The sequence below is a fragment of the Chrysemys picta genome, chromosome 5 (assembly GCF_011386835.1).
Source record: "Chrysemys picta bellii isolate R12L10 chromosome 5, ASM1138683v2, whole genome shotgun sequence".
In the NCBI taxonomy this organism is placed as follows: domain Eukaryota; kingdom Metazoa; phylum Chordata; order Testudines; family Emydidae; genus Chrysemys; species Chrysemys picta.
This window is the reverse complement of record NC_088795.1, coordinates 95508252-95652430: the sequence shown is the minus strand read 5'-3', so window position 1 is coordinate 95652430 and position 144179 is coordinate 95508252. Positions and strand designations below refer to the sequence as shown.

Genomic DNA, 144179 nt, shown 5'->3' with positions numbered 1-144179 from the left:
AACTATTGTTTCGACTAATTTTCCCGGTACCGACATTAGACTTACCGGTCTGTAATTGCCGGGATCACGTCTAGAGCCCTTTTTAAATATTGATGTTACATTAGCTAACTTCCAGTCATTGGGTACAGAAGACGATTTAAAGGACAGGTTACAAACCTTAGTTAATAGGTCCGCAACTTCACATTTGAGTTCTTTCAGAACTCTTGGGTGAATGCCATCTGGTCCTGGTGACTTCTTAATGTTAAGTTTATCAATTAATTCCAAAACCTCCTCTAGTAACACTACAATCTGTGACAGTTCCTCAGATTTGTCACCTACAAAAGCCGGCTCGGGTTTGGGAATCTCCCTAACATCCTCAGCCGTGAAGACTGAAGCAAAGAATCCATTTAGTTTCTCCGCAATGACTTTATTGTCTTTAAGCGCTCTTTTTCTATCTCTATCATCAAGAGGCCCCACTGGTTGTTTAGCAGGATTCCTACTTCTGATGTACTTAAAAACCATTTTGTTATTACCTTTGGAGTTTTTGGCTAGCCATTCTTCAAACGCCTCTTTGGCTTTTCTTATTAAATTCTTGCACTTAATTTGGCAGTGTTTATGCTCCTTTCTATTTGCCTCACTAGGATTTGACTTCCACTTTTTAAAGGAAGTCTTTTTATCTCTCACTGCTTCTTTTACATGGTTGTTAAGCCACGGTGGTTCTTTTTTAATTTGGGGTATACATTGAAGTTGGGCCTCTATTATGGTGTCTTTAAAAAAGCACCCATGCAGCTTGCAGGGATTTCACTTTAGTTACTGTACTTTTTAACTTCTGTTTAACTAAACCCCTCATTTTTGCATAGTTCCCCCTTTTGAAATTAAATACCACATTGTTGGGCTGTTGAGATGTTCTTCCCACCACAGGGATGTTGAATGCTATTGTATTATGGTCACTATTTCCAAGCGGTCCTGTTATAGTTACCTCTTGGACCAGCTCCTGCGCTCCACTCAGGACTAAATCTAGAGTTGCCTCTCCCCTTGTGGGTTCCTGTACCAGCTGCTCCGTGAAGCAGTCATTTAAAGTATCAAGAAATTTTATCTCTGCATTTCGTCCTGAAGTGAAATGTTCCCAATCAATATGGGGATAATTGAAATCCCCCACTAAGTTCTTAATTTTGATAGCCTCTTTAATTTCCCTTAACATTTCATCATCACTATCACTGTCCTGGTCAGGTGGTCTATAATAGATCCCTAATGTTATATTCTTATTAGAGCATGAAATTTCTATCCACAGAGATTCTATGGAACATGTGGATTCACTTAAGATTTTTACTTCATTTGATTCTACATTTTCTTTCACATATAGTGCCACTCCCCCCCCCCCCCCGAACGACCTGTTCTGTCCTTCCAATATATTTTGTACCCCAGAATGATTGTGTCCCATTGATTGCTCTCAGTCCACCAGTTTTCTGTGATGCCTATTATATCAATATTCTCCTTTATCAGAAGGAACTCTAGTTCACCCATCTTATTATTTAGACTTCTAGCATTTGTTTACAAGCACTTTAAAAACTTGTCACTGTTTATTTGTCTGCCCTTTTCTAATGTGTCAGATTCTTTTTTATGTGAATGTTTATCATCTGATCTGGCCCTTACATTATCCTCTTCCATCCTCTGCTCCTGACTATAACCTGGAGATTCTCTATCATTAGACTCTCCCCTAAGAGAAGTCTCTGTCCGATCCACATGCTCCTCTGCAGCAGTCGGCTTTCCCCCATCTCCTAGTTTAAAAACTGCTCTACAACCTTTTTAATGTTTAGTGCCAGCAGTCTGGTTCCACTTTGATTTAGGTGGAGCCCATCTCTTCTGTATAAGCTCCCCCCATCCCAAAAGTTTCCCCAGTTCCTAATGAATGTAAACCCCTCCTCTCTACACCATCGTCTCATCCATGCATCGAGACTCTGAAGCTCTGCCTGCCTACCTGGCCCTGCGTGTGGAACTGGGAGCATTTCTGAGAATGCCACCATAGAGGTCCTGGATTTCAGTCTCTTCCCTAGCAGCCTAAATTTGGCCTCCAGGACATCTCTCCTACCCTTCCCTATGTCATTGGTACCTACATGTACCACGACCACCGGCTCCTCCCCAGCACTACACATAAGTCTGTCTAGATGCCTCGAGAGATCTGCAACCTTCGCATCAGGCAGGCAAGTCACCATATGGTTCTCCCGGTCATCACAAACCCAGCTATCTACGTTTCTAATGATCGAATTTCCCATTACTAACACCTGCCTTTTCCTAGCAACTGGAGTTCCCTCCCCCGGAGAGGTACCCTCAGTGCAAGAGGCAACCCCAGCACCATCTGGAAGGAGGGTCCCAACTATGGGAAGGTTTCCCTCTGCTCCCACCGACTGCTCTGCTTCCCTGGGTCTTTCATCCTCCTCAACAGTGCAGGGGCTGTCTGACCAGAGGTGGGACAATTCTACGGTGTCCCAGAAAGCCTCATCAACATACCTCTCTGCCTCTCTTAGCTCCTCCAGTTCCGCTACCCTGGCCTCCAAAGTCCGTACGTGGTCTCTGAGGGCCAGGAGCTCCTTGCACCAAATGCACACATATGCCACCCGCCCACAGGGCAGGTAATCATACATGCTGCACTCAGTGCAATAAACTGGATAGCCCCCACTCTGCATCTGGGCTTCTGCCTGCATTGTCTCCTAGTTAATGAAAGGGTTGTTTAAGCAAGAAGTTTTGAATGTAGTTTGGGTTATAGGTTTTAAGGGGAATAAAGGGAAACAGATAGAACCGGCAAGGGAGCCCTCTCCCATCCCGCTCCCCTTCCAAACTCCCTTGCAAAACTCCCTGTTAGCAGCCCCTGTTTGCTGAAGAAAATGTCTGTTTAGTTTATCAAAAAGAAAACACAGATGAATGGATCACAGTGTATAAGTACATTCATAGGGAGAAAATACCAGGTATTAAAAGGTTCTTTAAATCTAGCACAGAAAGGCATAACAAGAACAAGTTGAACCCAGGCAAGTTAGAAATTAGGCACAATTTTTTTTTAAGCAGCGCGGGCAATTAAATACTGGAACAAACTACCAATGTAAGTGGTGGATTCTCCATCTCTTGCTGTCTTCAAATCAGTAGTGTATGCCTTTCTGCATGATATGCTTTAGTCAAAATGTAAAGCCTAGTCTGACCTCCTGTACATCACAAATGATCTAATGGTTCCTCATGGCCTTAAACTCTATTAATACATCTGGAGTTCAGTGAAGTTAGCAAAGAGCTGCTGAAGAGATGATCTCCAGTCCTTGGCCTGTTGGACTACTTCTGCTTGGGTTTAATTAATTCAAAACAGTGCTGAAAAGGAATCACAGATTCTGACTTGCTGAACTTCTGATACTCAGCTAGAACTTTTTAAATGGAGGTAAATTGAAATGTTCTTCTAGCCTGGAAGCCAGAGGTCTGATAAGACAAGGTCGGTTTTGAAATTACTGACAGTTATTGGGGATTTTACTACCATAAGCGACACAACCACTACTTTTGAATGCAAAGGACTCCAAGTGGCATCATATGTACAAGGTGCACATACCCCATAGACTGAAAAAGCAGTTAGCAATTTTAAATGGGTCTCTTGAATCTGATATGTATGCTCTAAAGGAACTCACAAATACCTTTGTGAAAACTGTTGGTATGTTGGGTGACTTGGTAATGCACTTACAGTGACATCTGCACAATGCTGGATAAGCAATCGAAATTTGTGACTTCTAGATTTGCAGTATCCTTTTAGTTTCACTAACACAATTGGAGTTTACTTAGCATTATTAATGTAGTTTGCAAAAAGGCTGACGATAGGCCAAATCCTACTTGCCTCGCACACCTGAATGTTCCTACTAGCTAAAGGAAATGCTCTTGTAAGCAGGAGTTAGCCTGGCATGCTCTTCCTCATACAGAACTATTCCAGTCTGGGACATTCTTTGGGCTATATAAGGTCACGTGTGGAGATTGCTTTTGAGTTTGTGTGTTATGTCAATGGATATTTCTTTTGGGGTGAATTTATTCAGCATATCTGTAATAAGCAGGAAGAAGTTATCGATGGGGGCATTGAATAATTTAATATATATGCTGTCATGTCTAGGCAAAAGAGACCAATTAAGGTCACAGTAGCAGCTTTAAATCTGAATTTCTTTCCTTTTGTCAGTTTTTAAAATGCAACTATAACTCACTGGTGAGTGTTTCTGACAAGTCCCACTCGGTGTTGATATACTCAGGATACGAGTTGTCACAGCCTTTCTACAAAGCCTTTGCTTTGTAACTCAGAAGGTAGCAACTCCTGCTTTTAGAGCAGGAAGTCCCTTCAGTCCCTGCTGTGTCAACCAAGAGGCTAGCTGGCACACAGCCTTAATGAGACAAGGTGGGTGAGGTAATATCTTTTATTGGACCAACTTCTGTTGATGGAAGAGACAAGCTTTCGAGCTTCAGGCTCTGAAAAAGAGCTCTGTGTAGCTCGAAAGCTTGTCTCTCCCACTAATAGAAGTTGTCCTGGCAACAACACGTCTACAACAACACTGCATACACCACCTTAACATTACTTAAAGTTCCGTTTTTTTTTTTAATACAAAAATGGTTCAGTCATACAGAAAGTTAAAAAAAAAACCTCTTCAAGTTACATTATGATTTCCAGAGCTTTGTACCTGAATGAAACAACATAAATTAAATCATTATAGTTCTTAAGGTAAAATATTCAGCCCCAGCAGCCTAAATTGGAGACTTATGTCCCTATTTAGCCAGCTACATGCTAGCAGTGATGCTGAACATCAGAACTCTTATTGTGCCTATTGCCTTCAGCACTTCTGAAAATCAGGTAATTTATTTAGGTGCCTAACTCTAGGTACTCAAATATATATAGATTAAAAGCTCTAAATTACTTGTTCTCTTCACATTTTTCATAAAAACTAAAACATTAATAATGCCTATGATAATAATCAAAGTTAAAGAGCAATCAATAGTATTTTGTTTAGTGCTACTGATATTGTGCTGCAGAACAGTAAAGAACATTGACTTTTTTTTAAAAGGAACCAAAAAAAAGGCGTTATTGTTCATGCACCAGGCATGTTTCAGGGGTTTTTTTATATATAAAAATAATAAAAGACATCAGCCCACTGGATTGGCGTTGCAGTGTCTGCCAGGGGTCACTTATGACAAATATGGAATCAACATGATCTTGGCATGAAAACTAAGTTCAGAATCTTCTTGAGCAGTATTCTATCCATACTATTGTATGGTTGGAAAATATGGACGCTATGTCACTCACACTGGGCAAAACTGGAGACTTTCTATATAAAATGCCAGCATTGCATAATGGGCATAAAGTGGAATGTCTTCATTCATAATGCAGATTTTTACAGTCATTCCAGTCTACAGACCACTGGGGCCATTGTCTGCAACCGGGTGTCTTACGCTTTTCAGACAGGTCGCCAGAATGCCACAAGATGTTCCAGTAAATGCCGTTCTCTGGGTGGAGGCAGCCCAGAGGTGGACACCCTATTACATGGGTGCGTAAAGTCTGTTCTGATGTTGGATTTTGGCCTGTCAAGCCCTTGCAGCTGCACAGGAATAGACCAAATGGCGAACGATTGCTATGGTTAACCGTTTGGCTAAGCCTAGAAGAAGAAGAAGCAGCCCATTTTTTGGTGACTCAGCCCCCAGATTTTTATACCCTATATAATATGAGTGCTGATGTCTTTTTGATGGTTGCGTTTCAGTAATGAAATGTTGGAGTTAGTCCCTTTCCATTTGTCATTGTTCTGCTAACCCACTCAACTGGACACTTAATTTCCTGTGAATAATTTTTTAAAAAATATAAAGTTTCAGATTGGCCCTTTTGAATTGAATACACTGAGCACTATAGTAACAGCCTCTTACCATCTAGCACCGAAGAGGTCAATGGACAGGATGTACAATACAATACAATATCCCTTGGTTTAAAATGAAGAGGGAAAAAATTGTTAAATATTATTTCATTAAAGTATATTACAAGCAGCAAAACGACTTGAATATGATTCTTTAAGTAAGGCAGTGAAAATGGGTTTAAAGAACCGTAATTTGAATTATAATATAGCAGTCTTCTATCAGCAATAATATTACAATTATCCAAGTCAAATGATTTCTTAATATCATTATTAGCATTTCTTTGCAATACTAGGCTATAGCAAATGTGTCTCCTAATACTATAATGCTAAGGCTTCTGTTCTAAATACAGAATTCCACAGAGGACAACATAAATACTTTATTTACATTATTTAGTTGGTATTAAGGCTAATCTAAGTTAGAACCATCATATAACAAAACTACAAGTGCACTGGTCCAATAAAAACCTTTGCATAAAGTCAGTTTTGTTTGCGGGGGGGAAGACTGCAGAGACAAAGGAGTTTCACCACCCAAGTTTGGGATGTAGTATGTACATTGACACTGCTGAACCCCTCACAGCTCCTGTTCTGATGCTTTTAAAAACAATCATAAAAGCCTAGAGATGCCCTCTTGAATTGTGAGTTAGTATGTGCAAGATAAAAGAAAACCCAATGCCTAACTCATTACTACAGTAAAACCATTAATGCGATGATAGGTTAAGACTGCAACAATGTTCCTATTTTACAAAGCAACTCCCACAATCTCCTTATGAATATGTAATTGTGTAGCACATAAAATGGAAAAACTATAGAAACACTTGTATCATATCAGTCTTACAGACATTTTCATCCTAGATGGTTAACATTCCTTCCCCGGTAACATATAAAACCATAGGTGACTGATGCACAGCATTAAAAATGTAACATCCTAACACATTAATAATTCAGTAGCAATTGATCTGCAAACAATTGCAACAATCCCAATGAGTAAAATAGTTACCTACCTGTAACTGTTGTTCTTCAAGATGTGATGCTGATGTGTATTACCTTTAGGTGTGTGCACGCACAATGCATGGGAGCTGGAGAACTTTGCCTAGCAGTATCAGTAGAGGCAGGGCTTTTCGCCTATGGCCATAGGCCCTCCTCCGGCCATATGTGGGCGGCGGTGGCAGTGCTGCCACCCCCTCAGTTCCTTTGCACTGAATGTCAGAAGTACAAACTCTGATGCAGAGGGTATAGAGGATTGGGCATGGGATCTACATCTGTATTGCATCTGGAAAAACAACAGTTGCAGAAAGATAACCATTTTTTTCTCCTTTGAGTAAATGCAGCCCATGTATTCTACTTAAATGACTCACAAGCAGTACTTGTGGGAGGTAGGCTTGGAGTCTTTTTAAATAAAGGTTACAGGATTGCCTTCCCAAAGTTTTCATGTGATCAGGACACAGCGGTAACAGTATAGTGGTTTGTAAAATTCTGCAGAAAGGACCAAATAGCAGCCCTGCAAATGTTCACTGTAGGAATGTCCCTAAGAAATGCCATCAATGTGGCCTGGGCTCTCGTAGAATGAGCTTTCACCTTCTGAGTAGGTGTAGCCTGGGCTGTTTCATATGTTGTCCTGATACAGGAAAAAGCAACAGAGAGTCCTGTGGCATCTTTAAGACTAACAGATGTATTGGAGCATAAGCTTTCGTGGGTGAATACCCACTTCGTCAGACACGACTCATGAAAGCTTATGCTCCAATACATCTGTTAGTCTTAAAGGTGCCACAGGACTCTCTGTTGCTTTTTACAGATCCAGACTAACACAGCTACCCCTCTGATACATGATACAGGAAGTTGTCCACTTGGAGATCATCTATGAAGAGACCACCTGACCCTTCATTCAGTCTGCATATGAAACAAACAAACAAACAAACAAGATGAGGAGCAGAAAGGTTTGGTACTAGCCAGATAAAAAGCTAAACATCACCTGACATCCAATGTGTGAAGTTCTTCCTCTAGGGCGAGCGTAGTGTAGGGAAGAACACTGGTATTAAAATATATAGCTGGGTTTAAGTGAAACTGAGAAACCACTTTGGAAAAATCTTAGGGTGCGACCGCAGGGTTACTTTGTCTTTAGAAAATTGAATGCATGTTGGCTCCCACCATCAAAGCCTGCAACTCCCCCACCCTCCTTGCAGACAGTATTGCCATGAGGAAGGCAGTTTTCTGACACAGAAGGGAGAAATAAGTTGCCAGAGTCTCAAACAGAGGTCCCATAAAAGCCCTAAGACATTATTAAGGTGCCACAAAGGAATCGACTCTTTAACTGGGGGGGGGATAAGCAAAGCAGGTATGCTCCCTGGTACGCAGGGCCGGCTCCAGGCACCAGCTTAACAAGCAGGTGCTTGGGGCGGCCAAGGGAGAGGGGCGGCACCTGCGGCAATTCGGGGGCGGCAGGTCCCTCGCTCCCTCTAGGAGCAAAGGACCTGCCGCTGAACTGCCGCCGCCAATCGGGGCTTTCCCCACCCCCCCCCAATTGTCCTGCCGATCGCGATTGTGGCTCTTTTTTTTTTTTGCTTGGGGAGGCAGAAATGCTGGAGCCAGCCCTGCTGGTACGTTGCCGGTGTGGAGCCAGTCGGTGATGGTGCCAATGTCATTGGTACTTGACCTAATGGACACCCCATGTCTGGAACCAGAGTCAATGATACAGGCTCTCAGTGATCTTGGTGTGGTACCAGGAAGCATTTGGATGGAGCTGCTCCATTCCATGTGCTGGAGGGAGTACAGTGCCAGTCAGCACTCCTCTTAGAAGATGAGGAAGAGTTGCCTCGAACCCTGGAATGGCCCCAATTCATTTTATGGGACCTCTTTCTCACTGTACCAGAGGAGGATGAATGACCCCTCTTCCCCTTGGGGGAATCTCCAAAACACGGAGCGGATTCCCTTGCCGGATCTAAAGGCGACCACCATCCACAGGCTTCATGGCCTGCTCTAAGTAGGTGCCATTTCAGCCGCAAGCCTCTAACCACCCGAGTCCTCTTTGTGAACGACTTGCAGATGGAGCACTGCTCTTTAATGAGTCCTTCACTGAGACTCAGTAGTGACCTTGTTTGGGGAATCACTCTTGGGAATGCCCCTTCCACACAACAGACAATGCTTGAACCCTGGTGAGGGCATTACACAGGGCAGCCAATTATTCTATACAAGAACAAGTTCTCAGAAACAGAGAATGAAAGTGTGAGGTGAAAACAGCAAACAGAGCTCTGGTTGTAGCCATGAGGGGAACGGGAAGCGGGGCAGGGTAAGAAGGAACTGAGGGAGTTGGGAGCTGCTGCTCTTCCATAGCTGGGGAGGGGCTAAAATTATGGGTACTGCTAGGCAAAGTTCTCTGGCTCCAGTGCACTGGATGTGCACACACCTAAGTTGAATAAACAGCTGAATCTACTCAAAGAAGAACTCTGCATTTGGACCATAAAACCAATACTTTTCCTCTCTTCCGGTCACCTCCCTCCGTCCACATACAAATGTGTAATGACACATTATCATCTACTATTTTTCATGCCAATAAATCTTAGGTAATGATATTTTTAAATTGAAGGTTATGATTATTCAGGTTTATAGTCCTAGGGTTACACTACACAATAAATTCATGCAAGCCTTACTTTGTTAGATTTGAGAGTTTTACATGGTTCCAGTAGCTGCAGCTGAATATTAATAACCGATTCAGGTTCCTGGAAGGCCCCAAAGTTGTAAATAAGTAAATAGCAAGAGGGGGAAGTGTTCAGAGAATTTTTTAATCCTATGCCCTTTCAAACATTAGATCAACATTTCAATAGGCTAAGGTAATTTACACTGGAGTAATAAACCAAAGGGTATCATAGCTAAAAATTTAAATGGCTACTTTGCATGCAAAGTTTGCAAAGTGAGCTAGATCCCCAGTTGTTGAGTGCTGCATGGATACATACTGCGCATAGGTGGCTTTATGCTACCTTTCCTGTGGCTAGCTGTTCCCAAGAAGTCCCTGTGCTGCCCAGAATATCACTGTAGTGCACTGCACCCTGACTTTTCCCTGACATACACCCAGCTCACCCTGGAACACACCTGTGCTGTGAGGGTCCAGGGAGCAGATGTAGCCCTTTAAAAAAAAATCCTCAGCTGTTGCCTTAAGACAGCTTTAAATCCCCTCGTGCCACTTTATTGCTGCAAAGGGGACTTAAGAAAAGCCAACCACCTGCCCATTCTCTTTAAAAATATGAAAATAAGAAAGGAGATTCCATTCCTTCCAGAAATAGCTATCCCATTCTGAATCGCCCGGTAACTAATCTATAATGGATAGCTTTCTGCCACTTCAGAAGGCTTCAGAGGATGTACAGTACCAATTCAGACTTCTTAAGGATCGATCTTTCTGCTATAAACAAGGAAAAGAAAGAGCTGAGCTGCAATAAATCTTTTAGATTTGTCACTAGCTTTAAAACTATCAAAAAGTCTCAGTTTGAAATTCACAAATTGGGATAGTACCCTTGGATAATTATTGTATTGCTTGCTATAAGACAACCAGATGTCAAACTGAAAAGGGTCACAACATCAGACATATGGCATCTACAAATGCAAGACATCAACAGGGAGGAGTGGTGAACTGTAGCAACAAGGGTGCAACTCATCATTAAGTAGCAAGGTGCTGCCTAATTGAAATTTTTGAGGCATAAAATGAGTCATGCTTCATGTCTTGGAATTCTGTGAAATCTTCAAAGGAAGAATCCTCTTTTAGAATGGGCAAGAGAGCTAGCAGGCCATCTCTGGGTCAGAGAGCATTCAGTATGCAATGACCTCAACATGTAAAGGATGTCAAGAAGCAGAGTTCTCTTTTAAGCTCTCCACAGTTGCAGCTGGAAAAAAGGCAACAAGAGTTTGACTGTAACAAGGGACTTAGTTTATTTTTGCAACATCTAGAGAGCTCATCTTTTTTGAACACTATTAAGTGTTATGGCTATACCCAACCTATGCAAAGGTATTCCAATGTGCGGACAGTGCAACCAAACTCCTCCTAATTTGTCCGTAGAATGTTCTCATGGGGATACTATTTCTCAACCTACACTGTGTGTCATTGGTGCATGCTGGCAGGTAGATGGCGATTTCCACCCAAGTAGTTAATGGCTACACTTCAGTGACAAGTCATATTTTTCTGAATATAAAGGCCCCGATCCTACAAACACTTATGTTTAAATGTATTCACTTGGCTATAATTTTACTACTTACACGGAGTAAAATTACACAAGTGGACGTATGACTATTTGTAGGAACAAAGGCCCAGTTCATTTGTAGAGGGCTTTGGATTCTTACAGGTGTAAGGGACTTTAATACAGTTAATTTTATTTCTATAATAGCAATACAATTGACAGTTTTGTCATCCATTCTCCTTCTAATGTTGTTCCTAAACACACACAGTATGAAGCACAGTATTGTACTTTGAGGAATGACAAAACCTTGCCTTATACATTTGGCTGTAACATCAGGATCTTGGACACACAGGATTGACGTAGTTTAAGCAGGCTGCAATTTTATTACTTAATTCATCTGGGAATTATCTTGTAGTCCAGGTCATGATTCTTTTCTCACGCATTTCCACCTATTTGGGAGAACTGCTGCTAACCCTCATCCCAGCCCATTGCTGGAACCTCACCACTCTCCCCTCATCTAAGGGCTAAAGGGCTGGGGAAAAGGGAAAGTATCTCCTTTTTGTACCGGATGTTAGGAGTTTCAATCCCATTCCCAAGCTTCTTTAGAGGATGCCTTCCTGTAAGTCAGCTACTAACTCTCTTTTATCAGACAAGTAGATTCCCAATGTAACGAGTATCTACAATGGACATCTGCCACCAGGAGATGCCAGCAATTACCTGGGCAGACTCTGCCTCATCCTCAGCCAGGTTCCCAGATAGTTAACAATGGCTTACATGAGCCCCTCCAGTCAGCCCCTAGCTCAGGTGATGGCACCTCTCTCAACATGAAGGAGGGAGAGATCCCTTAAAGGAGCCACAACCCCTTTATTCCTGCTTGATCAAAGTCCTTCCCACCCCTTGACTTTGAGGTCATGAGTTTTGCAGAACCTCCACCAGCAGAGGACAGATTGCCAGAAATGACATGAAACTGGAGATCAGAGGCCAGTCCTCCAATTTATATGGAGAAGCAAATATTTCAGTAGTAGCTCCCCATTTGTAATAAGAAGTTTAAAACAGCTGCTATATTAGCTATTAAACTGGATGATGTAGTCTGTATATCCTCATTGTGCAGTAACTGACAATAAGTACAAACTTCTCTATCAGTAGCCAATGAAATGTAAAATGGCTAATATCCTCTCTCACATTTTTATTTTTTTAAACTTAATGTACATCGAGTGCAGTTCCCTTAGGCCCCTATTATTCATTCCTTTCTATTCTTCTGCTTTTCAAAGAGTTCTTCAATATCATGATGTCCCCTCACCCACAGCAGCTATAAGCCAGTATGATTTAAGCTTGCAGACCTTTCCCTTGATGGTGAGCAACTATGAAATCTGTTTCCATATTGCAGAGACTACTACTACAATAAACTCCTCACACTATATTTATTGGTCTCTTGCATGACCAACATGAAACTGTGTTGACTTTCTTTCTTCAAAAGGTGTGTACAAGCTTTGTGGTGGATAGTTGTCACTTCTGCAGAGGGATCATCTTCCCCATTGGTCTATAAAATACCATGGGGCAACTATGCCATGGCATTGAAATCAATGGCAGCATACCACAGATAAGGCTGGCCCCTTTAGCTACTAACTGGAAACAAGACAAAAAGTAAAAGAAGCTGTATTTAAAAAGGCACCTGCCTATTTCTCCAGGCAAAGCTGAAACTTCTGGTCAGAAACTGAAACCTTCTGAGTTATTTCAGCCTTCTTTCATTTTTCACAGAGAACATGGCCTCTGATTATCAGCTTTTTTTCTTCTTAATTTAATGTGTTCTTATCACATTGTCAGTCATGTTGGCCTAAAAATTCTAAGTTCTGAAACTACATGGTCCTAACAGTTAACCATTCACTTACCATAATCAAAATTCACTGTATTAAAATAAAAAAGTGACAGTATTTTGATTTTTTACATTCCTGCCTGAAATATTAAACCACCAGTAGCCAAGCTCAAATACTGTCCCATTAACCCACACTGTCTCACCGTCATTCCTAACAGTATTCCCTGAACATGACGGTGAAAGAATTGCTGAGGCTGGTGACATCACTAAAGGGGGGTGGAGCCTCTGTCGGGCAGGTCAATAAAGGAGACAGTTGGAGAGTGGATTTTGAGAGAGGGAGCTCAGGGAATGGTGGCAGGGTAGTCACAGGGAACTGCAAGTTGGAGGGGAAGATGGAAAGTCTGGCTAGATTTGCTTGGAGAGGGGGGATAACTAAAGGAGAGTTAGTAGAGCTCTGAGGATGGGACCTGAAGAGAATTCAACATGGTGTGCCGAGTCCCAGAGGCTTCCCACAGAGGTTGATCATGGTGAGCTTTGTAGGAGAGAGATTCCACAGAGAAAGTGAGGGCCTCTCAAAGCCATCCCAGTAGCCCAGCAGCAGGGATTAGTGCTCAGAAGTGACATGGAACACAGACAGGTCACAGCACACTAGGTGTGTATATTTGTACATAATTAAGAAGTTCAAGATTGACTGATGTGGACAGGGTAAGAAGAGTGTTTTCTGTGTATAAAACTATTTCTTTACTGCTTCCGGCTTCTTGTTAGATTGTACTTGTAATAAATAAGATTGTTTTCAGTAACCTAAAACTAAGCCTGATATGTGTAGTAAGTTATTTAGACACCTGACTACTGCATCTTAAAGTGACGGTACATTATAATTACCACAAGAGTATATCTCTGGGTTTTCCAGTTCCTGGTGAGAAAGGGTTTTAACCCTTTAAGTCTAAAAGAGACAAGGAGTGAATACTAGGTGGAGGCAACAATGGCACCAAATAGAGAGTCACCCAGCAAAAGAGTGTGCGTGTGTACATATATGTGTCAGCTGTTCATCAGGGAAGCAAATCATCTCAATGACTTATTGAGTTCCTCACATCAACTATCAGGCAACTGACATTTATAGATTGTATACTCTGGCAGGGACTGCCATTTTGTTTGTACAGCACTGTACACAATGGGATCCTGTTCATGACCAGGGCTCCTAGGCAATGCATTAAAAACAAGTAATGCAGAAGTGGAGGCTAAGGCCACCACCATAAGTGAAGCGTCACAATTATTAGAGCAAGCTAGCCACTTGGATTAAGTTGCAGCATTCTGGTCTACTCACGGTCTACTTTTCTGTATTAAGCAGAGGATGGCTCCAGCATGTTCAATTTATTGCCATTTAATTAAGTCTCCTTAAAAGGTCACAGCATGGCCCTTACATGAGCAAGTTTAGCATATTTGTGTTTATTTTTAATGGGGTTATATTTTGGAAAGTGACTCTCTTAAAATAGTATTGTAGGGATCCACATTTATTGTTTCATAATGACTTCTGAATCACATTTTCTTAATAGGAACACATTTTTCCCCTTACTGGCAACCATGTAAATTCACCCTAAAGAAATAGGTCACTGCATCACTGTGCACACGGGAAGGTCCCCAAGGAGTCATCGAGAAGATGCTGGAGTGGATAGATTGCTGGTATGGTAATTCTTGTGTTCCCATTTCCCCAGCATATGGATGAGGAAACTGAGACAGAAATAAAGTGAATTACAGACCAACCCTACACTGGAAGTTGTGGACAGTCACAGCAACAGCACTCAGCACAGACTTGTTCCATTAGCCACAAAATCATCACTCCTCCCTTGTGACTCAGTCATCTCATCCACTATGCATGTGCAACTCTCATTTCCTTTTTAGCAATGTTTACAAATACTCAGTTGAAAATAATTGTAGGCTTATTATCGATAACCTACCAATACAGTTTTTCTAAGAAAGACGTGTCATTCCATTGTCTTACAAGTACTCAAAATTTTCTGAAGTGAGGAAAAAAAAACAATGCCTAGATACTCTGATGGGTACATTACAAATGTGATAGCTCAGAAATCATGTCAAGATTATTTAATTTATTATGAAAATTAAATGTTTATTCTGTTTGATCGACTACTCACATGATATCACATTGTAGAACCAGGATATGGGTAAGGAAGACATTTTGAATAAAATTAATGCTTGCTGGTCTTTTGGAAATGCCTCTTTAGAAAACCCCAAGTCTATACAATGGTGACTTAATACATAATTAATGTATTTCAGCCTAAGATTTTGGTTAAGGTCAGAGACAATTAGAATTCCATAGAATAAAATATATTTTAAGATAAGTAATACTGTAACTCATGGCAGTAAGTTTCCATTAGGCTAAGTGAATGGAAGACTCAGCTCGTCAAAGTGCTCACTCTTTTATGCCATTAGCACTCATATACAGTATAAGACCATGCAGCATAATTGTTGCAGAGCAGTCTCTGACTATACAGCATTACATAGCAGGAACTGGTTACATTTTTTTCATTCAAAAAGGTTTTAGATAAGAAAATGGTGATTTTTTTTAAAATCAAGGCGAAAAAATTGCTGTGGAAAATGGCTGGTTTTGACAATTTTTTAAACAACCTAAAGCTTTGGATTTTTGACAGGAAAACTGGAAAAATACTGTGAAAAGCTGAATAAAATGTGTTTTGTTTTTGAATTTTTTTTATGAAAAAAACATTTTCTGACCAGCTAACATGGTTTGTATTCTCCTTATTTTTTTTAATCTATGCAAACCATTTGTTGATAGCTCAAGCCATAGTATGAAAAGTCAAATATAGTTTATGGTTCTGGATTCTTGATTGCAGAATTTCTGAACAACTTTGGCCCAGATCCACAAGAGAACTTAGATTAGGGTGACCAGATGTCCCAATTTTATAGAGACAGTCCCTATATTCTGGGCTTTTTCTTATATAGAAACCTATTACCCCAGACCCCCCATCCCGATTTTTCACACTTGCTATCAGGTCACCCTAACTTAGATGCCACTGAGATCCTCAAAACCCCATTCAGCTGCAACTTAACTCTGGAGGTGCCTAAAATCCCTCAGCACCTAAATTTACTGTAAAAGTCCCCTAGATGCCCAAGTTTCTGCCTCTGGACATGTGCACTGCTGCCTCTAGCCAGCAGCTACTGGACACCTACTTCAACCTAAGCCTCAGTGTGATCCACAAGCCAGGTGAATATTGGGCAGGGTGTGGGAGGGAAAGTCTCCCTTGCAAGGCCCACTCCAGCATCCTCCCTTACAGGCCCATAGTCTAGTGGTTAAGGTACTCACCCATTCTCACTTAGTTTCTGGTCCAATGCACATTTAAATTCTTTATAAAGTAGAACAGTTTCAAGCAGAGAGATTGAAAGAGACCCAAACTAGAGTATCTCATAGCCCATTAGTTATCTCAGAATTAGTTTATTTAGTGGTTGGGTAGGAGTTCACTAAGCTCTACTGTTGTCCTCTGAAGCACTCTCTCTCCAGCCAAAGAGCCACCTCTGCATCATTTCCCATTGCAAACTCTTCCCATTAATAAAAGATCCTCTGTGGAAGGGAACCAGTAGAAGACAAGATGCTTGCACAGACTCCTTACCCCTGAGGGCACGCTTCTTGCCAAAACGTACAAGCACTTTTCTCCTTCTCTCAACTCAGTTCCATTACCCAACCAATTCTAAGTTTTAGTACAGTTATGGTGGCTCCCAAAATAAAACTGGAAAAATTCTGGGTAAATCGCTTATGCAGATGAAGTAGCTCTGCGGTCATTCTTCCCTCTGTTCACCAACAATGAGCTCCTCACTTTCTAGAGCTTCAGCCCACTGCTTATGTTGTATAAACTCTTAAGACTGCAGCCCAGTGTATTTATAGCATTAAATGAGATTTAGGATCACACTTAGTGGAGGTGAAAGAGGTTGTGGAGGTGACAGCAATTCAAGGGGTTCAGGTTCTTCCTGTTTGCTGAGTGAACGCAATGTGCAGCATACAATATTCCTAAATGTGAACTTGGAAACTAAGCAGTTCTTTCAGTGCTTTGAAATTTGCTCTGTATGATATAGGTTGGTTATCCTTAATATTCATGAACTTATCTGTGTTTCCAACAGGATGAGAAAGAGAGAGAGCAGCAGATCCCATAAGATATAGAGTGGCCACTTGTCCCATAAGAGGAATAGACCTATCAAATGGCCCTGAAACAAATTAGTAAAGGGGGAAAGTTGACTGACTGACTCCAGAAGAACCAGTGGGGGAAATAGATGCTCAGCTGGCCACCCCTTGAAAGTGAAGGAGGGAGGTTGTTGGGCTCCACTCATCTTCTCTCTTCAGTCTTCTACTCAACTCAGGAAAAGATGCAAAGAGGGAAATACCTCTGTCTGTTGGGGACAATGGAGTGAGTAATAACCCACAGGGCCTGTTGGGAGGAGGGTGAAAGTGAAGGATGATGAAAGGCAAATCATTTTCTTCTGGCATTATATATCCCCTGGATTCATATATCAGAGATTACATAATACAGCTTCTATAGGAATTTCAACTCAGTTGACAAACTGAACCATTAATAAATGAACCTTCAAATTTAATGGTGTGTCCATCAAAGAGTAAAATGTGACATTTTATATTCTGTGCTAAAAGACACATGCATTATGCAAAAAGGGCATGAAATGACCCTCCTAAAATGCCTGAAATGTCGAGAGAGACTATCCAATTTCTCCAAGGTTGAATTAATTCTGAGTGGTCCAACAGTTCTCTAACAGCAAAGATGTACTGTAGCAGAGGTTAATCTGACTAATGTGCTTCTTTCCTAGGCATTGCTCAACCTTGGGGAGAAATGATAAAGGTCAAAGTACATGTTTTAAAATACTTTTTCCCCCACAAGAAGCCAGAATAGTTCATCTTAGTTAAGGATAATAAAAAAAATCACTCCCTCCCACATTATTATGACATGATTTCGGAATAAGTGATAAAATATTCATTACAGAAATATAACTATAAAAGCCCTATGCAACAGTATGAGATGCATCCCTCTTAGGTGAACAAAAGTCAAGAACTGTTGACTTCAGTGGGACTTTGTGAGAGTGAAAGGGTCCACCCATGTGGAACCAGTTGCAGGAGTGTAGCCATAAATTGGAAAAGCCCCCTGTGAGAAGGTGGTAGACAGTTATCTGCCCTCACCATCCTGATCTGTTATGAGTTATAGCTGGTTTAATGCTCATGAATTAATATAGTTGCAAGAGCATCTAGAATTTAGTTAACTGGTTCTCTGTTTAAAGAAAGCGTCAGTGGTCTTTTGTTTGTGCATTTGAATTAATCTCTCAGCTTTTTTAGCTTTCCCCCAAAAAACAAAAAAGTGACCTTCAATACATTCTTTTTTAAAAAAAAATTAAAATAATACTTGTCGGAATACTTGGAAAATATTTTCATGAAATCAGGAATTATGAGCCCAATCCTGTATGCATTGCATGCAAAATGCCCAGCATTGAATGAGCAAGGAGGAAAGCAAAACTGTGCCCAAACTAACTAAGAAATGCAACATGACCAAAATACACTAGAAAACAAACTAGATGTTATGGCTCGCCCTGTGAAGAGGAGTAGCCTGTTTTACCCAGAAAAGAAAAACCATTAAGAGTAATCTATTTCCCAGGGTCAATTCCTGACATTACTGATGGATTATTTTTAAACACATAAAGAGATCCCATAATCTCACAACAATAAGCACCTAGTCTTATTATCTGCATAATAAGAAGCATAAAAAAAACAAACATCAGTGCAATGCTTTGTTTCAATTCAATCCTTCAATATTCAGCACTTCAGTTTGTTAGTTAGCAACGCTTGCTTGTATAGTCCCAGAAACAATATTGATATATAGTGAACCCTTAGCCTACAGACCACTTTTCAATCCCAATATCATAGGACTATGTAAATAACACCTCTCTGTATTGGCAATGGCCATTTGATACCAGGAGGAGGATTACCCCCTCAGTCTTTGGAGAAGACAGACAGCATTTGCACTGACACCTTACTCCATGGATTCCCCCACAGGAAGGCATTACAATAGAAGACCTATCAGAGAAGGCTGAACTGGGAATAGTGCAAGGTTGAGGAACAGTTTTGTTTTTACCGTCATTGTTGATATTTCTTTTGGAGATCATAGCAGACAAAAATCTTAAAGAGGATTTGAATGATGGATCGTGGCATGCCAGATGAACATTGGAAGGGAATACAAGTCTAAGGAGTTGATATAGGATAAATGGAGAGGGAAGTATACAAATGGGACAAGAAAGCTTGTATCACTGCTGATGCAGAGAGAAGAGGTGGTGGTAGGTGACCCTCATATTTGTTCACATTATTAGTGCCATTGACTTAAATTAGACTGCTCACAACATTAAGGGCTGCAAGATCAGATCCTTCATCTAATTTCACTTCAACCGGGGGAGACAAGAGGGTGTGCAGGGAGGAAAATCACGAATGTTCATCCTTAATAGTTCTTCTATTCCAAGTATATATTTGAGGCATGCAGGAAAACTCTTCTGTTCCGCTGTATTCCAAAACTTTAATTTGATCATATATGAACCTTATCAAAATTTGAAGATGTTTTAGAACTACACATCTAATTGAATTGATTTTGGTGTTGGTGGTGGGGAGTGGCATTTATTCTGTGCTACTTTCTATTGGTCAAGAACTAAAATAATCCAATGTCTAAAAATATATTTTAACTATCCACCTTCAAGTAGTACAGAAAAACACAAACAATTTGGGAATAAACGCTTTCCTTCTTGGCTGAAAAGGCCTATTGGCATTAAAATGAGATTTTGTTCTACCGATACTCCCTTTCCTTTCCACAAGAGTTGAAATTTGACAAACCTTTTGTAAAATTATTTTGGAAGAGTAAAAAGCTAAATTACATTGAAATGCCCAGAAAAGAGATGTAGATTTACTGTTAGATTTAACACACCACCAGGATTTAGGTGTGCAAAATAATATTTTTGAGAAAACACCCTGTAAAGTTATGGTATGAAATGAACCAAGGTCAAGCAATGTGCCACTTAATATTGAGAAGGTACCCTTCATACCACTGTTAGAACCCTAGGTGGCACACAAGATTTAATACTGCTACAGTAGGAATTGGCAGATACACAGATAAAATCTGATATACATCTTAAATGAATACTTCATTCATTTAAGGACAATATATTCTACCAGAAAAAAACATAAGTATTTAAGATACTTATAAGTTTGTTCCTAGAGCAGGTAGATCTGGCAGTACCAAAGAAGAGAGAGAGAGAGAGAGAAAAGAAAACAAAAAGACCCCTACAACAGGGGATCTGATGCATAAACATATAGGTATGCTCTTTAGAAGTATCATTTCATTTTCTCAGCATGCAGTGTCATTGATGCAAAAGTACTGTACATAGTACAGTCACATGTTGACCATTTGACCGTACAGATAAGTAAACTGACACCATCACAGATTCCATCAGATATTTGATATCCCACCTACCATATTATGAGAATATAAACTTTATTGCATCATATGCATGCAAAAAATATGGAAATCTTTGCCAGTATATTTTTATGTCATATGGAATATCCTGTGTAGACTTTGTTCAGAAACAAATTAGCCTAACACAAAAGTATTTTCAGAGGATGCATGTATAACAATTTCTTCAGACTGGATTGTTCAAAAGGCATTTTAACATTAACCTCAGGAAAAAAGACAAGCATTGATTGTGCCTCATAACGTCAAGTAAATTCACTATCCTGAATTGCAAGGGAACAGGTTTCCTTCTTACAATCAATGTTTGAGTTAATTGTATGAACTCTGTATTATGAAAAGTAGCTTTAAAGTCACACAAATAGCAGTATCATTTTATAGACTATAAACTACTATTCCAAAACCTGCCAAGATACTCACCAGAATATTACTAAATAGGCTAGATGGTGAAACTACTACTACTACTCTACAGGCACACTGTACTGTACCTCACAGGGGAGCTCTCACCTATTTTTAGGACTCAGAGAAAGAATTGTATTTTTTGTGCATGGAGGTCTTACTTTGCCTCAAGCAAAGAAGTGTATAGAATGCAAAATTTCTGAGCTAAATTCAGTGTACACATATCTGAAGGCAGCTTCCATTGACTTCACATACATCTGAAGGCAGAAGTTAAGCACACTTTAAAATTAGTGAGGTAAGTCTGCTTGGTTGTATGCCCCTCACTGCAAATGCTACGGCTTATTATATTTTTGTATTACTATTTACTTGAGTTATGCAGATTTTTATATATTTTTAATAAAAGTTCCAAGTTTTAAACGTGGTTGTCTAAAGCTAGCACTTAAGTCTACATTTTCGGTAATTAATATGGGTTTAGGGGACTGATTTTAGACACTCAAGTTTGGAAATTAGGTTCACAGGCTTTCTTAAATTAATTGACTTTTCACTTCAGGTATAGATCGTATCAGATCTTCAGCTAGTGCAAACATGCGCAGCTCCCCTGAGGTTAATGGAACCAGGCCCATTCAGATCAGCTACAGGTCTGGCCTGTTATAGTATTCTTGAAGTGAGCTATATGAGGAACTGATTGAGTGAAATTCACTTCTCTGTGCTAAAACCTCAGCTTTGTATAGGTGGCAAGGATGGAATTCACTACCATATCATCTGCCGGCTGGGGGGCGGGGCGCAAGGGACTCAGCCCCTCCCTCCACATCCACTGCTTCAGAATATGGGCTAATAAAGCCTCTGCTATCCCTCTGCATCTTTTCCATAGAGGAGGCTAATGCTGATTATGCAAAAATAAAGTTTGCACTGAGACAGACATAGAAGCTAGTGTATCAAATATTAACAGGTTTATGTGTACTGTCTTCATTGTTGTGCATAACAGGGAGGATTAAAAATAGTTGCTGATTTCATGCCTGAGATAATTATACTGAGATAGGTTTCCCCCCCACCCCCCCTCAATTGCTGGTGACTAAGGGGAAGGCTGGTCATGATGAAACATCTAAATATTTTCACACATTTCTTCAAATATTGAATTTCTATGAAAGAAAGGGGAAACAAACAAAAAAACCTATAAAAATTAATAAATTCCCTTCCCCCATTTTTCTGCCAGCAGTAGTTAAATCACTGAACAGTAACATATAATTTATTGCACTACACAGTGAATGAGGAAATGGCAGATGCTAATAGTGTGGCTGTTATATGTATAACTTAAAAGAACTATAAAGAAACTATATGTATAACTTAAAGAACTATAACAAAAAAACCAAGAACGTGTTAGGAGTGCAGAATGCTCTGATTTTTTCCACAGATCAGTAACAGATGAGCAAGTTATGTCTGTCTTGTTCCTCAAATGCAACAATCCATGGAAAGTGGGTTCTTGAAAGTTGTAATCTTGCAAATGGTGTCAGTCTTCCAGATGTGAAGAGGATAGGCTCAGTCTTCACTGCTCTGGTAGATTTCTGCCTCCTTACTCTTGCTAATCTCACTGGTGTCAGTGGATCCTACAGCTGATGGCATTTGAAGCGTGCCATAAAACACCTGCAAGATGGCCCGCACAACATCACTCAGCTCTAGACTCTGGATCGTGGGTTCATTTTGGATGTTGTAAGTTGTTACAGTGCAGCTGTCATTCAGCTGTTTACAGTTGAAAATTAAGCTTTCCTCTTCTAAATTGACATCTTCTTGGGCATCAGACTTGACTTGGATATTGGCCTTGGCATTCCAAGTGTTGTCATTGGGATCCACTTTCACTGAGATGCCAGTCCAAGTCTTGTTTTTCATAGAGATCTGCATGTTCTTTGTTTAAAAAAAAAAAAAAAAAGTGCACTTAAGTTAAAACTAGCACGCTCAGGTCTGAGTTAAGAACGATGGCTCCAAATGCCAGAATATTGATTGTAGTGGCCTGGGAGAAGACCATTTACCTTAGTTGTTTAAAAGTCAGTATTTACTTACCCTTTGTAGGAGTATCAGAGATACTACAGCTCTTTTCTATTCTAAGCAAAAAGGAAAACGTATGGATTCTATCATTGTGTAGTAACTATGGGTAATGATAGTTAATAGCAACTATTCTTCAATGCAATTAATCCCATAAAAAAGGTATTAGAATAATCAATATCTTATTTTTCTTCTGTTTATTATTACCAGGCACCCAGTTCAGGATCAGGACTCCATGGTGCAAACAAATAAATGCCAGAAAAAACTGCATAGACAGTCTAATCTAAGACAAAACATGCTAAACAAACACAAACTTTGTAGACCTGTGCCTACTTCTCTGTGTTACATGATGACGTTTTCTTTCCATTCTACCCTTAGGGGTCTAAGTTTAGTGACTGGTTTTAAGTCCTGTTAGCCTATAAAATATAAATCACCTACCAATTCAGAACTATACACAATACAATAGGAAAAGGAAGTTTTAAATGTCTCAGGAAACAGTGCTTCCAATACTTCCTTAGGAGACTTATTTCACAGATTAATAGTTCTCATTATGAAGATTTTTTCCCTCTAATATTTAGCCCAGTTGCTCCCTTCTAAAATAAATTATATTAATTGTTGATACATGTAAGAAATACCAATTGAGCCCAACATATTATAAGGCTTTGGGACATAGTCCATGTTTTTGTTATGTGTATGTATAGATCTTAGCACAAAGGGGCCCTGATTCCCAAATGTGGGCTCTAGATGCGACCACAATACAAATAAGAACCAATCATGCAACTAAATTAGAAATTCCAACTACAATTAAATTACAAGCCACAGAGGAAGGTGAAACCCTCCCTAAAATCATTATCACTTGAACCTCAGGGAAAATTCCTTCTCAACCCCACATATGGCAATCAGTTAGACCCTGAGCATGTGAGCAAGACCCACCCAGCCAATCGCTGAGACAAAATGCTCAGTTACACCTCATAACCCTGGCTCACCCTGCACATCTCCTAGCCTGGCCATCTCTGTTGCTTTAGAGGAAGGAGACAAAAACATAATAAATAACAACAAAGACACCACATAATACACTGAGGGGGCAGGAATCCCTTCCTCACACCTGCAGGTGGCCAGCTGAAACAGTGATGCATGAGCTTTGAGGAACATAAACTAGAAGTGAGCCACAGGGCTACTGACCCCTCCCCCGCAATCACAAGCAACCCAATCATACAATCACATTCAGATTTTGTTCCGGTCTCTCTTAAAACTAATTAAGTTGTTTGCCCCCCACAACTTCTTTTGGGAGGTTGTTACAAAACCTCATCCCTCTGATAGTTAGAAACGGTCTTCTACTTTCCAGCCTGAATTTGTACATGGCCAGTTTATATTCATTTATTCTTGTGCCAACATTGTCCTTTCACTTACACAGCTTTTCATCCTCCCTGATATTTAGCCCCCGGTGTATTTAGAGAGAGCAACCATATAAGCCAAGGTCTTCCCATCTCCTCTTGCACGATTGGCCCTCCATTCCCCTGATCATCCTGCTCCAGTTTGAATTTGTCTTTCTTCAACATGGGTGACAAAAATTCTATTCCAAATGAGGTCTTATCAATGCCTTGTACAATGGCACTAATACTTCTCTCTCCCTCTACTGAAGTGCCCATTTGCCTTTTTCACAGTTGCATCACATTGCTGGCTCAGTCATCCTGAGATTGACCCACACACCCAGGTAGAACTATTAATGAACTATTTCCTCACAGGACCTGAGACAGCATGGAGGACACCATTTTGTAGAGCAAAATTGACTTCAGTGGAGCTATGCCAGTCAATTTACACAACTTGGGCAATCACTGGATCTATTTGTTTATTAAAAACTTAGAAAAATATAGAGGACCAGAATCTCAGCTTATTATTTAATGGAAATATTGAAATACAGAGGATCACTAGTACAAAAGGAAAGAGAATATGGACAAGTTGTGTAAATAAATTTAACTATTTAAAAGTAGGTAAACACAGGAGGTCAAACTAGATGATCACAATGGTCCCTTCTGGCTTTAAAGTCTAGGAATGAGTGAGGCTGAATGAGGCTGAAATAAAGCCATTACAAAGAACACATGACATGGGATTAGTATATATTAAGTTGACTAACAAACAAAAACCCAAGAGGCCCACAACAGTGTCATTTTAAGTATGTGAAACAGCTCGACAGGATCAGAGCCACCGCCATATTCAGAGACATGGTAATACCAAAGTGAACTGAATCACCTTCCAGCTGAGGCACCCAATTCTATGAGGTTGCCTCTTGCAAGGTCTGGGCAGCCCCCATCTTCCACTGACTACAAAGGGAGTGGGTGGGGATCAGTAGCACCTCAGTGTCAGGCCACAGACGAAGCAGCATCAGCCTATTTGCAAAAACATTTCTTCTTTCATAAATCTCACTTGGGAGAGATGTATTAACATAGGAATTAGGCCATCAGTGTGTTTAGCCAATTTGCAGTTCTACTCTTATGAAATAGCTCTGCGTAATACAGAGGATCTCCTCTTTCTTTGTGATTAGAGGTACACCTCTACCCCGATATAACATTGTCTTCAGGAGCCAAAAATATCTTACCACGTTATAGGTGAAACTGCGTTATATCAAACTTGCTTTGATCTGCCAGAGTGCGCAGCCCTGCCCCCTCCGGAGCACTGCTTTACCACATTATATCTAAATTCATGTTATATCGGGTCACGTTCTATCGGGGTAGAGGTGTAGTGGGTTACAGTCTCATTTACACTAAGGATGCTTTATACCACTTTGCAGTGTAAAAGGGCCTTAAAGGTGGAGTAATTTATATTGTCATTACATTTATTCCTATTTTAACACCCCTTTGCACTGTCAGAGTGGTATGAAGTGCCTTAGTGTAGTAGTGTAGCAGGCCTACTACTGCTCTATTGAGGTACATTAACTGTTTGAATTCTCTGCCTTCTTTACAGATTTGTTCACTGTTTATTACTTGATCTTAAATCAATACATAAAATTCTAAAATATTCTCTCTTCTTCCAGAGCTTAGTTCATAATCACTGAAGGCTAGACTCTGCCACCCTCTCTGACATTAAGTAACATCTTACTTCTCAAAAAGTCCCATTGATTTCAATAGAGCATCTCATGAAATATGGTACTGTGGAACATAAGAGTGGCCGAATCTTGCCCTATAGTAACAGCATCTTCTATGTCAAAATAAGTAACAGATTCTTTCATCCTTATTATTTTCTCTAATAAAAGAGAAGGGAACTCTGAAGCATCAGCTAAATTGTTCCTACCAACCACCTCCTTAACACACTCCAAAACAGAGATGTCTGTAATATTCATTAAGTTCTCCTAAAATGACTTTAGCCTCAAATTGCCTTGATCTCTGCATTAATAACTTCAGGAATAACCCCTTTTCCCACCCTCATAACTGGTAAGGTTTAAGCTGATTCTTACTGCAATCCTGTGCATCAATGGTAATATTTTAAACAGACAGTAGCAGAAGAGAAAATGGAGCTCTTGAGTCATAAAGTAGTAGTATTTCTAAACCAACATGGTCACCCATTCACACATTGTCTGTTCTGCCTGGCAGAATGAGTTAAACTGAGGAGTCTCACACTCTAAGTTGTGCCTGGAGTAAGAAAATGCTAATACCCACCACACTGTAGTTGGGAGCAATCTCCTTGGCCAGTTTGGCAAGTAGCTCAGCTTTGTCAAATTCGATTACTAGGTGGGTTGCTTCTGGTTTGGTGACTGGACTGGGTTTGACAAATTCAGTCACCGTTGCTGCTTTTTCAAATATGGTGACCATCTTAGTTTCACCAAATGTAACAGTTAGCCTTGTGCTGAAAAGCAGGATGCAAAACATTACAATCAAGCCAAAAACTAGGATCAGCCCAGCCAAAATGCCAAACAGCAGAGACAAGAGAGTATTTATGATGTTCATGATTGTCGAGTGTTCTGGTGTAGTGAAAATAGCTGTATGCCCTTCAAAGAACACTGTAATCAAGTGCCATATTTCAGTGATCTCTTTAAGTGGTAGCCAGATCCATCTGTGTTCACTCTAGGCCTGGTCTAGTATCAGGGAAATTCTGCTACATCACAATGGATAATATGTGAGCAGCTGCAATACACAAAAGGTCCTTCAGCAGCACTGCCACTTCCCTGAAGGGTCTTTGCATTTACAACTGCATTTTAAGGTCCTTCCTCTTTTTAACTTAAAGGAGCCATTACAGCCTTCTCACAAATTCCTCTTAAGAAGGCAAAATATTAAATAACTCCTCCATCATGATAGCTGGCTTCCTAATAACAGAGTTCTTCACTGTAGACACCTATTCAATAGCTAGTTCAGTTCGCCAAAACATTCAAGGCAAAAATAAGCTTGTGCCCTTTGTTTGCTTCTTGACAACACATTTTGAAAAAACCCCAAGTAGTTTTAAAAACTGGTTAAAGTTGCTCAGGTACTTACCTATCCCATCATATACAAAGCCATGCATTTAAAAAAAATCAAGGAAACGAAAAGATAAGGACACCATACATCTTACACTTCCCACATAATAAACAAACACAGTGAGCCAAATGTAATTCAGAGTAGCTCCGTTGCCGATTTGCTCCAACTAAGGATCTGGCCTGTTATTCTTATAAGAAAATTTCATTTCATTAACAACAACAACAACTAAGTCTTCACTTTTACTATTATTGTTGTCTTGATTTTGGTACCCAGTTTTCTAAGGGACACCCTTAAGTGGGATATATTTTAAAATATTCTTATTACAGTAATGTCTAGAGACCCCTATCAAGATCAAAGCAAGTTTCTGATCGAATGTGTTAGTACTTATTTGCTGTTTCTTGAGAATAATGTTGTATTTATAGTCTGACAGGAAAACTGTAACATTATTGCTTTATGATAAAATTATGTACATCTGTGGACTTGCCTTCAAAGCTGATTTAATACAGGTAATCAATGTGAATATCATGGAGTATTGGTAGCCGGTAGAGAGTTAAGATTAAAGTTAACTTTCCATTGTTCTTATGAAGGGAGAGTTTGAGTTTATATGGCACTTTTCATATCCAGGTACCACAATGTGCCATATATTGTATTCTTTCATTTCATTTAGAATTGTGGATTGACTTTTGCAGGTATAAGAGAGAAATACCTTTAAAGGCACCAAAGTAAATGAGACTCAAACAAAATTGGGTCCCAGGACTGTTTGAAGTTTATGTACCAAGGCAAGGGTTTTGAGAAATGCCCTTCCAAAAGAGATCTCTCAAAGTGAAAAATACCTCCGTTGTTCCAAATCCCATATCTAAAAAACAACTTGTCTTATTCACCTTAGACTTTCCAAAAACAAAACAACAACAACAACAAAAAAACACTTCATTTGTCTGGAGACTAGACATAAAAAATTCAGACAGAAAGGAAGTTTTTGAGAGGGTTGAATCAAAATCTGTTTTTAAAAGGAAGTGAGTCACAACTTTAACTCTACAATACCTACTATGGCTCTATACTACTTTGTCAGTCCTGAGGCATAGGCACATATTTGAAAACAACATTTTCCCTAAATTCCTAGGGAAAGAAAATGGCATATTCACAGAGGGAGATTTCAGTGACAGGCTAGATCACACCGCCTATATTTGCAAATAGAGGGGACTCTGGGCATGGATCTCCCACTTTTCGTATAAGAAGGAACCTGGCCACTTCCACAGCTCGATCTGCCTCTCCCCCCAACTCCAGGCCCTGCTCTGAAGTCTAGTGCAGCGTTTCTCAAATGCGTGCACTGTGGCCACATGTGGCCACCAGAGGCTTTACTTGCAGCCACAGCCACAGCCTCCTGGGTGGTATTTGAGGTATGGAAGCAGAGGCTCTTCTTCTAAATTTTGTTAGATCAAAAAACCCAATTTTCCTTTGGAAAAAAACTGTTTAAATGGAAAATTTTTAGTCATCTCTAGTAAAGAACAATAACTTCAACAACATAATTAAAAAAAAAAACCTTGTGGAGGTATTACAATTAAACAGGTCACATGCAAGGGCTGAATCTACAAGATTTGCCATGTTCTTCCAGCAAGTTACTTTTCACTTTACAAAAACTTCTCCAAAACAAATCATTTTAAAGGGAAACTATGTAGTTGAAGCTTTTAGATTTAGGAGGTTTGATGCATGGAAAGCAGTCAGGAGTGACAATTAGAATAGCTGAATAACCAATTTTTGGTTCATTGGCAATTCTGAAGCGTATTTTTAAGTTATTTCTGGTGAGATAAAAATGAAAAATAAAATAAAATCCAATTGAACAATTTTTCACAATTAATGAATTCTCAAACATTTCCGCATCACTAAATCTACATTTTTTTTTAAACCAAAAAAAGTTTCAGCTTAAAAATTTTTCACCCAACTCTAGTGGCTACTACCTAGGATTTCCTCCCTCCTACCACCCACCAGTAAATGTAATACTTCTATGGGGGGGGGGGGGGGAGGAGAGAGGAGGACTATCCTCATAAAAGTCTTTGTTAATTCAGAAATCTGATGGAAAAGGCCACATTTAATTTGTACAATATTTTTGTTCGGGGCGGGGGGAGGGGGAAGCATGAAAAAAAGAGAAAATTTCAAACTTTCAATTTAAAAAAAAATAGATTTTAAATTTTCATCCAAGTTTCAAATATGAAAAAAGTTGATCATCTCTGCTAATTTAGTTAGATCTTCCAGGATTGGAAATATATTTTGTCTGTTCTAGATTCACAGGGTGAAATCTTGATTCCACTCAAGTCAATTGCACAACTCCCTTTGTCTTTAGTAGGGCCAGGATTTCACCCAGAAATCCTGCTAAAGTCAGAGAGTTTTGCATGTTGTTGTGCACGTTTCTAGCATAACAATGGCCATGATCCAGTAATCAGATCCATACAAATGGACCCTTAGGGCTTTGCATGGATACTGTAGTCTGCACATGTGGATCTCATTACAGGATTGGACCCTAAACAACTCAACTCAAGATCAAAACTAAATTTACAAAAATAACGATGCACATTGAAGTTACTGAGGCTAATGTCTACACTACCACGGTAAGTTGACCTATGCTACACAACTCCAGCTACGTGAATAACGTAGCTGGAGTTGATGTACCTTAGGTCGAGATACCATGGGGTCTACGTCGCAGGGGGTCGATGGGAGAAAATCTCCCGTCGACTTACCTTACTCTTCTCATTGGGAGTAGAGTACAGGGGTCGACTGGAGAGCAAACTGCTGTCGATTTTGCAGGTCTTTACTAAACCTGCTAAATCGATCGCTGGTGGATCGATCTCAGAACATCAATCCTGGCTGTAGTTCATTTCCTTAGCTCATTTTACATATTTGTCTGCCACTTACCAGCATTACTTCTGTTGCTGCTGCTTTTCAGTCTATCAGGTATATTGCACCCTCTCTCATATTTTGTTGGACTTTGTCTTTTTTATATAGTTCTCAGGAGGTCATAAAGGATTATTTGTTTCTTTAGTTCACATTTAGCTCCCCCACCCCCAGTCTTTCAAGGCATCAATAAGCTGACCTGGCCAGTCAATTCTGCAGAGCTGCACAAGTTATGACATACAGTAAATGTACCTTCTCTGTATAGACTCTTTCAGCTTAGGCAGAGATCTTTTATTCTTGTCTTTCAATTGGACCTTGGCAAGCTCTGCTTGATATTCAGACCTAATGCAGATACTAAGGGACTTGTCAAATTCTAGTAATGTTGTGCTAAATTTTAAGTCCTGCAGATAAGAACCTTAACTGGCTGCCAAAGGCTATGCTGCTCTGCAGATCAGTTATTCATTTGATGGATAATTGAAAACTGAAGTTGTAGCAAGCAGTAGGTAAGGTTTTGGTTTTGTTTTTCGTTTGGAAAAATCCCTACACTATAGTTCTTACTGTAGTAAAGGCACCACTCATTTGCTGTTTAAATTTAAAGATAAAATACCACCACATAGAGTGGCAGTGAACAAGTGGATTTGGATGAAATTAACTCACAGAACCTTCACCTGGAACACAAGCCAAGCATGAATCAAACCTTTTCTGAGATTAAAAGATTAATTTTTTTAAACATTATTTTCATTTCTGCTTGTGACTGAAAAATGGAAGTTCCAGATTTCCATATGGTTCAGAGAAGTATCTGACCTTTTAGAGGTTTAGCGAAACAGATGGGAAGATTACCCATCACTAAATCAGTTGTGATTGTCATTAGTTGCACAGAGTGGGATAGTGCCAATTTTTGCATCATTCTGCACAGTATATAAAATACACAAGAGCTTTTCAGGGATTCAAGTCACTGGACCCACAATCCCAATGCCAGCTACTGGATTGATGGAACTGATTATAGAGCATCACCATGGGTTCTGTGCTAATCTTCACTGGCTATCCAGAGTTCCTTAGAAAAGGTTAAAGTTTAAGTTGTATATTTGTTAACTTTAGGTGGTCTCCTTCATTAACATACGCACTGAGATGGCAGCTCTTAGGAAAAATGTATAGATGCTCACATGTACTGAGCTGATGTGATGATGACTAACAGTTCTCAGTTATTGGTTGGCAAAAGCAACAGGTAAAAAAAAAAAAGAATGAAATTGTTCTCTTCTTCCCGGTATAGCTGGCCTTCTGCCTGTGTGAGAGGTATAATTTAATTGGGCAATCCTTCTCTTCACCCCTTATGTCATTTTGAATTCTCAGCCCAATTAATTACACCTGCTGGGAGTACAGTGTAAAGAAGCTGTAGAGTTATCTAACTACAGATAAGTTGAAGTAACTCCTACTCAGAATGTGCTACCAAAAGTGCAAGGGAAGTACACAGCATAATCTCTCACTGACAGAAAGCTTTGAGGTGACAGAGAATGGGACCTGCTACAGGTGTGAGTAGCTGACTGCTCAAGCACATGAATCACTGGTAGCCAAACGTGTTGCAGCAGGTACTAGCATAAAGCCACAAAAATGGTCTTTGCACAACACAAGCAACAGAGAAAACAAGTACAAAGTATGGGGAAGATGTGAAATGTTGCAACTGGTTATACAGTAGGACAGCACCTCATCTTGCTGCCTCTATTTCTTTTATAGAATAGCAGGTGTATTACCATTCTACCCCATAACAGCCTAATGGTTTCATTTTAAGTCAGGGTGTCTATCAGCTGGAGTTGTTTGTAGCTATTCTCACATATTCATGGGAGATGGCCATTAAAATGGCCTAGCTGATGTGTATTGTACTCTAGATACTAGACCTGAACACATTTTCCAACCCACCCCACCCCACCCATCCACTGGGATGGTACTGATGACAGAATAGTGAGCCAGGAACTTTGATGCTCCCACTTTGCCCCTTTTACAGGAATGCACATTTAGAATTGCATTGGGGGGGGGGGGAAGGGGACAACACCTAGGTCTGGCAGGACTGTATTGAATGAGGTTGGGATTTCACTCCAAGTGAAAGTGTCAAACATGCCACAAATGCAGATATCCAAGAGAGCACTATTATTCTCTCCCCCAGAGTACAGAGACAGTGGAAGTCTACTTCTGTGTCATTTTAAAAATGTTTAATTCCTTTAGCTTTGTTTGTACCATATTCTTTTACTCCTGGGGGAATTCTGCACCACTATGCAGAATTCATGTCCCCCACAGATTTCTTTGCTTCCCTGCAGAAAAATGACTGACAAGTAAGCTGCAAGAGCACTCATGCACAACACCCTAGTAGTGCAGGTACATCATTTCAGGCACCCAGAGCAGCTGTTGGAGGGATAAATCACCATGGGACTGGGGACACCCAAGCCAGAGGCTCCTACACTGAGCCGGGATCAGCTGCTAGTCCTGGCTGGGCTGGAGGCAGAAGAGGACAGGACTTCCTCTTCACCTGAAAGGAGAGGCTGGGGCTGTGTCAGACCCACCCCCAGAAACTTCCCCCAGCTGCAGGAAGCTCAGCATCCTCCCACCATTGCTCATCAGCTATGGGGGGAGGGGTCACTGTACAGGGAATTGCTCCCCCATCCACCCAACCCCTGCATCAGGAACTCCCATACCCAGTCACCTCTGCCAAAGCCTCAGCTGGTACATCCAGAACCCCCCCCCCCCAGTCCTCCATACCCGAACCCCACACCACTGAACCTCAACCCCTGCCTCCAGACTCCCACCCCTGCACCCAGACCACCCCCTATAGAGCTCCCTGCACTCAAACCCCCACCCTGATGTCCCACCCCCTGCACCACCTTGAGCCCCTACATCCAGATGTTCTGTATTGGTAATAGTTTTATTAACACAGTTAGCAAAGTTACAAACACTCCGACGGTTGTGCAGCAAGGTAGGTGCAGCAAGGTATGTAGAGATAATACAGAATGTGCTGAGCATCCATATGCTCTCCCCATCCCTTGCAGAACATCTTGAAGTGTTAGTTATCCTCTTCCTCATCTTCCCTTTCACCATCACCAGTGGTCATCATTCTGGCACCTCCTAAGGCACACAGGCTGGGACACAGCTTTTATGTGTTATACTGATACCACCATGCCTAATGCATAGTCAGTATAGGTTTCAGCCCCTTTGTTTTATTTGTAGCGCCTCACCTTACTAATGTTGGGGTGTCCTTCTCTCCTAGGTCGTTAATCCCAAAGACTGCACAGGGGGTCTGCAAAATATTACCAAACAAGCAAAAAAAAAAAAAAAAAAAAAAAACAAAAAAAACTTTCACCACGTCTGCATCCCCTAACCATTAAAACCAACAAATCTACTATTTCTATTTCCACAATGTTCTATGGTGCATGAACACCGCAATACTCACATTGTGCAAGTATCAATGTAAAAAAATCTCACTGCATTGCAACAGCAAATCAGAAGTGACATCCATTTTTTTGATGACTGAGATGTCTTTGGTGGGTGGAAGTGGAATATATTTTTGCAGTGTGTGAGCAAATTAGATTGAAAATGGATACATTTTTAAAAATGTCCTCATACTAGTACTGTAGTCATGCTGAAGCCATGGGCAATGCAAGTAATAAGAAACAAAACGAAGAACAGAGTTTGACCAAAATTATATTGATTTTGGTTTTATGGAATTTAGTGATGGATGATCGCAATGCATTGTATGCTTATAAATCCTATCAAACAAAGCAATTAAACCTGCCAAGTTGAAACAACACCTCGCAACAAGGTACCTGGAGTATAAGAGATAAATCCAGAGACTTTTTTCAATGAAAGAAGAATACAGTTGACACAAAACTCAAATAACAAACATATCAGTTCCAGAAAAGGCTCCAAAAGCATCTTTCTTAACAGCACTTCAGACTACAAAGAGCAGAAAATCCCATACAATTGGAGAAGAACTGATTCTTCCACCTGCTGTAGGTTAGGGATAATGCAGCGAAGAAACTTAAGGCCATACCACTTTCTAATGCCACAGTTAGAAGAATTGAAGAGCTTTCAAATGATGTAAAAATGCCAACTAACTGAAAGTCTACATACATGTAAACAGTTTGCAATTCAGCTTGATCCCACAAAATTCAGATGACACAAAAATTGATGGAGTGGTAAATAACAAAGGGGACAAGTCACTGAGCGAATTGGTAAGCTGGCCACAAGCAAACAATATGCATTTTAATATGGTTAAATGTAAACATACATCTAGGAACAAAGAACATAGGCCATACTTACAGCACGGGAGGATGCTATACTAAGAAGCAATGTCAAAGATTTGTGGGGTCATGGTAGATAGTTAGCTGAACATGAGCTCCCAGAATGACATTCTAACTAAAAACAACTATTCTGAACCTTGTATCCATAAACAGGGGAATCTCGACAAGTAGACAGGTTATTTACCCTTGTATCTGGCACTGGTCCAACTTCTGCTGGACTACTGTGTCCAGTTCTGGTGTCTCACAGTCCAAAGGGTTGTTGATAAAGTACAGAGAAGAGCAACGAGAACAATTGAAGGCATAGAAAGTATGCTTTATAGTGTACACTCAAGGAGCTCACTCTATTTAGCTTAAAGAGAAAGTTAAGGGGTGACTTAACTGCACTGTATAAATACCTATATGGGGAACAAATATTTAATAATGAGCTGTGCAATCTAGCAGATAAAGGTATAACATGATCCAATGGCTGGAAGCTGAAGCTAGACAAAGTCAGAGTGGAAATAAGGCATACATTTTTAACAGTGGGAGTAATTAACCAATGGAACAGTTTACTGAGGGTCATGGCGAACTCTCCAATACTGGCAATTTTTAAATCAAGATTTAATCTTTTTTCCTCAAAGATCTGCTCTAGAAATTATTTAGGGGATGTTCTATGGACTATGCTATACAGGAAGTTAGACTAGATGATCACTATGGTCCCTTCTGGCCTGGTAATCTATGAATCTGCCCCTCCTGCTGTGTGATTAAACAGATATCAGGTTTTAGGGGTACTCAGAGCATGCCTATGGGATTGGGCCCCACTAGAAAGATAGGCACACCCCCACCTACTTTGAGACTCCAGCTTTGGTTTATGCTAGGGCTCTGAGTAGCTCTTTAGAAGTAGGGTTATCAATGTTTAGACGTGTTTTTGGACGTTGCCTGGTGGAAATTTAGGCACTATTAAGACTTAAGTGCCTACAGGATTAGGAAGCAGCACAGTGGTTGTTTAGAAAATGCCAGTGGTATCCTGAATGGTAGACTTAGGCATCCAAGTACCTTTAAAGATCTGGGCCAGAGAGATAAAGTGATTTATCAAGGCCACACATGAAGTGGCAGATCAGGGAAGTGAAACCAGGTCTAGATGTCCCAGGCTAATGCCCTAACCACTGGAGAATCCTTTCCCTGTAAAATACTCTTACATACAGAATAAGATGGCTTTCAAATGCATTAACCTTTATTGTAATAAAGTGCCAGCGGCTTTTATATAAGGCAGGGTATTATAACTGAGGTTCTGAGCAAGTATACAATTGAATGTACAAGCAATAGGAATGATTGAGTGTAAATCACATACACAGAGCAAGAGAAACATTAAAAATACAGAGGTTTCAACAAATGTTTTAAATTCATACCAAATCCTATATTTTAGGTATTCCAGACTTCTATTTTTTCCTCTCTGAATTCCTGATTGATAGGCTGGTTTAATACAAACTGAATCAGAGGTGAATGTTTCAGTTTCTCATGGCCTTTATCTAGAAGCTGGCACACCTCTAGTGTGAGCTGTAAGCAAGCAGAAGTCTGGCTAACATTTCTAAATAAAACTAATTTGACATTTCATGCAAGGGACAGCATGCAACTGGCATGACTAGACCTCCCACTAAGGAGCCTCTTCCCTGTTTAATGATATATAAGCAGTGCAATATTGCTGAGAGTCCTAATGGTTTCAAGGTTTGACTGAACAGATTATGGAGACACTGTTCCCTTAATTAGCTGGAGCTGTCAAGACAATGGCGGGAGGGCCTTCATAGCAGAGTTATAATCCTACCATTTTAGGTTAATCTGTCTGTGCCCATTAACTAAGAGATAACATTATGCATCTGATTTTTAACAATGCATTCACAAATTATGCAAACAATACACACACATACATCTAACTGGCATTTCACAATTACCTAGTTTGCTGTCAAATCATAGCTGTACCTGTTCATACAAATCAGATCTGCACCACTGTCATGAAGAAAAGCGGTGTTAGTTTCTGCTTTCCAACAGACTATATATTCATGTTATCACCTGAGAGTCAGCCAATTAGGTACCAAGTGCCTTTCCTCAGTCTGTGGGGGGAGAGGATGTTTTCCTGTATAATTATGAAGAGCAGTGTAGAGTTGTAATCGGCTGATTTGATAAAGAGGACTAAATGCACAGCTTTGCCTTTGGCAAGTTGACATTTTATTTTTCCACAAAGTACATTGCTAAAGACTACAGCATGACTGAAATGTGCAAGGGCTTCTGAATAATGGGGTACCCATTCTAATGATAAAAGGTAACAGTCAAATGCATCTCTAAGGTTTAAAGACTCTTTGGGACTGGGACTAATAAATACCCTCTGACCAGGAGAGAGCTTCATTCTGGGTGCAATTCAATACAAGAAGCATGAAAAGTTCTCTCAAAGGTTGTATGAGGTTTACTTGGGGAAAATGAGATGAAACGTGAGACGAGGCCATGAGTTACTGAGCTATGTGAGTTTTAAAGAGAGACAGACCAAAAAAAAAAAAAAAAAAAGAGAGACTGCAGCTGCAGACAGCTTGTGCTAGATTCATTTGCAAGGATCCCTGCGGGGTGGGCGGGAAATGAATATGTGCCCTTTCTACTTGGGTAGATCTGAGCCACTGTCAGTAAAACTGATCTACCAGGCTCAGAATCTCTCTTTTACTATGATTTTTTATTAAAAAAAGATTAGTATATTTAATACTACTTTAACTCTAGGTCCTAACATGCCAATTTCCATCACTTGGTTTGAGGCTAAGAAATCCCTTCTTCCTGTTATGAAGGGTTCACTTTTATTGAAGTCTCTTTTTGGAAAATACATTAATGGGAAAGATCATTTCAGAGCAGAAATCTGGATCCTTAGAGCTGTTCAATGTATTCACAACAGAACCACAGCCCATAGCCAGACAAGTTTCACTTGGGTTTTGTTTTGAACACAACCTGGGTTCAAAGCTTTGGGGTTTTGTACTCCCTTTCCCCTCACAGGCCCTGGAATTAAATGGCCAGTAACAGCACATTCCTTTGCTCTTCTCTTCTGTTGCTCTGAGAAGAGTATCCAAAGTCTTGAATTTGTTAGACATGCTCTAGTGTGACAGCCTGCAACAAGTTACTGAATACTTGGTACCCCTTCCCATGTGTAAGACTTTAGAGACATTGCCCTGATGAATTAAGCTCGTTAGAGATGCATGGTCAAGTTCCAAGACTGCTGAAACAAACCACACCACAGGATGCAAGTAATCAGCACTGACCATGAGTTCAGCTGGTTTATTTTCAGGTGGGGTGGGTAAAAAAAATCTGTGTGTGTGTGTTGCGGGGGGAGGGAACCTAGGTTCTTTCTCTGGCACTACCTTGGGATGAGGGGGCACCTCTTGTCTTGGACATCCTTCTCTCAATACTATGACTCATCTAGGTTCCAGACTTGGGGTCTAGCCCTCCAGCTGTACTTCTTAGGGAGTGTCCCCCCGTTCTGGAGTGTGGGATTTAAAGAAGTCCAAAAGAAAATAGAAAAACACCTCCACAGCCCATGAAAAAGGGCCAGGCTTTTGCGGTCGCACACCGGATAAAGGCCAATAGAGTCCCAATTTTTTTTTTTAATTTTTTTTTTTGCAAAATGCAAAATAGCCTGAAATAAAATGTAAGAATATGTAGGAAAGTAGGAGTCTGAAAGTAGGAGTCTCACATCATATATCCCACAACATAATACCTGACACATACTGTGTGTATTTGATCATTTATTTTTGATACCACTATATTTCATCAGTAGCATATTCAAAAGCTTACTTAGCACTGTAAGCTTTACTAGATTTCTTAGTGCAGGTTGTTAAATCAATTGTGAATTATTGGTTCCCATTAGTATGTTTTTCACATGCTCTTTGCAAAGGTCAGAGAAAGAAATTAAGATACTGTACTTAGGTACACTTCCAGACAGATTCTACCATAGTAGAATGCAAAGTCCATCTCTAATCAGAGCATATACATATTATATGTAATATTTTTAAATTAGAAGTGCCTCAAGTTTATACACTACAGTGGCCAGGCAAAAACCATGAGCTTATCTGCCCTTATTTTTATTTCTTAAAGTCATTCAGCAAATAAAAATATAGGCACATAATTTCAGGAGCATTTCTTTGCACTTGCAATTGCATAGTTTTAGATGCTTTACAACTTGGTGTGCAAGTACTCTGACAGAGTTCTAAAGAAATACTAGTGGAGGAGCATTTTAAAAAAACTTCCTCTATAAAAAGAAAATTCTATACATTGCTGATGAAGATGCTCCAAATGTAACTGCCAATGGTCACCTTGACTAGTGATCAGTCATAGCATTCATTGAGCCATGGACTCAATTGTCCAAATCCAGTTTAATTGAAAATACAAACAGGCCCAACAAGTTCTGGGCACACAATATTTACATCCCACATCAATAAAACTGATATTAACCTCATCAGGAGTCAGTATTGACTTATTGAATGTTTCTTTAAGATTCCATAATGCTAGTCCTTACAGTACAAAAGTAAACTTACTTAAGATGGCCAAAATAATCTCTGTTGGACTTGGCCAGCTCAAAGAAATGAAAATCGGACTCTAAGAGAAAAAGCAAATTTCTTTTGGTCTATGAAAAGACAGCAGGAAAGAGTTAATCATCATTAAGATGAAAGACAGAGGCACAAAATCAAAACTTGCTGGCAGTTCAGTATAGGAATGAATAGTAGTGAACCACTAAAAGTCCAAAACATTAAAAGTCTCAAAGAATGAATTTTGTTCTAGAAAATGGTAGTCTATTTCAAAAACTTTAATCCATTATTTTCTTTACTTTGATTTTTTTGTACTTTTGCAGCCCAGGATTTAAAGTTCTCTGTTTTTATTTCCAATGATTGAGTTTTTGGAGACTATTTTGCTTGTCTGCTGTTGCTGAATTTCCTTCCCTTCAATGTTTCCAGAGTCTGATATTAATTTTAATACCAATCAGGACACTAAGAGTCTTATTTAGAAGTCTAACTGCCATTCCATCTACGCATCCAAAGAAGTGGGCTGTAGCCCATGAAAGCTTATGCTCAAATAAATGTGTTAGTCTCTAAGGTGCCACAAGTACTCCTGTTCTTTTTGCCATTCCATCAGTTATCTGTACAATAAAGCCCTTTGAAAGAGAGAGGGCAGTTAGAAAGCCAATGATAGTGCTGGTGTTCTTATTGGGTACCTCTGCTGTCACTTCACAGAATGGCCAGGCTGACACTCCCCGTGGGCACCTCATTGGTGCTGAAATGTGTACTGGCCATCAGCATCAGGGCTGTGGAGGCCACAGCAAGGAATGAGTTGTGTGGACCTACATGGCATCAGGTTAGAGAACATGTCCTTTGTAGGAAGAAAGTAAGACCCTGATAGAGGGAAGGAATGTTTGGAATTTTGGCATGAAAGACCCTTTACCATATTATTTTTCTGTTTGGGTTGTTTACTTACAGCTTTTAAGAGCAATTAGGCGAGGGCTATTTAGCCCAAATGTAAATTTGGTACATAAATACCCAAACTCTTAAATGCAAAATTTGGATCGATCTTTGGTTCAGATTTCAAAACAACCCCAATGTTTGAAGGGAAGGGTTTGATGTAGGATGCCTCAGATCTGATGCTGTGGTTCAGACACTACTTCAGTACACACACCAGCTGTGCTAATGTCATCATCAGTAATGCTGGTGAGCAAACAAGGCTTCTGCTAACTCTGTACGCCTTGGTTACAAGGGAGGGGACAATGTTAGTTTAATAATAATTTAAAAAAAGGAAGAAGACAAAATATGAAGGGGAGGGGGAAGTGTTTTCAGCATCTACTAGGATATTAGAAATAATGGAAACCAAAACTTTAAGAAATCTTGGCAGTGCCCCTTTAACTTTACCATTTAAAGCTTCAATTCACTTTACTGGCTGGAAAGCAGGTAGAGAACCTTCAAAATGGTCCTGGTTGTTTTAAGATGCTTTTTCACTTCTCTAGCCACTGATTTTATTAAGTGACCATTTTGAATGCAGGCAAATCACTTTCAGGTGGATTTAATCAGCCTGAGCACCTCAGGAACATGCTTTGGGCCCTGACTGAGTTGAAGAGGCCACTGCTCTTTCTGTGTTTGAGCCTTTATTGCCTGAATTCCCTTCATTCCTCCTGCAGCAGCTGTACTAGACCTCAAAAGTCCGTTTGCAAAGCACGTCCCTGACTAGGAGCTCCTATTTTAAGTTGTCTAGCCTACCTATATACCTTCTGATTCCTCCAGGTCACATACAGCCTAATGTAATGTGATGCATGTGTCAGGTTGTATCACTGCTTTAAACAAGTGGCACTTTTTGGAGCAGCCTAGTAAGTAGAAATGGTAAACAAGTATTCTGCTGTCAGCATGTTGCTGCAATCAGGTTGATCTACAATCTGGCCTTTCCTTTCCAACGTTTTCTAAACTGCAGCAATTCTGCTCTTCATGTTTTAATAATACTAACAAACCTTATCCATGATGGCTGTGACTTTGAAATGGTAAATAATCAGTCTCATGAAAAAAGGCATCCTGGATTCAAAAGATGACAACTTAACAGGTTCTTGCAAGGACAAGTGGAAACAATGCCATCTGAAAGAATACCAAAACAGCACATATATTTTTCCTTGCCAACGACAAATGGAAGTGGTAACTGAGTTATATTACAATATTTAACTAACAATGGGTCTGCTTTCCTTAACATTGCTATTATTGCTCCCTGTTCAGGGAGTTGTATATAGTAGTAGTATGAATCAGCAAAGTATGCTGCATCAGGAGTTGCCTCTAGAATCTGAGATTTTTACTAGTAGTATCTACACTTTATTACTGATTGAGGGAGCAGATTGAGGCCCATGAAGATTAATGATACTGTAATCAAGGGGATTGTGGGCTCAAATGAGATAGGGCTGCAGAACAGAACCTTTAGCCTGAAAGTCTTGCTTGTGAAGAAAGAGGACCTGGCTACTGTAGTACTTTTTGAATTAGACATTTGTTCTCTAAGGAGTTTTTTATTATTAAAAAGGTTTTGTAAGATTGCCTTGCAAGTGAAAAGGACCAATTGCAGTATACAAGTTCTCTCCTGACCACTATGCTCTTAATGAATTACCCCCACCACCCAAAGTTTGAATGTTCAATTCAGACATTTAAAGTTTGAAGATTTACCCAAAGCTTAATTGAAACCACATTGTTCTGCAAGCCTTATGTGAGCAGTATTACTTGGGATAGGTCCCATACTTCTCAGCTGAGGAGGAAGTATTATGGGAACAGCAGGAGGGGGGGGGCAAACCTTTGGTACTTCCACTTTTGTTCTTCAGTCAGGCACTGCAGTCAGACAAAAGTTAGAAGAAAGATTTGGAACCCCCAAATGGATAGTCATTCAGTTCAACTTCTGAGCAAAGATTTGGCTCAAATTTATTGAATCTGAACCAGGTTTTCCCAACCCCAGTATTAACTGGCTTTCACCCAAGTCAGACTATCCTAATTTACACCAGTTGAGGATCTGGCACACATCCTGCCCAATGCTTCTATGCTTGTAACTAATGCTGTAGGTATATATGTTACTGTATCATTGCTAAGGCTAAATTGGTACCTGTAGGCCCAGCCCTAAGCAGGGATAGTTGTAGCACCACAGTGCCCCAGAGATTGCTCAGTAAGGTCTTTCATAAAAGCTAGAGACACACTGGTTATTAATACCATTGTGAAATGTATGTGCAAATACCATGTAAGGGTGTAGTCCCTAAAGTCTGAATCAAGGCATACATAAGAACAGCCATACTGGGTTAGACCAAAGGTCAGTTTAGCCCAGTATCCTGTCTTCCAACAGTGGCCAATGCCAGGTGCCTCAGAGGGAATGAACAGACCAGGTAATCAATTCATCCATCCTCTATCACCCATTCCCAGCTTCTGGCAAATAGAGGCTAGGTACACCATCTTTGCCCATCCTGGCTAATAGCCATTGATGGACCTGTTATTGGGTGATAAAACAGGTTTTTGCTAGATAAAGGATGTATAGTCACCTGCTTGCTTCAGTTCACATGTAAATTTAGCATTGTAAGCCAACACAATGGAAGTCATTTATGTATGAAATCAGCACACTGCAGTATAAGCTTTGGGTGGGGGGAGGGGGTGCATGGGATGATCTTTGGGGGATACAAGGAAAAGGCAAAAAGCCTCCCCTTATTCCTGCACCTGAGGAAATAGACAGTAGGTTTACATTCATGAAAGTGGGATCCCAACCATCCTTGGTTGGAAGTGCTACAAAGGACATTTGGGTGAGATAAGACTGCTTCAGACAGATTGTTAGCCTGCTAAAGTTAACCTGCATTAATTAAACTTATAATTGTTTATATAATATATTTCTGTTTTCCTTAAACTCTTGATCTCTGGTAATAGGCTCATGATTGTTTTTGCTATACCACAGCACTGAGTTATATTTATTGTACAAGGAGCTGAACCTAAGCTGAATCAGTCCAGCTGGTGCATATACTGTTCCCCTGGGGACAACAAACCTGGTATTTCTGTGAATAGCCAGTGACAGGGACTGGATATCACAGGGAATGCTTCAAAGAGACTCAGGAACTGGGGTGCACCTATTGTTAGCCTACAAGGCAAAGTAAGGAATTGCTATCTCCTTTGGGCTAATAGGCTGATGGCATCAGAGATGACAGCAAGTCTCTCTTGCGCTGGAGGCAGGCAGTTTGCAAGGTGACTCAGCCTGGATACCTAAAGAAAGTGTCACAGGAGTGATGTCAAAAAACAGATCCCCAGGACAAAATTAAATAAATTTTCTGTGATGATGCATTCATTGTGACTTGTGCTGCTAAACAAATATGGCTGCTGCATTTTGTATCAGGGCTTTTTCCAGATGTGTGGCTTCATTCCTAAGTAGAATGGCTTGCAATAATAAAAGTCTACTTAAGTTCTCCTAAAACACCTATGCTGCATTCCTCAATGTAGCCTGTCTGGGTACTAACAGCTTCTTCAGAAAACACAGCATGGGGAAAAATAGGGTTTACCCTCTAAAACTTCAGTTATCCAGAAAAAAAAACAACAAGGAGTCTGGTGGCACCGTAAAGACTAACAGATTTATTTGGGCATAAGCTTTCGTGGGTAAAAACCTCACTTCTTCGGATGCGAAAGCTTATGCCCAAATAAATCTGTTAGTCTTTAAGGTGCCACCAAACTCCTTGTTTTTTTTTGTAGATACAGACTAACACAGCTACCCCGATACTTCAGTTATCCAGGTAATTTCATATGTGGTTCAGAAAGAGAAATGATTAGTATCATACCTCTCAGCCTGCCAACCCAACTCAGAAACAGGATATGAGAGAGAGGTTTCAGAGTGGTAGCCGTGTTAGTCTGTATCAGCAAAACAAACAAGTATTTCTGGCACCTTAGATTAACAAATTTATTTGGGCATAAGCTTTCGTGGGCAGATCCATGGAGTGGAAAATACAGTAGGAAGATATATACACACAGTACATGAAAAGATGGGAGTTGCCTTACCAAGTAGGAGGTCAGTTCTACCGAGACAATTCAATTAATGTGGGTTATCAACAGGAGGGAAAAAAAAAATCACTTTTGTAGTGGTAATCAGCATGGCCCATTTCAAACAGTTGATAAGAAAGTTTGAGTAACAGTAGGGGGAAATTAGGTTTTAGTTTTTGTAGTGACCCATCCACTCCCAGTCTTTATTCAGGTCTAATTTGATGGTGTCCAGTTTGCAAATTAATTCCAGTTCTGCAGTTTCTCCTTGAAGTCTGTTTTTGAAGTTTTCTTGTTGAAGAATTGCCACTTTTAAGTCAGTTATTGAGTGTCCAGGGAGGTTGAAGTGTTCTGACTGAGTTTTTTAATGTTATCATTCTTGACATCTGATTTGTATCCATTTATTCTTAAAGAATATTCTTAAATATTTATTCTTTAATAAATAAATGGGGCATGCATTAAAGTTGTTGTTTAGCTGTATGCTTCTATGTTTTCCTTGTATGGCCCACACTTCCCAGAACTATTTTGGGGCTAGATTGTGACTAAGAGAGGGGGTATATAGCCCTCCTACTTGCCTTATGCCCCTGCACAGGGTATCCAGAGAATGGGTCCAGGCATGATGGATAGCAGGCACTTCCTGCACCCACTCACTGTCCATCTGCTCCAGTGGGAAAAGCAGAGTCTTGGCTTTGTCCCCTCTGCTCATGGAGCCAGATTAGATATCCAGGCATGAAGAAGTAAAATGCACCCTTTTAAAGGCTGCAGTAACTTACTTCCCCATGAAGCAAGAGAGGGTCAGGAGACAAATTTTACCTCAGAGGAGCATGTCCATAACACAATGCCTCCTGGGCTACTCCTGAGGTGGTGCAGTTTATATTCTGGCACAACCCAAAGTAATCTAGCCTTTAATTTTATTTCTCTTCTTTATTTTTAATTTAGGGTGTCATTCAAACTATTCTGAAGAAAACATTTAAATCTAAAAATGCCTTGCAGCTCTTCTAGTGCACATCTACAAAATCCTTAAAATAAAAATTGGTTAAAGTGTGCATGTTTTAGTAGAGAATAAAATCATATTTTAGAAAAATGTAGTCAACTTTCTCAGGCAGTGTATCTGATTGGCATAACACCGTTTTCATTTTCAGGGTTATGATGAGACGTGGAATATTTGCATTTCTTTAAATTCAGAATCAAAAGTGGCCACATGAAAGAAACTCACACTCACATTGCTTCCGTGATAAGGACTCAATAGCCACATTACTCCTCATATAGCATAGCTGACTGTGGAACCACTGTTATGTAAGCCATTTTTTGCAACAATTGACAGAATGATCATTCCCCTGCCTCCCCCCAACTTCTTCCATCATTGAAATTATTCCAGAACTACCTTTTGTTCTTGTATATAAAGTATTGAGTCACTTTCTCAGACCAAAGTGCTTTTCAATTTAAGGATTCATAGTGAAGTTTATAGCAGTTTATTTTTAGGTCTAAATTTCAGAAATGGAAGAAACAAGTGTGAAACCAGTTTTGAGAGCAGATGAATTTCCACGGTTTCAAGAGAGACTCTTAAATATAGCTAATTTTCTTCAATATTAGAAAATTTAGTATTACAATGAGGACCTTACCTCTCTGGCATGGAGATGCAACTATGCTTTTGTTTCCCTCCTTGGTGGGTAGTTAGCCCTCTTGGCCAAACCAAGAATTTCAAATGATTCTATCAGGCAGTCTTCAACCAGCGTCTTTCCCTCTATGGGCCACACCCTCTTCACTGAAGGATGTATCAACCTTTCCACTAGTACCACCACCACTGCACGCAGGGTTATAAATCCAGTTCACAAGGCCTTCCTCTCATGCAGGAATGCATCACGGGCTTCCACCTACCCCCATCCAGTATCTGAGGACCACTACCTTCCCTCAAAGGTCTATCAAGGTTCTCCTTCTTTCAGTGTCTGACAGCACCCCTTGGTATTTCCTTAGGAAAGCTCATGCTTTTTCCTCTTCTGAGAGCTCCACCCATGAGGTCCTGAATGAAGTAGAAGCCAGGGCTGGCTCCAGGCACCAGTGAAGGAAGCAGGTGTCTGGGGCGGCCAATAGAAAGGAGCAGCACTCCATCTCTCATTGGGGTGGCATGTCCGGTCTGCGGTGGAAATTCGGCGGCGGGTCCTTCAGCAACTTGGTCTTCGGCAGCACTTTGGTAGCAGCTCAACTCCATTTCAGTCTTCGGTAGCAATTCAGCAGCGAGTCCCTTACTCCCTCTCATCCTCTTCGGCTTCACTTTGGTGGCAGCTGAATCGGGTTTTTCTTTTTTCTCTTCCCCCTGCCGCTTGGGATGGCAAAAAAGCTGGAGCTGGCCCTGGCAGAAACAATCCATTTTTCTCCCATTTCACTTCCAATATGACTTCCTATGCTCTTCCCCTCCTTGGGATAGTCCAAGCCTCCTTTACACCCTTCAGTCTCTACTTCTCCTTCCCAGGCTCTCTTGTGATGTTCCCTGCTGCCCTGGCACAATCCAGGGTCTTTTCATAGAGAAAGCAGGAACCAGTCTCTCTGGACTCTGTTGAATGGGCTATTTCCTATATTCCTGGTATTCCTTGCTGTGTCTCCAACAGTCATTACTGTGGGAATGTTAGCCAAATTATATATTTTTAGAAGACTTCGTATTCTTTGCACTTATGCTAACTGTGAACCAGGCTCCCAGTATGCTTTGTTACTCATGCCATGCAGGTGAACTGTATGTAACCATTTGTGTATGCAGAACCTTTCAGAAGTAATGCCAAATATAACCAACATGGTTTGTTTATCTTCTAGGGATAATTGGTGCAGGCACTAGAAATAATTGGGGTAGGTATCGCTGTACCCTGAAAAAACAGGAGGTACAAACTAGGTAAGAGAAGAAAGGTCTGTATTAACCATGGACTTTCCATCTGCTGTAATCAAGTGTGATACAAAAGAAGGATAGGATTAAGATCGTACTTTGAAAACTAACTGCTGCATGCTGTTTCTCAGATTGGTATAATGTATTTGCCTGTCTAGTGCTGATTTATCTTAGTTCTATTGGTGTTTATTAGTCAAAGTTACTGGACATCTGATCAACTATCTAACAGGAACCACAAGTTCCAGAATATCCCTGTGGTTGGCAGAACTGGGAAGCAGACCATGCCAGTCCTGTAGCCTGTCTTACAGGGCCACATGACCTGCCCCTTCCTGGATATACACACATTCAACCTGTGTGTTTGAGTCACCAGTACTGCTACTTGCCTGTAAATATCAGGTGAGTTTGGCTGCTTTTCTTAACTCCATTTTAAGGGCCCTGCAGATCTCTGTAAACCCCAGTGATTGTCAAACCCCAATGTTGGAGGTGTAGTCAAAAACCACTGAAGTTTTACTTAACCCAACAGCAGCGTTCAATAATCTTTCTACTTCTAGAGACAGCCTGTTGTGTTCAGGCACACATACAAAGACATTAGATAAACATGAAATACACTGGCTGGAAGGCTGACATTACCCTACCTTATTTCTTAGAATTCAGAACACACAAGACCAAACCAGAAACACATACAGCAGACTTCTCCCTAAACAGAATGTCACAACCCATCCCAACTTTCTCTAGGCTGGCTCTGATTCCCTACTTTCCTCCAGGACCTGCTAGCCTGCAAGCAATCTAAATTAAGTTTAAGTGTTAGCTTGTAATTTTAAACACAGTTTTCAATACTCTAAATAACCTAATCCAATAAGGGACCAGCAGTGCTTCCCCTCAGGGCCAAGTAGTCTAGCTTTGGCTCCTGTGAGGAGAGGGAGTCAATCAATGATCCCTCTCCTCAGAAGCAATGGACAATCCTTCAAATTAACCTCCCAAAGTTCCAAATGAGCAGGAGTCCAAAGCCCTCTATGTCTGGGCACCCAGGGGCTTGCTTTTTTTTGTTTTCGGTGGTGGGGGGAGGAAGAGAAGTGTCTATATCCCACTTCATACATTTTTCCTTAACACATCCTATTTCCCAATCCACAGTTCCTTCTCCATCAGCCAGCTTGCCCTGTTACACATATATTGGGAATGGAGCTAGCCAAAACCTTAAAATTTCCTGTGGGATAGAAATTCTAAGATTTGAAAGTCTGTCCCTATGCAGGATTAAACCAGAGTCAAAAACCTTGGAAGTTTTTATAAAACTAAACATTTCTTTTGATCTTCAAAGTGTCTCATTTCAGTAAAGTCAGAACACTTCATACCAATAAAGTAATTTAGCAGTGGTGGTGGAACTGTATAATCTCCAGCCCCAAGTACACATGTTGGATTAACTGATGAGGAATCTAACTTCTCAGTTTTACTCCATTTCGGTCTAAAATTTGTCTGTAGTTGCATTGTTCTGGGGGAGCATTAGGGGGCACAGTGTCTGCTGGCGCAACCTGGATTTGTGCTGAAGGGAAGGAGTAAATTTGCCCCAGCCCTGCCCTTTAAAGCTCCCTCACTGCTTAGCACCATGGATCCTCCTACTTCCCACACTCATCTTATCTAGTGAATTGCTCCCATGGGGAGCAACCATACAGGGGCTATTCTTGGCAGCCTCTATGTGGCTAGCACAAAAGCACAAAGGGAGAATGATGGGTTGGACCCCGCTTCTGGGATGCCACCTGATATACTGGATTTCACTGAGTCTCTCCTGCTCCACCAGCATACATACAGGTAGGGGGGGGCACACCCAGCTACAGCCACAGACTGAAGTCAGCTCTATGTGAGAGGACTTCTCCAGCACTCACATGAACATCCTTTTGGGAGATAAACCCAAAATAATACTGTTTTGCACTGTATAGAAAAATCTGCACAGCACAAGCTCATAAAAATCCACCCTCTTCCTCAATGCAAAGAGATGTACATGACTTCCTGCCATCCCCAGTTAGAAATTACATAAACTGGGTTTAATAAACAAAATAAGTTTAATCACAGAAGGTAGATTTTAAGTGGTTAAAGGGATAGCAAACAGAACAAAGCAGATTGCCTTAGTAAATAAACAAAAGCTGCAAACTGAGTTTAACACACTAGGATACAAATTAGTAAATTAGCACCCTGAATGATAAATGGGCTGGCAGATTCTTAAGGTACAAGTTGCCTTGACTCTCCCACATTCTCTTACACAGGCTGAAAATCCTTCCAGCCTGGAACCATCACTTCCCACAGTTCAGTCTTTGTTCCTCGGGTGTTTTCAGCTGTGTTGTTGTAGGGAGAGTGAGGACCCCTCATGCTGTAGTTGTCTCTTTTATATCTCTTCCCCCCCCCGCACACACACACTTGCTGGAAAGCTTTTTTGCCTTCAAACAGTTCCCATTGTGCAGAACTATCTCAGAGTTTTCTATTGCACACTGTTCCTGGGGTAATCCTTGTGTTTGTGTGCATTTCTTCAGTCAGCCACTAATACTGTTTGGCCTTATCCAATGTAGCTCATTTGAAATACATAGACATGGTCAATATTCCCAGCTTCAGATAAAACAATGATACATGCATACAAATTGGATAAACACATTCAGTAAATCATAACCTTTCCAATGATACCTTACATGAGCCATCTTGCATAAAGTAAATCTCAGTTGTCATATCCATACCATAAGGATCTTTCCATAAAGAATATGGAGTGTAATGTCAGAGAGGAAGGCTCTTTCCTCCCTGTTCATCTCTCCTTTAACACCCCCCCCCCCCCCCACACACACACACACACACAAATCATCCCTCACCAAGTAGCCATTAAAGGCCTAGCCCCAATCTGGACTTTTAAAACTGGGCAATGGCTATGACAGCTCATTGTTTGTATGTACATAAAAAATGCAAAACATTACCATTTCTCTGCTGTGCTGTAAGACAAAAATAGGTTATTTTGACCTAAAGCAGTGTATTGTTATAGTAGCTTATTCTGACAATAATCCCTTTAGTGAATGGGAGCCCTCAGAGGGAATATTTTTAGCTGGGAGCATAGGAACTCAGACACTGTAAAACAGAGAAGTTAAATTGTACCAAGCCCAGATTTTCTCTTCCCCTGAGCAGTCCAAAGCAGCACATGGCAGGGAAAACCCAGAGCAGAGATATTCATTCAAGTTTGTGCTATGATCCATTTAAGAGGTGGATTTAAAAACCTGACTGCTTTATACTAAGAGAGGAAACAAAGACAGAAGCCAAATGTCCATTAAAGTTGCTTGCAAAACTGAGGTAAAGTAATCTTCAGGTACTAGTTCATAACAGAAACTTGTATGGGGGAGCAAGGAAGAAGTAGGAAGGAAGCAAGTACAGAAGAAAAAATAAAAACAAAACAAAAAAACCACAGGTGAGAAGTTGTCAGATAATAAACTTTAGTTTAGCCATTGGTGCTGAGAGTCAGGAACCATGAGTCTGTTTAAAACACACACACACACACACACACACACAAATTTTAAACTTCCTTGAAGTGAACTGTAAGGCTGTTGGCCTGTTTTGCCAATCAAGTAAGAATTAAACACACATTCAGATCTTTCTGGATCTTCTCTCAGGAAAGTTTTATTTTACTTATTAACAAAAATCACCACAGTATCCCCCCCCCAACAAACCCAGGCTGAATGGGCCTAGAGGCCTTTCACGCTGTACCCCTCTTTCTGCTCCAGGGAGACTCATGGGAACAAGGCTCCCTCCTACAGCTTTCTTCCACCTGAGCTCTCTCCACTTTTATAGAGACCACTTGAGCCCTTCCCAGCTGTAACTGATATTCAGACCAGGCTGGCTCGCCCCAGGCTCCCTGAAACTTAAAGAAGATGACCACTCCAATACAGTACATGAAATTGGATGTTTATTTACAAAGTGAAAGGGTTTCTGTATGGCCTAAGAGATTCATTTTCAGTTCCCCTTCAAAGTGTTGGTCCATCTTGCTCTGAAAACTGCTAATATAGCGATTTATAAAATTGCTTTTTGTGGGGAGGCAGTGGAGGAAAGGGGAATGTATAGCATCCTTCTCCTTCCAAACTCCCTGAAGCTACTGGTCAGTGAGAGCAGAAGACACCTTCTGAAGGCAAGAGGCTGGGATGGGGTCAAGCAATCACAGCCTCTTGGTCTCTCAAATCTGTACTTCATGCTTTCATTATGCAGAGCAGAGAAGTGGAGATGAGCTGCCAAGAGCAAGGGGTCAGAGCCCTGTGGTCATTTTCACTGCAGCTGCCCTTTGGTTGTCCTGGTCACTGTATTAATACTATAATTTCTGTTGTGCCAAAGGAGGAGTGTCTCTCCTCAGATACCGTAGCATGCCCAGTTTGGCCTGGGTGCTCCTGGGAGCCCCAAGCCACTCTTCCTCCCACCCCCAACCCCTCAACATTCATTTTAACACCCTCCTTTTTTTCGGCCGAGTGAGCATTAGGGAAAAATGTAATATGCCTACCCTTTGCAGCAGTTACATAACACCATCAGAACTATTTTCATTTTACTTTAGGGAAGACATGCTGCAATAGGTTATAACCTCTCAGTCTGTATCTACAAGCTTTCATTTTGTACTTGTAATATTAGAATAGTTACATTTCCCTGCTACCGTTAGTGGATAACTCAAAGACTCTGTGCAAGCACCACAGTGAAATTTTAGAATTGTTGGCCTTTTTAAAAAAAAGTTCATGGAATTGAAGAGACTGGGCAGGAGAAGAGTGTCTTTAATGGAGGTAAGAGATAGATAAAAAAGGCATCAGATGTCAGGCCTTGCCAGCATAGGAAAAGAAGGAATTTTGAGGTGTCTGAGGAAAAAGCATTTGCCAGGTTAGAACATGGTATATTGGAAATACTCCCAAAAACAAGAGGAAATATGCTAGAGATGCAATTCCATGCTCATGGGGACATTTTCTAAATCAGTTGACTTATACCAGTTTTCAAGCCCATTAGAACTGTAGAATGGCTTGAAATGGTTTAAGGTGGCCCTACCTTAGATGATCTTGAAATTGGTTTGCAAAATAAAAAGGCAAAAGAGGACAACCCAGGCTGGGTCTACACCCTGGTTTTAATAGGTTTTAGAACAGCTTTAGCTGAACCAGTTTTAAAACCAGCATCTCCACTGCAAAGAGGCCCCAATCAAGTAGCCATACAACACTGCCAGTTCTCGCTAGTAACTTAAGTGCTGTTAAATATATTTTATTTCCATTCCAGCTTTGTTTATAAAAAGTCCATTTTGTTTAACTCAAACAAGGCTGCTGAATCAAATCTGTTTTTAGAATACTATCTGCCATCTTGGAAAGCACGATGATGGTCCTTTTTCCAGAGGAAGGTAAAAAATTAGAGTAACAGTGTGGTCACTGATCTTGTGCTAGGGAAGGCACTGATGACTCTGCTCCTAAGAGGCCACTGAGGAGTTTGAGGACACAGTGTACAAAATAATGACTGAGTTACAGATGCTGTCACACAGAGACCTTAATTATTTCCATTGATTAAATGTAGTAGATGGTAGAAATATTTGAAGTACTTCTACATAGTGTTTACTTCTACTGAACTTAGCCACTTCAAAACTTTCTGCAAGCATCTGATATATATTTTCCCCCACACTCGTGGTAACATCGGGCACATTGTTAATGGCTGTCTGCACATGTCCAAAAATTACTCACTATCTCAAGTGGCTTCAAGGACCATGTGGCTTCAATGTATAACTTCATTTAGTGTCATTTTAGAATGGTGCCAGGGCAACACATTCAATTGTGGCTCCTGGGAAGTGTAAAGGCTGTTTGTAATGCGATTTTTCCATTTAGCCAAGTCATCATTTAGAATTTTAAGGCACTGTGTGTCACCCAAAGGCAGCCACAAATCTGTCAAGTAACATGTGATGTTAATTTGATCGAAGAGAACTATAGAAAATTGCAATGCAGTGTTTATGTAATTCAATCCTTACATTATTCACCTATATATACACACCTATAATTAAAAGACAAAACCAACCTGCTTTGTAACTGGAGATCTAGAAAAGCAATTCATGTTTAGTAGGAAAGAGACCCCACAGACCATGCCCCACTCCTGCCCTAAAAAACCTCACCATTCTGAAGTATAGATTCCTTGCCATGTTTCTCACTAAAGATGGGCCCAAAACCAAAAAGAGAGTCAAACCACCTCCTGTCCAAACTTTGGCAGGGAGAACATCTGATCAAGATCCTAAGTTTTATTGGAATCTCTCTAGGAAAGACAGATTTGGAACACCATTCCCAATTTGTCCTAATTTTGAGGAAGATTGAGTATAAATGTTATGACTGAGATTTAACTCCATTCACATCTTTGGCTAGGTCTACACTACCCGCCAGAATCGGCAAGTAGAAATCGTCGGGATGCAACAATCGATCCCCAAATCGACGCTCTTACTCCACCAGCGGAGGTGGGAGTAAGCACAGTCAACGGGGAGCCGCGGAGGTCGATTTTGCCGCCATCCTCACAGCGGGGTAAGTCGGCTCCCATAGGTCGAATTCAGCTACGCTATTCGCGTAGCTGAATTTGCATATCTTAAATCGACCCCCCCCCCCCCCGTAGTGAAGACCTGCCCTTTGATTCTTTCAGCACTAGTCCAAACAGACCACTTAGCTGTGTTTAGATCAGTGGCAGCAACATTAACTAATATCAGCTGCACTGGTGTCTTAGAAAGACAGGATGTTATAGCGCTAAAAAAAAAAAAAAAAAAAAAAGCCAGTCTTGCACATTGTGAAGTCATTTAGACCTGTGCAAAGTGGGTGTGAAATGCTACCAAGTCTGTATTCTCCACTCATGCCGGTGGTAACATTTTACACAGGTCAACGTCCTGGCACAGGGGGCATTCCACGGTGTGCCAGAAATGGTAGGGGGAGTGGCCAGGGCACTTTGTTCCTATAATAAGTTGCCTCCCTTTGGTCCCTGTGCCACACCTAGAGTCAGTGTAAGGAAGAATCTGGGCCTATAAATTCAACAAGGGAGATGAATTTTGGTCAGCCCAACAGACTGGAGTAAAGCTTTTCCTGTATCTGTTTTTCCATACAATAAATTAAAGAATATCAACCCCATCTCTCAAGCAACACCTTCTTTACATAAATACGCATTAAATGACACAAATTGGAATATGCACACACTCACTGATAAGATCAGAACTGCAAGTATATTGGCAGTACAGTCACCATGTGACCTCTGAGTTGGTTTCCCATCATAGGCGCCGACTCCATGGGTGCTTGGGGGCTGCAGCTCCCATGGGAAAAAATGGTGGGGGCTGAACACCCACCAGCAGTCCCCCTATCAGCTCCCACCCAGCACCTCCCCCACTGATCAACTCTTCTCCCTCCTTCCCAGTGCCTCCCAGCTGCCAGCGGGCCCTGCCGATCAGCACCTCCTCCTCTGTCCCCATGCCTCCTGCCCACTGCAATCAGCTGTTCTGCTGCATGCAGGAGGCGCTAGGGGGGTGGGCTGAATGGGGCAGGTCCTTGGGGGGGGGGGGCGCGACCTGGGGCAGAGCCGGGTGTCGAGCTCTTCCTGGCACATTGGAAAGTCAGCGCCGGTGTTTCCCATTCACTGAAGCCAAAAAGTCAGTTCTTAGCTATACTAAAACAGCAGTGGAATTTAATGCAAAAAAACCTGACTACTGTATCAAGTTTCTAGTCCATTACTCTCAATGATTTTCTTTTCATTCCATAGGTCATATCATTCGCTGCTGTAAATCAGTGCATCTCCATTGGCTCCAATGGAGTTTATACTGATAGTGTCTGACCCATAAACTTTTTCAATAATCTAGGCTAGTCAATTGGGGCCCAGCTCTACACCACTGAATTAGATTTTTGCCACTGACGTCATTTAGACTGCAATTGGGACCTTGTATCCTCACAGAACTTCTTCAGCTTGGTGCATTGTTGTAATAACTGGGTCTACAAGTTTTACAAATTTACCCTAATTGTAAGCTCAACTGTGGGAAAGTGGATCAACTTTTATAAAGTGTTGCAATAATCTAGAACAGTGGCTCTCAATCAGCGGTACAGGGCCTCCTGGGGGGCCACGAGCAGGTTTTGGGGGGCCACCAAGCAGAGCCAGTGTTAGACTTCCTGGGGCCCAGGGCAGAAAGCTGAAGCCCCATCGCATTGGGCTGAAGTCCAGGGCCCTGATCCCCACCACCCGGGGCTGAAGTTGAAGCCTGAGCAATGTAGCTTTGTGGGGGCCCCTGTGGTATGGCGGCCCAGGCAATTGCCCTGCTTGCTACAACCTAACACCAGCCCTGGCTTTTATATGTAGAAAACCAGTTATTGTGGCACAGGTGGACCATGGAGTTTTTAATATCATGTGGGGGGGGGGGGAGGAGGGACTCAGAAAGGAAAAGGTCGAGAACAATAAAAATTGATGGGGAAAGGTGCAAAATGGAGACAAAAACTAAGTAAATCTAAACAAGAAGGCCTACTGATATAACTCAAGGACTGTTAAGATCATGCCAGGTAAACAAAAGAAGTCGGAGAAATCAAATTTGGTGTGTCTGAAGTTAGGCCTAATTGGTGAACAAAATAATCAAGGGGATGGGCTAGTCCACCTATCACTTCCTTTTGTGGTCCTTAAAAAATGCTGGCTGACTGGAAGATGGGAGAATAGAAAGGAGTGAGCTTCACCATCATGGCTGCCACCTCCACATCTCCTGGACCTACCTTCACACCATTGTGTGAAAGATGGCCTGACCGGATTGTGCTAGAGAGAGGGACCCAGATGACACTGCCATCTCCACCAGCTCTGACTAAATCCCAAATACCGCTAGGATACGAGACTTGTCTCCCTCCCCCCTCCCTCTTTTTGGGGTGTCCTCCTTCCCCACCGTGTTTCTTCTCTTTCCTATCCCTCTTCTTTTGCCTTCTGTTTTATAAAAGCCTGGCTCAATCAGAGAAGACGGCATATTTTGCAACACTGCTGTAAGCTTGTGACTAGAGAGCCAGCTAAAAGCAATGTCCTAAACAGCCCAATGGCGGTACAAGGTTGTCAGGTATCAGAGGGACTTGGCACATGGTCTTATTAGCCCTTGTTTTTCCAGTAGTGAGGTTGAAACATGAGTCAATACCAGAGATAGAAAATGCATTTTCTATATTTGCTGTTCTCTTCTCTTTTGTGAAAGTTTGTCTTGTTTTGTATTCTAAAAAATGGGATCAGATTTTAAAAGCAGCAGCAGCCTGAGCCCATAACTAACTTCCTCTCTTTTTCCTAAGACAGTTACCATATTTACTACCATTTAAAAGGCTGTCAAATAAAGTTTTTTTTTTCCTTCTAACAGTTCTCTCCAGCTAAAGGAAAAGGGAACAAGCGATTGTGATGGGGTAGATTCGGAGTGAATAGAAAGGTAGATGATTGCTTCACACTCTTCTTTCTCTCCTTGCTTATAGCTATGTTGCTTGAAGGAGAGAATGAGTGGGAAGAAGATAGAGAGCTGGGCTGCAATTAATCATGGACTATATGGCTCCGGGGATAAGTAATGGGCTATAGAGCCTGTAATTTCTCAGTTACAAATTCAAATCTAGCTCAGGCTGGTAGTTACTAAAAGTCATTACTATGTGACTGCTATTCTTTGGCCTGTGTGAAATGAGTTTGATGGTTGCTGTCCAGTTCCCAATGGACAGGTGATCACAAAAATAGCTATTGCAAATGGCAACTCAGCTAGCAGTTCCAGAGAACAAGGACTGAATGCACCTGTACATTTAACTACTGTCTCATAACTAGCAATGGTTCATCTAAGTCAGGGTTGAGACACATTGCCAGAGTAGCGTGAAATACCTTGTGAGACTGATGTACCTGCTGTGTGGCTAGAGGGTGTCTGTCTCCAGATATTTCACTTCAAGAATTTATGCTAAATTCCAAGTCTACACACTTGATTAAAAAAGGTAAATTAAAAAAAAAAATCTATTCTGACTCGACATTAAAAGAAAAATCTCAATTCAGTTCTGTGATTGCACCTCCATTTGTACTTAGATGACGCTCTAGGCATCTGAACTGCATTGCTTGTCTAAATTAGACTTATATGGGAAGGACTGGATGTTCCTGTGTGTTACTGCACACTGCATCCAGTGCACTAATGTTTAATAACTTCAGTCAGAGCATATTGGTCCAGGGAATGATCTTGATCTGCTCTCTCCTGCTCAAGTCTCAGCACCCTGAGTGTGCAGAAAGAAATATTGTACATAGACTCGTAGAAGATTAGGGTTGGAAGAGACCTCAGGAGGTCATCTAGTCCAACCCCCTGCTTAAAGCAGGGCCAACCCCGACAAAGCAGGACCAACCCCATTGTTCTTTGGGGCTGCTCCAAGGATTTGAATGCATTTAAATTTGTACCAGGCACCTGTTGCTGAAAACTCATTCTAAAATATATATAAGAGAGAGAGAGAGAGAGAGATGGCAGAATTTGCTTTTGAGGCCTGTACATACAGATTTTGTCTAAATTACCCCATTCATCAACTACTTCAAAAGAACCAAACTGTAGAAGCTAGTTTGGGAAGTAAAAGGCTATTTAAACAACACTATGCTCTCAGGGACGTGGTATTGTGTAGCAGCACAATTTTTACTGAAATGTACATCTAACAGAGCACATTGGCAACCCCTAGCAGAGTCCTAGCGTTACTAGATACTTCAAGTAAAACAAAAGGAATACACAGATTCTGTCCCCCAAATCAGCCCCTCTACATACTCTAGCTCCCTGCAAGCCTAGTGTAGTGGGGCACATACCAGTGGGAGCTATAGCCCAGGATGCTACAGGGGATTTGGGAATGCTCTGGATTGTGAAATAGCCCATAGGCAACCCTCAGGAGGTTAATATAATTTGTGCCAGGGCCTGAACAAGTCCCAGGAGCAGCCCAGAATCCTTTGTACAGCAGTGGCCTATAGCAACACTTGCTGCCACCCCCTCCCATTCCCATGGGCTGTGCCTCTCTCTTGGCACAGGTTTCTGTAGAGGTGGGAGTCCTGGGATACTAAATAACATGGGGGGAGAACACAGGTATGTTCTACCCTCAGGGCCTTGTGTGGCAGGGCACTTCCCTCTAATCAAGATGGGCTGTATTTCCACCCGGAGTCAATTAACATTATTCCTGCAAGTCAGTCCAAGAGGACTGCTGGAGAAGTAGATCAGGTATTCCCACCCACCTGGATTGAAAGTACTGCCTCCACATTACTTCCTTTACCAACCAGAGAAATAGGGCTAAGCATGAGATCAGCACCCCCACATTGAAGCCCAATGCACAAGTCAGATTGGCAGGATGGCCTTTCTAAGTTTTCACAACTTTTGGAACCATTCATTTTTAAGCTAAATATTTTTAGTGTTCTAGGCTTTGCCTCTGCTGGAAGGAGATTTAACATTTTGAGATACATCATCCATTTGACTAAAAAAATTCTGCATTGTTCAAATAAAAACCACACACTTTTTAAGCAATGTTACAGCTAAAACTTCTAAAATCCTCATCCTCACCCATGACTGGAGACTGTTCAGTTTGGGGAGGGAAAAAATAAAATAAATCTTATTGAAAAATATCTGATTATGCCTAGTAGGCATCTGCTGAGATGCCAATAGAGGCTAATGTTGCTCCATGCAATACTAAACCATGTTCTCTGTCTAGGGGTTGCTGTTTTCCCTGAGACACAAAAGCAGCAGCAGCCTGCTGCTTTCAGGTAATTGGTGGACCAATCTGCACGAGGGATACTGCATCAGTAAGAGAGCAAAACCCCTCCTTCCTCCTCTGCCCCATTTCTCAGACAAAAGAATATAATAGGCATGAAAACAACAAAAAAATTAAAGCTAGGGTTTCAGGGTTTTGAGTTTTGTTGGCAGCTTCTGCTGTATTCTGAAGTAATCTGGTCTTTCCATTTATTTTAAAATACTACATTTTTCAGACCTGACCAATGATTTTGCCTCCATTTTTGGGTGTCCAACTTGAGAAAGCTTAAAGGACCTGGCTTTCAGCAAGTGCTGAACACCCCACCCTCTGAAAACCAGGTCCCTTTAAGGTGTATTAGATTGGACACCAAAGAATATAGGCAGCTAAAAAACAATAAAATCAGTAATCATGCTTGAAAATTTAGGCCGAAGATTCAATCTTTTCCCCACTGTGGACAAAGCTATTCCTGTTTAAAGCAGTGTGCACTTCTGCTCTTGAAGCACAAGCTTGCAAAAAGATGTCTGTCTTCATCCACATAACAGCTGCACTAAGAGTAGGTATTCATCAATCATATCCAAAACCCCTCACTGAAATCTGAATTTCAAAGATTATCTGCAGCCATTGAAGTGCTAGCCTTCAACCAGGCAATTTATTTTACACTTTTTATAATAAAAAGAAAATTAAATGCTATGTTCTCACCGCCCCCCCCCCACAAAAAATCCCTTGACTCCCCTCACAACTGTAAGACATTATGCCCTATCTATATTTTACTGTGCAGCCCTACGTGTTGAATTAGCACATTTTATTGTTTCCTAGAGTCTTCTTATTTTAATTGCCACATAAGTAGAATAGATCTTCCTCCCAAAAGTTATTCCAGTGCACAGTAGCATAAGAAAATATGCCCCAAAAACATATCAGAATGGTAGTTCAGAGATTGATCTATATGTAAAAGTTGTAAACTCTCCCATCCATCCTAAAGAAAAATATGTCTCAATTTCTCGTTTTCCTTTAGTCACTATGGTTCAAATAGGCCTGGTTTGGCCATGATTTTATTTTGTTTACTGACTCTGAATTCTAATAGCTTAGTCACTACCTTTAATAATGTTGTCAAATATTAAAAGAGAGTGAAGTTTGGACAGGATACTTACTTGGCAAAGGTACTTTATAAAAATGGAGAATCACATAACATTCCATTTAATACTTGCAAGTGCTTTAGTTTTGGCACTGAGAGACCATGATCTTTTAGGAGAGATCAAACAAGTCAGGGCCTAATCATATTAAAAGCTTGCTGGGATACTCTAAAGCTTTGTGTAGCTGAATATAATAGAGGCTGAATGAACACCAAAGTTACTGTTGGAATTGTACCAAACAGCCCAACAGAAATGTACATATTAGTACAGTCATAGGGAGACCAGCAAAACTGAAGCAGTAGTAGGGCTCTTGGAAGGGATTTTGGTATGAGTACAGGTTTACATTTACAATAGAAGTGTGTCTATGTATAGACATACACATACAGTACATAGGACCAGAGCCTCAGCAGGTGTAATAGATATCTCTGCATTGTTAGAGAGATAACCATGTAAATTATTGTAATTAGCAGTAAGTTACATTGTCATTTGTTCCAATATTAAGTGCTCCACAAGAACTACCCACTTATTGTTCTACAGGAAAATCTGATAGACAGTAATGTCCAGCTATACATCTATAAATGTTCAATATGTACCACCATGATACATGGGGGCAGAAAAAACCCAACCTACTTCAACACCCCGAGTCAGACTGCATCACTATTTACTGAGACTCCCTTTGGTTTGCTAGCTCCTGTAACACTGAACTGAACCTCTGAGTAGCAGTTTTCAGCCTGCTTGGGCTCTGGGATGGGCACAGAATAGAGTAGAAACTCCCACAAAAGCATATAACCAATGACAGGCTAGGACTGCTCAGTCCCTCATGGGAGGGGGCAGGCTGCCACAGAGACAAAAGGAATGGGGGATTTGTTTTAGTTTCACTTTGGGGATGTTTGAGTTTGGAGCTGGGAGAGGAACCGTTCAGCTTGGGCAGTCTACTTAATTCCCACTTCCCAAATAAAGGGGGACTTTTAACTAATGTGGAATTTGACATGCTGTCTGGGAGCACCAAGCCCTACTGAGACCAGCAAGCAAAGAGGTAGAGAATAAACCTGGTTCAGCTGAGACCTCCACAGGGCTCCAGACCAGGGAGCCAGAAGACACCAAAGGGGAGCCCTTTCTTTTTGTGTAAGCTGGCCAATGTTCACAGTGCTGCAGCACTCATCACAGGATTTATCCTCAGCATCCCTTCTACCTGGAACAATGCTAGGGAGGGAGCTGGGGTCTGTGTACAGTTGCAAATGTAGGGAGGTGGGAAATGTGTTATATGGTTGATGTTTTAGTTAGTACTGATCCTTTATTTTCAGCCCCCAGTACAGTTCTCTGTTATATTGTTCTGAATGTGGCATTTCATTGGTTGGGGCTCGTATTAATGTATTGTGTTGTTCATGTACTGGGTTATATTCCTCATGAATAGAGTCACAGTATTAGTTATTTTCCCCAGGGACAGCACTCCCTGTGTCCCAGGGACAGAAAGGAGTTACCTTGAGCAGAGACAGGCACTGAAAAAGAATCCAAGACCCCAACCCATGGGAGGAGAGAAGAGAAGCCATTCCAATTTGCAAGCACCAGGAAGGAGGCCTGTGCAATGCTTTGGGGAGGGAATACTTTTTTAAAAAAATAAAGGAAACTGAATGAAAGAAAGGACATGTCAATTTGAAAATGAAAGTAAAGTGCAGCCAGGGCACCAATGAACTGCTACTTAGACTATAACTCTGGGCAGGGACCTCATATGCGTGTGTGCACATGCTAGCATAGTGCAGTCTCATTTCCTGATTGGCATCTCCCACCCCCAAATAAAATAATGACAGTACTGAGTATTGTCATTGCTAGGCTGCTACGGAGGTTTCTTTTGTTTGGTTATGTTTTAAAATAAAGTCTAAAATCAACTTTAATTGATTAGCACAACTTCAGGGATAGGGAAAACAAAGAATTCAAAGATCAGCCTTATGAAAAAATTAAGACGTAAGAATTGGAAGATCAGTAAACACCATACATTTTTCAGGGCAAGAATCCTGATTTCCAGTGGACCTGATTCTGATGCCCTTCCTCCCACTGAATAGTTTTGTTGATTCTAAAGGGACTATTTGTGGATTCAACACAAATAAGGATATCCCAATCTAGACCTTTATGTTTGCACAAAAGGTCTTAGCACACAATGGGCACTGTTGCAAAAAAAAAAAAAAAAAAACTTAAAGACTAATGTGAGGCAATAAAGCCTGATTTTCAAAATTAGACATATGCAGACAATTATGATAGACTCAAGTGCATGAATGCCCAATATGCGAGCACAGATCAGGTGGTTGCATTTTCGCAGTGCCAGTACAAGTTTCTGCACATACCTGACTTTGAAGATCAGGGCCATAACAGGACAGCCCCTATATCTCTGTTGCCATCATGTGATGGACAGAAAAACACACCTTTACCTTCTTAGGTTCAAAGAGATCATGACCTACTGTCTACAGGAGGTTTGGTCTCACAACAAGTATCCCCTAATCAGTCTTCTCAAGGCAAGGGGAAGGGTGGTGGTGGTGGCGGCAGCAGCAAGTATCATATTTCTGAACAGATATAAAGACTCATTCTACCATTTCTATGCCTGAACCAACCACAAACGTGAGTGTTGTATATTTTAGCATAAAAGGGACTAGTACTTCCACTGGTCAACATTGCAACAGTTTTTTTCCAGCCATAATCCAGAAAGCACTCACTCTGCAACCCAACAGTGCTATCCTGTCTCCTCACAACTGGAGGAATCTAAGAGTCACCTCCCAGATGTGCTGTAGAATAGCAAACCACCACACACAAGCCCTAGCCAATCAGCCTCAAGACAAAACATTCTTCCTTGACCCCATACATGGCTGTCAACAAAAATCCAGCACACTGACCAAGATCAGTCTGTGAAGCCAAGAAACATATGTAAAAAAAAAAGTAGACTTACCACTGACCCCCCACACACACACACATTTAGGGTCTCACAATCCTTCTTGAGATAATGTCCCACCTGAGGTCTGCCTCTCAGGCACATCTTCAGCAGCTCCCTCATCTCCTCTAGGCTTCCTCTCTTTATAGTACCCAGCTCTCCCCAGCTGGGCTTCATCCTTAATTAGGCCTGGCCCACCCTCCAGGTTCAAACAGGTGGGTAACTTGGCCTCTCCAGCCCACATTAACCCTTTTACTACCCTTGTAGTGTAGACACCCTATCACAACACAATACAATGATCTCCACTCCCAATTACCTCTGAGTTTTGTTTTCTATTAGAGTCTAGCCAATTAAGGGGTGAATGGGAGAGCAACTACTGCAGGGATTGTATGAGAGGGAAACCTTACTACTGCAAGCTGACTCCTCTCCCTTTTAGGAGAGAGTGAATAGATCTATGGATTGGTGGGAACTGTACCCCTAATCACATAGCAAACTTTCCCATGCCCACCAGCCATCTGCCTGGCCAGCAGATTGAAATTTCTGCCTCTCCTATAGGGCCACAGAAGAACTTGGTTCCTAAATGCTATGTTAGTTGCTCACCTAAACAACTCTGAGATCAGAGGGTTCTGGAGTGATGCTACTTTTAGAAAATCGATAGAGAGCAACCCTTCTCCTCAATGCCCCTTCATCTACTGACCAGCATACCATGAGATCTAGCCAGATAGCAGGCTGGCGAATACCCCACCTTCTCTCTCTCTCTATAGAGGTTCACAGCTGGAGTGCTTTGCAGAGAGTCAGCATGGCTCACTCTCATATAGTCCAAGTTTTGTCAATCCAGCATTACCAGACATTTGGAGATGGAACCCTAATCCTCCTCTGCAGTGGGCACTCCAAAAACGTAGGGAGTCTGTTAGTCCTTTTTCCTTAAAAATGCCATGAGACTTCCACCACAGTTCACCTGGATTTTGTTATTAAACAAATTACTGTCAATTTTGTTAATAAAACCTCTCTGTGAAAACAAGGCCTAGAGCCATTTATCCATTTTATTTTTATCTACACTTTTGCTTTGATTTGACACGTAATAGTCTCTCTGTAACTCTATTACACAGTGAACTGATTTTCTTTAGTGAGTCATAGGAAAATTGCATGGGCAATTTGCCGTGTGGTAAAGTATACACTATTTTCAAAAATACATGTAACAATTTATTTACTTAGTCCGATTCTTTGTGTAGATACAGTGTACATTTTTTATGAGACAATGAAATGTGATTCATGCAATCTTATTGGCTTAATGTAGAGGGCATTAATTCTCAAGAAAGGCCCTGTAAATACCAATTGAAACTTAATCAGCCATAAAACAAAAACATTTTCCACCTTGTTTTAATATCATAATAGCAATAACATCCCTATAACAGGATATTTCACAGGAATTCATGACCAATGAAGTTAATGCCATTAGCTCCTTCCAGCCAGTCAATAATCTCTAGAAAAAAACCCAGGTGTTGTTTAATTATGTCTTATTTTAAATCTGGTTGGTTACAATTTTTTTCTGCTGTTATATTAAAAACAAAGTCAATTAAGCTGCAGGTAGAATAACAGTGTCACACTGAGCACCTCTGAAAGATACTCTAACTAAAAGAAGCCAAGAAGATACAGTAGCCAGGATGTTAGGGTGAAGTTTTTCAAAAGTGACCTAATTCTGTCCCATTGAAGTCAGTGGTAAAGCTCCCATTGACCTCACTAAGAACAAAATTAGTCCAACACTGGATGCTTTTGAAAATCTCAACCTTATTCAAAGCCAGGACAGAGACCTTCCATAGCTTATAGTGCATGCACTCTGCCATGTTGATGCTTTACTTGTGCAGAGCTGCTGGTCTGGGGCTTCTACACCTCGGTGAATTGCTTCTTTGCCATGTTTATCAAGGTGTGTTGGAGATTTAAGCTTCTGTGGAAATGAAAGCAAAGTAATTCTGTCAAGTTCTGTTCTTGTATTTTAGTAACTTGTTTAATTTAGCTCATGGACAATGATTTTGCTTTCCATTGGCTGTATGCATAATCATTAGAAGCTGCATTTTTAGACGAATACAATAAAAACAGATAAAAAGATCATTTTGAAAGTATGACTATGCAAAGAAGAATTACAACAGTGTGCAATTTAACTTTAAACACTGATAAGGATTTTAAAAATATATAAATTAGGCTTATTTGCAGTATGTCTGAAAATATGAATTGTGATGGTGAAGGACACTGCAACAAAGTATCTTGTTTTATACAAATATTTAAAAAATAAATCTAATCTTTTTCTGTGAGCTTTTGATATGAAAGACAAGCTAAGGGTTCACATTTTTATGACCAAATTACAAAGCATCTTTCAAATATCATCTTAAAACAAACCATACATTAACATAACAAGTAAGCAACAGGTAATTACAGTGGCAAAACAACATTGTCTGAAGTAATTCTCCTTTAATATGTTGCAACATTCCATGTCATAAGACAAGGGACCAGGCCTATAAAGCATATTGAAAGAAATTGTGTGAAGCACAGTAATCAGAGTTCACATTTTTTTGCTTGGTCCTGTCACTACATAAAATAAAACATTCAAACACTGAGGGTAATGAGTGAAATACAATAATATACACAAAACCTTGCTGCAAAATAACACATTTAGCTGCATTAACTCACAACAGAGAGATGATCACTTGACTATAAAAGTATCACTTAAGGTCTTTCACAAGATACATTTCAGAAATTTCTCAAGTCTATGAAGCACAGGTTTCATGCAGTTGTCCCAGCCCTTTTCATTTATATGGCAGCTGCTCCAAAGCCCCTTGCAATCAATGAGAAAACCTCCCATTGACTTAAATATGCTTTGGATCATGTTGGTAGGGCTCAGTCATTTAAGTGCTGCCTATTGAAATCAATGGGATTTAAACACGAGTTTAAGGACTAATTTTAGGAAAACATCTCTATTCATGAGATCACTTAAGCATATGTGCAAGAGCTTTCCTGAATCCAGTCCAAGGATTGTTCTGAACAGGGATGGACTTAAGCAAGCTCTTAAGTGCTATGCTGAATTGGGGCCAGAGTGCACTACTCCAAACCTCCAAATCTGACAATGGCATACGTCAGCAAATAAGCCACTCTCCCTTTGATAGCTATGTGTATTTAAAGATGATCACATCTAATCTCTGCTTCCTGCCATTTTTCATTAAGTTCAGTTAGATGTCTTGGTATGTAGGGAGAGTTTCCATGCAGACTAGAAAGGAAACATGTAGGGCTAAATCAACACATTTATTGCATGCCAAGTTATAGTTCACTGCACACACAGTACTATGAAAACCTGAAATGTTTTCACCAGAAACAAATGAGGTACACACAAAAGTTGGTTAACAGACAGAAGCAAGTGTATTTATAAGCCAAACAGCCCTAACATTCAATAGCTTTAATACTCCATTACGTTGTTTCATACAAATTAGAGATGACAGACTTCTTGTCCATCCCCTGCCAATTCAGGATGTTCTCTCTTTGCTAATTCATTCACTGGAGCTGACTGGCAACTGACAATTAAATGAAATAGAAATAACTAACTGGATGTGCCAAGAGAGGGTTCCCTCTGCAGCAGTGAAGTACTGATTTCCTCTTGCAAAGTCGCTGAGCTCCCTAAGCGCCGTTTACTTAAACGGGAGTTGGTGGAGCTCAGCTCTTCATAGGATAGGGCCTTTAGTGGTATAGTAAGCACGGTACCCTTCATTTTCCTTTAATCTACTGCTATTGAAACCACCCTCACCACATTCCCAATGCACAGTGCACAACTGCACTGGTAGTTGGAACTGGCTCATTTCAATTTTTTTAGACATGTCCCAGAAACTGGACTGTTAAGCAACAATAAAATGATAGTATCAGAGGGGTAGCCGTGTTAGTCTGAATCTGTAAAAAGCAACAGAGGGTCCTGTGGCACCTTTTAAGACTAACAGAAGTATTGGGAGCATAAGCTTTCGTGGGTAAGAACCTCACTTCTTCAGATGCAAGTAATGGAAATCTCCAGAGGCAGGTATAAATCAGTATGGAGATAACGAGGTTAGTTCAATCAGGGAGGGTGAGGTGCTCTGCTAGCAGTTGAGGCAAATGAATGTCAATATACAAAAACCTGTAGCAGAGCACTTCAACCACCCTGGCCACACAATAGCAGATGTAAAGGTAGCCATCTTACAGCAAAAAAAACTTCAGGACCAGACTCCAAAGAGAAACTGCTGAGCTCCAGTTCATTTGCAAATTTGACACCATCAGATCAGGATTGAACAAAGACTGTGAATGGCTATCCAACTACAGAAGCAGTTTCTCCTCCCTTGGTGTTCACACCTCAACTGCTAGCAGAGCACCTCACCCTCCCTGATTGAACTAACCTCGTTATCTCCATACTGATTTATACCTGCCTCTGGAGATTTCCATTACTTGCATCTGAAGAAGTGAGGTTCTTACCCACGAAAGCTTATGCTCCCAATACTTCTGTTAGTCTTAAAAGGTGCCACAGGACCCTCTGTTGCTTAATAAAATGATAGTAGGTTAGGAAATGTCTTTAGATGCTGCATCACTTTTACCCTCATTCTAACAGATAGGAGAAGCTCTGAGCTCTGAAAAGGTCACCCAGTAAAAGAAGTCTGACAACGTCAGTGGCAGTCTTTCAAATTCTCCTGATCATTTCTACATCCTATCAGCTAAATATTGAAATAAAGTTTGCATTAAACTGTGTCCATCAATACATTTTCCCCCCAGAACCACTGATTTTTTTTTTGGTCTTGGATTCATCATTGAACTCAGAGGTCAAATGCAGTTCTCACATTTCACATGAGTAGTCCCTCTGGCCCAGACCCTCAAAAGACATTTAGGCTCCTAAATCCCATTGGTTTCCTGGGAGTTAGGCACCTAAATATTTTTGAGGATCTGGACCTCTGAATTCAGTGTGGAATGTACATCAAACCATATTGTTTCTGATACCAGTGACTATAAGGATACAGTATGTTTCTGAGACGCATCCAGAGAAGGGATGATTTCAATAGAACTCTAGAGTCTTCCCCTTTAAAATGATAAATCTTTGTCTACTTCAAGCTATCAGTTATTTTATGCTTTGTGGAGATATCCTCTGATACAGTGAAGTCTGCACTAAGGCCCATCTATAGTAGACAACTCCTTGTCCCACACATCCCTTTTAAAGTATCCTCAGGGACTCTTTTGTTTGACTTTTAGTTAAGGAATTCTTCAATTACACAGCTGACTTTTGTGGGTTAGCTTGAGACCAGTTTCATTGTCTATGAAAAGTCAGAAAGCAGAAAGGATTGTACTTTTCTGCAGTAAAGACAAAATGATTTATGATACAAAAGTGCTAATTAATTTAGCCAGCCAACAATATTCAACAAGCGGTGAGCTCAGTCTAGCAAGTCCACCACTTGTACAATATCCACTAATGTCAATGGAAATGAGTGAGGAGGGGGTGCATGACAGGGTCCTATGCTTTTTAGGGATATATCACACCATGGAGAATTACCTGAAATACATAATTATTTTTCTTTCTGAACAATACACATTTCCAATTAAACATACAATTATTACAACAGCCATTATAAATCAATTCATATTACAAGTGTACTAAAACTGCTGCTTTTTATTATTGACTCAGAAGGAGACACACAGAGATGAACAGAATCAATAGAAGCACTACCATTTTGGATTATCCTGTAAACAATATGAGTTTCTGAAGACGTGAAGGAGGCCATGCCCTTTGCTCTGAGGGCTGGAGTTGGAAAGTAATGCCTCTGAATGTAATGACTATGGCAGTGGTAGAGTTTGGGAGAACAATAGCTGGCCCCAAGTCCTACAAACTCTACTGAGCACAATGGTTTTTACAACCCTGGATAGTCCATTAGAATGAATGAGACTAGTTGGGGGAAGAAAGCAGGAGAAAGGAAGGAGAAGCACTATGTTCAGTGCCCAGATCCTGATCTGGTTTAAAGTGGAATAGTTCTGGTGAAATCAGTAGAGCTGCACCAATTTACATTAGTTAAGGATCTCTGCAGGATTTTGCCCTTTTTTCGTAACCCTAGAAACTACCAATAGCTAAGTAATGACGGGCAAAGTGCAAGCATAAACTTAACCCAAGCTCTAAGCACAAAACTTATGTGATGGTCAGGATCATACCAGTTCAGAATTACTATTGCCTTCATATAACATGTCAGTTTCATGCTGCTTTCATTAAGTGCTAATTAACTGCATTCAGGTTTACACATTCTTGTTACCAGTATTATGCAGAGGACAAATGGTTAAATGGACCAGAGAAATATTCCACACCAACCTCTTTAAAATAGGAATTTATAAAAGTTCAGGTATTTTTTATTTTTAAAAGTCACTCTGTGGTAGAAAAGGTAGATATGAGAATGATTCAATAACAGTACTGCTACACCTATTTTATTAAGGCTTTGTTAACTTTGGTGTAAGAGATGCTACAATGTTTAGCTGTTATTCCATTTAAAAACAAAATGTAAAAGTTATGAAGAGGTGCCTGATTCAGCCATTTAACCACTGGTTTCTCTGCATTTTTGTTAGAGCTGGACAACAGAAAAAATTTCAGAAAAAGTTTTTTGAAAGTTTTGCCCCTAACTTCAAAAGTTAAAAATTAGCTATATAATTGATCAATTAGATAGTATGAAAATGTATGAAAATGTCATTCTATTTCCTTTCATTTTTTCAAGAATTTCAATTTTCATGCAAATTTCAGAGATTTTGAGCAGCTCTAATTCTATATTTTTCACTGAGATACATTAAACAGTATCAGTGTTAAGTTTTCTGAGTTTGTCAAACCTCTGGAATTTATAGGTAAAGGTAACCAATCCAATAAACGAGATTAAACAAGGCAAAGGCTGTTGGAAAGAAGATTCGAGAATAGGAGTCGATTTTGGCAACACGGATGTGTATTCTTCCTTCTCTCCAAGAACCTGTGCGGCAGTCTTCAAAACAACAAAAAAAGCTGGTACAGTCTTTGCCTTCCAGGCACTCATATCCATAATCCTCATCACGCTGTTGGAGGTGATTAATGTTGTTAATTGCTATTAATGTTGATCTAGGACGGACAGCAATTGCAGTTGATTTCTAAAGAAAACAATATGTTGGTTACAGTCAGAGAGAAAAAAATAACCCTATGTTTCCCTGGGCTATGTCCAACTACAAACATTTTACAGTACAATACACAGAATTTCATGTTTGAAGAAATCAATTTTGGAAACTTTTCCTGTTATGAAACATTTTATAATTAACTGATGAGGCCAAAGGATCCTGAATATTTTCACATGGTGCAATGCACAGTAGATTGTTCTGTGAGACAGGAATACTGAATAATAGGTTAGACAGACAGAGTTAGGTGATCCAATCTATACAGCACAAAGAACATTTTGGAACACAGTTGCAGCCTGAAACTTGGATCACAAACTTGTTTACAAGCAGGATAAGAACACTACTACCATAGAAAATGGTGGATTCTCCGTCTATTAATGTCGTCAGATCAAGCCTGGATGTCTTTTCAGAAGATATGCTTTAGACAAACAAGTTATTAGGCTCAATACAGTGGTAACTGTATGAAAGTTTAATGGCCTTTGTACACCGGAGGTCAGACTAAATGATCTAATGGTCTCTTCTGGAATTAAAGTTGATGAATGGTAGACCCAGGCAGTTGGGAACCAAGAGCCAAATTCTTCCCCAGCAGAACTCCATTCAAGTCAGTGAAACTGAACCAGTGAATAATATGGCACCATGTGTTAACTGTGTTGAATGGACATGTGCCATATGGAAAGCCAACCTTGCTATAACCTGGTAAAATATGTTATGTAGATAATCTCATCAGGTAAGTGATGGAAGTCCTATCACCTGATATTAAATAATAATAAAATAAATAATAAAGTAATAATAATAATAATACATAATGGATTATACAAAGGATGTTCTGTTCTACTGTCCTGAATTTTCTTCTTCCGACTCACACTATTTCCTTTAATCTTTCCTCCTTCAACTAGTCTCCTTTTTTCATGTTATTTCTCACCTTCAGTACCCTGGTTCCTTCCCCCATGATTCCGCTATCAACTGTTTCCCCACTCTTCTTCATTCCCAAGTCTATCCTCTTTCCAACCTCAACTCCACACTCTCCATTTGTCCTTTTGTTCACTCTCCTTGTTTCTTCCAACCTCAGATTTGGTGTTCCCTCCCACATTTTCAGACAGAAAAAAAATGGCGATCCTTCATATTATCCCTATATCATGCTCATATATGGTCTTTTTCCTCTACCAGCACTTTGATTGAGCACCTTGGTATACTGAACAGGAATGAGACAGAAAGCAATGGAAAGAAATACAGTTAGAAGATAGGCCAAGAGAGCACAAATTTGCAATGAAAGCATTTATATCCTTAGCACCTGAAAATATGGAAGGGAACCTCTCTAAAAGATTTGTGGGTGCACATGTTGGGGGCAAGCAAAAAAACCATACAAGATGGCCAGTAACAGACATGGGAACCAAAGTCATCTGAGACCTTGCACTTTTGGGGTGCTGTTTCACCACTTACAAGGCTCTGCCTTAAACATTGTGTAGGTCTCCGATTCCTTGCTAAGAGAGTGATTTGTGCCAGTGCATCTTTGCAGCCAGTAGTCTCCCAGAGTTGGTACTGAAGTGGTACAATGGACAGCAGTTACTGGCATTGCCCAAAGCCTCCAGAAATGTTATTTAAATAATGTATTTTAACATGTTATATCAACTTTATCATAAGCATGGACATTTTGCAGAGACTGCTGTTTCTCATTTTTGGACAGGAGTTAATTATTATCCTGTAGGAATTAATTATTGTCTTCCATTTTGTGAAAATACAATATTACCTACATCTACCTAACAACAGTTAGATGTTTCTCATTTCAATTAATACAAAAATGTTTGTTTTTAAATTAGAAAAAAAGTTGCAGTTCAACTTTATTGTTTATTACTAATTTATACCAATAAGTAGAAAGATACAAGACCTGATTCACTACAGGGCTACCCTGGTTTTACACCAACCTTACTCCATTGGTTTCCCTGGTGTAAAATTCAAGGAACAGTGGTGAGGGCTGCATAAAGGGTGCTGTGGGGGAAGAGGTCTCTAAACTTGATCTCATGAAGAAAATAACCAAAACCACTTCTTTCAGCTTTTACTTCTATGCAATGTAGAGAAATAAAATGCTTTTTTCAGAAGCATTTTTCTTTTAACTAACTATTCATTTAGCAAATAATTCAAAAATGTATAAAAGTGTTAAGCAGCAGAAGCACAAAACAGGTCAGAACATTGTATACCGTTCCACATTCAATAATCCCGTTAATTAATTGTGGCCTCACAGCACCTCTGTAAGCAGTTAAGTATTATTATACCCACATTATAAAAGGGAAAATTGAGGCCCAGAGCTGTCAAGTCATTTATCCAAGATGGCACAGCTATTCGGTGCCAGAGGTGTCCTGACTATTGGTGTAAAAAGAAACCCAAGAATCTTGAAACTACACAAAGCAAGGGTCTCTGATGCTCCATTGAGCAGTTCTAATTCTATCCAGTAAGGCAGTGATTCCCAAACTTGTTCCGCTGCTTGTGCAGGGAAAGACCCTGGCGGGCCGGGCCAGTTTGTTTACCTGCCACGTGCGCAGGTTCAGCCGATCGCAGTTCCCACTGGCCGCGGTTTGCTGCTGCAGGCCAATGAGGGCCAGGGCCGGCTCCAGACACCAGCTTAGCAAGCAGGTGCTTGGGGTGGCCAATTCAAAGGGGCGGCACGTCTGGGTCTTCGGCGGAAATTCGGTGGTGGGTCCCTCATTCCCTCTTTTCCTCTTTGAGCTGCTGCCGAACTGCCGCCAAAGAGGAAGAGAGAGAGGACCCGCCGCCGAAGTGCCACAGAAGAAGCGGTGCGGTTGAGCTGCTGCCGAAGTGCCGCTGCTCTCTCTCTTTTTTTTTTTTTTTTTGCCGCTTAGGGCAGCAGAAAAGCTGGAGCCGGCCCTGATGGGGGCTGTGGGAAGGGTGGACAGTACATCCCTTGGCCCACACCGCTTCCAGCAGCTCCCATTGGCCTGGAGCAGCGAACCGCGGCCACTGGGAGCCATGATTGGCCGAACCTGCGGACGCAGCAGGTAAACAAACCAGACTGGCCCGCCAGGGGCTTTCCCTGAACAAGCGACGGAACAAGTTTGGGAACCACTGCAGGAAGGGAACACACACATAACTTACCCAAACAATTACAATATGTAATGGCTTGATACCCTTTTATTCTTACCTAAAAATAAAAGTGTATCTGAGGCATGTCTAGGTCCTTTTCTCCTAGATTTTCTTCCTCATAAAGATCAAATTTTGTAGGAGAAGAAGCTATGGTGTAAGCATGTCAGTAAGTGAAAGATGGAACAGTAGAAAAAGAAGCATATGCGTTTAAGAGAGTATGTCCCACTGTTAGGAACAAGTTTAATCTGTGTCTAGTTTGGAAGACATAATGGCAGTACACGTCCACCAGGGTAAGTGCCATTTACAAAAAATATTGTGGACAACCTAAAATGCTCCTTTTACTCCAGTATATGACTGAGACAACCACAGCAAAGGGCACAACATGTGGAAGAATAACACTATACAATCACTACTGGTCTTTCTCTCCTTAGGCCAGCAAAGAGTTGAGAATGCTGCAGATGTGATGTCCTCATACTCATTCAGGAGATTGAGAAGGAATGAGAAAGACCTGAGTCACACAATAGAGATCAGTCTAGTCATGAGATGGGGACGCATTGGTTAGAAGTAACGGAAGAGGAGAAGGACCTAGGGGTTCTTGTAGACCGCAGGATGACTATGAGTCGACAATGTGACGTGGCGGTGAAAAAAGCCAATGCTGTCTTGGGATGCATTAGGCGAGGTATATCTAGTAGGGATAAGGAGGTCCTGCTTCCGTTGTACAAGGCGCTGGTGAGACCTCATTTGGAGTACTGTGTGCAGTTCTGGTCTCCCATGTTTAAAAAAGATGAACTCAAATTGGAACGGGTGCAGAGAAGGGCCACTAGGATGTTCAGAGGAATGGAAAAGCTGTCGTACGAAAGGAGACTAGAGGAGCTTGGGTTGTTTAGTCTGACAAAGCGAAGGCTGAGAGGGGATATGATTGCTATCTTTAAATATATTAGAGGGATTAATACAAGGGAGGGAGAAGAATTATTCCAGCTTAGTACTAACGTGGATACCAGAACGAATGGATACAAACTGGCCGTGGGGAAGTTCAGACTTGAAATTAGACGAAGGTTTCTGACCGTCAGAGGGGTGAAATATTGGAACGGCCTACCGAGGGAAACGGTGGGGGCGACGGACCTGTCTGGTTTTAAGATAAAGTTAGATAAGTTTATGGAGGGAATGGTTTAATGGTAAAACATAGTAGTCAAGGAAAGCCAAGCAATGGTGGGTAAATAGTATAATGGCTAACGGGGTCAGGCTGGAGACTCTTGCCTATATGCTCGGGGTCTTACTGATCGCCACATTTGGGGTCGGGAAGGAATTTTCCTCCAGGGCAGATTGGCTGAGCCTCTGGAGGTTTTTCGCCTTCCTCCGCAGCATGGGGCAGGGATCTCTAGCAGGAGGGTCTCTGCCGATTGAAGTCACTAAAAACAGGATTGGGGACTTCAACAGCAGAGTCCAGGGAAGGGGTAGGGACGGTTTTATGGCTTGCAGCATGCAGGGGGTCAGACCAGATGATCATAATGGTCCCTTCTGACCTTAAAGTCTATGAGTCTATGAGTCTATGAGGAGAATTAGTGGAATGTTCCACAGAGGGACTCAGAGAAGTGAATGACAATGATTGGAATGTTCCATAGCACAGAGTTTCAGAGGAGGGAGAATCATTGGGGACCAAAAAAAAGAGAGAGAGAGAGAGAAAATGTAGTATGAGGGGAAAAAAGAAATAATGGAGAGAGGAGAAAGATAGCATGAGAACGAGAAAGGGGAGAGAAAAGAGCAGAAAAGCTCAGAATGAAAGAAAACCTTAAAAATAAAAAAGTAAACATTAAAATCTAGAGGTCAGGAAAGGCCAGATCCTCAGCTGGTGTAAATCAGCACGTATGTTTCTCAGACCTGAAGAAGACGCTGTGTAAGCTGGAAAGCTTGTCTCTCTCATCAACAGAAGTTGGTCTAATAAAAAGATATCATCTCACCCACCTTGTCTCACTAATCCTAGGACTGATATGGTTAGAACAACACTGCATACACCTTGCCTCTTGAAATTTCCCTGCTGTGTCTTTTCATAGAATCATAGAATCATAGAATATCAGGGTTGGAAGGGACCTCAGGAGGTCATCTAGTCCAACCCCCTGCTCAAAGCAGGACCAATTCCCAACTAAATCATCCCAGCCAGGGCTTTGTCAAGTCTGACCTTAAAAACCTCTAAGGAAGGAGATTCCACCACCTCCTTAGGTAACCCATTTCAGTGCTTCACCACCCTCCTAGTGAAAAAGGTTTTCCTAATATCCAACCTAAACCTCCCCAACTGCAACTTGAAACCATTACTCCTTGTTCTGTCATCAGGTACCACTGAGAACAGTCTAGATCCATCCTCTTTGGAACCCCCTTTCAGGTAGTTGAAAGCAGCTGTCAAATCCCCCCTCATTCTTCTCTTCTGCAGACTAAACAATCCCAGTTCCCTCAGCCTCTCCTCATAGGTCATGTGCTCTAGCCCCCTAATCATTTGTTTTGCCCTCCGCTGGACTCTCCAATTTTTCCACATCCTTCTTGTAGTGTGGGGCCCAAAACTGGACACAGTACTCCAGATAAGGCTTCACCAATGTCGAATAGAGGGGAAAGATCACATCCCTCGATCTGCTGGCAATGCCCCTACTTATACAGCCCAAAATGCCATTAGCCTTTTTGACAACAAGGGCACACTGTTGACTCATATCCAGCTTCTCGTCCACTGTAACCCCTAGGTCCTTTTCTGCAGAACTGCTTCCTAGCCATTCAGTCCCTAGTCTGTAACAGTGCATGGGATTCTTCCATCCTAAGTGCAGGACTCTGCACTTGTCCTTGTTGAACCTCATCAGGTTTTTTTGGCCCAATCCTCTAATTTGTCTAGGTCCCTCTGTATCTTATCCCTACTCTCCAGCATATCTACCACTCCTCCCAGTTTAGTGTCATCTGCAAACTTGGTGAGAGTGCAGTCCATGCCATCCTCCAGATCATTAATGAAGATATTGAACAAAACCAGCCCCAGGACCGACCCTTGGGGCACTCCGCTTGAAACCGGCTGCCAACTAGACATGGAGCCATTGATCACTACCTGTTTAGCCCGACGATTTAGCCAGCTTTCTATCTACCTTATAGTCCATTCATCCAGGCTATACTTCTTTAACTTGGTGGCAAGAATACTGTGGGAATCTGTGTATTTTATGTAATCTGCATCCATGTGACACATAACAATGACTTTTAAATATGGAACTTCGTTACTCAGCCTATTTCTCACATCCTGGGAAATTTTTAACTTAATGAATATTCTACTTTCAGAAAACTATTTACCATTCTAGTGTTGCTAAGACAATAACTCTTCATTCAAACTCCTTTATTCATGGAAATATGTTTTCATCTCCATATATTGTAGTAATCTTGCTGTTGTGAGAATATACAGATGAGATGTAACCTTTTGCTTATTTATATGACATGGTTATATCTTTATATATTGCATAATGATATGCTGCATATTAATATTTTATTATGTTTACCCTTTTGGGATTATTAAAAGTGTATTATGTTCACTGAAGGAAAAAAGAAACCCCTTTTTATAATAACTTGGATAATTTTTCTCTGGGCATGAAAATTAACTTAGCCCTACAGCCATCACTGAAAGGGCTATGTGAATACTAACAAATGAAGTAAAATGCTGTTGATGAATTCACCTCCTGCCCCTACATGTTAGTAAGTATTCCGTAGAATAAACACAGTTCTAATCAGCTGCAGAAATCTTGCCCTTTGCTAAAATGCTATGTTATCAGCCTCTTCTTGGAGTAAATTCCAGGAGTAATAATCTCTTACTAAATGCCCAACTGGAAATAGAAGACTCCTATAAGACATCTTTCCAGAAGAAGTGTGAATGAAATCTTTTCATAAAGACTTAAACTGATTTTTTTAATTACATTGGTTTTAAAATAATATACCTATAATCAGAAGGAAAAAAGGAATTAATATAGGACTTGAAGAAAGGCAGTTGAAAAAAAACATCAGGGTTTGTAACTATATGGCTTCTCTGTAATTAAATAGATTGATAGTTTAATTGTTCTATTTGGAATTAGAAATCTTACGCATTTAAACAATGTCAGTGAGCAAAAACGATTTTTCATTAGACTGGCATCTTTTATAACTAAGTGCATTAAATTAAAAACATTACTCCTCTATTTTCAGATTAATCACTTAACCAACTGTGAGTGCTCTGATATTTTTAGTTTGCTATAAACATGTTTGAAGAAATCTGGATGAACAGATGGGTGCATTTCTCAGACCTTAAGAAACAAAGCACATTTATAAAGGAAAACACATAATTAAACAGTGTTCTAGATATTGTATCATTGGTTCTCATCTTAGATAAATCTTTAGCTACACATTCAGTAATTGATTCTACGTATGCCTCACCAATACTGTATATTTTATATTGCTTTATGTGCTGTAAGTCTTGTACCATTTGGCAGAATATCACACAAATGCTTAGTTTATGAAAGCAAATTCTGTAGACTGGGAATTCTATGTTAATGCACTTCCATTACTTAAATGGATATTGGTCAGCTACTATTTCAAAAGAGATGTTTAGATATTTTGACTCTGATATGAGAAGACATTTAATACTAATAAAATATTATTATGAAAAAATATATAAAATTAACCAACTCTCTTTCCCACAGGCTGGGAAAGAAGAGAGATTCTTATTATTTCTATTATTAAAATACATGGGATGCATTCAGCCCCACTGGTGATGGTGGCAGATTAGCTAGGTTAAAGTGAAGGGCAGTTTTTCCTCCTCTCTCTGGCTTGGATAGACAGCACTCCCCCACAGCAACCTCTCCTCCTTGGTAGATTCAGAGCTGCCCCTCCTGTTACAGTCTACCATGACCAGTAGACACATACTGCAGTGACCTCCCTGGAGCCATGCCCTAAAAGTGAAGCTCAGACACACCATCACTGGCAGCCTCTATCTTTGTCACCCTCTCCCATCAATTAGGCTTAGGCTCTCCTTCCATCTGTGACTACATGTCCTCCGACCAGTTGGACTGAAGAGAGTCCAAGCCTTCCTTTCATCTGCTGCCTCCATGGCTCCCTGATTGGGCTAGACTGCCCTAGAATCATGGGGCTGCAAAAGTGACTTAAAATTACATCTCCCCCACACACACACACTCCATCCTAGACCTATCCCAAATATAGTTCAGCCAGAATAGAGAACCTGATTTCAACAGCAATGTTCACCTTTGCTACCTACAAACTTTTTCTTTGATCTGGTCATGAAAGGACGCTCTATCTGTCATTCTCTGATTTTCTCAGGCAGGGGGAAAAAAGAAGGAGGTCTTAGTCACCCATGCAGTGGTATTGCCACCAAGCTGTATCTTCTTATAATTCAATGATTTGGAAGGGAGTTTTGCAGCAAGACAGCTTTGGGGCATTTTCCTGCCTCTTAGATCTTCCTGCAGGGTTCCCAAAGAAAGTGGTGACCAAACTTAAATTATTATGAAATAAGGCTATTTCAGTTTGTGTTTCAATGCATAAGATATTCAATGCCTTTATCTCAATGTTCTGTCAATTTAAAGTTTAGTTTCAAGTATTTTTCCTATTTGCTAGTATTAGATTCTTTGGAAAATATACTGAACAGGTTTTATATATTAGAACACACAGTTCGTTAAAATAGTCTAATATTTGTTCCTGCACTTCTGCTGTGTGGAGCTTCCCACTCAACAAATCACAGACTTTAATACCAGGGTGTTGATTCAATTAAAAAAGATTCTTAAATGAGGCTATGGAATTTGCTTTTCATGAAAGCAAGGAATAAAGAATTCTGGCTGAAGTTGGATATAATGTTTTCTATGCAAGTGTCCAAAGACAGTAATCGCAGTCCAAGTGAATCCTCATAACCTCAATCCACCTACATCATCTCTGCTGCTACAGTATTATGCCCTGATCCTATGTCTGGATGTGTTAGCATGGACCCTGCACACATGCCGAATCTTCAGTGGTATTCATCACTCTGTGGGTTACTGGGTCTGCACTGGTGGATCCTGATGAAACATTGAGGCTTTGGGTTTCTCCTTTGAAGCTATGGAAAATTATGTTCAACTGCTTTTTGGCTTAATTTATATCCATTAGAGAGTAGGATGAGCCTAAATTCATGTTTATTTGTGCAATTATCGGGAAATGAATCCAAGGGTGAAAGGCTGTTGTGTTATCTACCTTTGACTGAGCCTCGCAGTTTGCCAGCTAGTCTCTTAAATGTTCCTTTTAGATTGCAAGCTTCTTGGGGCAGGGACCATCATTTTGTTCTGTGTTTATACAGCACCTAATCCACTGGGTTCCTGGTCCATGACTAGGCTCTCAGGTGTTATGGTCATACCAATAATAACAAGTACAAAAATAACTTTTTGTAAAAAATAAAATAAAGGCATTACAACTAAGTAGGCTTTTCCCAAATTTCTTAAACTTACAGCTGGCTTGTGTTTTGAAGACTTCTCTTTCTCTTTGTTCCCTTTTTTGTTGCTGGTGAAGTAATGCAAGGTGCCATATTCCATCAAGGCAGCAAACACAAAAATGAAGCAAACTGAAACAAAAAGGTCCATTGCTGTCACATATGAGACCTTGGGGAGAGATTTCCTAGCAATTGTACTTAGTGTTGTCATAGTCAATACTGTAGTAATACCTGTTCAAAACAGAAACAAAGGGAGGTATTTCAATAAGTGATCCTACAGACAGATTTAGTTGTGAAGCATTTAATTTATTCCCTTTAGTACCAAAGCAATCAAACTGGCACAGCGTTCCCCAATGCTACAATCAGATCTGAGCAAACTGACTCTTCCACCTACACAGAGCCTATGACTTTCATGAGGCTCCACATGAGCACAAATATATGTGCCAGCACAAGAGTCCATCCCCATGGATCCAACGGCAGGACTGGGGCCATAGAGAGCTAGATGATTTTAGCCTCTATTCAAATCCCCTCTGTTCTCCCCACACACTGCAGAGTTAAATAAATTGTAAAGGTCTGTGACATTTTCAACATTTTATACAGTGTAATGTTATTCAGACTTTACATATTTAAAAAGTGTGAATAAGAAACAAATGTAAATATCTAGGGAAAAGGTGCACTACTTAACCATCAATTCTTCCAAAAAACCCAGACGAAAGGGTTAACTGGGTGAAATGTAATGGCCCTTGATATACAGGAGGTCAGACTGGATGATCTAATGATCCCTTCTGGCCTTCAAGTCTATGAAAGTTCTAACTCATAGAAGAGGTATTCCACCTAAGACTCACTGCACAGTCTTTGACATATGAACCAATCACACAAAAGAGCTGGCTTTAGTAATATATATTCAGAATCCACACCAAATCACACTTCATTGATGTAATACAACAATTTTTTATTATATTTTCTGCTTCATGAGGATTAACTTTAGAATACAACGGCTACTCCAATTTCATATTGGCACACCTGACAATGCAGATAAGTATCTAGTGGGATTTTCAAAAATGCCTACCTCCCAGCAGGTTTTTGTTTTTGTTTTTTTAATCCATTAGGTGCCTATGTGCATCTTTTGGCCTATGTGCATCTTTAGGTGCCTTCAAAAATCTGAACCACTGTGCTTTGGAAAGGCACAATTTCCACCAAAGTTCTGCCATACATGTGGGTGGGGTGAGCAGTCAGCTCCATCCATTAGCAAGTCCCCATCTTCAATGCACCATTCCCACAGCAGCAGCCAGTGGGGAAGGGATGGGCATGGCCCTGTATCCTCCCCACTACTCTATTTTCAGAGTCCTGTTCCATAGGGGAAGAGGTAGCAGTTGCAAACATTCCCAATGTTCCTCACTATGAAAGCAGTACAGACGCTGCTATTGTGAAGCTATGGAATGGCTGCTCACAAGTAGAAATGGGATGGGGAGAAAAGGTGTCTGGATTGCTCCTCTGTCCCCATTGATGCAACAGAGTTTCCTCATACTCCAGCCATTTAATGATAGAAATAAACTTTAGCACAGGAGCTCTGTTTGTCAAATAGAGTTAAAATGTGGTTAAACTCAGAAGAGTGACTAAAAAAACAGCATGGTGGGGTATTTTGGTTATGTGTTTCCCTCCCACAATGATTTCATATCAAATTAGCTTCATTTACAAGTAAAATCTCTGACTACCACCACCACACCACTCCATCTGCCAAAATCATCCTGGGATCTGACAGTCAACCAGGGTTCTTTACTGCTTATACATCAGTCAACAGTAACTAACCCAACTGGTGTGAGTTATAGGTGCAGTACTATAAACCTCTATAACATACCTGAAACACATTTTAGTTGGAACAGGGTTACTGTTGCTGAGAGCCGGGGGGTAATAGCTTGATTGTCATATCCTAGGGTAAGTTTTCAGGGTTGGCAGTTTAGCAGAAACAACTTGTAAAGTGAACAAATTGAATATGAAGTTCGCAAGAGACAATGAATCGGGAACAGAGGATGCCATATTTACATTCTCTTTTCAGACTGTACCCACGCTGAGGTTTAAATACTATACTTTAGAGGTAATTTATATAGAGTCTAAATATCGTGAGACATGTCAAATTATTAGGTTTTAAACTCTATTCACTAAAATTTTATGTAACTTTTTGTTAATTAAATAGCATAGAAATAAGTGACCAAATTTATCACATTTTTTAAAAAAATCTAGATCTTCCTGTGTTCTTCCTGTACATTAATGCTGTCAGTAAATTCCTGTTACTCATACTCCAGTATGTAAATACTAGTATATTGAACAATATTTCTTTGTAACCAAATTTGCAAGTGTTTTCCTACAGACTGAAAGTGTTTATTCTGACAAACCAATACTTTTGAAGAGAGCATAAATAACTGCAACATGTTAACAAGAGTAAATATGTGTTTTTTAGTACCACTAAAATTAGAAACTGTTTTAGCTACTACTACTCTTAAACTGATTTAATTAAATGAGCTGGGATGAGTGCCTTAACCAAATGTTAAAACAGAACCAATATTGAAAGGGCTATACAGTTAGACTGATAGGCTGCTGTGCTCCGTCGCATGGAGCACAGGAAAACCATGGAAATAACAGAAATGGGGCTTAATTCTGCTCTCACACAGGCTTAACTCCATTATTAATTTCAGTTGAGTTACTCCCAATTTTTCCAGGTGTGAGAGGAGAATCAGGCACATGTAAACAGGAACAACTGTTATGTTTAAGGATCCTTTCCCTTCTGCATACAGTAAAGGGTGACTTGCTCACTGAGAAAGGAGCCAGAGAACGGAAAACTTGTGGTCCCAGGCCAATAAAGACACAGATATGTTAAACACTGGGATCTTCCTGGATCAACTTCCCCTGTGTTCCGCAACTCTCACTGCAGCAAAATCATGCCTCTCTGCCTAATCATTGACCATACTGGATGATGAGAAGAGCATATATAGAAAACTCCTCTATGTGCACAGCTACAGATCCATGGGGTTTGGATCAGGATTCCCTGAGGATTTTCAGCCTCTGCTGTGCTGTCCCCTGGTGCAAGCCCGGAATCATAATTTTAAAGTCATGGATATTTTTGTTTCTTTCTCTCTGAAGATTTTTATGCATGGGGAACATACATACCTAATGATGTCCTTGCAGGCACAGCGTCTTTATTAATCCAAAATGAGACCCATGAAAGAACAACTGTTAGTATACAAGGAATGTATGTCTGAATAGTAAAGTATCCCATGCGTCTGCTCAGATCAAAGAAGATTGTCATGATAATATAGTCCCCTATGAGGAAAAAGCCCACAATTCTAATTAGACATTGCAAGTGGTTTTCTATCCCATAATTTTTGGTATTCTTGTTCCAAATATATACCATGTTGTAAAATTTACAGTGGGAAACATAATGTACTTTCCTTTTAAACAAAGCTGCTGAAGGACTTTTATCCATTAAAACAGGTCAGCTGCAATTCTGTTTTACCCTAGACATTAGCAGCACACATAACTAAATGGTCCCTTGCACAATTTAGACAAAGAATGAAAGTGCATAGGCTGCTAATCCTTTAAATGCATGCAAGAAAACATCAGGTTTTTCCTTACCAGACAGAGTATGAGAAATTTCAGTTGTATTTCGTAACCCTACAAATGCAAACTGGTATAATCTCCAGTATTTGGGATCTGCAACTTCAACAGAGGTTTTCTTCCATTTGTATTCAATTTCATTTCTGGGATATCCATCTAGAACAAAGTAGAGTAAACCAAGTATTCATTCACAGTATACAGCAAAGAATGCTTTCACTTGTGATTTCTGAAATTAGATACAACCCAAATAAGTGGGTCAGAAAACAACTGCTCCATAACATACCTGATATACTATTAAGCTTTAGCCTGCAAATGTCTCAGTATGGCTAAAAGTTCTACCAACCAAAATGTTAGAGAATACAGACATTTAAGGAAAATGTATGTCTCAAATTAATAATGCAATATTTAAATATGAAAAAGTTTAGCTTTTAGTGATTCTGTTTCGTTAGAATGATATTTTAATGTAATACAACAGAGGGGCATAATTTGAGAAGCATATTTAAAGCTTAAATGTGGTAGCTACTTTTATTTATTTCATACTTTATTTGCTTTAAAAGGTATAAATGCATTTGGAAACTTATTTGCCTTTCCATGCTGAATATTTGGGGACTGATTCAGAACTGCGTTAATCCAGTTTTAGGTGCACTAGGAGAATACAGTCTTTCAGAAGACAGAGGTTATGTCTACACTACAGTAGCACAGCTGCAGCTGCGTAGGTATTTGCTACAATAACAGAAAGGTTTTTCCACTGCTGTAATAAATCTACCCATTCTCCCTCAAGTGGCAGTATCTAGGTACACAGAAGTTTAGGTCACCTTAACTACATCTCTCAGAGGTGTGACTTTTTCACACCCCTGAGCAGCATAGCTAGGTCAACCTAAGTTTTAGATGTAGACCAGACCTGAGCTGTGAAAGCACGTTTAGTTGAAGTATTTAAGAAGCAAACATTAAGCAATAATATTCATTTAAGAAGATTCACTGTAGTTACATTCATCTCCTATTACACTGTACATTAAGGAATAAATTGTTTAGATGTGTTCAGTGTTTTATTTTACCAGAGGTAGCACAATGTCCTTGGGAACAAATTAATTTTACATGCTTAATAGAGTTTATACTAAAGAGGATAAACCAGTAAGTTAGTAATTCTTACTCATATATACTAGTCCCACTGAAAGCAATATGTGAATGTATAAGATATAATTCCTCTGGAGTCAGAGGCCTGTAGCTGGCTGGCTGATTTGCTCCACCTGCTGCACCTAACAACGTACTGAAACTTAATTCCCTGACCCTTATAAAAGAAAGCAGCAAGAAATGGAGAAGTGGGACTGCAGCACACACCAGAAAGCTGAGGCGCTGGGGCAGTGCTCCCAACAGACTGCTACTGGAGCTACTGTGGAGAGAAATTGCTCCAAATGGACAGAAGGGAGGGTCTGAGGTAAGAGCAAGAAAATTTTAGTTACTGGAGTTACTGGCATGAAGGACTGGCATGAAGGGACTGCTCGGCCTGCACAGACTTTTGAGGGAAGAGTCTACAAGGTTTTGCTTTTGTTTGTTAAGAAGGCTTAGATAAAATAACTAACCATGCTGGAAACTGCTTCCCAGGATTCCCTGAGAGAGCTCAGACAGAATTAACCCAAGGTGTGAATGACTCATCAAGAGCAATGCTGGTAGGAGAAGGGTGCTTTAAGATAGTCACCAATCTGTTTACAAGTGATGCCCAAACAGGGGCCTGACCTAAACCCCTTCCATCAAGAAAGGATATGGAGAAGATACTCCAAATAATGGTGAATCAACAGCATGCAGAGAACGAAAGGAAATTCCAGACGGCACTTCTGCCACCCAACGATGTCTGCAGGAAGCCCAGCTGGCGGAGCATGAGCGGAACAGACAGTTACAAGTTGAAATGGCCTGGCTGCTCTCACAGTGGCTGCTGGTAGATGGGAACAGCCCCAGAGAGGTGGCCTGCACCAGGGCTTCACCAAGTCTCACCTTGATGAGCAGCAGTGATAACCCTGAGACTTACCTAACTGCCTTCAAGTGCATTGCCCCCACAGCAGGCTGAAAGAGGAGATCCTGGGTGGCCCAACTGGCCCTGTACCTCACCAGAGAGGCCCAAGCAGCTTATTGGGCCCTGAGTGTGGACAAGGCACAATCTTACATGATACTAAAGGCAGTGCTTATGGGCCGCCTCTGTCTCTCTCCAGAGGCTTATCAAAAGAAATTTCAGCCAGAGCCATTCCTTAAGGGAGCATGCCCCTCGGCAAGTAGTTCCACAGCTTTAGGACTCCGCTACCTGATGGCTAAACCCAGAGACCAAGATGGTGGCAGAGCTTATGGACAATACTGAACTACAACAAACCTGAACATTCTCCCTATAGTGTTCAAAGCTGGGTTTGAGTTTTACCTGACCTCCATTCAGAAGTCACTAGAGACAGCTGAGAGGTTTTTGGAAGCCAAATTGCCTAGGAGTAGGAAATCCAGTCTCCCTGAGGGCTGGCCACACTTAGGACAGTGTCAAGGGACAATAACCTGCCAAACCAGCAAGAGTCATAGTATTGGTATGTCCTGAGCAAATGAAACTTTACCCTCATCACAGGAACATCAGGAAGAGGGACTCCAAAGTCCCAGACTTTCAAGGGACCACCACCACCCTCCCATGCAGGGCCAGCGCTATGTTATCATTCTGGGCAACCTGGACAGAGACTATGGGAATGTCCTGTGATGGAATATGACTATTTAGGATGCCTCTTTGGCCAAGCAGGTGAGAAACCAAATCAACCATTAGGACTGACCCCAAGGCTTTTCATGGTCCCTATAAAAATAGGGACAAACAGAGTGGAGGGATTGATAGATTTGGGGTGTGGACAAACTCTACTTCAAAGGGACTTAGTCTGACCCAAAGCCCTGGATCCAGAGTGATCCATCTGAATTTCCTGCATTCATGAAGAAACCTGTACATACCCAATGGCCTCAGTTGTTTTGCAGTTAGCAGATCAGGTAGGGCACTTCCAGCTAGAGTGTTGATCACCTAACCTGGACAGTGATCCTGGGATGTGACTGGAAATGTCTTCTGACTCTCCTGGAAGGAGAATCAGTTCCCTCCAACCCAGACCCCCTACCTCAAGAAAAGACCCTTTCTGAGGATGCTAGGACCTATTTGAAGTCTCATGAAGGTCCAGAGCTCACAAAGACATTCAAGGAAGTCTCGGGATCAAGCACAAGCCTAAGCCTATCCTGGAGTTGACTCCATGGAGCCTGGAGAAGGACCTTCCCAAAGGGTAAACTCTGTGAAGGGAACATCCCAACAGTCTGTATGTTATCACTTACCCATGGACACTGCAGATCCCATTCCCATCTTAGACTACAGTGTCTTGAATGACACCTTTGATGTTGTGGCAGCTCAGCATGATGACCAAACACTACAAGAGGCTTTCAGTCAAGTTACTGCTGCCAACAGGATGGTTACTTTTGAACACACATCTCACCAGTTTCCCTGCTTTGAATTATGGGATGAGATTCTGAACTGAGGAGAGAGATACCCATAAACTAAAGAACCCAGAGATCCACTCCTAGTCCACAAATCTGCCAAGCAGGAGTTCCTATGGCTAGTCCATACTCTTCCCATGGTTGGACATCTGGGTAAGGTGAAAATCCAAGAAAGATTGTTGGCTCAGTTCTTTTAACTGAAGATATGTAGAGAGATAGCTGATTTCTGCGTGACATGCCCTGATTACCAAAAGGACCCCCAAAGGGTCAGGGCCAGGCCACTCTCATTCCCCTACCCTCATCACAACCTACTGTGAGCAGCTAGGGATTGATATAATAGGCCCTCTATAAAAGAGTGATTGATGTTACAAGTTCATTTTGGTTCTTGTGGACTATATCACCCAATGTCCAGAGGCAATTCCCTTATGAAACACCTTTGCCTCCACCCCAAGCGAGAGTTACTCCAACTGTTTTTCTAAGCTGGACTTCCATTGGAAGTAGTCATTGATCAAGGGACAAGTTTGAGCACTGCTGAAAGTGTGACCACTCCAGTAGTTTATCTTCCTCAGGCTGATGGTCTGGTGGAGGGGTTCAATAAGGTTCTCAAAAATATGTTAAACAAGCCTGTGGGAACAGAGGCCAAACACTGGCACCAGCTGCTCCCCTATTTGTTGTTTGCAAGAAGTACCACAAGCCTCCATGGGCTTCTTTCCTTTTGAGATTCTTTAAGGGAGACAGCCTCAAGGAATGTTAGACTTAGTTAGGGAGTCTTGGGAAGCTCAACCTACCAATGTCCTCCAATATGTCAGTCAAATGAGGGAAAGATAAGAACTCGTGTGCCTCTTTGCCCGAACTAACCTTTCAGCCCCAACAGATCCAGATGCCGCAATATAATAAAGGGGCTAGAGCAAAGGAATTCCAACTGGGATACTAAGTGCTCCTACTCTTTGCCAAACTCTTTGGAAAACAGGCTCTTGGCCAAAAGACAGGACCCATATGAAGTACTCTATCAAGTGGGACCAGCAGATTATGAAATTTACAGCCCAGACCAGCAAAAACAAGGCAGATTATTCATGTAAACCTGTTAAAATCCTAGAAGGTACAGGAAAGCCTTGTCATCCACCTGGAGGAGGGAGAAGAGGATCTGGTGCCTCAGCTTCCTACGCAAGCCAAATTTGGGATAGAGGAGGTATCACTTGGGAAGGGATTCTCTAATGGGCAGAGAAGGCAAATAAACAACCCCCTGAGATCTTAAAAGGAGATGTTCTCCCTATTACTGGGACAAACCTCCATGGTGCCTCACTACATCCACATAGGGTTAGGGGCCAAGCCCATTCAGAAGTCATATCAAATCCCAGAAGGTGAAAAACCCATTCATTCAGAAAATACAGGAAATGTTAAGATTGGGACTCATCAAGGACTTCTGGTGTACTTTGGTAGTTCTAGTACTAAAGCTGGATGGGACCATCCGATTTTGTGTAGATTTCCATCAGATAAATGCCATTTCTGAATTTGATGCCTAGCCGATGCCCTGAGTCAATAAGCTGCTAAATTGTCTCGGTCAAGCTTGCTTTATAACAACATTAGCTCTAATAAAAGGGCTATTGGCAAATTCCTCTTTCTCTCGATTCCCAAGAAAAACAACAACTTTTTCTACCCCAGTGGGCCTATTCCAATTTACCATGCCCTTTAGGTTGTATGAGGCCCAATCCACCTGTCATAAGCTGATGGATCAGGTTTCATGGCCCCACCATCACTATGCCATGGCCTGCCTAGATGAGAGGTGGTATACAGTTGGGACTGGCCCACTCAGCTCCAGAACCTAGCAGCTGTCCTTCAAGCCCCACAGGAAGCCCATTTAACAGCAAACCCAAAGAACTGCAAAGTGGGAAAGGAAAAAAATATTTTTTTCCTATCTCGTAGGGGAACAATAAGGTATGATGCCTACTTGACAAAGTTGAGGCCCTAGCAAACACCCCCAAACAAAGAACCAAAAAGCAGGTCTGGGCCTTCCTAGACCTAACAGAGTACTATAGAAGATTTGTGCTCAACTTTGCCCTGTTAACTGCACCTCTTACCAACCTGGTTTAAAAATAAATCAGCCCCTGGACACATGGTCCCCTTAGCGTGATCAAGCATTTCAGAAAATTAGGCAGATTCTCTGCAACAAGCCAGTGTCCCTTAGCCCCAATTTCACTCGAGAATGCATCCTACAAACAGACGCCTTGCATTACACTGCAGGTGCAGTGCTACCCCAAAACGTCCATGCACAACAGCACACTATCCTTTACATAAGTAGAAAACTCTTAGCCCAGGAAACCCAGTACTCTGTCCTTTGAGAAGGAAAGCCTGGCCATACACTACACTTTAAAGGCTCTGACATACTATCTGTTTGGAACACCCTTTGTCTTAGTCACTGACCATGTGGCACTAAGATGGCTCCAAACCATGAAGGACTCACATGCCCATGTGACAAATTGGTACTTAGACTTTCAACCCTTTCAATTTATAATGGAGCATTGGCCTAGGAAGGACCACTGGAATACAGGCTTGCTTTCAAGAACCGAAGAATACAGCAGGCTCTGTGGTAAGTGCCATGACAGACCCACTCAAGACAGGTGGGTATGTAAAGGTATCAGGGACAGTATTCCTCTAGGGTCAGAGGCCTGCAGCTGGCTGATTAGCTACACTCACTGCATCTGAGAAAGGTCTGGAACTTAAGTTGGCTGACCCTTATAAAAGAGGGCAGCAGGAAATAGAGGCAAGGACTGCAATACCCTCCAGAAAGCTGAGAGGCCAGGGACAGTGCTTCCAAAAAACTGTTAATGGAGCTACTGCAGAGATGATTTGCTCCAAACGGGCAGATGGGATACTACGTGGAGTCATTTATGGCTGAGGCTCTGAGGTAAGAGCAAGGAAACTTTGGTCACTGGAGTTACCAGTGCAAAGGGAGGGACTCCTCAGCCTACACAGACATTTGAGGGAAGAGTCTGCAAGGTTTTGCTTTTGTTTGTTAATAAAGCTTAGATCAAACAACTAACCCTGCTGGGAACTGCTTCCATGAATTACTTAGAGTTTAGTTAGAATTAACCCAGGAAGTGAATGACTCAGCAAGAGTCAAGTCTGGTCTGGTAGGAGGAGGGAACTGTAAAATAGGCCTTAATCCTTTTACACAGTGGGCCTAGTTGTGGTGATTAAGTGTTACTTTGTTGTGACCTGATCCTGAAATTCTATGCTGTTAAATATACTACATGTAGTCACTTAAATGCACGTAAATTCTGCAGTTTATATACATTTCTTCCTCTCCTAATATCTGATCCAAAGCCCCCTGAAGTCAATGAGCAGATGGCTGTTGACTCCAGGGTGCTTTGCATCAGGCCCCTAATTGGTAGGATTATTTTTAACCTTTTACACTTCATTTCACTGCAACTTTAACATCATTCTTTCAATTCAAAAGAAGACCAAACAAACTATAAACAGCTAATTTGTTTCTGTTCTGCAATAATTTAATGTGCAATCACTGACCTGCTGCTTTGCAGCCTATCAATCAACAGTGTCTGAATTTAAATAAAATAAAATAAAATTATTGAAGTATTTTACCACCTACAGCTTGAAAACTCCAGAGGACAGGAATGCTCATCCATAGGAAAGTTATGAAGCTGAAGATAACATTCAGCATTAATTGTCAACCTAATTAGAAGAAAAAGTTTTATGAGTGAGGTTATGTTCAAGCACCTAGACTCTTTGGGCTACATATTAGAGTACATGCAAGTCGTTTTGGCCAATGAATGTGTATTAGGGATAGGCAACTGGCCATGTACAAAGAGTATTCAGTATCATTTCTAAAGAATGGTATCCATCACCAAATACTACTTGAAGACCCATGCGTCTGCCTGGTCATGCTAGTTTGCATGACCAGTTATGCTACCCACAAGGTATATCAAGTATGCCATTCTATTTTTGTATCCTTTCAGATCTTCACTAGTACAAGCTGATTAAAATAGGAGGCACAGTTCTCCCCTCACTAACCAAAGAGGAGGGGGAGTTGTAGAAAAGTGCCACTTACCCAAGACTGGGAGAGCTCCCCACCAGTATTAGCAGAGGTGCCAGAGCTGTGCTCCCTTCACTGCACCCCCTGAAAGTCTTCAACCACATGTCCTTTATGTGAAAGCCATTGATAGATGGCTATATGTTAGACCACCTAATAACCTACTCTATTGGCTTCTCTTAAAGTGGAATTTGGAATCATTATGCTTGATGACTAGACATGCAATAGTGGAATTAAATCCTGCAGATCTTACTCATGTAGGTAGTTTCATTGAAGCTCGTGGTACGAATATGAGTAGCAGGATCAGGCTCTTAAAGAGAAGATGCCCATGGGTAACATTTTCAAGAAGATAAATGCCCTAAATCACTCCAGAAAATAGGACTTAGGCTGCTGAGTCATTTAGGGGCTCTTGAAAATTATACCTTTCATCTACACAGAAAACTTTCAAAGGCACAAATTAGGTCCCCAGCTCCATTAACTTCCACTTGGAATTAGGCACCTAACTGCTATTTGTGCAATTAAATCTCCCCTTCTTTTTTGGTAGGGGTCAGCTAAACTGATTTCTGAGAGTAAGACCATGCTTAAATATCCACATCTCTGTGTGGTTGGAGGGTGCCGGGGGAGAACCTGACAAGCAAAATAGGACTATGAAGTAAGTTGCTATACATACACACTTATACACACTTTATATACACACTTCTCTGGGGCCTTTTTTGGAAATCTGACCTGACCAGTTGAGACAGACGGATAGACTTTAGGATGCAAGAAGGAAAGGACTTCTACCATGCTGTTGAAAACATACTATATTTCAATTTGAAAGTTTTGTGTCCACTGGGTCACGTGTTTGTTTGTTTCTTTAAGTAGCTAACTACAGTACATGCATTTATTCCCCATGATTTCTTTTCTGTGATTTGCTCTTTTTGGATAATTAACCAATAAAATCAGCTTTTATTTAAGACAAAACAAATTAGGCTTCGGATCACAGATGGGTGTCTTGAAGAGATCAGCTGACCAACCTCAGGAAAATCAGCCTGCCTATGAAGTTGAAGGTGAAGAAGTGCCAGTCCTGCTCCACAAAGTGCCAAAAGGGAAGTGGCTAAGGCCATTAGGGGTAATTGTAGACAAATGGCCTGATGTGTTGTCAGATCCTGTTGTGGCTCCTTCATTTGCTATCATATGAACTTTGTTTTACTCCATTTACTTCCACTTTAGGCCAAATTCAGGCCATCTCTTTCCCTGATACAAATGTGTGCATTGGACAGCACTGGGTTATGCTGAAGGTCGATTACACTTCCTGTCTCATACACTAGCTTGGTGACATCACTCTCATCCACTGCTCTTGGAGAGCTTACATGAATGCTCTTCCCTAGGCCTTCTAAAAGAATGTTAACCAGAAACAGCAGCAACAAACCTGGAACTGCAATTGGACACGCAGCAAGCTGGCTGGAAGACAGTAGAAGATATGGGTATGAGCAGGTTTGGTGGTGGTGCTCCAAACAGTTAACAAACATTTTGAACATTAGCAGATGAGCATAAAACTCTATACAGGAAATTCTACCGAAGAGGATATACTCTTTAAAGAGGGCTATATCAGAAGTCTCTATCAGAAAACTGCACTCTTCAAAATAAGATATTTTTAAAAAATCAAGTTAACACTGTTCTTTAAATCATGTTAGATTATTTTTCCTTCTAAAGGATTATTACATACTATACTATCCTATACTGGCAAACAACTGTTTCCCATAATGGGCACTCCTACCCCACATATATATAAGTATTTATGACTAATATTTTAACGGAGTGCTTTCTTTTATTCAAACATAATCTTGTGAAATATAGCTATACAGGACAGTTAAGGGTACATCTACACTACAGCGGGGAGTCGATTTAAGATACGCAAATTCAGCTACGTGAATAGCGTAGCTGAATTCGACGTATTACAGCCGACTTACCCCGTGGTGAGGACGGCGGCAAAATCGACTTCTGCCGCTTTTTGTTGGCGGCGCTTACTACCACCTCCGCTGGTGGAGTTAGAGCGCCGATTCGGGGATCGATTGTCGCGTCCCGACGGGACGCGATAAATCGATCCCCGAGAGGTCGATTTCTACCCGCCGATTCAGGCGGGTAGTATAGACCAGGCCTAAGAGTTCAATTCAGTCCAGTATACAGCTGGAGTGGTGACACTTCAAGAGTTAAACACAAATTATGGTATTGGCTTGTCACATTACATTAATCTTATTTATCTTTACTGTCTTCTTGTATCTAAATAAAACAAATCTGCCCCCTGCTCTGATTTAATTTCTTATTGAGCAGTACATTACAACAGCATATATTTTATGTTCCTCTTGACTAAGCCACAACTAATTCCTCTCCACATTTGTTTCTGAGCCTCTGAACTTTGGAAGCGAAAGGGACCTGGAAGTTACTTCTTACTATAATTCTTTCCAAGTCCCATTCACAATATTTTGTTTATTAATGATAATGCATTTATTTCTGTCATTTGCAATTGTTTTTAAAGTTGTAAAATTAATAGGTTTAATTGTAATGGATTGCAGAATATAACAATGAGTGAAAATATTAATGAAGAGCTCCTTTACATCCAGTTAATGAGCCCTTACCTCAGAGTATATAATACTCGTCCATCACTCCAGATTCGAAGCAAACGATTTGGAGTGGTGATCCAATGAGCATCAGATTTTCTTGAGTTCCGGAAGAAAGTGTCTGGAATCCAAATTTTTCCAACCATATTGCTATTAAGCATAAGCACTTTCATTGAGCTGTTAAACTTTAGGCGACTATCATACCAAGTCTGGGCAAAAATTATATCTATGGTGTATTCCTAGAAAAAGAGAAACAACCATATAGTTTTTTATATTTACACACACACACACACACACACACACACACACACACACACCCAAAGCCTATATGCCAAATATTTTTTTTAAAAAGTTAAACTTAAGGTCAGCGCCTTCATTCTGCTATGGACTCCTTTGCAGCGCTTGAGGAGTGCACAGCACTTCTAGCCTCTGATATAAAAGGAGTAACTGAGGAATGGGGGACATGACTAAATCAGTTGCCAGAACAGCCACTTGGGACCATAGGTACCTAGATGCGAGTTAGAGCAGCCCAAAGGCTCACAATGCAGATAGAACTACTCTTTCACCAAGCATAACTTGGTTAGACCCGAGTATCTAGGCCTGGTTGTTGTTGGTTTTTTTTTTTTAATTATCTTGAGCATTTTGTGAAAAGTTTTCCCATGGGTAAAATGTGGTAATTTTTCAAAATTTCCATGAATGTCTCATGACAAAAATTATGGAATTTGTCTACCAGTCAAGTTAAACACAGTTTGAAAAATTCATGAACACGCAGCAAGGGAAACTTCACCATTTGCCATGTAAATTTTGATCATGAACACTCTCTGCATAAGGACCAGAAGTCCACAGTAGGAAGCAAACCTTGTTAAAGAAAACCACATATCTGTTTCAGGCTGTAAGTAACATCTTATCTTGATGGAAAGTAATTTCCTTAGTAGATATTTTATGTCCAGAACAGAAGAATGGTAATAAAAAAACAAAGAAACCAGGATTCTCATTAGACAATTTAGTCTGCATCTTCATATGACAATAGTAACTGTACAGCGTGGGAGGGGAGAAATTTTACGGCTCTGTTAGATTTGTTCTTCAGAAATCCTTCAGGGCTGCTCTGCACTTAAGACAAAGGAGCAACTTGACACTATCTCCTCTGAAGAGAGTTTGGTTACTGTAACAGGGTCATAGTAGGCCCTTGAATCCCATAAGGGAAGGGACCATCCATGCATGGAAGTGTCTGCAACAGTGTTTCTTTCCCCACAGAGACCTTGCACAGGCTTTCAGTGCATCAAGAGTCGGCTCTGAGGGACAAGACGACTTGGAAGGCTAGGGTAGAGATGTACCTTTCCACATAGCTCTCTATCCTCGTCCCAGAGAGAGCTGTAGCCACAGGGAGTGTGACCGGAGGGGCTGACCCTGTGTAGGGGCACAGGGTCTTCATGCAGCTGGCTTTGGTCTTTTGTAGAGGTGCTAGTTTTGCCAGGGGAGGGGAACAACACATCATTTCCTGGGGTGGGGGAAATCGCCACAGCTTTAACTTGGAGGGTCAATCTGCCCTATTATATAATATAAATTGTCTTGCATAGAATTCAATGCCATGAAAAAGGAAGGCATTATCAATTACAGTGGACTCCACTTACGTGTAGTGCTCAATTATTTGACCTGGGTCACTCAAATACAGCCTCGAAATGTTGGTCTGTCCAGAAAACAAGATACAGTGTCGGTCATATAAAAGTAAAACTGACTGCAGAGGGATTAATGTCTTTGTTTTCTAAGAAATGAATATACCCAAAATATGTTCAGTTCAATGTGTTTTCAGCAACATAAAAATCAGCCGGATTTTACAAAGGAAGGGAGGAAGAAGGAAACTATACTTGCTAAATAAAAACCTTGGGCCAGATCTTCAGTGGGTGTAAACTAGCCATAGTTTCACTGAAGTTAATAGAGCCATTGCCCATTGACACCACCTGGAGATCTGGCCCTTCCTGTATCTAATAACATAAAGCATAAGATCAATAAGAGATGCTGCTGATTCACTGCCTCAGGAAAATCACTGTCTTAGTTTTAATTCCCCCCTCTGCAAAATGGGGATACTAATACTTGTTTCCCAGAAGGTTGTTAAGATTAAATTTAATGTTTGTGAAACATTCAGAGACAAAATAAATGATGTCAGAGAAAAGACCACAAGGAAATGAATGATTCAATGTTTGGTGCAGGTTTTGGATGGGGTATAGTAAATATGGCAGGGATCACTAATTGAATGATGATGATAAAAATATGGAGCAGCTGTCTCATTCCCTTAGCACTGTCCATCCTGTGCATTGAATGAAGCAGGGAGACATGTGGAAAAATAGTATGTGATCATGTAATTAAAGATTGTATCAGAATGCATGTACACAAGGGAATAGAATTAATGTTCCATGGGCAATCTTAATTCTGGCATTTCCTAATTTTCAAATGTTCCTTTTGCAACCTAGGGTGGAGGGAAAAGACATATGATTGAATCATGATGTTTGGCACATATTGCTAACCCTACTTTTCAACTGCTGGATGTTTTATTTGTTTAGCTGACTATATAAAAAAGAAAAATGTCACATTCTATTGATGGGAGAATTGGGTTTGAAGGTCTTTTTGATTAAGTATGTTGTGGCAGACATGGCAATTTTCTAAAAAAAACCTTACTGAGTTAAATGTAAGTATCTTTGGAGTCCATTGTACTATAAGCAAAGGTTATGTATTACTGTGGATTGGGATTCTATGTAACCTCTCTGGGGTGAAGATGGTACGTAAACTGTTGGAAGTGATATGCACTTCAAAAGACTGTGTTGAACAATGGCCCATACAAGAATGGATTTCTGAGCTAAAGCTGTTGTAAGCACAGAAAAACTCCTTTGTGGAGCTTGCAGGAATGACTCTGACAAGAGCCCATGTTGGAGTTTGGGTGTGATCTCGGGTAAGTTCATTTGCATGTGTGTAGGTTCTTTTATTGTTTTTAATAGGTTTTCTGTACAGTGCCTTCACCTTAAGAATAAATGTGCTTGCTTATAAAGGACTTTGGGGTAACTTATAACTGCTGGCAATTATGCTGTTCATAGCCTTTGAAGAGAAAGCAAAGTGTAGATGCTGGCTTGCTGTGGACATCACAACACAGTCAGGGAACTGTGCAGCCTGGAAAAAAACCTTGTTGAGGACGAAGTGAAATGTTGGTCACTGCCCAAGAGAGGTGACTGCTGAAGAGCAAGGAGCCTAGAGTCAGTGCTCTTGAGGGACCATGGAGGGGAATACAAGTGCAGTTGCCCTGAACTTTGACATATGTCTTCAGAAGTGCCTTGAGGGGCGAGAGATGCCAAGGCAGGCAAACCAAAGAGAGGATTCCATGGCTAATGGGATGAATGGAAGAAAACACAGAAAAGAGAGGTAGGAAAAGAGCCCAGGGGGAAACAAAATATCAGCTGAATAATTGTAACATAACACACTTGGCACAAGTTATGTCTATCACAGTTACGGTGACCAGATGTCCTGATTTTATAGGGACAGTCCCGATTTTGGGGTATTTTTCTTATATAGGCTCCTATTACTCCCCACCCCCATCCTGATTTTTCACATTTGCTGTCTGGTCACCCTAATAACAGTTTAAAGATGTTAAGTGACTGATACAGGGAAAGATAGTGACTTGCCCTTTTATGTCATGAATGGGAAGAAGGGAATATAAGACCTGACCCATTCCCCCACCCTGTGAAAAGTTCTATGGGTCCACATGTGTAGAGAACGCACTGCCCCAACTCTCTTCCCTCTCCCTTGCCCCATATGCCAACCTGCACAGCTGAGCTAGCATGGGGGTGGCATAGCAGTAAAAGTTACTGACTCTCTGAATCAAGGAGCGGGAGATCAGGGAAGGAATTATTACCCTCTGTGTCACTGTTCTTTTCCTGGGCTACTCCTGGGGTGGATTAGCTATTTGGCCCCTTACACGGAGCGAAACAAGTCTCAGTCATATCCACAATCTTGTCAGAAATTGCAAAGACTTTAAACACAATTACAATTTGAAGTGTCTCTGTTTTCTGAAAAATCACTCTGCCAATAAGGCATTGGGGGACTTTGCTTATTCTCTTTGAGTGATTTCCTGTTAAAAAATGATCAGTATATAAGGAAAAAGGTGGGAGGGAGGAGACTGGGGGGGCTGTAACTGCTAATCATGTAGACTGACCTGGGATCATCTGGATCTAAAAGTCTGATTTATTTCTTGACGGCTACTAACACCAGCAGTTGTGGTTCCAGAGGTCAAATTAGGCCACTGGTTATATCTGTGCAACCCCTTTGTCTTTAAATTTTGCCTTCAAAAGAGAGCCTGACTCTCCATTTGCCTGTCCTTTGTGTAGTCAGCTACAGCAGTTCAAAGTGGATGCAAAATGCTAGCAAGTCAGAATGGCAGGCAGCCTTTGGCACTCACTCTGCACTGGTATAAATGATCACACAAAACATAGTGCAATGAGAACTTCCCCACCCCCCTCAAGTGACTTCAATGGGCTGCACAAGTTTAATTGAAACTGAGTAAGTAATTCTTTTGAAGACACAAGAACAGAACAGACTCCAGCTCCCTTTTCTAGAGCTGCCTCTGCAGCATTAACCGGAGTAAAAAGTAGTCACTAGGTGAATGAATCAGCAGATGATATTTTCAATATACAAAAGGAGCAAATCAGGAGAGTAAGAAGGTGCCATTTTAAATATTCACTTTTCACAGTAGAGCTGCAAAAAAGAAATACGTCAAAGTAACATTACAGTCAAACCCACCAGAGCAGGAAAATTTCAAGCAGCCACAGAACATTTATCACCTCAACAAACTAAGGTTAAAAAGGAAGAAAAACTACTAGAAGATTTTGAAGGAAAATGGGATTTCCAGCAAGGGAACAGCCGAACCAAGCCTGCTGCTTATATTATCTTGCATTTTAGCTCTGAATACAAGTTCTAGACATAGTCATAAATTGCACAGGTACTTAACTATTCCCCCTTTTAAAAAATGGCACAACTTTGCTGACACCTTGCATGCAACATTTATCACTGTTCAAATACAACCTAATGCATAAAATATAATACAACAAAATTAATAATCTGTTGCTGAGTATTTCACTGCTGTGCAACATGGTACCCAATTTCATGGATCTGTGAGAGAGGGATGGAAGAGAGGGGGCCCTCCACATGCAACTCACTCCCTTTCTCTGCCACCTCCAAAGCATTCTCATCTTTCCTTATCTGCATCGAGAGACCACTATTCTTGAGAATCCATAATACATTCTCCGGCTGCATTACTTTTCTACGGAGCCCCTCTGCACAGCTGACTGACACTTTCAAGAGGTTTTTGGGTGCAACAGCCAGCACTGAAGGCTGTGGTAAGGAGAGGTGGGAAGAGAAAGACCAGAGAAAGATCCTGCCTCTGGTGTTGGCCTGATATCTGTGTTGCCAGTGACGTCAACATCTGCACTGATCTTAGTGGATTCATGAATTCTGGAAGATGAAACCGCTACCTATTTCATTCCCTATTTACTGAAGGAACTGTCCTTTCTCTACAAGAGGGAGAAGTCTGGCTCCTAAAATTTGCTGAATAAGTGTGGCAGTTCCTATGATCTGAATCAGACCCAACATCCATCTAGTCCAGTATCCTGTCTGCAGTGCTTGCCACAGCCAGATGATTGAAGGTCATAGTGTGTGTAGAAACTAATAGTTTACTTCTATACTATCCAGCAGAATAGTATTTTAGATTTATAATATACTCCTTTACTGCAGCATCCCTCTCCAGATGATTATTTTATCTCTCTTATTTTGGTACAGAAAGTTACATTTAACAATTCTATCACTTTCCATTAGCCTTTCATCAAACATTTTGCCTTTCAGTGCCACAAAATAAAAATTTTAAAATAAAAATAGTTTACTGCTTTCTCTTTGAAATGACACGAGTGATAAAATAGCCATGCAAACTAAAACAGATTTAATCTATGGCCTCAGCAAATGTGTGCTCATTCACATTTAGCCTCAAATTATACCTAGGGTTCAATGACCATGACACGTTAGCTTATATTTGCCATTTGATTAGATACTGAACTCTTTAGAACTCTGCTCTCCCATGACTTGAAGAAAAAGCTAGCCTGCCTAATTATTTAAAGCTTACCTCAATTTTTCTCCATCTCTTTTCAACTGTGGCACAAATATTATTCTGCAGCACTGTAACATAATTCAAAGTGGAGAAAATAATGAATAGTGATGGATGACCATCAAACAGCTAGATTGTGAACAGTTGAGCAATTACTCAGCTGAGTAGTCCCAATGAAAAAAATCAATCAATAATAAAAAGTAACTGCACTAAGAAAATCAGGAACAGTCACTACATGGTATTTAAATTAGACAACTCCTGAGATCTGTCACAATTTCAAATAGCAAATGAAAAAATATGCATAGTCAGCATTCAAGTACAGCTAGATACTTGACTTTTTGTTGGAAGGGCCTGAGAAAAGGAAACAGACCCTGCTCTGTGATGTTCTACATGGATGTAACTAATTCTGCAAAAGTTATTGCACAGGTTGTAAACCAGCTATTGCATCTGGAACAACAACATCGATTCTGAGGCCTAACTACAATCACTGTGATGGAAACCATGTGCCATTCCAGCATGCTGAGGAGTACAGTGACTCCAAAGAGTAAGTAAAATCCAACAAAAAAGGAAACTGTTCATTTCTTAATTTTTTTCTAGTAGTCTCATAACTGATTTTCTATTCCACAATAAAAGCGTGTATTAAAGAGTAATGTGCAGCAAAGTGGGTCTGTCATGCTAGCGGGGACATGCTAATTGGAGCGTATTTTATATAGGAAACAGGAAATTAAGAGTAAAAATGTCCTCATTCTTTATGGGACAAACACAAATACAACCATATTTCCCTAAGCCAAAAGTCCAAGAAATAGCATAAGACTTGCTTCAGCTAAAGTCTGAGATGAAGACTCAGCAAAGGTCTGCAGTGCAGCTTGCTTCAAATGAGCTGCAGAGATGAAGAAGAAAACCCATTTAGTTCATCTCAGTTCAGTTCTGTCTAGAGGTCATTGCCCTCTTTGGTTGGTTCTGGCTGAAAACTTAAACTGAAAGAAAGAGTTTTCAGGAAGAGATTTCAAGAAAAAGAGAGGGAAATTTTTTATTCTTCTTCAGGAAAGTTAAAGAAAATATACTGGCATTCTGTCCTTATCAATAAGGAGAGAATTACTAAATTCCACAGACACAGTTTAGTGTGGGGATAAAAGGGTTAGGCGATCAAGGCAGGCAAATACAAAATAGTGAAAATATGATCTAAAAGGCAGGAATGCATGGAATAAAACTATCAGCATTAGCTGTTTTTATCAGCATTAGCTGTTTTTATCAGCATCTCTCCAGCATGCTGTCCGTGAGCACTTATTTTCTCTCTCTCACACATACACACACACACCCCTATACCTGCATGTAAGCAAGGGCTTTCAAGCAAGATCTCCAGTATTAAAATATTTAGCAGTCTTTCATTTATAGCTACTCTAATAAAAGTTCTAAAAATGTGGCTGCTCTCTTTGGTGAGTTATTTTAAAAACCCCTTTTTTAAAACTATGGGAACTGCTTCAGGCTTAGCAATGGATTCATCAACAGCAGATCCCCATGCCTGGGACTGAAGCTGAAATTAAATTACTTGTTTCAGCAAACACTTTTGGTTATTTCCTTAGGACCCTAAGGCCAGATATGGGAAGCCCAATGAGTCGCAATACATTTTGACCTATAAATCTGACATTTTTGATATTGTGTTGATGGGGAGGAGAGGCAGCCAGGGCTTGTAGGAACTTTATTGAACAGAACACAGTTTCATCAGTGGTTGGAAACGTTAAACCAATCAGATAATTCCCATTAACAGATCTTACTATATAGACTGTCATGTGAGCATATGCCAGGCTAATGGAAATAATACTGCAATGACATGTTCACAAGGGGTGTATAGAAAAAGTCCATTTGACTCCCTAAATTGTAATAATACAGCAGATAAATTCATATTCTTTGTTGTTACATCTGGTGTACACACTAATCTGGGCCATTATGAATGTGAAAAACAGATAAGTGGTTGTATAAATAAATAATAAGAGTTATTTTGACTCTTCTGTATAAATTAGAGACTACTAATAAATATCATGTCTGTTAATTATTTTTCTACCTGAAATATTTATTAGAGTATTTCCTGCAATTATGGCACTTGAGAGTTTGGGTTTTATTTATTTGTTTTAAACACACAGGAGTTCCCTTGCTGAAAGTGATGCATTGCTTTTCATTTAAACATAAGTATGCCTGCTGTTGCCATTCCTATAAAAACCTCAAAGCAATGAAAGAGAAGGCTAATCAGCCAAACAGCATCATAAGGTGTAAATACACAAAGAGCCATGGGGTGAATGCTGAAAGGGGCTAGGGTTCATCTTCCCTTTTTGTGGTTGACATCAGTGACCTGTAAACCTGAGTAACTGCACCTCTGACTTCTTGAGTTACACCCACTATCATATAACTAGAGAGACTCAAGCCCAATCATCCATAATTGAGCTGAAGGCACAAAGATGTGGGTACAAATTTTAAGGGAACAAATTGCACAAGATTCAATTATGCTGTAAAATCTCAAAAATGCTTCAACATTCATTTTGAAGTAACCTCTATTAAAATGAGATTTGATCTATGATGTTCAGAGATATTTATTGATACTTCAAAAAAAAGTATCAATAAATTATTATTTTATGCCAAACCAACCAAAAAGCAAAAAAACCCCAAACTGTCTGAAGTAAAATGTCATTGATGCACTTTCCACAGCACCTAAAGCAAAACATGGTAATAAGAATGCATAAGACTCAACCAAAAGTAATAAGCAAAGAAAAAGAAATAAAAAATAATTTACTTACTGTTAGCATCTGTGATGCACAAATGCAACCACAATGAGAAATCATCACTTCTTGACTAGAGTAGTATGTATACGTGATGGCATAAACACAGACTTTCTTCTAAGGATCTCAAAGTGTATTTTAAATGTTAGTTAGGCAAGATGAACTGTAAAAGTAACTATTGCATGATAATGTGAAATCCTAATAGACAGAAATTAAGTTTGGTAGGATGATTCTCACAACTTGAACACAACATCAAAGGCATTATTTGCACAGGAAGGCTAGGAAGTTAAAAATGGTACAAGAAATGAAAGATAGTGAGTCTGTCCTACAGATCACCAGAGAGAGGGGCTGATCGGAAATCTCACAAAAAATGCAGCCAAGTAGCCTGTGTGTGTTGGGAGCAAGTTGGATAGAAGAAGGAGAGGGGAGTGAAGGCTATGAAGAGGAACATATGGTCTTGTATAGCATTAGCAGAATTTGATACTTATGTTTAATAGCAGATACTAAAACATGGTTAAAAAAAGGCAGCAGATTTCCAGGTGGAATTCCATTTCCCAAAACTGTATCTTTCAATTACTAATTTCAAATACTTTTTAAAAAGATATAGGTAATAGTGTAGATATACATCAACAATTGAAATATATATCAAATATTGGAAAGCCAGGAAACATTAATACACCAAAACAAAAACCCTCTGTCTTTGGTGATGGTTTGGCCATTCATATTGTTGTTTTGTCTAAGATGTCTAAGATAGCATGAGCCAAATCTTCAGCTTGTATACATATAGCATACTCCACTGAAGTCAATGGAGTTATATTAGTTTATATCCGCTGAGGATCTAGCACCATATATTTTGTCAATTATCCAATGATAGTTTTAGATATGGAAAAACTAAGCCAACTGTGGTTTAAACAGCAGAGTTATTTTATAGATAGACAGTCAAAAATTAGCTGGCTGGATATATATGATTTAAAATTTCACTACAGCATAAAGTTGCCTAGGCATACAGTGTTAAAAATGAGAAAAGCCATACATCAAAGGATTCATAGGTGGCATGCACAAATCAGGGTATCTTTCCACTGAAGAGCATTTTAAAAAAAAACTTTGTGGAACCATAAATAGATCAACTCCTGTAGACAGTAAGTCTGTTAAGAGACAATTGCCCAGATTCTCAGCGGTGGCTGAGAAGAGCACAATGTTACTTGGGAGAGGGATGCAAAGGTGACATTGCCATTCTGGGCCAGTTCTAGTTGAAACCCTGAAAGCTGCTTTAGCATGTGCCAACTGTCCAAAGGTTCCCTTAGAGACACTTCCTTTCCTTTTCTCTCCCGGCCACACCCCTTGCACCAGCCATGGGAAGGGGGAGTGGCATAGGATCTGCTATTCCGCACCACATAACTGGAAGATCCTCATATACTGCGGTAATCTTCCTATAAGTGGATATGACAAGTTTTGCGTTACTTTACAATAGCTGTGATGTGAGGCAAAGCAACTGCAATGCAAGAGCTGGAACAATAAGTTTCATCTACTGTGAAATACCCAAATGTCTGTACAGAGAATGTTAAGATATAAGAGAATGAGAATGTAAACTGATATTTGTTCAGTACTGTGTATGTTTATAGGGCCATGTGAAATTATAAAATAACAGTGATTAATGATACTAATACGCATATGGATTCTAAAGCTAAGTACATTTCAAAGCAAAGCACAATACAACTGCCACGCTTACTAAAGTAGTATTTAGACATCTGCTTACTCATTGTTTACATATATATATATATTTCAGCAAACATCAAATATACATGTGGATAATAAATCAGCTATCATACATAATGCTGACAGAAACAAAAAACATTAAAAATCCACCTTTCCTTATTAAGAAAAGTAAATTGAAAAACTGTATTCTGTTAGCTCAATTCAAAGAGGGGCTTGAGCTGTAAAAGCTGAGGGGGTTTCCAGAGCTGAGCAAAGATTGGTACTGCTGACCTGACCTGAGATTAGAGCATCATGGGAGACATACTGTCATCGGAGAAAAACTACAGTGAGAATTGTATACAATATGCATATAGAAGCCATACAAGTTGTTTGGATTCAGTGATCTAGAAGTTTAGAATCCTTACCCCAAATTTTGACAAATTTACATATATGGATACAGGTTATATGCACATCTGCACCTGTGAATCTTAGTAAGCCTCATTCGCCACCACCCTTTTCTCTCCCTCACCACACCAAGCCAAGAGATGTGATATGATTGCTCTCTTTAAATATATCAGAGGGATAAATACCAGGGAGGGAGAGGAATTATTCCAGCTTAGTACTAATGTGGACACGAGAACGAATGGATATAAACTGGCAGTGGGGAAGTTTAGGCTTGAAATTAGACGAAGGTTTCTGACCGTCAGAGGGGTGAAATATTGGAACGGCCTTCCGAGGGAAACGGTGGGGGGGCGAGGGACCTGTCTGGTTTTAAGATTAAATTAGATAAATTTATGGAGGGAATGGTTTAATGGTAAAACACATTAGCTGAGGAATACCGAGCAATAGCAGGTAAATAGTATAATGGCTAACAAGGGTCAGGCTGGAGACTCTTGCCTACATGCTCGGGGTCTTACTGATCGCCATATTTGGGGTCGGGAAGGAATTTTCCTCCAGGGTAGATTGGCTGAGGCCCTGGAGGTTTTTTGCCTTCCTCCGCAGCATGGGGCAGGGATCGCTAGCAGGAGGGTTCTCTGCCAATTGAAGTCACCAAGACACAGGATTTGGGGACTTCATCAGCAGAGTCAAGGGAAGGGTGGGGACGGTTTTGTGGCCTGCGGCATGCAGGGGGTCAGACCAGATGATCATAATGATCCCTTCTGACCTTAAAGTCTATGAGTTTATGAGTCTATGAGACTCTACTGACTGTGGCATGTTCCTCTTAGACATCATTGCACTCCAGCTGCTAAGCAAAGCTGTCAAGCAAAGCTTCAGGAATTGGCTCACTCTCAATGTCTGTTCAGTTCACAAACCCATCCTGAGCCAAAACGTGGAGGGTTCACATAGCTCTAGAAATAGACGGTGAGTTGCTGTGTGGGACAGTTATTATTTATTATGTATTTCTTGTGTGTCTTACCTGTAACTATATTTACTTTTTAAGAGCAGGTTTAGGGCACTACACCATATAGATATATTTATTTAGATTTGTCCATTTTTCATACATGTGTTTCAACTCCTCCTGTAGATGATTCCACCAGTGTGTGTCAATAAGACTAGTTACATGTGTAAACTGAAGTACAATCCTAAAGCATATGCAGGATCAGGCCCTTACTCCCTACAACTAATACAAATAGCTACAGTACCTCTCTCCAAGTATCACTCTTTATTTATACTGGTCACTTTACATTCATTAAATAGAACACTTAATTCAATAATATCCAGTTTCAAATACAATTAAGTGATGCACTATTAGGTGTTAAATTTTTCAGCATAGGAATAATGAATACCTATGGTAATGTACTTTCTGACCAAGACTGTTTCTATTCTGATGTGTTTAATGTACATTGTCTGATACTTTAACTGAATTTTAACAGAACAAGTTTCTGTTCTTTAAAAGGTGTAAAAAGGAAAAGTAACTGAAATCCTGTGTCACATTCCCAATGCACCAAACTACAAAGCATCCTATACTAGGACAAATAAAGGACAATGCTTAGTAATCTATATCAGGGCATTTATACCTTACCAGCCACAGGGAAATGAGCCTCACCAACCTTTACAAATGAAGTATTGTTTCTTAGTGATTACGATTTAGGAATAAAAATGGCATTTAAAAATGGATATTTAAAAGTAACCATCAGCAAGTACTACAGATCAAAGTAACGAATGGTGCAATAAGATGAGAAAAAACAAGCCTTACAACTGCCCATGCCATTCACTGTGCCTAGTGAAGCAATGTTTGATGTACCGTGTGAATCTTTGACGTATCCAGTGCTTTTGCTACCTTATTAAAAATAATGGTGCTATGCTTCAAAGTATGGCTGTTAGCTTGCTGTAACAGGAGCCTTCAATGGATAACTAGCAAGAGTCACATAGAAGTTACACAAGCTAAAAATTCAAGTTCAGGAATAATAAGGAAATGAAACTGTAAGACTGAAGTATAATTACAGGAATGTATTCTAGTCAGAAGTTCTACAACCAAAAATCCTTTAATATACTTTAAAAGTTGAATAAATAGTGTCATCTTGATTGACATTCAAGAAAAAATAACAAATACCACACTAAAATAGAAGCAGATCCAAAACTGTTACCTAAATATTAAAGATGTGGGAGTCAGCCAAGATAGAGATTTTTCTTTTTTATACACTTTTCATCAAAACCATGCAAGCAAAAAGTTTTTCCCCCAATCATTATGTGCACTTTCCATTAGTGAGTAACTATACAATCTCATTAAAGTGGCCCCTGTCTTTATTACCACATTCTCTCTCCATTATTTGTTTCCCCTCCATAGTATCGTGTATGAAACTAGATTCTGAATACTTCGGGGCAGGGATCACATGTGGTTTATCTGTGCTGTGAAGTGCCTAGAATGCCTTTTGGCTCTGTAAAATAACTGTATTTCCTAACTATGGAACTTTTCCTGCATTCCTTCAGTGCGAGTATGCATTGATTTTAATGGGAGTTTTAGATTAACAAAAATTACAGGATCCAGCTCTATTTTATGTAAGGGTGGTATAAAAGAAGTATTGGGAGCTTGTCATGCCTCTCTTCAATCACCATAACATGCCTCTTGCATGGCCTCTCCAAAACTGAAAAGCAAGGGATTGCCACAGTTCCACTGCAGGAAAGGACAGGGAAAGTCTTTGCTCGGGAACTTGTATCACCTGCACACTTTGGAGCAGTGCTACACAAAAACTCACTCCATGGAGAGAGACAGGGCAGAGTCCATAGACTAGACTCATAGCTGATTCCACTACTTCGAACTGGTACTAGTAGACATAACGTGGCTCTGTACCTGGCTCCTGTCTGGGAGGAGAAGGAAAGGATTCCATCATCTGAAACCCCTATGTGGATCTACGCAAAGCCCAAGTAAATGGGCTTGCATCGGGATGAGAATTGGAAACTCATTGTGTGATCTGGGCCTAAGTTCTATGTTGATAGAACCTGTGCCTCAGCAGAATTTACTGCTGTAACCAGGGCATTGGTCATTCAAAATGCTCTTAGTCATATCTTGTGTGGCTACTGTATGATGTCAAAGACTAGACAGATTTGTACCTGTACTGTACATGGAAAATATTTACTCAAGCACCTGGTGTCTATAGATACTCACAGACCATATGGTGTCTGAAAACACCCTTTAGGCACAAGAGAATGATTATCATGTCCACACCATTTAAAATTTATGTAGAACTTCAGTAAATTAAATCCTGGCAGCCACACCTACAAAATGGTGCAATCAAAGACAAATTCTACCAACTATCTCATATACACTTACAGCCTCTTTTTTCATGCAAGTATAAATGTGTTCATCAGGTAGAAGTGGGGGACAAAGACTAAAATCAGAAAGGTAATTGGTTTGCTCTTCAAAATATGCATCCTTCTATCAAACTAGTTCAGAAACAGCGGTTCATGTGACATACTACTTCAGTGTTATATTCTGTTACAAAAAAGCTGTTTCTGACTATATTGTGTCATATGACCAGATTAAATAATAGAAGAACACCACAACTTTCTAAAATAAGTTAATTATAAATATTGTCATGGATTATGCCTTCCTATGTTAGTGGTTTTACAATAATGTCTTTAAAATATTACAAACTCCCCTCCCCCGCCATCCCCCTTTTGCTTTGCAGAGTACACTAATTGCTTATACAGTAGAAATAATGAAACTGATGATATACAAACTGTTGTCAAAATGTACAAACTAGAAAAGAGACAGAAGTTATTTTGCTCTAATCTCTTTAGGGTAGTAATATAATGTGTTACATGTAACAATAAGTATATATAAAGAGAAGAGGTGCAATTTCTTCATTTGTGTGTTCTTTACATCTGTATACCACTAAGTTACAGAAGGTTTTGAAAAATTGTCCAATTTTATTGAATTCACATATTTTACACCACTAGAGCACAACCAGCAGTCTACATGCAGCTCAACTTGGTGTTTCTTGTGGTCAATGATCAGCCCATTTTCATTGGCACTAAATACCAAAAACACTTTAAAAGGCTTTAGAAGATAGGGTACTACCATCCTTTTCAGAGGCTATAACAACATCTTATCAATTCAAATATGGATTGTACACTTCAAAGCTACAAAGTATTTTTTTAAAAGCATCCTCCAAACATCAATCTATCTGCAGAATATTAGCACCCAAAACTTGGAGATGTACTGGCTGAAAAAAAAAACTGTAGAATTTTGGGTGTTTAACTTGAAATCAGTAGTTGAAAAAAAAATCTGCTTCCCTGTAACTCCTTCCTAGCAGAAGTGAAGTCTGCCACTCACTGCATAGCAGAGGCTGACAAAAAAGCCAACAGATGCCCTGAGAGTACAGAGTGGAGCCTTGTCTTCAAATCAGCACATTAGAGTCTTCCTTCATATTGAACTCAACCTAACCCAGGAGCAGAGATATCCTGTTTACCTAATCATGGCCTGGAGTATGGAGTGACGATGAATGAGATGTTTGTGTAAAGAGAGGGAGAATGGAGAAACTAGGAGAGGGAAACTAAGCATTTTATTGGTTTTAGGATAGAAGGAAAGAGAGAAAAAGAGGCATGAAAGAAGAACAGTGGCAGATAAAGAGAGAAAAGGTAGTAACAATTAAAAAAAATCCAGATCATTATATTTTATTTTATTTATGCCCGATAAAACATTATGGGAGACATTACAGCAACTCAGATAAAGTTGTATAAATATACTTGCAGTGTAATGTCCATGGGTGGGTCATTGGAGGTGGGGATCAAACCTGAGACCTTTGGACCTGAAACAATGAGCCTCTGTTGTCTGCACTGAAAGGTAAGGTTATAGCAGGCTCATCAACCTCAGCCACCAATAGAGGGAGACAAAGCACCACAGAGCAGATGTGCGTTACATACTTGTGTATTTGAATCCTAGTAAAATCACCTTCCCTAATAAGCGTGCAACACTTGATAGCAAAGAGAATTCCATGAATATTTACAAGAACTAACTGAATATGAAACACCGGTGTTTACAACAGGATATGGAATGTGATGCCTTATGGATGTCTTTGCAAAAACACTGGACCTCTTTATAATCATTTAAGGTAACCATTTATAAAAAGATCAGAAACGTCTAACACTGCAATGTGCACATTCTTTACCTTTTTAAGTACTCACATGCTGTATGAATGCAAGAGTTTGTCTGACGCTGGACAGGTGTGCTTGAGGGTAGAGGGTACAATGAGCTGACCTCATCCATGCATAGGGGCCAGACACAATCTCTGTCCTCAAGTTCATGGGAGTGCAAGGATTGCTAACAGCTCATCCTATTAGGAGCAACAGCTAATAGAGAGGACTCTTTTGCAGGGGATGGCATACGCTGACTCATTTTTAAGCTGCCAATATTTTTCATGAGAAACTACACATATTGTAAAAGTAAAATAATACAAATAGTTTAAGAAACTGCATACAACCAATATCAATCAAGAATGCTGTTACTTCAGTCTTTTACAAAATAGTTCCTTTTAAATATGATGGATCAGTTCTTCAGCTGGTGTACATCAGCATACCCCCTTGAAGTCAATTGAGACACACCAACATATACCAATAGGAGAAGGCCTGGTGAGACTAAGTAAGAGTTGTAAGAACAGCCAAAAAATGCAGTTTCATATTTCCCCCGCTTTCCATCCCTATGAAAATTACTCCATAAAACTATTGTTAATTCACAAATGCCAGCTCAAATCTTATTTTTCTTCATTAATTAAGATTTGAACTGGTGAATACTAAAATATTGGGCTAGATCCTTAGCTAGTGTAAATCAGCAAAGCTCCATTGACTTTAGTGAACTACCTTGATTTATCTCAGCTGAAAATCTGATGCATTATGTTTGGTAGGTCATGGCGTTTTATTTTTTATTAATTACCATTTTTGGTGATGGATTTTAATAAGAAAACTATTCTCAAAGTACAGAGAATCTTCAGCTTCTGTCATAATGGTATCATAATTCAATATAAAAACATAACATAAATGTTCTTTAACACTACGGGGCACACTATACTTGGATGAAAGTTAGAGGAGTTAAAGGCATTAATCTGAATAAAGATAGTGATATTTCTTATTTATCCAAATATATTTTTCAGTCAATCAGGACTTACCATGTTGATTGGATCAACTGGGCCAATGCTGTTAACATAGACATCTGTTTCAATTACCGTAGTTCTCACTAAACAAAAGAGTAGCCATAATAATTACATATGTAATCAACTCTATATACTGTATGCTGTTAATGTAACCTATACTATTTATTGAAATAAGAATAAAAGTGATCCTCTTATCAAATACAGAAGAGGTAGTCATTGCATAAGATTGGCTTTTGATCACTGTGCACAGAATCACATGAAACATAACTCCCTTTTTTCATTGTCATTAAATTACAATCTTCGACATGAATCTTTGTTTCATACTGGAAAATTTACCTTTGTCTGATATGTTTTGTAACTATATGAAGCAGTGATGGAAAAAGGTCAGATGGAGGAAGAAAATAAAAAAATTCATCTGCCAAAATAAAATTTGAATCATAAACAGAAAGAAGAAAATGTTTGGAAAAATCATGTGTACAGCAATCCATCAGGTCTAGGAGTAAACATATCTACATACTGCACAGAGAAAAATCTCAGTGTAATTTGTCAATTCTTATTGAAGATGTGTAGGAAAAATAAAATGGCTTTTAGCCAGGTTTCTTCAAACTATGTAATTATATTCCAATTAAAGCATACCTGAAGATGCATTAATAATTCTTATCAACTAGATCAATATGTCACTTCATAGACAAAATTTAGAACTCTTAAAATATTTAACATTTAAATGACTTTCATTTCATAATACAAGGAAGACAGTCTAATGTGTTGAACAAAAAACTAGCTTCTTTAAAGAGATCATCTTCTAACAGAGGAAGGATAGAATTGCCTTCAATTTATTTGGATAGTCTCTTAAAATACCTGTCTGCCTTATAAAGGTCTTCTGTTGTATAGGTGTCACAGGATGGATGCAGTACCTTCCCCTGGCTGGTTTATAGGAGGGGAATTTGAGAGAGAGAGAGAGGCCAGGACTCAGCAATAGAATTATTGTTTTTTAAAAACATTGTTACTATGAATTTTTCCTTTTTCTACTTCATATTGCAGAGTGCGTGAAGATATACATGAAGGGAAGAGGATATGTCATGCAGCACCTCACAACAGGGCAGGAAGAATTAAGGTTGTCTCATTGTCCCTAGCCAAGAGGACTGGGCAGAATAAAAATGTGGTGGGTATGGGCTGGAAGATTTTAAAAATGAAGCCCCTTTGTCCCTCTGCTGATTTATGGGCAGAAAGAGAAAAGAGTCACAAGGAATTTAATATAGAATTAATTTTTTTCCACTTTCTTATTGACCCAAGTAGAGTTCTATTTTCTCAGTTCCAAAGAACATTTGAGGTCATATGACATGGCTGTACAGAGGTGATGAAGAGCTGCTGAGATACTGTGGGCACACTTGTGGTCTCTAGAATGGGCCTCTCCTAGTTTGAGAGAGATCCATGAGATAACCAATTGTTTCTCACACTCAAGGGTCCTCGAGTGAGGTGCCACAAGGTTCCATCTGTCTACCTACTCCTGTTCAACGCGTTCAGGGTGCTGTTAAATGGGCCAGGAGGGTGAAATCCTGGCTCCACTGAAATCATTGGCAAAGCTCCCATTTCAGCTGATCCAGCAGAATAGATAACCTAATTTCAGAATGAGATCAGAGTTTAGATGACATCAGGATGGAGGATGCCCAATTCGGACGAGACAGAAGTAAAGTTGGCAGGTGGGGGAAAACATCTATAAGAATTAGTGAACACTCTAATGGCTTCTGACTGGGTGAGTGTGCCCCCCTTTCATACTGCAGGTTTGCATTTTGAGGGTCCTTGTGAATCTCCTGTTGCTCATGCATGCCCCTTTAGTAGCTGGACCCTGTGTCTAGTAAGAGAAGTGTCATTTTTTCCTTTGGATCTAGGCAGTGCCTGTCTAGAACAGGTCAAAAATGGGGGTGAAGGGAACAGAGACTGGAGTGGGGAGTGATGAAAACAGTGAACATCTTTATTTTTTCCATTTTATTTCACATTGGAAGCTCTGAAAATGTCAACCATCTCAATCCATGTTTTTGTCACTTTGAGAACTGACCATGCATGGTGTGACATTACACTCCATATGTTTTATGGAAATATGCTTATGGGTGTGAATATGAGGTAACTGGAATATGCTTTATGCAAAAGGTCTCTTGTACGGTCTCATAACAAAAGTTATAACCTACTGAATATATCCATCCTAATTGTATGCATGTATCATTCTTGTATCTGAAGCTAGAAATATGAAGTATAACTCTGAGGTCCTATTGTAATTATGCAAAGTATGGGCCATTAATGATGGTTTAGAATCTTGATGGCTCGCATTGACTAGGACAACTGGTTGTAAATGGTTTATTTACCTGCACGCCTTCCTGTGTACCTGTGGGCCAACCCAGGAAGAATGGACACTAGGGGTCTTACAGTGACTTGTGACCATGTTACATGATATTGGAATCCATCTTAACCCTTGTACTCTTCAATTGATGAGGTGGGGGTGGGGACAAGCACAGACAAAAGATTCCCACCTTGTGCCAAAGCTCTAAAAGGGGATGGAGTAGGACAAAGGAGGCTGCCAGTCATGAGAACACCCCTGCTTACCACCTGAGATGTCTGCTGGAACTAACAAGGAATGTACCAGGGGAAAGGATTGGGCCCAGAGTAGAAAGAGGTCTAATCTGTGAAAAAAAGCTTATTGGAACATCTCTGAGGGTGAGATATTACCTGTAATCAGTTTCTTAATGTATTAGGCTTAGACTTGCATGTTTTGTTTTATTTTGCTTTGTGACTTTCTTTGTTCTGGCCGTTATTACTTGAAACCACTTAAATCCTACTTTTTATACTTAATAAAATCACCTTTGTTTATTAATAAACCCAGAGTAAGTGATTAATATCTGAGGGAGCAAACAGCTGTGCATATCTCTTTATCAGTGTTATAGAGGGCAGACAATTTATGAATTTACCCTGTATAAGCTTTATACAGAGTAAAACGGATTTATTTGGGGTTTGGATCCCATTGGGAACTAGGTGACCTGCTGAGTTGTTTTCAGTTAAGTCTGTAGTTTTGGGGGCGTGGACCAGACCCTGGGTCTGTGTTGCAGCAGGCTAGCGTGTCTGGCTCAACAAGGCAGGTTCTGGAAGTCCCAAGCTGGCACGGAAAACGGGTGCAGAGGTAATTCCAGCCCATCAGGTGACAGTACCAAGGGAGTCTCTGTGACCAAACCCGTCACACATGGGACTAAGGATGAAACTACATGGATCACTGTAAACTCAGAAGGGCCAAATGAACCAAAAAAAATCCCTGGAACAAACAAACAAAAAGCAAGGCAAGGCATTACCGCACTTTCACTTTATTGGTTTCCTAATATATACAGATTAATAATAAAAACCTTCCACAAGGTAATGTCTGTATGTAATTTGGATTTATACAACCTTGTTTCCATGTAGAAACCAGCAGTAGTATGCTTAGAACAGAATATGGTTTTAGAATAGCATCTTCATGCTCTAAGCATGTCAAAGTACAAACAACAAATAAGTTAGTAATAATGAACATATAAACAAACCAAGTGGCTATAAAGCAGTTAGCAAAGCTCATGCATATTGGAATGAGAGGGACAGAAAAAGACTGGCTACACAATGGTGTTCTCTCTTTTAAATTTCAAAATTGTCATAGGATTCTCAACTTTCATCTAGACAGTCACCAGAAACAGGCAGAAAAGGGAACCCAGTGTCTCAGTCAAAGGATTCTACTTTTAACAGCACAGCATTCCCCCTTGTTCTCACATGCTGAAATGCTGTGTTAACATCAGGAAGAGACCAAATCCTGCTCTGGTATTTGAACCCATGAGCTTCAGGCTCAGAGACAAAAATGTTCCTACTATAAATGAGTCAAATTAATTCAACAGCAAAAATTCTTCAGTGGGATATTATTACTTTGAAAATTAAGGATAATCCCAGTCAAGTAACTGTTCTGCAAGTCTTGAGACATTGAAATCAACACCAGATTTTATCAACATAATTGGAATGGAGTATAGGATGAGTGCATTATTGACTGATTTTGTTTCTTTCTCTGTTAAATGTTTACTACATTTCAATAAGTAGCAGGACAGGAGTTGAAGGTATAGATTGTATTTCTTTGTATGGGCCAAATTTTGAGGCCTGTGAAGCATAGGGCTACAAGCTTTCCTAGTTCTGGAGAGAAGTAAAACAGGAAACAGTATGATAACCTATGCTTTATTCAGGGACAAAAGTTTGTGAAAAAAAGATTCTCAGAAACAGAAAGGTAATGTGACTTATGAATAAGGCACTGGTGTGGGAGTCTGGAAACCTAGATTCCAATCCTGGCCCTATCAGTGACCTTGGACAAGTCATTTCACCTTTTTGTGCCTCTGTTTCCCTTCTCAGACTTTGTCTCATCTATTTATACCAGTGGTTTTCAACCTGTGGTCCATGAAGAGCAAGAAGCAAGAGGAAGACCAAAGACAGGGTAGGCGCACTGCTTAGTGAAGAGGGAGAAACAGTAACAGGAAACTTGGAAATGGCGGAGATGCTTAATGACTTCTTTGTTTCGGTCTTCACCGAGAAGTCTGAAGGAATGCCTAACATAGTGAATGCTAATGGGAAGGGGGTAGGTTTAGCAGATAAAATAAAAAAAGAACAAGTTAAAAATCACTTAGAAAAGTTAGATGCCTGCAAGTCACCAGGGCCTGATGAAATGCATCCTAGAATACTCAAGGAGCTAATAGAGGAGGTATCTGAGCCTCTAGCTATTATCTTTGGAAAATCATGGGAGACGGGAGAGATTCCAGAAGACTGGAAAAGGGCAAATATAGTGCCCATCTATAAAAAGGGAAATAAAAACAACCCAGGAAACTACAGACCAGTTAGTTTAACTTCTGTGCCAGGGAAGATAATGGAGCAAGTAATTAAGGAAATCATCTGCAAACACTTGGAAGGTGGTAAGGTGATAGGGAAGAGCCAGCATGGATTTGTGAAGAACAAATCATGTCAAACCAATCTGATAGCTTTCTTTGATAGGATAACGAGCCTTGTGGATAAGGGTGAAGCTGTGGATGTGGTATACCTAGACTTTAGTAAGGCATTTGATACAGTCTCGCATGATATTCTTATCGATAAACTAGGCAAATACAATTTAGATGGGGCTACTATAAGGTGGGTGCATAACTGGCTGGATAACCGTACTCAGAGAGTTGTTATTAATGGTTCCTAATCCTGCTGGAAAGGCATAACGAGTGGGGTACCGCCGGGGTCTGTTTTGGGACCGGCGCTGTTCAATATCTTCATCAACGACTTAGATATTGGCATAGAAAGTATGCTTATTAAGTTTGCGGATGATACCAAACTGGGAGGGATTGCAACTGCTTTGGAGGACAGGGTCATAATTCAAAATGATCTGGACAAATTGGAGAAATGGTCTGAGTTAAACAGGATGAAGTTTAACAAAGACAAATGCAAAGTGCTCCACTTAGGAAGGAAAAATCAGTTTCACACATACAGAATGGGAAGAGACTGTCTAGGAAGGAGTACAGCAGAAAGGGATCTAGGGGTTATAGTGGACCACAAGCTAAATATGAGTCAACAGTGTGATGCTGTTGCAAAAAAAGCAAACATGATTCTGGGATGTATTAACAGGTGTGTTGTGAGCAAGACACGAGAAGTCATTCTTCCGCTCTACTCTGCTCTGGTTAGGCCTCAACTGGAGTATTGTGTCCAGTTCTGGGCACCGCATTTTAAAAAAGATGTGGAGAAATTGGAAAGGGTCCAGAGAAGAGCAACAAGAATGATTAAAGGTCTTGAGAACATGACCTATGAAGGAAGGCTGAAAGAATTGGGTTTGTTTAGTTTGGAAAAGAGAAGACTGAGAGGGGACATGATAGCAGTTTTCAGGTATTTAAAAGGGTGTCATAAGGAGGAGGGAGAAAACTTGTTCACCTTAGCCTCTAAGGATAGAACCAGAAGCAATGGGTTTAAACTGCAGCAAGGGAGGTCTAGGTTGGACATTAGGAAAAAGTTCCTAACTGTCAGGGTGGTTAAACACTGGAATAAATTGCCTAGGGAGGTTGTGGAATCTCCATCTCTGGAGATATTTAAGAGTAGGTTAGATAAAAGTCTATCAGGGATGGTCTAGACGGTATTTGGTCCTGCCATGCGGGCAGGGGACTGGACTCGATGACCTCTCGAGGTCCCTTCCAGTCCTAGAATCTATGAATCTATGAAAACCCTTGGGGGCCGCAGACTATATTTGATTTCCAAAGGGTTCTGGACCCCCCCCCATTTGAAATATTTTAGGGGTCCAGAAATGAAAAAAGGTTGAAAACCAATGATTCGAACTGTAAACTCTTCAGGTAAAGGCCACCTCTTTCTGTGTGTTTGTACAAAGTCTAAAACAAAGGAGCCTTGATCCATAAGAACATAAGAATGGCCATACTGGGTCAGACCAAAGGTCCATCTAGCCCAGTATCCTGTCTTCCAACAGTGGCCAATGACATGTGCCCCAGAGGGAATGAACAGAATCGGTAATCATCAAGTGATCCATCCCCTGTCGCCCAGCTTCTGGCAAATAGAGGCTAGGAACACCATCCCTGCCCATCCTGGCTAATAGCCATTGATGAACCTATCCTCCATGAATGTATCTAGTTCTTTTTTGAACCATGTTATAGTCTTGGCCTTAACAACATCCTCTGGCAAAGAGCTCCACAGGTTGACTGTGCATTGTGCTGTTATTAATTTCATTTGGTGACCCCTAGTTCTTGTGTTATGAAAAGCAGTAATAGCACTTCCCTATTTACTTTCTCCACACCAGTCATGATTTTATAGACCTCTATCATATCCCCCCTTAGTCGTCTATTTTCCAAGATGAAAAGTCCCAATCTTATTAAGCTCTCGTCATACGGAAGCTGTTCCATATGTTGTCATTTTTGTTGTCCTTTTCGGAACCTTTTCCAATTCCAATATCTTTTTTTTTAGATGGGGCACACGGTATTCAAAATTTATATACAGTCAATATGATATTTCCTGTTTTATTATCTATCCCTTTCTTAATGTTTCCCAACATTCTGTTAGCTTTTTTGACTGCTGCTACACATTGAGTGGATGTTTTCAGAGAACTATCCACAATGACTCCAAGATCTCTTTCTTGAGTGGTAACAGCTAATTTAGATCCCATCGTTTTATATGTATAGTTGGGATTATGTTTTCCAATGTGCATTACTTTGCATTTATCAATACTGAATTTCATCTGCCATTTTGTTGCCCAGTCACCCAGTTTTGTGAGATCATTTTGTAGCTCTTTGCAGACTGCCTGGGACTTAACTATCTTGAGTAGCTTTGCATCATCTGCAAATTTTGCCATCTCACTATTTACCCCTTTTTCCAGATCATTTATGAATACATTGAATAGGACAGGTCCAAGTACAGGCCCCTGGGGGACACCACTATTTACTTCTCTCCACTGTGAAAACTGACCATTTATTCCTACCCTTTGTTTCCTATCTTTTAACCAGTTACCGATCCATGAGAGGACCTTCCCTATTATCCCGTGACAGTTTACTTTGCTTAAGAGCCTTTGATGAGGGACCTTGTCAAAAGCTTTCTGAAAATTTAAGTACATTATATCCATTAGATCCCCTCTGCCCACATGCTTGTTGACCCTCTCAAAGAATTCTAGTAGATTGGTGAGGCATGATTTCCCTTTACAAAAACCATGTTGACTCTTCCCCAACCAATTATGTTCATCTATATGTCTGACAATTTTATTCTTTACTATAGTTTCAACCAGTTTGCCCAGTACTGAAGTCAGGCTTACCAGCCAATAATTGTTGGGATCATCTCTGGAGCCCTTTTTAAAAACTGGCATCACATTAGCTAGCCTCCAGACATTTGGTACAGAAGCTAGTAGGTTATAAACTATAGTTAGTAGTTCTGCAATTTCACATTTGAGTTCCTTCAGACCACTTGGGTGAATACCATCTGGAGCGGATGACTTATTACTGTTTATCAGTTTGTTCCAAAACCTCCTCTAATGACACCTCAATCTGAGACAGTTCCTCATATTTGTCATCTAAGAAGAATGGCTCAGGTTTTGGAATCTTCCTTACATCCTCAGCCATGAAGACTGATGCAAAGAATTCATTTAGTTTCTTTGCAATGGCCTTATCGTCCCTGAGTGTTCCTTTAGCATCTCTATCGTCCAGTGGCCCCACTTGTTGTTTAGCAGGCTTCCTGCTTCTGATGTACTTAAAAAAATGTTATTACTTTTTGAGTCTTTGGCTAGCTGTTCTTCAAATTCTTTTTTGGCCTTTCTAATTACCAGTATGTTTTTACACTTCACTTGCCAGAGTTTATGCTCCTTTTTATTTTCCTCACTAGGATTTAACTTCCACATTTTAAGAGATGCTTTTTTTGCCTCTCACTGCTTCTTTTACTTTGTTGTTTAGCCATGGTGGCACTTTTTTAGTTCTCTTACTATGTTTTTTAATTTGGGATATACATGTAAGTTGAGCCTCTATTATGGTGTCTTAAAAAGTTTCCATGCAGCTTGCAATGATTTCACTTTTATAGACTCATAGGCTCTAAGGTCAGAAGGGACCATTATGATCATCTAGTCTGACCTCCCACATGATGTGGGCCACAAAAGCTGACCCACCCACTCCTGGAAGAATTCTCTCCCTTGACTCAGCTGTTGAAGTCCCCAAATCATGATTTAAAGATTTCAAATCGCTGAGAATCCTCCAGCAAGCGACCCCTGCCCCATGCTGCGGAGGAATGCGAAATAACTCCAGGGCCTCTGCCAATCTACCCTGGAGGAAAATTCCTTCCCGACCCCAAATATGGCGATCAGCTGAACCCTGAGCATGCGGTCAAGATTCTCTAGCCAGACCCTCTGGAAAAGTTCTCTGTAGTAACTTTTAATATCCCATCATTGACCATTGTTACTAAATACCAGCGATTGCACGTTATTGACCTATTGACTAAAATCACTTTATCCCATCAAACCATCCCCTCCATAAACTTATCAAGCTTAATCTTAAAGCCAGAGAGGCTTTGGCACTGTACTTTTTAATTTCTGTTTAACTAAATTCCTTATTTTTGTGTATTAAATTAAAGCTACTGTGTTGGGCTGCTGTGGTGTTTTCCCCGCCACAGGGATGTTACATTTAATTATATTATGGACACTATTACCAAGCTGTCCAGCTATATTCACCTCTTGGATCAGATCCTGTACTCCACTTAGGACTAAATCTAGAATTGCTTCTCCTCTTGTGGGTTCCGGGACTAGCTGCTCCAAGAAGCAGTCATTTAAGGTGTCAAGAAACTTTATTTCTGCATCCCATCCTGAGGTGACAGTTACCCAGTCAATATGGGGATAGTTGAAATCCCCCATTATTGTTGAGTTTTTTATTTTTATAGTCTCTCTAATCTCCCTGAGCATTTCACAGTCACTATCACTATCCTGGTCAGGTGGTCGCTAGTATATCCTTACTGCTATATTCTTATTATTCAAGCATGGAATTACTATCCATAGAGATTCTATGGTACATTTTGGTTCATTTAAGATTTTTACTTCATTTGCTTCTATACTTTCTTTCACATATAGTTCCACTCCCTCACCAGCATGACCTGTTGTATCCTTCTGATATATTTTGTTCCCTGGTATTACGGTGTTCCATGATTAGATACAAATAAGTAGTAACAGTGAGTTGAGTTAAACCTGTTCATGAAACAGATTGCATTGTGTTATCTCCGACAGGACTAAAAATACTGGGTAGAAACATTTGAATAAATATTTGCAGATTTCAGGGTAGATTTCTGACAGTCAATGAGCGCTCTGTATGTGGAATACCTTCTTATCAGAGGTATCACATTTAAAATAGCAAAATGAAAAAACAAACCTGGAATTGCAGTAATTTGTTACCTATTTGATACTGCCTTAAAAATTAAATACTTTACATAGTACAAAAAACAGACATATACAATTTCTATTGTACTTGCTATAAAAAAGTTGAAAGTTATTTTCACACATTCCATGTTATTTACATTCTGTTTATCTAGCTTGATACATTAATTATGAACAGTTGACTTTTAAACAGCTACTTGCCACCATTTCATTAAAGCCCATGCAATGTCTGCATTCTCTGGTTCATATTTCCTATTTACTATATGTGAGATGAACTTACCTCCAATATCTGGCCGAAGTTTACTGTCATAGCCTTGAAGTAAAGAGTCCAGTATGTGAGTGACATCTCCACCGTGAATCTTTGGTGCAAGTACCCATGTTTTGTTCACTGTTAGATCTTCATCATCCTCATCATCTGCTTTATCAGCACTAAGCGTGGTTCAATGAAACATGAGGGAAGAAAAACAGTGAAACAAATGCACACTGCATGAAGAATGAAATGATAAAAAGAGTAAATATGGCAGCCTAGTTATTATATAGAATAAAGATTTGAACGTATTCTGGTGCCAGCACATAGTTACACCTAATTGATATATTTTATTGCTTATTTTTATGGCAGCACAGAGAACCTAATATCTCATCCACGTGAGAAATGTGTCAAGAAGAGTGTTTGCCATTCAGAAACAATAACTCAGATCACAAATAAAGTGAAGTTGAATGAAGTCTTGACAGCAATTTTACCTTTAGTTTGATTTTTTGTAAGCTTTTCCCAATTTAATTGTTGTATTTAAATCACTATCTTAATGTTTCTAAGGGGTGTTGAATCATGAGAGTAGGTGTCTCTCAGAAATCAAGACCATCACCTTAATGTCGCCATCTCTCCTAGTGCCCAGTGACATCATTACCAAACCAAGATTTCCCATATGGTAATACTTGGTTCAAGCCTCAGAATGTTCTAAAACCAAATACATTTATTTTATTTAGTCCAGATAATGAGCAAGGATTCCTAATGTATGCATTTTTTATGACTAAATGTTCATAGTTAGGAGCTAAAAGTTGTGTCAGTTTCATTAGTTTATTTGCATTTAAACATATGGCAGCAAGAGTGCTATTATTTATTTTAGTTCCAATTATTTATCAGGACATTTTATCAAGATCGAAGAAATACACAAGGAAAACAATTACATGCCCATTTATTATCTACCCTTCAATTAGATAAGAAGCAATTTATAATTTATCACTGAGTCAGAAGAAAAATGGTAGTGGCTTGAATGTGTCTATTGACCCACTCAGATGATCTCCAAAAGGGCAAAAGTTGCCTAGAAGTAATTTTCTCTCCATTTGAATCAAATGAGTGTGGACTTAAATATTTTTCCATTGCTAACATTTGCAATCTATGTTACTCATCCACGTATTTCAAGGAAATTGCTGTGGGCTTCTAATCAAACAAAGTGCATCAAACTAATAGTAGTAACTATAGTGTTGTTGTAGCCATTTTGATCCCAAGATATTAGAGAGTCACGGTGAGTGAGGTAATACCTTTTATTGGAAGAGCTTTGTGTAAGCTCGAAAATTTGTCTCGCTTACCAACAGAAATTGGTCCATTAAAAGATATTACCGCACCCACCTTCTCTCAGCAGTAACTATGGGAGTCATACAATGTATCTTGACAAAGAGACAATGGCTACCATTAATTATAATAGAGCATATGGAACCCATAAAAGTCATAGTTACAATGATAAGATAAGCAAAGGTATTTAGGCAACAAAAAGGAATTATATTATTATCCTTGGAAGAAGTTGCACATCAATACTGTTTAAAAAAATTACTGCTTTCCATTGTACTCCTAGTGTAAGATTTTTCAGAAGTGCCTAAGGATACATCTACATTGCATTTTAAAACCCATAGCAGCAAGTCTCAGAGACCTGGCCTTCAGACATGGGTTCTTGGGGCTTGTGTTATGGCACTAAAAACAACAGGGTTAACCTTACAGCTTGGGCTGGAGCTCATTCTCTGAACCCCAACACCCTGCCTAAGCTTCAGAGCCAGAGCTCCAGGCCAAACTTGAAATCTACACCGCTGTTTTTAGCATTGTGGCAGAAGCCTGTAGACCCAAGCTCTGAGAGTCGCTGCTGCAGGTTTTAAAATGTAGTGTAGACATATTCTAGTGACTAATGATCAAAAGTCTCACTGAAAGTCACTTAGGTGATTTGGAAAATCCCACCTTTAGTTTTAAAAAGTTTTACTTTCCTATAATGAATTAATGCCATTAAGATGTGTTATTATAAATGACTACAAAAGTCAATGCATATTTTTAATCATTAAGGGGGAATCTTCAAAGTTCTTAAGCCTAAATGTCTAAACTAACTTAAAAGTGTTATGCACATATAAATCAAGCCCTCTTGATTCTATTTCATCAAAATAAAATCAAAAAGAAAAAGTTCTACATGGAGAAAACTTTAAGCCTATAGAGTCAAGTATCCAAAGAAGTCGGGAAATGACACTGCAAGAATATGAATGATTAAACTTAATTCTGCCCCTTTGTATAGATACCCCAAATTAGTCTTTAATCAGATGATCTCCTACAATTTCTCAAAATACATAATTAGGGCTGGTTGAAAAAATTCTATCAAAACTGTTTTTTTCCAATTGAAAATTGGGATTAAAACTAAACTATTTTTTTCACAGAAAGTGTTGGCTTTGGGATGATGATTAATATTAGTTTGGTTTTGTCTCTCACTTTGGGAGGTGGAAAGACTTTTCTGTCTCATGTAGTGCCCCTACAGGGAAGACTGGGCTACTAGGGTGACATGCTGGATGTCCAGGTGGTCAGGGGGAGCCCAGCAGTGTTCTCTTCCCCTCCCTGCTACAACAACTATGGCTGCTCAGTCTGTTCCTGGGGGGTCCCATTGCAGTACATGTTGCTGCTCCAGTTGTGAGGACATGGCCTTAGAACGTTCATGGTGTTTGGCTTGCTGCCAAAATTAAAGCAGGCACAAGAGGGAAATTCCTATTTTCAGTGGTTTAGAATTAAACCAAAGCTGAATGGATTTTCATGGAATGAGCAAAAGGCACCTCTCTGATCCCAGGGCTTGCCTCCTGGGAAAGATCAAAGGGCTACAGCAAACAACTGAGGTGTTAATAACTATTCAAAAAGTTGTAAGAATCTTTTATAATAGAAAGTGTTGGGCAACCTAGATACAGGGTTCACTGCCAGCTCCCCATGTAATAGTGTGGAAATCACTTTAGTTCCTTAGACTTGAAAGGCATCGCATAACACTTAACATCTTTACAGTACTGTACAGACATTATACAAATATCAGCTATTAAATATTTAAAGATTCCCATTAGTGGAATTCCATACTGAACACTAAAATGAGTATTAACAGAAGTCTCGCAACTGTACATTCATCTTTTCAGAACTACCAATTGCTATTATTTTATGTTTTGTCCCTGTTTTTACCTACTTGGTTACTCTAATCACTGCTTAAATTTAGTAAGAGCGTATGGGCTCTGTACTCTCTTTGCTTTTTTCCTTGAGGATAATGAGTAGCTAGACTGAATTTACAACAAATGTACATTGGAAGGAGACATCACTGCTGTGGAGCAAGCCTTTTCCTCTTCTTTTTTATTTAAAGGGTCCAGCCCTGCAACTGTGACTCGGTGCAGTTACCAAAGACTCACTAAAACCAGCAGGGCTCCATGGAGGTGCAGGGATCTGCCCAAGTGGAGTCACTTTAAGGATCGGGGCTTTTTCATTAAATTCTGAAGGAATAGATGAAGTGGATATGATCATGTCTCCTTTTAGTGACCTTCCCACACCAAAGTTAAGAGCTACCAACTCATAGCTAAAGGAGTTATGTCTTTAGCTCAAGGAAGGGGTATTTTTGTTCATTTTCTTGTGTGGCTATATTTTTTTCTATGGCATAGAGATGGAACTGTTGAATTAAAGGCTATAGCTTGAATATCTGGCAAGGGCAGACTTGGGATAGAAACCTTTTTATTACTGTGCCATAATAAAAATAAATTATTGATACTCATGTATATTAAAGCCACCCTTCACTCCCATCTTTTGCCACAATCCTTACCACTAGAACTTTATCCATTCCTAAAACCAGTGGAGAGAGGACAATTTTACTTTTTTATGTATATTTATTTTCTTCCAGTTTCAGTCACAGAATATTTCAGTACTTCCACTGCATGACATCTCTATCCTCCTGTGTATTACGGGAAGTGTAAAGTAATGGAAAATAAATGTGATTTGTCTAAACAAGACCACTCTCTATGAAGCCTTTGGAGAATATTTGTAGGCACTAAGATTAAGAATGAATTTGATAAGACTCTCAAACATTAAAAATTTACTGTTCCATGGCACTACACTAATTATCACCCATTATACTTCAGATACTGAGTTTGACTTCACTATGAATTCTTTTAAAATAAAAATAAATTTAAAGGAGCATAAATAAGTCTCACCATATATAAAAAGAAATTTCATTTCTAAACAGAGGTTTTTATTACGGTAGCTATGATGATAAACTGAACAATAACTACATATATATGGTTAACTGTAATTAGACAAAAAGTGCCCTAATTTGCTCTATACCCTCCAACTAATTAGAGACATTACCATGACTAATAAATCCCTGAGCATAAGTGACTAACGACTGAATAAGTCTTTTCAGCATCAGGCAGCATGTTCATCTTTAGACTTTAATATCATAGGTCTTTGTTCTACTTTTAATATGAGGGGAAATAATCAGATTAACTTTAAGTTGTAATTAACATCTGTCAGGTTATGCAATGAATTATAAAAAATAAAGCAGTGATATTGCTCTTTCTGCCGGATGCAGCATATGTAAGGTTAGGTACCAACCAGGGATTATATGCACACTATAAATGTAAGTGCCTAAACGCAATCAATGTTCATAAAGATTAAATGTTCTAAATAAAATGACCTTAGAGTTTTCATAAATGAATTAAATGATTAATTGTGGTTGATAAGACATTTTATTTCTGGATAATGGGAACTAATACTGCACCAGCCACAGGGGAGTATACAGTGTTCGCTATGACTTTATGAACTTGGAGACTTTGCTTTCCTTCCTAACACAGAATAATACTTATAATAAAAAGCTATGATGAGACGTCAGTAAGGTGGTCATAACTGGGTCAACATTTCAGGTCAACGCTCTTGTAAAAAAGCTGAAATTTGCACCCATCTTTACTATTGCTTTGAACAGAACTACTAGAATTGCACTTACCTTTAATCAAAGCCCATTGTTAACCCCTTCATTGCTCTGAGTAGAACCTCAGAGTTACAAATACCTTGGAAATGGAGGTTGTTTGTAACTGAGAACAAAACGTTATGGTTGTTCTTTCAAAAGTTTACAACTGAACATTGACTTAATACAGCTTTGAAACTTTACTATGCAGAAGACAAATGCTGCTTTTAACCATCTTAATTTAAGTTAAACAAGCACAGAAACAGTTTCCTTACTTTGTCAAAAAAAAGTTTTTTTTAAAAAACTTTCCCCTTTTTTGTTAGTAGTTTACATTTAACAAAGTACTGTACTCTTTTTTTCTGCTGCCTGATTGTGTACTTCTGGTTCCAAATGAGGTGCGTGGTTGACCGGTCAGTTTGTAACTCTGGTGTTGTAACTCTGAGGCTCTACTGTACTTCAGTGCCTATTAACAGTCTACTGAAGTCACTACGTTGGTATTCATGACACATCCCCCATTCCACCTCCATATACCTGGGACATTTGATACTGGTTAGATATGAATGAACCAAGGACAAAGTTAAAGACAAAAGGAACAGTTTGCGTGATCAACAGACACCAGAGTACTGCTACATTAAGAAGACCCAGTCTTGGTTCTGTTCCTTTGCTCTATAGGCTGGCAGAGCCCTGATATGGCCAGAACCCAAATATATTTAACAGAACCTGGAAGTAAGTAACAGCAAGACTTGCTCCATGTGTGCTCTATCCTCCAAGGCCTTGTGTGAGTGTGAGATGTATCAACTAAATAAAAATCATTACAAGAACAAGATTCACAGGAGTAACAAATTAAGTTAACAAAATTAACAGCCCCCGTGTTCAACCCACACACTTTGTTACTCATTTATAGTCCCAGTAGGTAAAACTCTTCCATGCCGCACATAAGTGAGCCAATCACATAACACAAGCTATGAAAACCTAGTTATTCCTTTTTGGGCTTCCCACTGTGTTCTGTCTAGGCCTCCTGTGTAATCTAGACTGTATTAATTAGAATTTTGTCTTCCATTATTTTTTTCTTTTTAATTAAAAATGTGATTTTGCCTTTTTGCCTGGACAAAGTGATGCTTTCCTCATCTTTTTAAGGCAAATAACCATCCTTTCTAATGATACAGTTTGGGATATTTTGCATAGACTTTGTCTTTATACAATAATTCTCTATTGATAAGCCTTCCAGATAAGGCTTCCAGATCGTCAGACAACTGAACAGCCACTATCCTACTCCAGAGGATTGAACATGGTCCTATACTATAAAGAAGTTCTTTTTCAAGGCCTGGTAATGAGGCTTCAGAAATTGGATGAATTGGCCAAAGTTCACATCATCAATAGGACCTGATCCAAAGCCCATTAAGGGCAAATAAGAAACCAAAATGGACCAACTGTGCCTTCCATGGGTTAGAGAAAGGCTGGGAGTCCTGGATATACACAAATATTATTCATCTGTAAATATGTATTATTTCATTGCAATGGGTACTTAATCCAGAGAACTCCCCACCTCTGTGGCTGCAATTGGAGAACTAACCATATTGAGGGTGGTGGGGGAGAGAGAGAGAGGCATTCTTAGAAAGTACGTTAGAGTTGATCAATCAAAGACGATAGTTTGATTAAAAAAAGGGAGCATATACATGAGGTAATCTCTATGTTGCTTTTGATGTATTACCAACCCTCGTGTTCAAAAGACATGAGGCAGACCTCCATGTTTACTTCTCAGAAGGAACCCTATGCATTTTCTCCCATCCCTTGGGATGTGGGGTGGCTCCTCCTGTTCTCTACATTCCCCAACAGCCTCTTTACTCTACCTCATGTCCCTATATTCCTCTCAATTTGCCTCCAGCTTCCTCTATTCCCTGCTCCCCACATTATCCTGCATCCCCTTATTCTGCTTTCTGTACACCATATTCCTTTGACTCCTCATAACTTCCTGCCCTATACCCTAAAACATTCCCTTTCCCCTGCTCCCACAGTCTCATTTCCTGATGGCAGCCTGGCTTTGGAAACAATGGAAGCCGGCAGCCTCACTTTCACCTGCAAAGAATAAAAGGACATGGAGGCCATTTTGCTGAGGGCAAACGCAATCTCCCATTATTGTCAATGTGATGACAACAACTCTGGTTAAAGCCAAAACTTCATGAGCTTGAAGTTAGACATTCATGGAAACCCATTTAAAAGGAACCCCAAATATCACAAGTGTCACAATAAAGTTGCAAGAGCGGACAATAATGGTTACATATTTTATGTTACGGGGGAATATGATGAAAAGCTAGGGTTAGATTTAAACACTAATCAGTGTGTCCTTGTATATGAATAAATAAAGGCCTTAGAAGTGCTTTGAATATAACTAGCCTTTTTCTGCTCAAGACATGTAACTCCTAACAATCAGTTCTGCCACCCTTTTTCACATTGCCTCCCCAAGTGGATCCAGTGATTTCAAACAAGGCTGCTTGCAGACTGTCTATTCAATGTAAGAATTGGGCCCTAAGGCAGTAGGAAAATGTAAAGGAAGAGGAAGTCTGAATATACTGTTAAAATATATTGTACACAGAAATCAGAGGCACTTTTATTGAGCAGGAGGAATGGTTGAGTTTTTAGAGGATATACGAGATACAAAAAATTGTTTAACATTAAATATTAAAAACTTTGTTTCAAAATCAAAAACACTCAGCTCCCTAATAGAAACCCATTCAGTTCTCTTTCAATCATTCTGTGTAATGAAATCCTTTGCCAATTTTTTTAAGTGCCCAGGCAATCAAGCTAGCAGTATCTTAATGGGTATGCCAAGGTGATCAAGCCCCTTCTAATTCATCACAGATTAGCAATATATCTTCAAAGGACATTAAAAAAATTCTTCCACAAATAATAAGCTCAGCAATTTAAGTTTAGTCACAGTAAAATCTTCACTTGAAACAGTTTTCTTATATTTCTAGTTAAATGACCTTCAACATCTGCGATGCTTGCATAACAAAGTCTATCTGAACATAGGTAACTGAACTTTCAGTACAACCAAACTTATCTCTGAGTACTTAACAAGGACATTGTCTGTCATCTCTTCCAGTAAATATTCACTGTTCCAGTTTCACTATTTCTTTCATAAAATCTTGGTTGAATTTGTGAAAAAAGTCACTTACTGAAGAATAGATTCTAAAAGATATTCCATTTAAATGATGTTCTGAGGAAGTTACACATTGCTCTCTCCTGCTTTAAATATATTTTTAGGTGGATACCATCTGTAATAAATTTTAAATTGACCTCTGATGGTTATTGTTGCTATTGGTTTAAGCAGCTTTAAAGCTTTAAACTGAAATTGTCATTGGACCTAATGTACCAAAGCTATTCCATAACGAACGCTTCTTTTGTACCATGTATGTTCTGATTTCTCTTGAAAAGCTTTGTTCAGAAGCTGAAGTACCCAAACCAATTTAAAAGTTATTTGACGCCTTAACAATGTTGCCCATTTTACATAACTGTCCAGAAATCAGTTGAGTTTTTCACTTAACTAACTCTATTCAGAACCACATGCATTTCTTTATGCTGATTTCAAAACTGCTCAATTTTGTGATCCCAAAACAATTTACCTTGATTGACAGAGGGATTTCAGATAGGCTGCTTTTGCATACAGGGCTTTTGCAAAACCTTATTTCCAGTATTTTGGATTTACAAAGGACAACACCTAGCTGTTCATGCATCCCCTTCTTTCATAATTTGAGATAAGGAATAAGATTCTCATGTGACTAAAATAACATATGCTGAAAAGTAAACAAAGAGATAACAGCTACCTCCCCCCCTCCCACCCCCCAAACCTGAACATTGTTTGGCCAATTACATTATCAGGGTCAGCTTAGGTTACTCTGTCTAGTCCCAAGAAGATATCAAAAAATGTAAGAAATATCTTCTCATATGGTTTCTGTGGCTTGGTTTAAAAAAAAAAATCTTCCTGGAAAAGGTTTCATCAGGAAAGACTATGCAAATGCTATCTTACTGAAGACCGCACATATCTTTTGTTCCATCACAGATGACAGCAGCAATGGTTTCTCACTCTACTCCATATTCACATGTCAATTCCCGCCACTGTAATCTTGTTGAAGATGTTTCAAGTAGTTTATTTTGGATGTAAAAACTTGTGCAGCTTGATAATTGTGACATCTACTTTTGCATTTTAGGCACACATCTACACCCATTGTGAGAAATTCACTGAAGTTGCCTGTCTCATTACCATGGGCCCTTAAAGCAAGTATTTGTCTAGCAAGGTACTTGAGAGTGCTCATTATTTTCAGCAAGGAAACTCTTCCTTTCTCCTATTCAGATATTTTTAATGTTACCACACGAACATCAGTAGAATTCTTATTCTGATTGTGCCAAAGAACTGCTGGATATTGTAAATGTGATTGGGATTTTCAATTGCAAAATCCTCTTGTAGTAAAAACCATCTCAACTTTTTCCACAAAGTACCTTCTGAAATCAGCATTCAATATATATCATGCAAACAGAAAAAAAAATCTATCCTATCATAATGAATAAAGTAGTCATCAAAAGTATTTACACCACTAACAGACAATGAGGAGTGTGTCCAATCAAATCCTGCTTAGGAAAACTTATTTCAAGTGAATATAAGAAAAACAGAGAAATATGGATTGGCAAGTCTTCTAATGCTTTGATATCCTTCTGAAGTTCCTGATATCATCTACACATGAGTCAGGTTTAAAGGTCCTTCTGATTTTTGAAGTCCATCATTTTTCTGTTTTTTGGACAGATCCTGCAATTAACTGAATAATTAAATGTAAACAAACTCTACACTCTAATGTGGAACTACCCACCCAAACCAAACAGGGATAAATAAGTGGAGAATCGTCAGGGGACCCAAGATAAAAGGATAACCCTAGGTAATTACGTAGCCTAAGTAATTACAGTCATGAAGGGGGAAAATGGTATAGAAAAAGGATACGATATTCCATGAATGCTGAAGACATGATGTTGGAAGTATAGTAAAGCCTTGTGTATCTGAAATTTGTGTTGTCCAGAACAGGATCACATCTCCTGGGGGTTTCATATAAGCAAGATAAAAGTACTTGTTAATGGAGAATCTTCATCCAGTGAGAGTGGTTCTAATGAGGGCCACTAGGGATCTGTTCTTGGCCCAATGCTGTTCAGTAGCCTTACCAGTGATTTGAAAGAGAATATAAAATCATTGCTTGTAAAATTTGCATATGACACAAAAATTGGTGGACTGACAATGATGGGGGCAGATCAGTTATTAGCGATTAGCCTGGATCACTTGGTAAAGTGAGGCCATTTCAGCAACATGCATTTTAATATAGCCAAATGCAAGGTCCTACATCTAAGAACAAAGAATGTAGGGCACACAAAGTAGGTCACACAAGAAAACAACACTGAAAATTACTTACGCGGTCATGGTAGATAACCAGCTGAACATGAGCTCCCAGTGTAATGCTGTAGTTAAAAGGGTGAAAGAAAGCCTTGGATGCATGATCAGAGAAATATCAAGTGGGAACAGGCAGTGGCGTATTATCGCCTAGGCCAACAAGGCCTAGGCCTAGGCCGGCAAATTTGCGGAGGCAGCAAATTTTCTCCCTCCCGCCCCCGGCCCCACCCCAACTCCGCTCCTTCCCCAAATCCCCGGCCCGCCTCCTCCCCCAGGCGCACCATGCTTCCCTCCTTCCTCCACCCTCCCAGGCTTGCTGCATGAAAGCACTGGGAAGGAGAGAGGAGAAGCGAGTAGCGGTGTGCTCTGAGGCAGATTGGAGGTGAGCTGGGGCCGGCGGGCACAGGGAGTAACCCTTGGGGCGGTGCAGGGAACCGCTCCCCGCCCCAGCTCATCTCCGCTTCACCACCGCCATCCCCCGAGCATGCCACAACTCCCCTTCTCCCCCCTCCCTCCCAGGCTTGCCGCGGGGGAGTGGAGGTGAACTGGCGCGGGGGGGCAGCAATTTTTTCAGGGCCTGGAGTGGCAAATTTGTTAATCCGCCACTGGGAACAGGGAGGTGGTTTTACTTCTATATGTCCAGTTCTAGTGTGCCCACTTCAAGAAGGATGTTGACAAATTGGAAAGGGTCTAGAAAAATGCTATGAGAATGATTTGACATCTGGAATGTATGCCTTATAATGAGATACTTAAGAAGCTCCATTTATTTACAATAGTCACTACAAGAAAAAGTAAGGAGTTACTTGATCATAGTTTACAAATACATATTATGGGGAAAGATTTCAAACAGTAGACAGTGTGACAAAGTGGGATGTGGCTGTATCAAATTGTGAACTCTGTTTTGTATTGCAACCTCCATCTTGGTTTGTAACCTTCACAGTGACCTTTATTTTGTAGTGTTTCCTTCTATTTTAGATTATAACATCCATTTATTATTTGGCGCTTGACACCTAGTTGAATGTCTATGGCTGAGAAACCATCATAGAGCAATCTAGGATAACAGCTTTGATGGTCTTTCAAGTACTGGCCCATCATCATGGGAATATGGACTCTCAACACAGAAACAAGACTGGAAGAAGAGGTTAGAATTTCCCAGATGGAGCACATGGGCAAAAAGCAGCAGACTGTACGTAAGGAGGGGAATTTTTGAGCAAGAGGGTCCATACATGTCCTTATGCCAGAAGACCTGGCTGTAGAGAAGGAGAAGCAGGAGGGACACTGCCTTGCCTGAAATGCTGACCAGACCTCAGACTCTCAGAAGTGATGTGAGACTAATGAGGATGGGTCTCAGTATGTTATTTTGCATAAATCTGTAACTCTCTAGTACTTTCTTGAGAGTAAAAGTGAAGGTGGTTAAGAAATTCCTTTGCTAAGCTTATATTCCTTGCTTGCCTGCCACTTTGTTCCTGAAGTAGTAAATTGAGAACTTGGGAGTTCCTGCAGTGAGGAGCATCTGAGAGAGTCTATATGAGCAACTAAGGGCTCAGGTGGGTTGAGACTTTGGATCAAGGTTTAAGGCAGATGGGCTCCTGACCATATCCCAAGTAAGTGTGTCAGATGTGGAGTCGACACCTGTCGCTGTGTCTGAGAGACCCACAGTTAGAAACAGTGCATAGTCACTACCCAGAGTCGGGGGAATGGGGGTTAGAAGCATGTGGGATCCAGTGGTCAGGTCCACTCAGAACAGACTGGAGACCATCCAGAGATGGGGACTGGGACTGGCAGTAACATATATCTCTAATCTAGAATAAAAAATGTTAACAAGATCCAATGTCTGGAAGCTAAAGCTAGACAAGTTCAAACTAGAAATAAGGCAAAATAAAGTAACTAACCATTGGAACACCTTACCTAGAGACACAGTAGATTTGCTATACTTTACAGTCTTTAACTGAAGACTGGATATATTTCTGATACGTTATAGCTCAAACAGAAGTCATGGGCTTGATACAGAAACTATTGGGTGGAATTATATGGCCCATGTTACGCAGGATGTCAAACTTTATGATCATAATGGACCTTTCTTACTTTAGAAATCTATGAATAAAAACATATTTTAAAGAACCTCTTGAATTTTAAAAAAATACTTGCATTCATCTCTCCCATTGCACTGATGTGAGGAATCCAAAATACAGTGCTGGATATGCTTCCCCTCTCCTTTTAGATATATTACCTGGCATTTTTGACATTTAAATTTCATCTTGCTATTTCCTGACAACATTTCTAGTCTCTCAAGGTTCTTTAGTATTATTTCAGTGTCCTCACAGCTGCTAACAATTTAGGCCCTGGTCCTTCAAGTACTTCACAAATCTAACTTTACATGGGCAAATAGATTAATAGAACTCATTGAAAATACTTACATGCATAAAATTACTCATGTGCGTAAAACTTTGCAGGACCAATACTTTAGTTTTATCTTCTGACTGACTCAATGCATTGTTTATTCCAACTTACAGTCATTAATGTTAAATAAAACTAAGTTTCTGTGTCTCCTCTACACCATCCTAAGCTGGAAGCTTCCCTTCAGTGTCATAAAGGTTAACATAAGAATGGCCATACTGGGTCAGACCAAAGGTCCATCCAGCCCAGTATCCTGTCTACTGACAGTGACCAATGCCAGGTGTCCCAGAGGGAGTGAACCTAATAGGTAATGATCAAGTGATCTCTCTCCTGCCATCCATCTCCACCCTCTGACAAACAGAGGCTAGGGACACAATTCCTTACCCATCCTTGCTAATAGCCATTAATGGACTTAACCTCCATGAATTTATCTTGTTGTCCTTTAAACCCTGTTATAGTCCTAGTCTTCACAACCTCCTCAGGTAAGGACTTCCACAAGTTGACTGTGCGCTGCATGAAGAAGAACTTCCTTGTATTTGTTTTAAACCTGCTGCCTATTAATTTCATTTGGTGACCCCTGGATCTTATATTATGGGAACAAGTAAATAACTTTTCCTTATTCACTTTCTCCACACCACTCATGATTTTATATATCTATATCATATCCCCCTTTAGACTCCTCTTTTCCAAGCTGAAAAGTCCTAGCCTCTTTAATCTTTCCCCATATGGGACCTTCTCCAAACCCCTAATCATTTTAGTTGCCCTTCTTTGAACCTTTTCTAATGCCAGTATATCTGTTTTGAGATGAGGAAACCACATCTGTACGCAGTATTCAAGATGTGGGCATACCATCGATTTATATAAGGGCAATAAGATATTCTCTGTCTTATTCTCTATCCCTTTTTTAATGATTCCTAACATCCTGTTTGCTTTTTTGACTGCCGCTGCATACTGCATGGACTTCTTCAGAGAACTATCCATGATGACTCCAAGATCTCTTTCTTGATTAGTTGTAGCTAAATTAGCCCCCATCATATTGTATGTACAGTTGGGGTTATTTTTTCCAATGGGCATTACTTGGCATTTATCCACATTAACTTTCATTTGCCATTTTGTTGCCCAATCACTTAGTTTTGTGAGAGCTCTTTGAAGTTCTTCACAGTCTGCTTTTATCTTAACTATCTTGAGCAGTTTAGTTCATCTGCAAACTTTGCCACCTCACTGTTTACCCCTTTCTCCAGATCATTTATGAATAAGTTGAATAGGACTGGTCCTAGGACTTACCCTTGGGGAACACCACTAGTTACCCTCTCCATTCTGAGAATTTACCATTAATTCCTACCCTTTGTTCCCTGTCTTTTAAACAGTTCTCAATCCATGAAAAGATCTTCCCTTTTATCCCATGGCAACTTAATTTACGTAAGAGCCTTTAGTGAGGGACCTTGTCAAAGGCTTTCTGGAAATCTAAGTACACTATGTCCACTGGATCCCCCTTGTCCACATGTTTGTTGACCCCTTCAAAGAACTCTAATAGATTAGTAAGACATGATTTCCCTTTACAGAAATCATATTGACTTTTGCCCATTGCTATTTATTATCCCCACTCCTCTCTGCTACGTAACTGACATGACAACATGGTTATTCTATTAAGGCAGGGTCCGCAACCTTTCAGAAGTGGTGTGTGAGACTTCATTTATTCACTCTAATTTAAGGTTTCACGTGCCAGTAATACATTTTAACTTTTTTAGAAGGTCTCTTTCTATAAGTCTATAATATATAACTAAACTATTGTTGTCTGTAAAGTAAATAAGGTTTTTAAAATGTTTAAGAAACTTCACTTAAAATTAAATTAAAATGCAGAGCCCCCGGGATCGGTGGCCAGGACCTGGGCAGTCTGAGTGCCACTGAAAATCAGCTCGCGTGCTGCCTTCGGCAGGCATGCCATAAATTGCCTACCCCTGTGTTAAGGCATACTCACAACTCAATGGCTTAAATGCAGTTAGATGGTTGTTTATACTTTGTAATTAGAAAAAAATAAAACAAGCAATGATTTTTGTAGGTGATGCCACAGAAATGGGGAGGAGTTAGATGTGATTTAAGTTCAATTGACATTGCTTTGCCGAGTTTGTGCTGAGATAATACATCTGTACATAATGGTGTTGAGTCATAATGACTGGTCACCCAGATGGTAGTGCAGTGTCAAGTTACCCAAACTCTTCAGGTTTGAATAGCATTGCCTATAGTTTAATTTCTTGAATTCACAGAAACCACATATTCTGTTATACACAAGAAATTATAATTTCACTGTGGGTTCAATCAGAAACTGAGGTGCCAATTCTGCAAGTTACACTGCAGAGATAGTCTCCATATGGATGCAGGGGTCTGACTAAAGACAATGGGAGCCTGCCTGGATAGTTCTTTTTGCAGGATTTCTGCCTGAATGGGTAATGGAGAACCTCTTATTCAAATACAGGTATATGTCACAAGACCCTCATATTAAAAGTGACCGGCAAAGCTTTAATAACCTCTTTCATCTAGTTTGCCAAAGTTTGAAAGTTTTCTTTTAAGTCACTTGTAAGAAAAGCACAATTATTTTAAGAACAGTTTCTTCTCAGTACTTAACTATGACCTGATACACTGTATATTAAATCAAGAAAATGTTAAAATGAGGTTAAATGTTAATAAAACAACCTTCACTTAAACAAACAAACAAACAAACAAACAAACCAAAACTAGTTACAGTTGCTAATGGACAACAGTGTCCTTTCTTATCACATCATATACCAAGCACATAAAAGGAAATTAACTGTTATGAACATCATAAATATTTTATTGTCACTACAAATACATTAGCCTTATAAATTATTAAGAAAGGCATATTTTATCACAATAGCCTTAACACTTTCATTGATGGACTGTTGTGAGAAAAAAGGAAAATTGTTGTTATATGGAATTCACTATATAAATATTTTCCATAAAGGATACATAAAGATGGAAAAGTTGTATTAGTTAAATATATTTATCAACTAAATTACATTTTTGATAAAGTATAATTGCTATTTCTTGAGAATAATGTATATTGGTAGGAGAGTGTATCAATATTGATTTATGTTTCAGTTGTCTATTTATGTGCATTGGAGGCTGATAAACATATATCACTTATGTTTCTTTTTCATAAGGGTTTTATATTGTGTGTATTTAGAGATTACTAATAAAAGAAAAGTAGTTTTATTGGGTTATAGTCTAGGGTTTTGTGTCATGGTGATATATGCATTTATTTATAGTTACTGTGTTTTTATATTTAGACAGCATAATATTTATGATCTTATTGCAAAACACAAGCATTTAAAAGTAAGTGACTGATGGGTAACTACAGTAGAGCCTCAGAGTTACGAACACCTCCACAGAGGTTGTTCATAATTCTAAAATGTTTGTAATTCTGAAAAAAATGTTATGGCTGTTCTTTCAAAAGTTTACAACTGAGCATTGACTTAGTACAGCTTTGAAACTTTACTACGCAGAAAAAAAATGCTGCTTTCCCTTAATTTTTTTTAGTAGTTTACATTTATAGTACTGTACTGTATTTCCTTCTTCTTTGTCATCTCTGCTGCTGCCTGATTGCGTTTTTCTGGTTCCAAATGAGGTGTGTGGTTGACTGGTCAGTTCGTAACTCTAGTGTTCGTAACTCTGAGGTTCCATTGTACATTGTTCCAGCACAACAACCATACACCACAGAAAAAGCACCACAACCTTATCTTCACCCCAGTAAAGGTACCAACCATTCAACACGCCTTTCTTCAAATCTGAGCATGTGTAATTTCACAGAACTGTGCTGAAAGGACAGTAGAGGAGGGAGGTCTGGTCTGGTCTGTTTGGGTATATCTATGCTGCAGTTAAACACAGGGCTGGAGTTGGGTAAGATTTGGGGATGGGATGTTGGAAGGTCGGTATCTGTAGGCAGAGTTAAGGTTGTGATGCATGTGCATCTCTAGGTTGTAGTCTAGACTAAAAGGTATGTACTACTGGTACTCAACTTTTCATTTCCTTGCTTTTAGGTTTGCATTAAGTATGTTACTTACGGAGCAGTCTTTACTGACATAACAGAGAATGTCCAATTTAGGTCCTTTGAAGTCTGAGTGGTGTGAAAGGTAGGGACCTTGTATCAGAGTTTGGAGATCTCCGATCTCGAGCAATTTTTGGAAAGTGTCTGCAGTTTGGGGCATTGCGGTCTATTCTTGAGGCAAATGTTGCTTTTTAGAATGTTTTTCACATGAACTTCAAGGAAAAGCCATCTCTGACAGAGATTAGAACAGAATGCAGAGAAGCAGAAAATTCCCTCCAAACTTCCTTTCAACTTAGAGGCAGAATGTTAAGAAGGGGCTCTGGAAAGTCCCAGAGAGCTCCCTGCAGAACATCAGCAAGCTGTAACAAACTACACATCAGAGATTCAGTCTCTGGAAAACATATCCATTTGTGGCCACTTGGAAAAGCGCTCAACAACGAATATTACCAATTAGTCTCTGAATGAAAAGCAAGCCTGAAAACAGCTGATATAGGTACATACATATTTATATTGAAGGTTCCATATTATCTGAGAAGAGATTGTGCAGCCCAGAATAAAATAATTCATCCAGGTGCATTTCTTTCTCTCAATGGAGGGTTCTTCATTAATTTATTTATAAATCTACTACTAATTATACATATATATGATTAAAAATCCATACCTAGTCCTCTAAAACAATCATACTTTATTTTTAATAAGTGAAAAATGAAATGTCATCTGCAACTATTTTTAAGAGAACTCTTCCTGTCTTTGAAACTTAGTATTTGAACTGATAAAATGAGCATACATATTCTTTTCTCTCAAATCACTTGGTAATTTCCTTCATACCTGAGGCACAACATATTCATTAAGAAACATTCTGAAGATGCACAGCTGTGCTGGTATCATTTCCATCAATGCCTTTGAAAAATGTTACCTTAATCTGACAAGCTTTTTAAAAGAAACAGACACTAGTACATGCCAAAGAAAAGGGTAATCAGTTATGTTTCTAACTGGGATCACACAGCAGTCCTCTGAAGATGAGAGATAAGCCAAGATCTGCGCACTTCACATAGACTGATAAATTTTAGTTCAGTGTGGGGGGGGGTCTAACTTTTAATGGATTTCTTTAAACATATGCTAATGGATTTCTTACCATCCTAGATACTACACATCTGCTACATCATCTCGGAATGGTAATTTTGTGCATTTAAAAAGATAGGCACGCTGGGCAATATTCTATTGCACTATTATAGCTATTTCATGTTTTTTATGACTGCATTAAGTAAGGAATAATATATGTTAACTCTGAATTATTAAAGGAGTTGAAAGATAAAAAGAAAACAAAATCAGCATTATGTTACATCTTTTATGGACATTTATAAATGGCATATTGACAAGGTAGAAAATAATGCCTTCTTCAGAGCCCATATGCTCAGTCTTGTAAATTTGTCTTAAAGCTTGCATTTTCAGCTTCACAGACTTCAACAGCACCTCAGAACCTACCCAGCTGTTCCACATGTACACAATGGACCTGATCGTGATCCCATCAGAGACAAAGGCAAAACTCCCATTGATTCAATTGTGCAGGATCAGGACCTATGTCCTAAAGCCATGCAGATAGTACCAGAGTTTGGAGCAAAACTAAAATACGATAAGCAGTTGCCTTTTTTTTTTGTACAAATATCTTGGTTTATTTCTTCTGCAAATAAATGATTGGACTAAGTTATTTCCCAAATTATTTGTATTATTTATTTACATCAGAGTACTTTTCAGCTACAGGAACAGCAACCTGACACTTGTCAGATGACAGAGATTTATTTTTCACATACTAAACCAAATCAATAAATGCATAAAACTAATTGCTTACGATGAAACTCTGATAACTTGCAGCTTGCATGAAACAATGTTTACTGTTGAGTATTAAGGTCCTCTTGAGAAACAGATGCTGGCAAATATGTACAAGCTCTGATAGATTCCCAAGTGTACTGACTTCTATAGCCCCCATACAGTGAATATCGAGTGGTAAGAAAAATTCATTATTTTAAAGGAAGGGTAAATTGAAGATCACTTACTGCAGCTAAACTGAAGCAGGGGCTCCAATAACGCTTCTTACGCAAATGACAAACATATCAAGTAAAGTTTTACTTTATCAATGTCAGATTCACTAGCGGTGGCTGCAGAGAGTCATTTGCAAAAGAGCTATAATTTATGTTAAGGTTTGTAACAATAGGGCACCCCCCCCCACCCTTCCTAGAGGATGCTCTCAGGCAGGTGAAAGTGATGCAAGTCCAAGCTGAAAGTAATCTGACAACAAACATAAAGAAGGAGTTGGGTGATGGGGGCGGAGGGGAGTGGGACAAACCTGCCCGTGATCTCCGTATTACAATGGGCTGCTACTATGCAACGTCCCCAACCCAAAGCGATCAATGAAGGAGGGAGAGAGGCTACTAAGCAAAGCCACTTCAGGTCCCGTCGTCACTTGTACTTACCAGTTCCCCAAACGCACGGTCAATAACAAGAGCAGAAGCCTCCCCCTGCTGCAGGGACTGCACAGAGGCCACAGGAAGGAGGGACGCCTCCATGAATCCATTGGCTTTAAGTCTCTCTTCTCTGGTTTTCTTACAAGTCACTCTCTAGTAGTTACTCTGCAATCTCGGTGTCCCCCCAGCGCGTAGGAGCGAGAGGGAGACAACCCCCCAGCCAGGTAGGATCCGACTCTAAAAGGACCATCCAACTTGGCCAATAAGCTCATCAGGTTGCTCCATAAATTATCTTAAAAGTGCTAGACGAATCAAGCCCACGCAGAGGTGGAGCCTCTTTACTAGAAGGGAAACATGCCTGGCGTCTTTTAAACGGGAGCTGGAGGCGAAACAAAAACAACCCACCCACAGAGGGTCTTGCAATAGGACAAGGGTCACCTCGGCACTGCTTGATTGCGACCCTAGCGGGGCGTGGGAGTGGGAAGAGAGCTAGGCGCTCCTCGCAGAGCTCGGTACTGCTGTAGAGGGAGGAAGTTGCAACTCGCTTTAAAACAAAACAAGACGGAGGCGGCATGGGGCTGTCCGTTGCCGAGGGCAGCGTGCCAGCTCATACCCGCCCGCGGGACAGGGAATCCGCGGCGCGGGGACTGAACGTGCTCCCCCAAAGACAGAGCGCAAGGAAGCCAGTTGCTTTCAGCGCCCTGCTAGCGCAGCGAGCCGCCTCTGGTTGCGCCCTGTGTGGCTCCGCCGCTGCCCACCTACCGCCCCTGGTTGCTGCATCCCGCTCCCGCCCAACGCTGTGCGACCCCCCGCGATCCCTGTGCAGGCACCTTGAGACGGCGAGGCTGCTCCCCCGGCCCGCTGTGCTAGAGGAGCAGCGCGGAGCTCGAGCGCCTGTTGCCCGGGCGGTTGCTATGGGGATGGGAAAAGCCGGACCGCCGCCGAATTTGCGGGTTGAGCTCTGGCTCTGCCCTGCGCGCTCAGTCCCTGCAGCCACCCGGGGCGGGGGGTTCTGCTGGCAGCCCCACAACGCGGACACCTGCCGTTCCTCATCCGCACCAACTCCCCATCCTTTGGGGCATGACTCAGGGCAGGTCCGGCTGGGTGATGGGGATGTGGTTGGCACGGAACTTTCCTGCAGGAGTTTGGAAGATGCAGGACTGTCCCAGCTCAGGCTGTCCCTCCCACCAAGTGAGTCAATAAAGGGGGAGCCCTCGCCCAGGAGGCTCTATCACCTTTGATCTCATCTGCAAACGTCTCTCTTCCCCCCTCACTTCATCTTTCCTTCTGCTGATATTGATTCCAGCTGTATTATTTAGAGGAAGAAGCCTGGCCACGTTGCTGAAGAGAGGGGGGCCTGGCTTCTGTTCCCCACTCTGACATGGGCTTCTGTTATACTTTATTATTTATTTGCATTGTATTCATGCCCAGAAGGTCCAGTCTAGATTAGTTTTCCACAGTACAGCTCTCTACTAGGTAGAACTTACATTTTAAACAACTTTGAAATCAGTGTAGTTGCACCAGCTTCCAGGTCAGCATTTTTTAAAATTAAATAAAGAGTTGCCCTACTTCATTAGATTGAGTAATATTTAACTTAGATTATCAAGAGTAAAATGGGTCAAAGATAGAAAATATATTGAAGTGTAGCTCAATCTCCTTGCTAATGCTTATTTCGATACAGGCTAGTAGTGGGTTCTTTATTCTTGTCTCCTTCTATAGGGTACTGTTATATTTTGAGATCTATATCTTCTTGAAAGGATAAGAATTTTTACACTACACTTCAGCCAGATGCAGTACATCAAGTGAAAAAGTCAAAGACTTCAAGATAAGTAACTGGACAGGCAGGTGATGGCAGAAAGTAGAGCCTGGTATTTTTGAATGACCTCCAGCTCTTCTTATTGATAAATTAGCACCAGCAGGCAGAATCACTCCAGGGAATGATGACACTGACAGGCATGAGCTCAGTCACCACAAAACATGTATTTGTTACTGAAAATGGATACAGAGAAGCTCCCCTTCTGGTTGTGTTGACTCCAGAGACATTTGGCCCTGTGCAGGATGTATACTACACCCACCCTCCTTTCACATCTAGGTTGTCTGTGGATGGCACTGATGTGTGCGCACACACACCCTGTTTTTCAAAGGGCCTAAAGTCAATCATTTTACTAGGACCATTAAGGATCTTGTTAATCCATAAAAAAATTATCCTATGCCCATGCTGTCATAACAGAAAATGGAGACACATGATTAGTGGAGAAAATTGTATAAAGTGTAAATAGATATCCATGATAACATAAGCCTGGACTCCACAACTTCTTTCATATGAAGAGACTGCTGTGCCTGTGCTGAGGCCCACGGATTTCAATGCAGCTCCCTGAGGGTAGAGCAGTCTGTGCATACTCAAGAAATTCCAGGCTCAGGCAAAGATTAGGACTATACTAGTATGTACCAACAATAAACAAAGTTGAGAGTAAAATTTACTTAGCACAGGTTTCATTTTCAACTGATTTGTAATTTTAAAATGGTATCTAAGGGAAAAAAAATAGTTGAAACCAAAACCAATGAGATCACGGCAAAAAGGCAAGTAAGCAAAGTTGATATGTGCTCTGTTTGTCAGAGATAAATGTAGATCAAGGTAACTCCAAGCCTTAGCCTTCCCTCCTTGTACTGTCTTTCAAAAAGTAGAAATTAATCCTTCACACCAGAAAGGAGGACAATCTTTAGTTAATTAAATGAAAAGTGAAAGATTAAGAGGGCAAAGAGAGGTTTTGAAGAGTAAATAGCTAAAGACATTTAAAAAAAAATTTCAAGAATTTCTTAAAGCTTATCAGAAGCAGGAATCCTGAGAGATGGACAAAAAATGTACTGGAGTACAAGTGAGCAAAAGAAAGAATAGAGAAGAATAAGGAAATAAGAGAAGATGTTGGGAAAATACTAATTCCAGAACTAAAAAATATGGAGGTTTTAGGGGTGATCCTTATAATTTTAGACCAAAGAGCATTGCCTCAGAAAAAGGAAAATTGATTATGTTAACTGAAAAATAGAATTCTAGAAGTTTCAGATGGTATAATGGGGACAAACCAGCATGGCTTCTAATCTGTTAGAATTCTTCAGTCATCAATGACGTAATGGATAAAGAAGTCTCTCAAAAAGTCCATCACAAAAGTCTATTAAGGAAATTACATAGTCATAGGATGAAAGGCAAAATATTGTCATGAATTGGAAAGTGGCTAAGACACAAGGATAGGAATAAATGGCCAAAAGTTAGCATGGCTAAAGTTAACAGTGAGGTGTCCCAAGGCTCTGTACTAGGATGGCTGTCAGTTAATCTATTTCTCATTGGCAAGGAAAATGGGGATTAGCAGTGAGGAGGCAAAACTAGTGGGAGACACAAAGTTATATAGGTCAGTTAAAATTGAGAAGAAAGTGAGAAATTTCAGAGAGTGCTAACAAAAAATAGGTAAAGGGACAGCACAATGGCAGATGAAGTTCCATGTTGGCCAGTGCTAGATGCCAAACGTCTTTTAGTAAAACAAAAACAGAAAGTTAAATCCAAAATATTATGAGTGTGATGAGTTTGGTCACAGAGATCCCCTTGGGACTGTCGCCTGATGTGCTGAAATTACCTCTGAGCCTGTTTTCCCTGCCAGCTTGGGACTTCAGAACCCTGCCCTAAGCCAGACATGCTAGCCTGCTGCAACACAGACCCAGGGTCTGGGCCACTCCCCCAAAGCTGCAGATTTTAAACTAAAAACAGATCAGCAGGTTACCTGTCTCCAGCACCCAGACACACAGCTCCCAATGGGATCCAAACCCTAAATAAATCCATTTTACTATTTATAAAGCTTATACAGGGTAAATTCATAAATTGGACACTGTCTGCAGTCCTCTAGGTAATCATTTCACTTTCTCTCTCATGTCACCCTTATGTCTGCCTTCTCATACGGCATTTGATTCACATTTTATCCTAGCTACTCTTGAAAGGGATAGTCTCTTAAGTGCTTTTTAAAAATCAGGGATCATGAGGGCTGTTTTGTTTCATTTCCCCTACATGCACACAGTCCTCTCTCCTTGGTATTGCTTCTCTCATTTAAATTATTAAGTGTTGCTATAATCATACTGTTGGTAATCATTTTAATGATTAACGTGAGTGAGGCAATTAATGTATCAGATGGAATCTTAATTTAAAAAAAAGGTATTTAGCTCTGGGAAATAGTTTTATATAAATACTCGAATACTGAGTACAGATGTGGTCTTCTCATCTCAAAAAAGATATACTGGCACTAGAAAAGGTTCAGAAAAGGGCAACTAAAATGATTAGGGGTTTGGAATGGGTCCCAAATGAGGAGAGATTAAAGAGGCTAGGACTCTTCATCTTGGAAAAGAGGAGACTTAGGGGGATATGATAGAGGTATATAAAATCATGAGTGATGTGGAGAAAGTGGATAAGGAAAAGTTATTTACTTATTC

General features: G+C 40.2%; 2 protein-coding genes across 6 annotated transcripts; both read right to left on the bottom strand.

Moving 5' to 3' along the window:
- Window positions 1-20167: 20167 nt before the first annotated feature.
- LOC135984129 (polyubiquitin-like) lies at window positions 20168-62772 on the bottom strand. The gene is made up of 2 exons (XM_065598535.1): window positions 62591-62772; window positions 20168-22681 (listed from the first exon to the last, which is right to left on the bottom strand). The coding sequence occupies exons 1-2, from the start codon at window positions 62747-62749 to the stop codon at window positions 22319-22321; spliced, it is 522 nt and encodes a 173-aa protein (XP_065454607.1). The 5' UTR covers window positions 62750-62772; the 3' UTR covers window positions 20168-22318.
- Window positions 62773-67267: 4495 nt separating this feature from the next.
- On the bottom strand, window positions 67268-140855 carry GABRG1 (gamma-aminobutyric acid type A receptor subunit gamma1). 5 transcript variants are annotated; one of them, XM_042850357.2, is made up of 9 exons: window positions 140540-140855; window positions 120415-120563; window positions 110237-110304; window positions 93048-93268; window positions 89989-90071; window positions 82914-83051; window positions 82449-82601; window positions 79303-79514; window positions 67268-69715 (listed from the first exon to the last, which is right to left on the bottom strand). In XM_042850357.2, exons 3-9 carry the CDS (start codon window positions 110237-110239, stop codon window positions 69437-69439), a joined length of 1089 nt encoding a protein of 362 aa, XP_042706291.1. In that variant the 5' UTR covers window positions 110240-110304; window positions 120415-120563; window positions 140540-140855; the 3' UTR covers window positions 67268-69436. The 5 variants fall into 5 exon arrangements, with proteins under 5 accessions (XP_042706291.1, XP_008164437.1, XP_042706290.1 ...); XM_008166215.4 differs by lacking the exon at window positions 140540-140855 and adding an exon at window positions 139719-139964; XM_008166216.4 differs by lacking the exon at window positions 140540-140855 and adding an exon at window positions 139719-139958 and having other exon boundaries at window positions 69409-69715; window positions 79303-79415.
- Window positions 140856-144179: the final 3324 nt, after the last annotated feature.

Coding starts and splice junctions, on each gene's coding strand:
- LOC135984129 (XM_065598535.1), bottom strand. CDS start 62,749: ATGAAGCCCAGCTGGGGAGAGCTGGGTACTATAAAGAGAGGAAGCCTA. Junction 22,682..62,590: donor GTGTGTGTGGGGGGTCAGTG/GTAAGTCTACTT, acceptor TTTTAAACAAAG/AACATGCAGATCTCTATGAA.
- GABRG1 (XM_008166215.4), bottom strand. CDS start 139,819: ATGGATTCATGGAGGCGTCCCTCCTTCCTGTGGCCTCTGTGCAGTCCC. Junction 120,564..139,718: donor ACCGTGCGTTTGGGGAACTG/GTAAGTACAAGT, acceptor AACCACGCTTAG/TGCTGATAAAGCAGATGATG. Junction 69,716..79,302: donor CTTCAAAACACAAGCCAGCT/GTAAGTTTAAGA, acceptor TGTTTTCTTTAG/AAATCAACTGCAATTGCTGT.